General features: G+C 42.2%; 10 protein-coding genes across 16 annotated transcripts in view; 5 read left to right on the forward strand and 5 right to left on the reverse strand.

Moving 5' to 3' along the window:
- fgfrl1a (fibroblast growth factor receptor like 1a) overlaps positions 1 to 10870 on the forward strand; it is a 71267-nt gene extending 60397 nt beyond the window's left edge. Inside the window, exons 5-8 of the mRNA XM_061080291.1 lie at positions 2908 to 3195; positions 6479 to 6651; positions 6745 to 6925; positions 7274 to 10870. Of these exons, the coding sequence (XP_060936274.1) occupies positions 2908 to 3195; positions 6479 to 6651; positions 6745 to 6925; positions 7274 to 7704 (1073 nt within the window). The 3' untranslated portion in view covers positions 7705 to 10870. The remainder of the gene's footprint in view (positions 1 to 2907; positions 3196 to 6478; positions 6652 to 6744; positions 6926 to 7273) is intronic.
- Positions 10871 to 18975: 8105 nt separating this feature from the next.
- On the reverse strand, positions 18976 to 24656 carry LOC133011284 (probable E3 SUMO-protein ligase RNF212). Its single transcript, XM_061078977.1, is given in 12 exon segments — positions 18976 to 19105; positions 19469 to 19538; positions 20426 to 20480; positions 20653 to 20719; positions 21444 to 21504; positions 21720 to 21784; positions 22636 to 22695; positions 22794 to 22852; positions 22953 to 23009; positions 23121 to 23195; positions 23339 to 23400; positions 24548 to 24656. Coding segments are annotated over 12 exon segments (870 nt in total).
- Positions 24657 to 25865: 1209 nt separating this feature from the next.
- On the reverse strand, positions 25866 to 27681 carry si:ch211-255i20.3 (transmembrane emp24 domain-containing protein 11). Its single transcript, XM_061080304.1, has 5 exons — positions 27552 to 27681; positions 27088 to 27179; positions 26802 to 26927; positions 26109 to 26255; positions 25866 to 26015 (listed from the first exon to the last, which is right to left on the reverse strand). The coding sequence occupies exons 1-5, from the start codon at positions 27679 to 27681 to the stop codon at positions 25866 to 25868; spliced, it is 645 nt and encodes a 214-aa protein (XP_060936287.1).
- A 3398-nt stretch (positions 27682 to 31079) lies between these two features.
- Positions 31080 to 36153, reverse strand: spon2b (spondin 2b, extracellular matrix protein). The gene is made up of 5 exons (XM_061080058.1): positions 35919 to 36153; positions 35325 to 35548; positions 34670 to 34861; positions 34379 to 34565; positions 31080 to 31658 (listed from the first exon to the last, which is right to left on the reverse strand). The coding sequence occupies exons 1-5, from the start codon at positions 36151 to 36153 to the stop codon at positions 31480 to 31482; spliced, it is 1017 nt and encodes a 338-aa protein (XP_060936041.1). The 3' UTR covers positions 31080 to 31479.
- A 21162-nt stretch (positions 36154 to 57315) lies between these two features.
- Positions 57316 to 78210, reverse strand: LOC133011907 (C-terminal-binding protein 1). Its single transcript, XM_061079837.1, has 11 exons — positions 78016 to 78210; positions 67283 to 67437; positions 65739 to 65883; positions 64911 to 65014; positions 64412 to 64514; positions 63880 to 64004; positions 63237 to 63326; positions 62674 to 62804; positions 62119 to 62246; positions 61470 to 61584; positions 57316 to 60141 (listed from the first exon to the last, which is right to left on the reverse strand). The coding sequence occupies exons 1-11, from the start codon at positions 78053 to 78055 to the stop codon at positions 59946 to 59948; spliced, it is 1332 nt and encodes a 443-aa protein (XP_060935820.1). The 5' UTR covers positions 78056 to 78210; the 3' UTR covers positions 57316 to 59945.
- A 5954-nt stretch (positions 78211 to 84164) lies between these two features.
- On the forward strand, positions 84165 to 94192 carry maea (macrophage erythroblast attacher, E3 ubiquitin ligase). Its single transcript, XM_061080128.1, has 9 exons — positions 84165 to 84257; positions 88234 to 88416; positions 88850 to 89053; positions 89220 to 89342; positions 91234 to 91310; positions 91477 to 91585; positions 92309 to 92442; positions 93380 to 93575; positions 93668 to 94192. The coding sequence occupies exons 1-9, from the start codon at positions 84189 to 84191 to the stop codon at positions 93761 to 93763; spliced, it is 1191 nt and encodes a 396-aa protein (XP_060936111.1). The 5' UTR covers positions 84165 to 84188; the 3' UTR covers positions 93764 to 94192.
- A 2186-nt stretch (positions 94193 to 96378) lies between these two features.
- On the forward strand, positions 96379 to 100759 carry LOC133012147 (heterogeneous nuclear ribonucleoprotein A0-like). 3 transcript variants are annotated; one of them, XR_009680797.1, is made up of 4 exons: positions 96379 to 96535; positions 96759 to 98012; positions 99346 to 99454; positions 100662 to 100759. XR_009680797.1 is itself a non-coding variant. In XM_061080126.1 (2 exons), exon 2 carries the CDS (start codon positions 96928 to 96930, stop codon positions 97846 to 97848), a length of 921 nt encoding a protein of 306 aa, XP_060936109.1. In that variant the 5' UTR covers positions 96379 to 96535; positions 96759 to 96927; the 3' UTR covers positions 97849 to 98606. The 3 variants fall into 3 exon arrangements, 1 of the variants encoding a protein (XP_060936109.1); XR_009680796.1 differs by lacking the exon at positions 100662 to 100759 and having other exon boundaries at positions 99346 to 100054; XM_061080126.1 differs by lacking the exons at positions 99346 to 99454; positions 100662 to 100759 and having other exon boundaries at positions 96759 to 98606.
- Positions 100760 to 102460: 1701 nt separating this feature from the next.
- Positions 102461 to 104443, forward strand: LOC133011373 (heterogeneous nuclear ribonucleoprotein A0-like). The gene has a single exon (XM_061079101.1). It carries the CDS (start codon positions 102667 to 102669, stop codon positions 103573 to 103575), a length of 909 nt encoding a protein of 302 aa, XP_060935084.1. The 5' UTR covers positions 102461 to 102666; the 3' UTR covers positions 103576 to 104443.
- Positions 104444 to 106685: 2242 nt separating this feature from the next.
- klhl3 (kelch-like family member 3) lies at positions 106686 to 119941 on the forward strand. Of its 2 annotated transcripts, none has more exons than XM_061079687.1 (15): positions 106686 to 106709; positions 108129 to 108263; positions 108904 to 109010; positions 109102 to 109223; positions 111712 to 111874; positions 112899 to 113008; positions 115470 to 115586; positions 115996 to 116145; positions 116259 to 116376; positions 117379 to 117576; positions 118027 to 118128; positions 118221 to 118349; positions 119111 to 119251; positions 119347 to 119490; positions 119625 to 119941. In XM_061079687.1, the coding sequence occupies exons 1-15, from the start codon at positions 106690 to 106692 to the stop codon at positions 119651 to 119653; spliced, it is 1785 nt and encodes a 594-aa protein (XP_060935670.1). In that variant the 5' UTR covers positions 106686 to 106689; the 3' UTR covers positions 119654 to 119941. The 2 variants fall into 2 exon arrangements, with proteins under 2 accessions (XP_060935670.1, XP_060935671.1); XM_061079688.1 differs by having other exon boundaries at positions 106691 to 106709; positions 108105 to 108263.
- Positions 119942 to 126237: 6296 nt separating this feature from the next.
- fam13b (family with sequence similarity 13 member B) overlaps positions 126238 to 142846 on the reverse strand; it is a 60053-nt gene continuing 43444 nt past the window's right edge. The window contains exons 8-24 of one of the 4 annotated variants that reach the window (XM_061079360.1): positions 140767 to 140811; positions 138020 to 138115; positions 137120 to 137267; positions 135696 to 135793; positions 135157 to 135208; positions 134800 to 134932; positions 134108 to 134179; positions 133300 to 133576; positions 133037 to 133181; positions 132375 to 132456; positions 131458 to 131643; positions 130345 to 130559; positions 129551 to 129634; positions 129373 to 129468; positions 128867 to 129249; positions 127980 to 128081; positions 126238 to 127293 (exon numbers count right to left, since the gene is read on the reverse strand). In XM_061079360.1, the coding sequence (XP_060935343.1) occupies positions 127170 to 127293; positions 127980 to 128081; positions 128867 to 129249; positions 129373 to 129468; positions 129551 to 129634; positions 130345 to 130559; positions 131458 to 131643; positions 132375 to 132456; positions 133037 to 133181; positions 133300 to 133576; positions 134108 to 134179; positions 134800 to 134932; positions 135157 to 135208; positions 135696 to 135793; positions 137120 to 137267; positions 138020 to 138115; positions 140767 to 140811 (2338 nt within the window). In that variant the 3' untranslated portion in view covers positions 126238 to 127169. The remainder of the gene's footprint in view (positions 127294 to 127979; positions 128082 to 128866; positions 129250 to 129372; positions 129469 to 129550; positions 129635 to 130344; positions 130560 to 131457; positions 131644 to 132374; positions 132457 to 133036; positions 133182 to 133299; positions 133577 to 134107; positions 134180 to 134799; positions 134933 to 135156; positions 135209 to 135695; positions 135794 to 137119; positions 137268 to 138019; positions 138116 to 140766; positions 140812 to 142846) is intronic. The other 3 variants (XM_061079363.1, XM_061079362.1, XM_061079364.1) reach the window with 3 other exon arrangements.

A 142846-nucleotide genomic window follows, 5' to 3' on the forward strand; every position in this document is an offset into this window, starting at 1 on the left:
GAAACCATATTTGGAGGAGCATGGGTGCGTGGAGGGAAGGGGGGGGGGAGGTAGAGCTGGGCGACATGGAAACAAATATTTTCAAGATATTTTTTTGGAATATCAGTCGATATACGAACTGATACTCACATGGAATATTCACCATCTAATCCTATATTCTAAAATCAAATCAAATTTCAAATATTTTTTTATTTGTATAGCCCATATTCACAAATCACAATTAGTCTCATAGGGCTTTAACAAGGTGTGACATCCTCTGTACTTAACCCTCAACAAGATTAAGGAAAAACAAAACACTTTTAACTAGAGAAAAAGAAGGTAGAAACCTCAGAGAGAGCCACATGTGACGGATCCCTCTCCCAGGACGGAGAGAAGTGCAATAGATGCCACGTGTAATGGAGAGCAAGGAAGGAATGTTTGTCAGTAATGGTCGAGTATCTGAGTAGACATATTGTATATCGGGGTTATCGGTGTAGAGAGAGGTGAGCGGCTGAAAAATCCTGTGTCTTTCTGTTCTTCTTCTCCTCCTTCTTAGTGTGTTTTTTCTCTGTCTTCTCCTGCTTCTTCTTCTCTTTCAGATCCTTCTCTTCTTGCTTTTTGTCTCTCTTCTCCTGCTTCTTCTTCTCTTTCAGCTCCTTCTCCACTCTCTTGTCTTCCTCCTTCTGAGCTTTTCTTTCATCCTTTCTTCTTCTGGCCTTGTCGCTGTCTGACATGAGGGCCAGCTCCTGAAAAGACAGAGATGACACGTGTTTCATTATTTTCTCTCTAAATCTGAAACAAACTCACAATCCAAGTTATTGTTGAAATAAAATTGAGCTGATCAGGTCACTTACCTGAAGCATAATAGACTTCCCTGTGAGGAACTTAATATCCTCCTCCATCTTCTGAACTTTGATTTGTGAGTCTTCCTGCAAATTGAGCAACTTCTTATCTGTGGCTTTAACCTGATTCTTCAGCTCCTTGATTTTTTGAAGGAAGCTCTCTTTCTCCACCTGCTCACTACTCTGGGGATTCTTCAGATTGTTGACCTTTACGTCCCAGTCAGTCTGACTCTGATGGATCTGAGTCTGCATGGCCATGAGTTTCTCCAAGAGCTCAACATTCATATGCAAGTCTTTCTGCACATTGAGCCACTTCTCCTCTGTGGCTCCAACCAGATTCTCCAGCTCCTGGATTTTTTGAAGGCAGATATTTTCCTCCGACTGTTCACTCCTGAGCTCATCCCCCAGAGCGTTGACTTTCGGCTCCAAGTCAGTCTCACTCTGATGGATCTGAGTCTGCATGGTCTTCAGTTTCTCCAACAGCTCAACATTCTTTTGCACGTCCTTCTGCACATTGAGCAACTTGTCCTGTGGAGCTTTAACCAGACTCTCCAGCTCCTTGATTCTTTGAACGCAGACATCTTTTTCCAACCACTCACTCCATAGCTGATTCTCCAGAGAGTTGATTTGAAGGAGGTAGTCAACCTTGTTCTGCAGGATTTCAATTTGCATGGTCTTCAGTTTGGCCATGAGCTCATCATTCTTAACGACCAGCGTGGTCTTTTCACTTTCGAAATTGACCACTAGCTCATCTTTTTCCCAGGTGAAATCCTCAACCTTTATCTTGTACTCCATCAACTCCTCTTGTATCTTCTGCATGTCAACCTGCTGCTCCTTGGGGAGATTGTTAAGGAACTCTATAGACTCAGACTCGTCTCCTTGCATCGCCTTGGCATTCTTCAATTCCCTCTCCAATGACACAATCCCAGCCTGCATCCGTGTCTTGTTTTCATTCAGTCTCCTCTCCCTGCTGTTCTTCTGGATCTTCCTGCGTCCCGGTCCCATATTCTGAAACTCTGTTGATTAATCAAGTCTTTGTTGCAGTTGTTCTGTCGCAGGCTCTTATCTCAGTACTTTCTCTTCCTCAGTCAGTTAAGTATGATTGTTGGCTTCAGAGCCTTTGATCTCTTTGATCTTTGCTACAATGTGGCTGATACATGGAAACATGAATGACTCCCAAATCATTTGATGTAAACACTTCATGTCTTTTTAGATGTATATTTAACTATATAACAAAGAGCAGGGGTGCGTTTGGATCAACATGGCCCTGTCCACTCTCTAGAATCTAGATAGGAGACTCTTGTCTTGCGACACACTCAGAGATTTGAGTGTGCACATGCTTTGCTTCTCATTCAAATAAACTGGTGTAGTGCCCGTTCTAACCATGTCTGTCTGAATTGGGGTTGTCTGCTTGGCCTGTGTTAATTAGCTGGTTGCAGTTTTCTTTGTGAACCGAATACAAATCAGTGGTTATTGCCCTTGTCGCGAACTTGCTGTTGCGATTGACGTAAACAACTGTTTATTGCTGCAAATTGTGGACAATTGTTTAGCTATTGAATAGAGTAAAATCTGTAATAATCAAATAAAAGCATTGTCTCTACAAAATGCTAATAAAATGTTAATTTATCTTGTATCGAAAACAATGTCTAGGAAATGTAAAAGTTAAATAATCTGAAACACAGGAGGCTTGAAACATGCGTGAACCGTCCCATCGTGTCACTGCCTCTTCACATGATGGAGCTTTGATCGCTTGTTACGTCCAATAAAAGTGTCAAATAAGAATCTTGTGAATTCCTTTGCCAGTCGTTGTTCTTTCTCTGCTCTGAAGAACAGAACTGTGCTTGTAAATATAAAACTGCTCTTTAAACCATTTATATTTCTTCTCCTGCTCCCTCTGTTCTCTCCTTTTCTTCTCTTCTCTTTTACGCATCTGCATCAGCTCAGTGGCCGAAAGAGGGGATTTTTTTGTCGTTGATATTCTAACTTTATGCTCCAAGCAGCTAATAACTGTCAAACTTATTTTACAATAAAAGATCTGTGGTCAGTGTTTCAATTCTTCTCCCGTGTCCCTCTTTCCCTCATTCAGTGCGTCCACGTTTCACCCAGCCGGCAAAGATGAGGAAGCGTGTGATCGCTCGCCCGGTGGGCAGCTCGGTGCGTCTGAAGTGCACGGCCAGCGGGAACCCTCGGCCCGACATCGTCTGGCTGAAGGACAGTCGGCCGCTGGCGGAAGAAGACGGCGGGAAAGACGGGAAGAAGAAGAGGTGGACTCTGAGTTTGAAGAACCTGACCCCGGAGAACAGCGGCAAATACACCTGCCACGTCTCCAACCGAGCAGGAGAGATCAACGCCACCTACAAAGTGGAAGTCATACGTGAGTCCACCATGATTTATAAGCATCATTTATAGGGTCAGTCCATTAAATAACCATTTCTCTGTATTTCAGAGAGAAGAACTCACAAATATAGAAGTTAATAGAAATGGTCCATTCATATTCACATTTATATTCCCGTCCACTGTGTTATATGTCCAATGCTCCAGCAAGCTTTTGGAAAAGATCTAAATTAAGATGTTTGCGTCTATCCAAAAACTTCATTATATCAATTTCCCTTAAAACATGAAGCAAAAATGTTCTTCCTCACCCCTAAAGTGTGACTTACTCATAGCTCCATTTTGATTACATGCAGTTAAATCTCCAATAAGACGTCATAATGAGATTAAACATATGTACATACATACACATCATTTGACTAAAGTTAAAAGCAGATAACAGGCAAAATGGTTATTGTCTGTAGTCGATCATTTCAGCTCTACCATTGAAACATCCTGAAAATGTGCGTGTAAGATTGTGAATGATGTGGAGCATGTGGTCACTTCATGTCGTGACATATCGGAAAGTACATTCTTGGAATTGTGGTGCGTGAGTTGCGAAGTGTCCCGGCTGGCACATGATACACTGTGTCTCTCACCCAAACAATAACATACTGTACACTACTGTGAACACAGGATGTAGATTGTTGTTTGACAGAGAGGCCTGCCGGACCTAATTGCAGGGTTCTGTTTCCATTCTCACTCACAATACAGTGATTATGTAAAAACGTCTAAGATCATATGGTGGAGGGCCCCATCATTAACTTTTCAGCCGTTGAAATGATTTGTTGGCAAAGTGATGCGTCTTTGTGCTCAGAAAAGAGCTGAGTTTAGATTTCCTTCTGGTTTGAAGAGAAAAAGACTTGAAGACAATGGTCAGTCATCAGTTTTCTTACTCCATCAAATACTACACATGGAAAGTCTTGACTCAGACTCACAAATCTGTTGTGGAAATTACACCACCGTTGTTTTTCCTGGTTGTTTATTCCGTAAAAATTCCAGTTTTCATATCAGCGCATATTAACAAACACTGATGCCTATAAAAGGCTCAAACCTGCCATTATTATCAGCAACCAATGATTCTGCCGGGCTCTTGTGTCAACAACGATTTTAAACTACGATCCTAAACGCTCAAGTGCTCAAGGTTTTGTCGTAGAACCACCGTCCCGACCTCAACCTGTGACCTGTGCCCCAAGCGCATAAGGTTAAAAATATAGAGGTTTTAAATAGTTTTTATAAGTCTTCTTTTGCATCAGTGGCATTTATCGATCTCCACCAGTCTCTGTCAATTAACATCATTGGAGTGAGTGTGGAATTTGGAGCTGGATCAACCAGCTGCAGTTTCTCTCTAAAGAAAGACCTGCTTCTACTGTTCAGAGCAGAATGTGAGTGTTTTTCGATGTGTTCGCGTTGGAAAACTGCAAAACCTGTTTCTTTTACGCTGGTTGATTTAATGTTGAGGTGTTTGGTGGAGTGTTGGCGTTGAAGTTTCTGTGTGTGTGTGTGTGTGTGTGCGTGTGTCTGTGTGTGTGTGTGTGTTCTGAACTGTAGGTTATTGTGTGTTACAGCTCTGTGGAGAGAATCAAACTTCCCTGACTCTCACTTTACTCACCACATCTGCTGTACATTAAACTACAGCTGTAGTCTTTCCTCAAAGACATTCATGCACACACACACACACACACACACACACACACACACACACACACACACACACACACACACACACACAGGGATTAAATCAATCTGCTGCTCGCTTATGTCAAATGTGATATTTTCTCTATCAGTCGAGATCTACTCAGCTGTCAATCATTCACTGCTGTTAGAGAGAAAACTATAAATAATGGAGTTCAGGAGAAAACCTGAGAGGCTCTTACGAAACATAATAAATCCAAAAATACAGTTGAACGACATGCACGGAATTCTTAAATAGAATAAGTTATCAGATGGTGGTGAATGGGTTTGCACCTGGTTAAGCGGCACACACATATGAGATTTAGATCATGTTTGGATTAAATAAATGAAATGCAAGTTATTCAGCTGCACCATTCTGAATTACAGGAAACACTGAGAGAAACTAGCTCATGTAATTGTGTTTTCTATGTTTGAACCAACTCTGAGGATAATGGGAGTCCCATGTCTCTGGCAGCTTCAACTGGAAGGTTAGAGGCTGAAAAAGTTTGGGAATCCGTGTTCTAAAGAATTTATTTACTACTAAAAATAAAAATCATTGCCCAAAGTCGTCACATAAACTTTTGCTTTTCACTTTCCCCTCTGCCTTAGTGACTTTCCGTGTTGTTTTCATGTGGGGTATGGTAACCATGTCAACCAGAACAACAAAGAAAACCAAGCAAGCGCTGCAAAATGTTAAACCTGCAACTTTTCTCCGTCACCTTTTTCCTCCTCCTTCAGTCACTGACACTTTAGAAACTGTTCTCTCCAGCTTCATGAATTCATCCTCTAACAAAACCCAAACTGAAGATTAACCTTTTAACTTCTGCTCAAGACCAGGTTGAAAACAGCTGCTGAAAAAGAGAAAAATCGTGTGAATTCTCTCGTGTTATGTCCCCGTGAGATTGCATGAACAGATTCTGAGGAGGAGACCATTGAAAGTCTCGGGCAGGTGTGTTTATTCTGAGAGAGAAAAGGCGGCGCTGAAGATAAGGGATCTGTTTGTGTGTCTTCAGCTGAGACGGAGGATGTGGTGCTTGAATGCAGCAGATACTGTTCAAATAATGCTTTCAAAACATATCACATTCTCTCAGCACCACAGTGTGTTTCACTCGGTTCAAATACGTTGAGTAAACAGAGTAAAGTCTTTCCTCTCTGTGATTTTAATTATGATCACAGCTGAAATCGACAAGTTTAAGTATACAACAATAAACCCGCCTCTTTAAGTTAACACTCTGGAGACTGAGACCCACAGTTTTCCAGTTTTTTATAGAAATCTTATTGAAGAAACTGAAAAATCTAGTGAATTTTTGGTTTTTCAAGGATTAGGAAATTGCTCAATTTACTGCTTTCCTGTTGCAACAGAGATAAACGAAGCCTTTAATCTTAATGCAAACAAATCACAATAGCTTCTGATGGTTTACTTACCAACCCGATGGATAAAGGTAGTGTTGGAACCACTTGTATTACTCCACCCTCTGATGCATTATAAGGACAATATTGCAGGAAGTGTCTGTGAATACTGGACAGATGCTCCACATGCAGCACAGTCTCCAGTCTAGAAAAATTTAATTAATATTCTTCTTTCTTTCCCTCTGTGTGTGTGTGTCTTGCAGAGCGTACCAACTCTAAACCCATCCTGACCGGCACTCACCCTGTCAACACCACCGTGGACTACGGAGGAACCACGTCGTTCCAGTGCAAAGTCCGCAGTGACGTCAAGCCGGTCATCCAGTGGCTGAAAAGAGTCGAGGCCGGGGACGAGAACAAATTCAACTCCACCATAGAGGTACGAGCACCGGCTGCCCAAAAAAAACACTGCAACAGGTTACCTGTAATCTGAGTGAATGAATCAATGCATTTGTTTGCTTTTCTTTCAAAGGTTGGAGACCATCGCTTTGTGGTGCTGCCGACAGGAGAGGTGTGGTCGCGCCCGGATGGCTCTTACCTCAACAAGCTGCTGATAACCAGAGCCAAGGAGGAGGACGCTGGCATGTACATCTGCCTGGGAGCCAACACCATGGGCTACAGCTTCAGGAGCGCTTACCTCACCGTGCTACCAGGTCAGAGGAAGAACCAGACAAGATAACATCAAAGTGTATTTATTCCTCTGGTTTAAAACACCAGAGCGGAAGATGGTTGACCAGCGGGTTTGAATAGGGGCAGAGAACTTAGTTTTCTTTAAACCATCGTTACTAATGTGAAGGCAGGATACATTATATTTTCTTATTCTTGGCAAAATAACAAATAATTGCCGTGTTGCCAGCAGCTGTAGAATCAGCTGCTGGCAACGAAAATAATCTTGAATTGGAGACGGTGACAACAGCAAACAAATGAGCTAAAATATGGTAAATATAAGTTAAGCAGCAAGTTCACACAAAAATATTAATTCCTATTTTCCTCTTTCACAGATCTGAAGCCCCAACTCAACTCTGTCATCACGGCGACCTCCCCAGGCCTCCCCTGGCCCGTCATTATTGGAATACCCGCAGGCGTCGCCTTCATCCTAGGCACCGCCCTCCTCTGGTTCTGCCAATCAAAACGCACCTGCTCCTCCTCCTCCTCCCCGTCTTCCTCCTCCGCTCTGCCCGCCCCCCAGCGTCTACCGGCGGCCAATCGCGAGCGAGCCTGCCCGACGCTGCCCGCCCAGCCGTCCAACGGGGATAAAGATTCCGTTTCGTACGAGGACTACGTCGCCCATCAGCAGCTGCTCCAGGCTCAGGGGGGGGCGCCGGCGGCTCCGAAGGTCTACCCCAAGATCTACACGGATATTCACACGCACACGCATTCGCACGTGGACGGGAAAGTGCACCAGCACCAGCACATTCACTACCAGTGTTAGCAGCGAGGCTACGGCAGCGAGCGTTGGGTGTTTTTCACCTTCAACTCTCGGGTGAGCATGTTCCTGTGCATGCAGACTCCCACAGTCCACACTAACTGCTGACGTGCACGGAAAAACCACATGCAAAGAGACACGGGATCCCGCATTTCTTCCTCACTTTGCTGCAGCCGTGGACTCGAGACACAAACGATGAAGAATGTAAAGAGAGAACACAAAGATCTTTATTTTTGAACCACATCATCGCAGAGAAAAAACCCAAAGAACCTGTTTGAATCGAACCTCCTGTGGATTAGAGCCTCCTGTGTAAATGTATAAATCTCTCACCGTGTTGCTCAAAGGCCTCATGAGGCAACAGGGAACTCACAGTTTTTTTACAGCAAACCAGCAATTTATCTGCCTCTGTTCTTTCAGTACAACCACAACCTCCTCAGTATGATCACAGCTCACTGTTCACTACCAGCCTCCAAATATAGCTACTCGTGTATATAGTGGAATATGATTATACGGCTTTTAGCATGCTACGTCGTTCCTGGATAATCTATAAAGAACATATAGCATGTGTGTAATGTAATAGCGTAGCTTCAGAGTATATCGGCCCGACTGAGCCATAAGAACCAGGACTGGAGACTGACTCCTCAGAGCCCGCACCCCCAGCAGAGATCAGGCCACCGGGTTTTCCTTCAGGCCGACAGCTGCTCTCATAAGTGTTCCAGCTTCTATCTGCTGGAAAAGAGCTGATTTCAATCTCTCTGCAGCTACGATGGGATTTCTGCTAAAACCAGGGACCCCCTCTCCCGACAGCGGTTGCGGAAGTAATCATTAGATCTCTCCAGACTCTCGATAAGTCCTTTCCGCCCCCTTTTCTACTTCCTGCAGAATGGTGGCATTTCCTGTTTGCATTGTCTCCCTTAGCGGATTGTGTTTGATGCTTGCAGACTTGCGAGAGGGGTTTGAAGGATATCGGCTCTCGTCGTGTGTCATAGGCACAAAGGGATCATCCACGAGGCCTCGGTGTAAAAACGCTGCCTCCGGAGAATTGCTTCCAGATTTCCCGGCTCACACTCGGCTCTGTGGATAAATCACAGGTCCTTGTTAATCTGCTATATGGTTTAGAGGGCTCGAAAAAAAGAAAAGCGACTTAAACTATGTAACTCGAGGATGAGACTTGCAAACGTCATCTCTTCAGGCACCTCACAGGTCGAGCTGTTCTTCAGACTATCTGTAGCTGAGTGTCTTCACATTTCATAAACCTGTCTGGTAGATCTTTTATTCAGTCGTCTGTAGAGTTGACGCTCACTTTACAAACTTCTACAAATATCTCAACATTTAGATTTTCTCTTTATCTGAGTACAATTGGATCACCATGGTTTCATATTCACTCAATTCCAAAGCTCCGACACTGCCAGAGGTTTCGAGTTCACTTATTGAAATACCTGAACCTCTTTCAAACTGAACTGACTCAGCTTGATTGATTTTTCCCTCCTTAAACGTTTATTGCAACTTTTTAAAAAGGTGCATTCTTCGACATATTGAATTTTCAACTGCAGTGCCTTCAATAACCCTGATGACCCAAATGTTATCATCAACACCTTACAAATACTTTAAAGGTAAAATAATGCTGTATAACTGGTAACTTAACTGACTTTCAGTTTAGTTTTCATTACATTTAGAGCCGCGGTAGCACATTTATAAACTCGTCTTTACCACTAATTTCACAAACTTTACACAAAAATATTTTTCATCAATATCCATTAATTATTTGCTTTTAAATTGGGGAAAATATCCCAAAACATGATGAAAAGTGAAAAACGTCCCCGGTGGAGGTTAACAAACCCCCTCAGTCCACAGCCATCCACACCAGACTTGCTCTTTCTCAGGTTTCCATCTCCTCGTTCCTGTGTGTTCGTGAATCTGACCACTAAATGAAAACTGTGTAAAACGATACGCTGTGATAAGATTTAGCTCTCAGCTGTTTTACGTTACAGGTTTCTCTCACTCAGAAGTGAGGCAGCTGCGCAGAGACGTTTTAATAAGATACAAAATGTGGGGAAATGTAGAAATGTACTGTATATATGTGAAATATGAAAGAAGCTGTAGGCTCGTTATGTAGTTTTATATATTTGTACTGTATTTAGTAAACAGCAGGCGTTCTCCAGGACGTCTGAAGTACAACAGTGAGAACTTTAAACAGCCATGTGACAGGAAGTGATCTATTGAAATCACCTGGTTGCACATGGGATCGTTTTCTTCAGCATATATTTTTGCACATAAATCTTTAAACTCAAATACAGAAATGTACAAGTGTATGAATATGGATAAATAAATATACGCCCATTTTGTTAAAATAATGCTCACAGAGGTACGTTTTGAAGTTGCCCTCAAGAAAATTAGTTTGATACCTGTGGAGTTCTCGATGTGATTGTACTGACAGACATGTTTTTTTTTAATAAAGTAAACTCAGCCCACAGATAATCTAGACATAAACTGTACGACAGGTAACATTAACAGCATCTCATGCATTTCAAATCTGAACCTAAGTCCTGCTCTCGTACTGAGAAGTCCACGCTCCTGAATGAAGATAAGAATAAACCCAGATGTTATTGGAAGGATGAAAACGTCACTCATTTCTTCCATTGTTCTCATGTTACATGTTCAAACCTGTGAGTTTGATGTGTCAAAGCTAAGGGACTGCCAACAGACAGACTGTATGTACGTGCACCTACCACTAGTATGTAAATGAACCGGCATTAGTGTGGAAATTAAAATATCAGATCATTAGAGTAAATGCTTCTGACCATAAAGTAGCTCGGCACATGAAACATTGTTAACGCTAAATTGTCTCAACGTTCAAAAAGGTTTGTGCTTCTTATAAGTGTGCGTCTAATTTATTCTCTTCAAATCATGTTTGTTATTTTTCATATAATTGGGCATTATACTGCATGAGTGGATTTTGTGTTATAGTCATAATGTAAGCTATGTAGCGAACGCCATGTTCATGTCATTGTAAGATACTGTATTTATATATGCCGACAGAATATACAAAATTTTATCGATAATCTTTGTATCGACAATCTTGTACAGTCCCGTCATCGTCATTTAGGATACATAAATGATTTTCTCCCTTTGTAATCACGTTACTGGTGCCATTAAAAAAAAATAACTAAAACCTCTGGGAGTCGTTCTTCTTTTACTTCTCGACGTCCCAGATCTGTCTGCCTCGCGGCTTGAATTCTCCGTCACGCAGACACAGACGTGGATTCCAGCCGCGTGCAGCTCACCCCACCACAGCACCATGGGAGCGTCTCTGAGCGAATGTCCCGCTCTAAATAGCTGTAGCCCTTCAATTGTGAGAGCTGCAGCCGGCGTTCGACCTGTCAACATGTCTGTCGAGAGAGATGACAGATGGACAAGCGTTGCGTGCAGACGGAGGGTGTGAAGGCCCAGTGTCTCTCTCTCTGTGTGTGTGTGTGTGTGTGTGTGTGTGACTCACTTTAGGAGAGGAGGATGATGAAAGAAAAAAGTCTGTTGGATGGAGGAAGGCAGCAAGGCCGGACTTGAGATCAGAATAAGAAGATAAACATCGGTAGTCGGTGGTGAGTGTGCGTGTTTTGATTGCCGGCCATAAAAGTTCATTTTTTAGGTCCTTAGTGAGCGAACGTTAGTTTCCTGTGGCGAGGTGAGACACAGAGTGGCTTCACGTGGAGTTCAACTCCGGTGAACTCTGACCTGCGGTATTCGCTTCATGCCTTTAAACCATGGGAGCACCCGGCCCGGGGGCTTCCAACCAAGGTCATCAAAAGGACTCCGCCTCCTGGATACCTGCTGCACGAATTTAAACAAAACATAACAAGAATCAGACTCAACTTTAAGTAAGTTTATTCTGCATGTTTCTGTATGTCCTGTTTTATTTTGAAACGTACATCTTGTCTCGTTTCAGGACACTTCCTGGTCTCACCATTCAGATCATGTGACCTCTGATTCACCTTTTGCCTCATGATCTGGATCAAACTTTAGTCTTGATTGATTCTTGATTTTGAGCCTGATCCTGGTTCAGAGGGGCCTGCTGGGGCCTTTATCTCTGACCAGTGGGAAACAAACTGCATGAGAACTTGTCACTCAGAACGTCACTGCTCTGGATTGAGCTGGATCTAAGTCACTCACTATTCCTTCTTTACTATAAAGCAACTTCTATGTAGAGAACTAAATAGGGAGGTCATCAGCAAACAAAAAAAAAGCTTTTAGACGCTTCTCTGTGTATTTTCTCTGTGCCAATAATTAAGTCATTGTCGCAGGATTATAACTTACAACATACTTAAATTCTTAAAGTTTAATTTACCCTTAGTATTAATACTGTGGCAGCCAATGCAATGCATGATGGTATGTAGTGACCACACACAACATTGACAGAATCAATGACTGCAGTTTATATCCGTTATAAAAACATTCAGGCAGCAGTGGAAAACAGTGAACTCAGTATTCAGTGTACGATGTCGTGATAAGAGGGATTTCAGACGTAGACTAAACATCCAGGAGAATATTAGCATTAGTTTACGATTGTGATTCTGATTCAGATCAACCTGATGACTGATAAAAGTCCAATGAACTGAAGTTTTTTTTCTCCTCAACTCCTGAGGAAAATATTTGATCTTCTGAATGCTTCACATAATCACTGACTTTCTTCTGTCTGCTGATTTAAAACTGATCAGGGAGTTTACAGTGTATTTATCAGAGGTTGTTCGCAAAGCTATATTTAATTTTTAATAATCAATAATTTCAGATTAATACTATTAACTTCACTTTTCAACCAAAAAAACAGGCAAAAATAAATAGAAAGAAGGATAATTCAAATAAAATCTGCTGACAGAGAATGAAGCTTTGCCAAAATCTTCTCACGTACTGTGTTGACTTTGCTTCCCCTTGTTTCTCCAAACGTCACGACACATTACATTAGACGTTACACATTAGAAGCACTGACACTGGCCGGTTCCCACTCGTGTATTAAATGTCCCAAACAGGATCATTTCTACAGATGCAGAGAACAGTCTCATAGCGTTCTGCATTGTGAGGTGATAAACGGGTCTGGGGGTTGGGGGGGTATATTGAATGTGCGAGAGAAAGGGAAAAGAAGTCTGAGAAGAACAAAAAAAGAAAATATACAAAGAAGGAAAATACCTCACAGGAATTTGTGGTTTTTAAAATTTCTGCAAAGTCAACAGTTACTCATGACTGTAAAACCCAACCGGGGGATTTACAAATCCTGGAACCTCTGGATTTCCTTGCATCTGGAAAGCTTCACCGGTGATAAATAAACAGCGGAGCAAGTGATATATAGAATTTAAAGCTGTGAACGATATCACACTCCACATTTTTGTAAGTGTGAGATTCTGAGGACAAAAAAAAACAACCTTCGCTGGGTCGTTTCCATCCTTGACATTCAACTCTCATTCTTTTCTTATCTCTGAGATTAGCCCTTTCCTGCTTTTTCTTTTTGAGTGTGTGTGTGTGTGTGTGTGCTGCTGTGATTTTGATTGACTTGAAGAGTGAAGGGGGAGAGTATGAAGGGGGAGGACGGAAAGAGGTGGAAAAGATGAAGAAAAGCAGGGAGGAGGAGGAGGAGATGATACAGAGCTGCTGACAGATGTGTTGATCTCACTGCTGCTCTGCACGGAGGAGAGGAGATGAGAAAATGGAGAGAGGGATCAGCAGAGAGCGAGGAAGTGTCGAATGAAAGGGAAAAGAAATGTGCAGAACAGGAAGGGAAGAGAAAAGGTCGTCTTACATCTTCCGTTTTCTCTTTTTCCACTTTGTCATCTTAATTCCTAAAAGCAAAACGAATAGTTTATTCCAACAAAACATTTCTTTCAGTAACACTCTTTAGTGTGATCTGCACTGCGGGTTCATGATCCACTCTGTATTTGTGTTTAACCAGGTGAGAGTCTCACTGGGATTATGAGCTTTCTCCAGAGAAGTCGGGTAAAGACGTCAGCAAACAATAAATGCGACTCAACAATAAACACAAAGTTTATCAGGGCGGAGATTCTGTTCCACTCGAGAGCTGAGATGATCCTGGTAAAACACACGAGCAGGTATCAGGTCTCAAGTGAGCATCTAAAGTGAATTAGAAACAAAATCAAAAATAATCCGTGGCAAAACCAAAGTGCTGTGACTAATGGGGAAATTGTGACATTATTTAAGAAGGTATTTCGCAGCGAGAAGTGAGTGGATGTTAAATAACCTTTGAATTAATTGGAATACTGTGTTAATGAATACAAATTACAACCTTGATAATTTAATTATACAACTTTTCTAATTCATTTTAGAAATCTGGAGTTTTGTAAACGGATGAAACTTGCACCTTTTTTATTTTGATAATAATAATAAACTGTTCATTACACTTTACATAGAAAAGCAAGTGAAAGTAACAAGACCCTTAACTGGTTTAATAAAATCATTGAATGTACAGAAATCCTTCAGACATTGTTTATTAATACAAAGAATCCCACACAAAGAGGAAATGTGTGCTGTCTTTTTGTAGACTGAAGAATTCAACATGAGGAGGATGCTTAAAAATGTTATTACAAAGAATTAGACAGCATAGAAGAGCATCTTTGTCAGAGTTGAAGCTTCATGTTTTCAGTACAGAATCTTCCTGTGAATGAATCGTGTGGTTGTGCAGGTTCCTCACCTCCAGTGTGTGACACTGTCAGACAGGCTGAGCAGAAGTGTGTGAATCTGCTGAAGACATTCCTGAGCTGCTGAGGAGGAATCCTTTGTTAACTGTAAGTCAGTGTTTGTTCTTTTCATTCCACATAAGGCATCAGAAAACAATAGTATTAATAATATAATATATAATTAAGTATTAATTAAATACCCGTATCACTTAATACCAGACCCAGGGAGCTGAAAGTTAAGAATGTTCCATATTCTCTGAACGCTGCAGCACTTGCACGAAGCAGCGATTCATTCATTTACCAGAAGTTCTTTTAGAGAAATGAAGCCGTCACAATTATCTGTGAAACTCTCGTGCGCTGCCAGGACAAATGTTTGGTCCCTCAGACGTCCAGGCCTTGCAGGACCTTTTGCTCGGTGCGGAGGGGTCCAGTGTGCGGTCGGCTGGTTTGAAGGGTGTGAACCCGTGGAGGAGATTCCTGTGAGCTTGAGTCAACAGCAGCTGTGGCTGGTGATGAGGAGAAGCTGTCCAAAGAGCTTTTTTTTTACCGGCAACCGCCTTATTTCACTGTGAAAAGAAGCGCTCAGGTGAATGGAGTCAGTGACCATGAAGGGCTGTGACACACACACACACACACACACACACACACACACACACGCACACACACACACACACACACACACACACACACACACACACACACACACACACACACACACACACACAGAAGAATGAGAAAACAGATTGACTGTTTAGTGACGTGCATATGCAGCATGTGCACACACAAAAGCACAGATGCGTCACACACATGGACACACATGCACACACACACACACACACACACACACACACACACACACACACACACACACACACACACACACACACACACACACACACACACACATGGGAACAACACAGACACCTGGCTGGCATTGAGGCTTCTCCTCTGTTTGCATACCTCTCCCTCTCTCCACTCATCCTCCACACGGCCACAAAGCCGCCATCAAAACAAGGAAAACAAAAACAGTAAAGGGAGGCTAAAAGGGGGCAGCGGGCGGCTTCCATCCTTCTTCCACCCATCCCTCTCTCCTTTTCTCCTGTCTCTCCTCTGTACCCAATGTTCACCCCCCACCACCACTATGAAAAGAGAGGGATGTGGACGTACAGGGTGAGAAAAGAAAGAAGTCTGGCAGATGGGACGGGAGCCAAGGCCTTTAAAGTCTGCCACGGAGCCGTGACAAAAGCCTCCTAATCTCGGTGTTGTCTTTCGGCCCCTTTTTCTTCCCGCACATCCTGCCAAGTGTGTGTCTGTGTGTGTGTATGTGTGTGTGTGTGTGTGTGTGTGTGTGTGTGTGTGTGTGTGTGTGTGTGTGTGTGTGTGTGTGTGTGTGTGTGTGTGTAAAAGCAAAAGAAAAGGAGAGGAAGAGAATCAGAGTCAGTGTGTGTTTTACAAGCAAGAGCGTGTGTATATTTGTTTGGGAGAGTAGTAAAAGGCAAGTTGGTGTGCGTTTGTGTGAAAAGAGATGTAGTGTGTGATAAAGAAGTAGTGTGTACACATGTGTGTGTATCCTAGTGTGTGTGTGTGTGTGTGTATATGACAGGAAAGGAATCTTTCCACAGTCGTGCTGACATCATTCAAGCATGCATGGGACAGTTGGAGGAGGCCAGGCCCCTTCAAAGGCAACAGCCTGCCTTCACATGTGGGATGCCTCTCTGTGTGTGTGTGTGTGTGTGTGTGTGTGTGCGTGTGTGTGTGTGTGACCTCCTGAGCGTCCCTTCCTCATCCTGTAGATCCCTATCAGAGGCAGCTGGGGTCCAAAGACCTTCACAAACACACACACACACACACTGGAGGAATGCATATCGCAGTTATCATGATAGAAGACTGACACAGACTACAGTGCCATCTACAGGCCAATCAATTGAATGAATGATATCAGTTATACATAGTAGATTCCAGCACTTACAGAGCATCACCCCTTTAACTTTAACTCTAATCCATTTAACAGGCAAAGTGTTTTACAAGGCCTGACAACTGGAAGTCATTTGGATTTTAGTGTCTTGCTCAAGGACACAGATGAACAAGAGAAGCCGGGGATTAGTCTGACGACACTGATCCTTAACCCTGAACTGATGACGACACCTTTTAAAACACGTTATTATTAAAATGATTACATATCATCATGAGGAGAACATAACGTACTGTTCTAAATGCAACAGCAATGGATTTAGTAGTTGCTCCACTCAGTGACACTGTGAAGACTAACCAAGTTTTTATATATACAGTCCATTTATCATTAAATCAGAAAATGCATTTAATTTAACTTTATAATTTGCAATTTCTTTTAACATGACTTTTTTGACGGGTTAATAGTTTACAGCAGCACACTAGCATAATATTATGTTTTATACAACTTTAACAAATTCACCAGAACAACCTTTTAGACTAATTTAAGCAAAGCAATCCTATTATCACCTGCTGCAGTACATGTGTACCTGAATTCACAACGTTAACACTCGTAAGGATGTCAAATAAGATTTGAGGAAATATAAAAAATATTTTTGCCTTATTTTCTTCCTACAAGGGGCTGAAAATCCTCAAAGCCATTAAAGCGCATTGATCTATGAAAGGTTGTGTCTCTCTAAACTGCACTGAAGTGAGTTCTAAAAGAACATGTAATAAAGGTTTGTTGTAAGCGTAGAGTTCATTAAATGATATTCAGAAATAAATCCTCCCTTGTGGCTTTTTTTTTAAAGAACATGTTAAATCTTCACTAATCTTCCTCTGTGTTTTTTCAGTTCTGAAGTCAAACAATGAAGGTGATGGGGATCATAGATTACACACATCGACACTGGAGAGCTACACAAGGACTCTCCGCACACCTCAGGAAGACAAATAGCTCTCGTGTGAAATCATTTAGTTCATGTCGTGTCTTGCCTGGAGGGGATTACACTCCGAGCACCAAAGGCACAAGACTGAAATACTGAGTGACAAAGTGTGAAATCTGGATCAGATTAAGTGAGAAGCTTCTCCTTTTCTCTCCCTCTCTCTCACACACACACACACAGAGAAAGATGGAGATGGAAATGCGAGGGAGAGAGGGAGGGAGAGGGAGTGGGGGGGGGACAAGCTGTGGGAATACGCTGCTGAATAATTACAACTGACATCAGAATAGTTTTCTTTAGCTCTCTGAAGTGGCAGGACTCATTTGTACAGCCTGGAGCCATGCAGAGGTGTGTGTGTGTGCGTGTTTGTGTGTGTCTGTGTTTGTCTGTGTGTGTGTACAAAGCAAAGTGAGAGCGATAAAGACACAAAGAGAAAGGGAGAAGTCTTAGTGTGCGAGAAAAGTATCCAGAACTGCGGCTGACTTAAAAAATTGTGTTAACACGCACATTCTTACTGTCCAGCACACAAGATCCTCCTGTGTGTGTGTGTGTGTGTGTGTGTGTGTGTGTGTGTGTTGGAGAGATTTTTCCTGATTTAGTCCTCTCCCTGTCAGTGTGTGACACCATGACAGCTTAGTCTGCCCGAGGGAGCCATTTCTCTCTAAGTGGACCTTAAAAAACAGGAAACGACTTGGGATCCCACTGGAGCAGAGAGGGGGATCAAGCCTACTGACTCTGTACAATACCCTTCAACTTCACACACACACAAGTAAGTGCCTGAGCATAGCGTGCACAGACCCAGAACCCACACACACCCACAGTCACACCTGAGCCCCCTTCAATAGACACCATTCACCACCCTGACAACCAGGGACAATAGAGGCAAAAACGCAGGTCGACAAAAGACCGAATCGACCTGTCTGAACACATCAGGCCGTCCTCGCCACCCGCTTCCACGCAGCCGCTTCTCCCCGCCGCGATGACTTCAGGTGATCTCATGTTTCTAGACGGCTACAGTTTTCTTTGCCTCCACTTGTTTTGTAACAAGATGTCAGGGTGAAATCATGTTACTGAGGTTACATGCAGCAGGCCAGAAGTGCAGTAACTATTGTTGAGGGTAGTTGGCTGTGAGGCTGCGTGAAGGCAACACCAGGCTGTCAGCCCTGAACGCAAAACCTTGTGGAATCCAGTAGAGGAAAGTTTTTTTGTGAACATAATCCCAGTTTAACTTTGTAAATTGAAGAGATGGAGCAGAGTGAGCATAACGTCAAATTGTGCCTCTGGCTAAAATCTTGTGAGGTTGTGACATGAGGCCTGGAGGTCTCTCTGCTGGATTACTGAAAGTAGTTCACTCTTACTACAACAACAGCTAAAGAACGGAAAATACAATGTTTAACTTGACCTTTGACTTCACACCAGCAACCATCACAGAAGTGACTGCATCAGGATATCTGCAGGATCATGGCAGCTACACTTAAACCCATAAAGAGAGACTTATAACTTCATTTTACAGGTTTGATTCATTTATTTAATCAATGAACAGTTACATCCGGGCACAGGTTCAAGCTAAATAAGTCAGATTTCACATGCTTCATAAAAAACAACCCACAAATCAGCTGGTGGCCTCTCTCATACCTCTATGTACCGTGCACGTCAGTGGCCATGTGTGTTTCCTCCAGGGGTTTCATGTCAGTTTATGTCTGTGTGTTAGTTTAGGGAGGAGGGCCGACCAGGGAGGACATGGAGTGTCTGAAGGAGGACAGAGGTGTGAAGATGGGAGACGTCCATCCTGAGCTCTGGCCGTATGAAAGGTCTGGTGTCACTGGTGCTCCCTGGAAACGACTGGAGGAGGAGAGATGAGCAACATGATCAACCAATCAGAGTTAAACCCCACTGGTGTATTGAAGAAGATTTAAAAATTAAAATGCTCTCAATTAGCTTGTATTAACATGTATTAGTTTATCTTTTAGTACTTTCTAACTTTCCCACCAGGTCCCATTCACAGGAAGGCAGAACTTTGTGATCTTAAGAATCCAGATATAGAATCATAATCATTCTTTAAATTATTTGTTAAATTAAATCAAATTATGAATAGCAAAGTATAAATATGTACTGTATAGTTATAGATGCATTTACGGAAATACCCAAATTGATGAAAGATATTAAATAGATAGACACAAAAATGTATTATATGAGATTGATCACCTGACTGTCGCTGAGCGAGCAGAGTGGTTGGCCAGTGTGTTCTGATTGGATGATCTGTGAGAGACGGAGCCTAAATATGACACACAAAGTAGATTCATGATAAATCCATAACATACAAAAGAATGTAATGGTTTTATAAATACAAAACATATTTTGGGGTCATTATCGGCTCATGTGTCACGTTTCATTTGGAAAAGCCTCCAAGAAGACAAGATAAATGAGTGAATCATTAGTAGCTCATATTTTCCCCTTCACACAGACTTACAGGTTGTTACATAACTGGGAAATGTATTCAACCTCTGCTGTGAAGAGTCGAATAAGAAATGTCACAATTCGTAATGGCTGCTGCTAAGCCTTTAAATAGCCTAATCATTCAGATCCAGGTTAAAAATGTCGGTATTCTTCAAAAGGATACTTACTCAACCAAACCCAACAGATATAGTGAGAATCTACACTTGGAGTATGGCTAATAGCATTTCAGGGCTGTCACCTAACTCATCCTCCATAACTGAGGTCAAATCCCTTAAGAGACTGACTCAGGAACTCAGCCTGTGTAATCCTAAACAAAACATCTGACAACATCTGCATTAGTTTAATCACTGTGGGTGGTCAGTGTTCGTGTCTGTAACCTCCAAACGAAGGTCGGGACTGCCAGATGATTTTGTGAGATGTTTACAGTGTGATTATGTCCGTGTCTGTATGATTCTTCAAAAGTACATTTAGTACGAGCCGTTACTATCACGCCTGTGTACACATTAAGTTAGGAGGGAAGTGAAACCACGAATCCAGAAGATACTGGTACGATGCCCTTCGCATTGACGTAGAAGAAGCAGATTGTCTTTCCAGAGAGAGAGGAATAGCGAAAGCAGATACACAGTTACAGCCAACACACACAGACTGCATTTCTCCTTATAGTTAACAAGTTCACTTTTATGACAGGTGGAGCAAAGCGCTTACCCATGCGTTCAGCCTGTGGAGAACTGATTAATGACAGTCGTGGTACAGTCTTGGGCTGAAAGATAGAGAGACAGAGGGAAACGGCACAAATCAAGACTTTTAATTTGCTTCTTCCTGTCAGTTCTTTTTATTTTTCCACTACTACAGAAATAAATCCAATCCCAAGATGCAGTGTGAGAGCTTATATGTTACAGTGTATTATGCAAAAAGCAGATATGGACATCAACGTTTGGCGAAATAATTTAACTTACTTTCCTGAACAGGCTTCTTTCATCCACCTCCAGGTTTTCCGTGCTACCAGACAGGAAGGCACACTTCATTAGTCTTGGTTCTATTGGCTGAACACTGCAGCGGTATCTGAACTCTTATTATACAATCTAAAGATCTGCAGGATTTCAGTCCATGTGGCTTAACTTGGCTATGGTGAAACTCAAATTGACACCTAAGTAACGTTAGATTTATTAATACAGTATTTTTAAAGGGCACCCAATTAAAATGAATTATCATTTTTATACAAATCACATTGAGCTATGTTTAAATACAGTCTTGCCAGCCCAACATTATCTTTTTCAATGGGTTGAATTCACCCTGCAGGTAATTTTGCAACTAAGATTAATATCCGCTGTAGAAAAATCCTTAAGTCCCAGCGGATAAAACAACATTTATACCATTACATTCTGGCAGCCAATTAATCCTGTGTCAACGGTGTCTCGGAAACCTGACAGGGATTCCTGACTAAACCAAAGAAAACCTCAGCTTATTCAGGTGTGTGTGTCTGTGTGTGGATGGCCGAAGGGCAGGGCAAAGCTATACAGCAGCTTAAGCTAACACAAGCCACCAGGGGCTGAACCCAGGTTAGAGCTTGTTTACACTGTTAAATACCTCCTACATTCTCTCTCCATAAAGAGCTGAGAGACAAAAAAAAGGCAGAGTACAAAAACAGAGCTTCAGACAAGGTGTCGAGAGCCGAACAGAGGAGACGAGGGGTTGTGAAAAATGAGAGAGGTTCAATACTCACACGCTGGTGGACGAGGAGTGTCGTGAGAGGCAGATGGGGGAGTTATATTGGATCTGCATCACTAACAGCAAAAATGTAATTAACACAACAGCTACTACACTATAATCGATGAAGACACATTAGGTAAAACATTGACTCGGGCCGGTTGTTCAGTGGCCGAGTTGAAACAGGGTCATCAAAGCTTCACCTCTTTGTACCACTTACCAGTTCAGGGTGTTTCAGATTAATGCCACAATGACTGGTGCATGTGTGTCATTAACCTGTGGGATTATTTACCTGGATTGTGTCCATGTGGCGTATGAGAACTGTGGCTCATTTGAGACACTGATGAAGCTCTGACACTGGATGAGAAGAGAAACACACAAGAATCATCGGTTTCAACAAGACAGAAGTCACAGCTGCTTCAGACACAGTTGGAGTTGGTGTTCAACAACAGAGCAGATGAGGACCTGAGCAGGACTGACATATGATTTATTGAAATTCATCTTTCAATACTCATCAACAAGGGTCCCTTCCCCAGAAGTTGCACAAAAAACAATTGGTTCACTATGTCTTTTTCTGGCCATCTGCGAAAAAACTCCACTTTCCCTTTAAACTCATTCAGTTCTTGCTGAATCCGAACTGGAGTGAATGTGCCAAGAGTGACACCTGGTGAGAGGTGAAGCATAACAGTCAGCTCTTTGTAAACTTTATAAACTAAAGTGCAGCCAAATCCAACAAGTCCAAACTCCAAGATCTAATTCCAAATCATTAAATTGTTTTACTGCCTCCATAGATCCAGATTTTGTCTGTTTTTTCCATCAGTTTATTTCACAAGAATTACAAACACTGATGCAGGAACGTTTCGTACGACTCCTGATATTGTACGAGTATCATGCGTGTATTAAGGAAGATAAAAAATAATTTAAATATGGGAAATACAATGAAACAACAGTCAAATGCTTGTTGGTAAACTCCTTGGATAATTAAACATTTTTCTGGATGGTCTGGTTTGTGGAACTATAAAACAAGAGTTGATTACCCTGCACAGTGGCTGTTAAAGTAGTAAACCTCACCAGATACAAATTTACAAGCAACCATCTGTTTGCTCTCAAACTATTAAATACATTTATACATTTTTAAAACAGATTGCACGAGTTACTTATATTTTTCTAATAAAAGATCAGGATGTGTGTACATCGATTCTATGTACCTCTGATGCTTAAGACAGTTTTCTAGTTTTGCGATGTAGGCGCTCTGTTCATTCAGCTTCCTTTAAAGGGAAGAGAAATAAAAATAAATAAATAAATCAGCCACTTTTTCACCCACATTCAATTAAAAAATCTGTATAAAAATGTATATATAACTTACTTTGACATCTGCTGCATTTCCTGTTTCATCTTGACTAATGCGTCTTCTAATTTCTCGTTCTGTAATTGATTAAAATGGTTAAAGATGATCACAGCTGGACGGCACCTCAGGAAAATATAGTTATTACCGTTATCTGCCAAATGAAGAAATGTCTCTCACCCTTTGCTGGTAGTGAGTCAACAGTCTCTTCTGATGTCTCGCCTGGAACATTATAACCTGAGAGGAGAGGAAACACTTTCATGTCTGAAAATACACATACCTCATAAATGAAGATGTTTAATGCAGCTTTAATAACAGTTACTGAGACAAGAAGGAAAATGAACAAACTTTGCTTATTTCCGTCAAGTGTTTGGTTGCCAACACGCCGACGTCAGAAAACAAGGCCTTCACCTCTGAGCTGCTCTGAAACAGACATTTCACACATGACTGTAATGACATCATGGTTCTAAATTGATATCCATCTGTTCATTAAATGTGATTTTATTCAACGCAGACAGCTCCATAACCACACAATGACGTCATCAGATTTGAAGGAAGATACTTACTTTGTCAGAGAGAGGTGACACTTGGCAGCTGGTTTTGCATGTTAAACATTTTCCTTGCGTGCCTGCAATTAAAATTAAAAATGCAAATAAATAAAATGCACAATCTTTGCAGGTTGGTAGCTTATAGAAGGTGGACACTGAATCAAGTACATAACCAACAAAATGGGTTTTTAAAGTGTTAATCCCTGAATCTAACCCAGAGAAACAGGGTACAAAGGTCAGGAACGGATTTGTGGTTTATGAATATGAAAGTCACCACAACCAAGATTCTCTGTCATCATCATTAATCTTGTTCAAAAATGTGATATTTTATCATATTAAAACAAATTGCCTCTGATTTCAGTAATGATGCCACTGTGCCACGATTTCTTGTATTTCCTTGACTCCTTATTTAATTATAGATTTTGTCTTTTATTCTACCTGTCCTCTTTATGTCCTCTTGCTGTTAGTTTTGTACGTGTTGTGGTTCATACTGTCCCTTGTACTGCTCTGTTTCACAGACTTTACATGTTCTCTTTTATACTTATATATATTTTAGTTTTTTTGGTTGTTAATATATATTTTTGCTGTACTATCCACTCCAGCAGCACAAGAACACTTACATACTGGACAATGACACAATCACTGCATTCTGTACCATAGTGTCAGACCCATTCATGTATCTGTAACATGTTGTCCCTATGTTTATGTGATTTATGTATGTATGTCGGTGAGGTGTATAAGTGTATAAATGTATAAGCTACTGGATTACCTAAATTTCCCACGGGATTAATAAAGTATCCATCCATCTATCTATCTATCTATCTATCTATCTATCTATCTATCTATCTATCTATCTATCTATCTATCTATCTATCTATCTATCTATCTATCTATCTATCTATCTATCTATCTATCTATCTATCTATCTGAAAGTGTTCGAGACCCCCTTTGAAAACGACACAACACATCTCAAGGGGTTTATCCTAAGACAATACCTTTCTATAACAACCTAAGCAAATATCAAAAGTTTAAGAAATAGAAAGGCTCTTTTGGGACAAGTAGCCTACAGTTAAAACCTCGTGTCTGAAGTTCTACTTGTGTCAAACTGAGTGGATCCGATGTGTAGTATCACTCCCAACCCAACAGATGTCTCTGTCTCATCATGCTTCCTCCTGGAGCTGCAGACATGGCCGTGCACACTGGGTCTCAGGTCTCAGGTCAACTCACCTTTCTGGAAACACACACTGCAGATGATGTGACCACATGTCGTCAGAGCCAACTTCCTGTCGGCACCGGGGGGGAGGAAGCAGCAGTTGCAGCAGATCCAGAAAGACATTGAAACTCCTGCAATACACAAGAGCAGCATTCGAATAGTTGTACTTTTAAATGTGAATCTGATACCAAGCCTGATCTCTTACCTTCACCAGTGAATCAGATCTGATCCCAGTCTAAACTTAAAACCACTGGTCTGGGGCCTGAGCATAACCTGGGAGGAGAGACGCCATTTTAAATGGATGCAAACTGGAGGGGGGAACGAAAGTTGTCACAACACCTGCTGGGGAAGAACTCACTGTTTATGTGTTAGCTTGTTCAATTAGCTTCATCTAAACATGCTAGGCTGTTTGTCTAACGGTTCATTAAGACCTTAACTGGATCCTGTTGGGTTTATAGCAACTTAATCCACCAGCTCAGTCCTTATTACGGTCAATTACATGTGTATTAGCTTCACTGCTCAAGCTAGCTCTGAAGCTAGGGAAGCTAAATGCTAACGTACCCTTGTTAATTGTAAATAAGGCTCCACAGAGGCGATACTATCAGGTCCGCACCAGTAGTAAGTGGTTTTATTTCTGCCTGGTGACTTCATCATTAACTTACCAGTTCTCTATCAATGAATGATGGAAAAAGCAGGGTAGCATCCCATCAATAATAAGTCTCCTTTAGCTCCTAGCAGCTAGCACGTCAGTTTAGCTGCTAGCTAGTCGTAGCCTGTGTGCTAACGCCTCACCTGGCATGGCTGTGGCTGCAGGACACTTACAGATGGAGGTAAGTTATTATAAAGAATAAAGAGAAAATAGGCTGGAATGCAAAACAATTGTTCAAACTTTATTGAAATTGCATTATTGCTAAAGTCTGGTTATTAAGTATTTAAAGATTGTGCATGTTTGCTCATTAAGGGGTTAAATAACTGATTATTCTAACATGTCCAAACTAAAACTCGAATTAAATGGAGTATTATACAATGCTATACATGTACATGGTGAAAGAGATTAATATATAATATGATACATATTAATATGATGTCTATGATACATTCCTATAGTAGTATAAATGGATTTTCTCCAGATGTTGCATCCATTTATTGTTTACATGCACAGTTTTCACCCTAATATCCTGTAATCATCAGACCATATGTTTGGCAGATGGAGAGTTTTTAATTGTTACAGTATTTCTGGCCAAGAATCGTTCTTGCTGCAGGTTCTAAGAAGCACTGGAGCAGGTGTGGGTGAGATCTGCACAGCAGGAACAGCCGTGACGGGGTCAGAGGTCACACCAGCTTCTTGGCAATGAAGAATTCCTTGAGTCGTTTCATCTGCCAGAAACCGACCGTGAGCAGAATGGACGTCTGCACCACGGCCCACCACAGCACTTTGGAGTTGGTGGTCTCGCTGATGTGTCGAAACTTCTCCTCTTTCTCCTGAATCGCAGCAGAGGAGACAAAGGATGGAGGGTAAACACAGATTGAGTCGGGATGTTTTGATAATTCTGCAGAAAGCTACTTCTCATTTACCCGCTGGTACTCCTGCTGTCTGCTGATGTACATCATCTGATCCACGAGGTGTCTGAGGCTGTTCTCCAGTGTCTTCATGTTGTCTTTGGTCTTGTCGGTATCGGGTTCAATCGCGTGCTCTCCCATCTGAACGTCCACGTGCAGCTTCTGTTCAGCACAGTGGGGAAGAGATTGAGACATTATTCTCTTATTCTCTCTTGTGAAAATGTCCTGTTTTCCCAACATTTTGACATTAAATTCTGAACACTACAGGACCTTAAGATTTTTACTGTACTGTCACATGACATAAGATGATGTTTCCTGAAGAAGTTTTAGGCTTATTGCCTTTTAAATTTAAGCTGTGTCTGCTTGTGACCCCTTATCACAGGTGACCGGTACAATTTGGACCTGTACATTTTCTATTGTCCCATTTTATTACATTTCAGATTATTTGTTTACAGTAAGAGTTGAAATAAAAATGTAATGATGTTGTTAGTTAACAATATTATAATTGTTCTATTGATTGACTAATTGACTGGTGGCTAAGTGTTTAAGGTCCAGATTCTTATGGCAAAAATAAGGGAATAAAGTGATGGTGTAATCAGGCAAGGCAGAGTACAATTTCTGTTATTAATGCACACAATTCACAGAAATTACTTTTATTTACTGTTATTTTATCATTTTTTAAATTGTGTGTGTGTCCACAGGTCTCACCAGTCGTTCTCCAGCAAAGACAGAGAACCTGGTGGAGTTGGTTTGGAAGCAAAGATAGTGCTGACCAGAGGCGTGAGCTGTGAAGGTGAATTTACCAAATTTACCAAAGCGCTTGGTCATCACAACCTGGAGAGAAGGAAAGAAGCTGTAAGGCCGACATCTCTTCAGGTATGAGTCAACAAAATGGAGAAGTGGTTATTAATATATATGAATTATTCGTAGAAACCAGCTAGCACATGTTTTAGTGTACCATCACATGTTTGGTGATAAACTGTGAGTGCAGTACCTCATGGTTTGGGTCTCTGATTGTCACAGTGGCACCAAAGTGGGGGGAGTTGTGGATTGACTTCACATCCCAAGGCTCCAACAAGAAATAACCTAAAGATAAGAGACATTCACACATGTGTGCGTAAACATACTAAATGTGCACAAACACACGTAGTTGTAGTCAAGGACAAGATTTTAACTTTTATGAGGGAATGGACTGTATAGATATGTACATTCATCACCATGTTACTCAAGTACACAAACACTTCAGTTATTCACTTATTGTAGGTCTGATTCCACTTTTTACATTTCTATGTCTAATTGTTATTGCTGAGGAAGAAATCAGTTTTCATGATGTGCATGTAACAGTTGTGTGTGATTCAACAATCACATGGAACTCCACAATACACCTATTAAAACATAATTCCACATTCATTGTTCCTGTTTGACGTTCAGGAGGAGTATTCCCTCTCCAGGACTCACCGGTCACCAGCGTGTCCTCTGGAATCTCCTCGATGATGCACTTTTCCTCCTGTTCTCCCAGATCAAAATACATCGCTGTGGCCAGCATCAGGTAACACTGGAGCAGAAAGCCAATGCCTCGAAAACCCATTTTCAGCAAACAATGAGCTATTAGATTACAATACACTTGACACTGACCAAATGTTTGGCCTGTACCTCCGACCTTTTTTCTCTTATGTGTATTGCAGATTCTAGTTTTGGGGTTTGTTACATGGACTTAAGCCAAACAGCCATTTGCTAAGGCAGATATTTACAGTGGACGGCTGCAGTATAGTGTGAGAGTGTGTGAGAAATTCACAGGTGCTGTTTTGTGTGACGAGACATTCCCCTCGTGTTGTGACTGGTTAACCTGGGAGCCAATAGCAACGTATCTGTGACAAGTTATTGATTGGGAGCAGCAACTTGCAGCAGATACAGAATTATCAGCAGTGACTTCTGTGTGCTCACAATCAACATGGCATGAGAATTCATAAACCTTTCTGGGAGATGCAATGTTATTATTGGCCTTAAACAGCAAATATCTACCATTTATAATATTCTTGTAAGAATCTGCACTTCTCATGCATCTACAGTTTGTGAAAATGTGCACATTTAACTGACCATGTCAATATCGACATCACAAATAAGTTTCTTACTCCTTGTGGATTTTCTTGTCCTTTTTAAAAATGCGATGTTCACCTTTTAACCTCTTATAAAGCAGTGAAGATTGCCAGTACAACCGTGACTGTTGCTACAGTTCAGAGGAGAAATTGAGTGGAAAATGTAATCCAGACCATTACATACAATAGTTGCCATATGCTCGCCCTACATCAGGTCACGTATAACGTAAACCCCAACACGCCCACACACAGAATGAAACCTTCTCGTATTTAGCAGCTGCAAAAGTTATCATCTCCTAAGTAAGCAAGGAGTCCGATTTCCCTCTCCTCCCACACCTCAGTGGTTTCACAGAAAGTGTGAATGCAACTGTACCTGCCAATAAAGTAAAAGAAAGACACTCCAGCTTTTTAAAAACCAACCGCTGTGTCTGCCCTGATCCTGAAGCAGTGGCACTAATCATTGTACAGCAGCAGGCACAAGTTAAAACCTGATATTTTCACATTTTGTTGTCTCTGTTCCTCAACTAATTGCACATTAACAGTAACGGGCTCAGCTCCTTCACTGTCTGTGTCACTCTGTAGGTGTGGGCGGGGCCAGGGCTCGGTCTCACTCCGTCTTCAGACACAGATTTGAGATGAGAGACGCGACTCCCTAACTCGCTTAAATGCTGCTGCTGTTCTTATGTATAATGGGGGCAGTCATGGGAAAAGGTACATATTAAAAGGCCGATTCCTCCCGTTTATGAATTGATATCGGATCATTTAAATGAAGATCGATTTTTAAACCCAGCCCTAATTGCATCCAACTATTTCTTTAGATTTATCAGCTGCACAGGAAACCAGTTTGAGCGTTTGCTTTGTGACATTGCGCATTCTCCAGCTTGGAGAGCCCTTATAAAATGGTTTATTGAGGCCATAAAGGGATGCACATGGTCAGCAGCTATACTCAGATTGATAATGGCCCTCAAACGATGAGTGATTGGTTTCGAGGGACCCAAGGTGAGGCTGCTCCACACCATTGCACCACTACCAGCCGGGACTGTTGACCCCAGGCAGGTCGTGCTCGTGCATTTTTGCTGTTCCCGGCAAATTCTGATCCTAACATCTTTGTGTGTCTCTAATTTAGATTCATCGGACCAGGTTGCATTTTTCCACTTTTCAGCTCTCCACTTTTGGTGAGCCTACAGTGGATTCAGATTTCTGTATGGGCTCCTCTGCTCACCACAGTTGTGAAGCGTGGTTGTCTGAGTGGTTGTCTGTATTCTTCTGGCAGCTCATCTGGCTATTCTCTGACCTCTCATCAACAAGGTGTTTGCATTGGTAGAACTGCTGTTTCAGCAGTTTCAGAAACCTGCCTCTCTGGCACCAACAAACCTGCCACGGTCAAAGTCACTGAGATCGAATAACTGCTGCCAAATAACTGGTTGATTACATTATTGTATGGATAAGTAGGTGTGAAGTCGTTTCCTTCTGAGGACACTTCATCAGTTTATGTTTCTCTTGAACATATCAAGACTAATTCTGAGGAACCTGGATGATAAAATGGTAAATCCCTTTTCTGAGGATGTGGACGCCCAGAGATTCTTCATCTCATAAGATTCAAGTCACACTCTGAACTCTTAGCTGATGAAAATATTGTTAAGTAAAAGCCAGAAACTGGATCTGCTCCTCTCCCGTCTCCTGATTCTTTATCTCAGTAATTTTCCTCTGCCCTTGTTATTCCAAACGGAAGGAGCTCCCTCTCGCACCAGATGTTTGGTTCTTATTGCTATTCAATCTGTCATCTGCAGTGTGGTTTCTGCGTTGCTTGGTGGGAAAGGGGCTGGGGTCCTAAGTGATTTTTATCTGTTTCACATATGAAAAAAGAGGTCACTTTACATGCAACTGGTGTCTGCTCTGTCTATTAGAAGAGACACCAGCGTCATCATGGGATGTGCTGCACTGGACGTTACAGCACACAGTGAGCTCTATAAGATTTAATGACTCGTGATCTAAATCAACATTTGTGGAACTTTTTTAAAATAGTTGGTGTGCACATTTGTCCATTTTTATGACCAACACTTCATCAAGACAAGCTGGAGCCAACACTGGGGCCTGAACCCAGATCATCCAGTTAAAATCATTTCTCTGAACACTGAATTTGATCCTCCAGCCCCAGTGTTTGTAACATTACCATGGGATCCCCGGATGCAATTAAGTCCAAATGTGTGGTTCAGATTTAAAAATCATACACTGCATTAAAGGAGCTGAGTTCATATTATGGAGGAATATATTTCTCATTGTACGAATCATGTGAGGTGTTGAAAATGAATGTGCAAACAGTCAACCTTTCATCACAAAGATAATCTCTTTATTCAAGAAAAAGTTCAGACATTATCTTGAGACGTATTTACACTTTATTGATACAGACAAAAACGTTTTTTTGTACATTTTCAATATTTTTATACCAAACTTATTTTTCTGTTTTGAACTAATCTCAGTAACAGTTACATAAAGGACTACACATTTTTACCATCGAATTTGATATACTGTACACCACAGGTTAAAATCCTGTCAATAAATATATCCTTTGTGTTCAGGAAAATAACCACAATGTCTCTCTGTAAACATTATGCTTTTCTTTCTCTCACTTTTCTGCTGGTACTACCTTAGCTAATGGGACTTGAAGCACCATGTTTTCTCTGTGTAGGAGCTGATGTTATTTGGATTTTCTTTTAAGTGTTTCTCAGATACGGGGATTTGAGATCTTACGTGTTGTTTGCTTGGATTTGTTTCCAAATCCGTCAGAGCAAAGCTGCTGGGAGGCAAACAACTGTCTGTGATCTTCAGAAATGTCAAACCAAAGCCAATTTGAGAGCGAAAATATGTTTTTTAGTTCATGGGTAATTTAAAAAAAAAAAGGGTTAGGGTTAAAAAAAGTTGTTCAATCCCCAGACAATTTTGATAAACTGCCAAAACTGAATCGGTATCTAATGGCTATATAATAGTAGCCAAACTACACCTCTGTAGAGCTGACAGATCTGTCAATGTGACATGAGGATGAGATTTATTTGCAGTCTACTCTTCCAATTGAACAGTTGGACAGTCACTCTGTACAATAGCCTTTTCCACAGAAAGAGGCCATAGCCAGGGAGGAAAGAAGGGAATCTGTCTCTTCATGTTTATGCCCTACGTGAAGACCTTTTGTTGTTGTTTCTCCGTCTTCGTCCCTTCCTCCCTTTCCTGGATGTCTTATCTTTCTTTTCTCTCCTCTCCTTCCTCTCTTTCTTGTCCCGCCTTCCATGGCCTAGTCATAAGCAGTTGTCCTGGATGCACTTCCTCTCCGCCTCCAGAAGGGGGCAGGGGGCTCCGTTGTTGGCAGGGTGCATGCGGATGTATCTGGTGCTGTGCTGCACGCCTGCCTCTCCACATTTGCCTTTGCACAAGCCCCAGGGAGACCAGACGGACACCTCACAGTCCAGAGGGGTATCTGCACAGACAAGGGGGGGGGGACATCACAGTCTCATCAACACTTTGGGTTTAGATTTTTCCTTTTTCACTGTGCTGTGTTTGTGGCGTTGACATTTGTATGTGTATATTTGTGTTTCCTTTTTACAGATTTGAAAGGAAACTGGTGGAACAAGTCATAAACAGAAAAATCTCTGCTCTTAAACGTGTATTTGTCTATTAAAGTAGTGAATACAGTAATGAAAGGGAATTCCTGTAAATCGTGCAGCGTGTGCAGCTCTTTACAGACCCATTGCTTCTTGTTATAGTTTCTTGGCAGTGGCTGTGCTGTTGGAGTTACAGTAGGGGAAATAAGTATTCACCACTCAAACACAGACTCAATGGAGCAACTCACATTAAATTGTGACCAGACATTGGTATCAACTCCTGAATTTCACACATTACAATCCATAAAGTGTAAATTGAACACACTAAGGAAAAGCAGTAAACCAAGAATAACTGATTTCACAAGTTGGCTCGGTTGGTTCTTAGAAGAAACTTACTCAAGTCTATATATACATCTAGAAATAAATGTTCACCAAGCTTTAGCACAATGAACATCTCATGATGTGTTGAGGAAAATAACTTAACCAAGACCTTTGTAGTGTGAATGTTACTCTTGACACTGGGTTGAGTGACAGATTTCACAACTCCTAAATGTTACTGTAAGAACCACTGGGGCCATTATCTGCAAATGGTAGGAACATTAATCCACCATGAATTGGCCTTGCACAGGAGCTCCTCACAAAGTATGTGACCAGGGAGTCATGATGGGCAACAGAAGTACAGCCCGAGAGCCAAGGACCACACTCCAGAAAGACTTGGAGGGAGCATGTACACTTGTCACAGAGAAATCAATCGGCAACACACTCCATGCACACCCACTCCGTTAGAAGGTAATAATAATATCACATAACTTATTTGAGAAATGTCCACACCAACGGCAAAGTTTGGAGGTGGTGGTGTCATGAAATGATATGATAACCATGTTATTGAAAGGAAAGCTGAATGGAGCCATGTACCGGGTAATTGTTGAAATGAATCTGTTGGCATCCAGCAGGATGATGAAGATGAGACGTGTGTGGACAATGATCCAAAAGAGACTCAATTGGTTGCAGTGAAAGACAAGAAATGACGATCAAGAAAGGATGAACCATGTTTCTTCATAAAGACATGGCCAAGAAAGGCTTCTCCACCAAGTAGCTGCTGGTGTATTCGCTTATTTTTTTCCATTCAGTCCACTTTTTAAAAAGATAACACTACAGCTTAATTTCTGAATTGCAATATTGCAATTTATTTTAAAGTTTGAATAGACATACAGACGGGGAGGTGGAGCATGGAGGTCAAGTTGAGACTGATCTTGGCTTCTCGATTCATCTTGCAGGCCCATTAAAGACAGAGAAGGATAACTTGAGAAGCTGCTTTAAGTCTCAAAGCTGAGTAACTAAAGCAGGTGATTTGTGAGGTGCAATATTGTAATTGTTTTCCAAGCCCCGAGGAGAAGGTGTAACAGAGACTGGGGGTTTAGTGGAAGGATAAATAGTTGGAGGGTAAGGATGGAGAGTTGGGAGCAGGGCAGGAAACCCCAACACTTCCTTGGCACCTCTCTGTTGTTTGTTGACAGGTTGTCGGGGGAACAGACTTGCGATGCTGAGTCAAACCTTTGCAGTCGCTCTGAACTCTTAATCTGATTACCGCACTGTCAGCGCTAATGCCAGGCTGACACGCTATCTGATTCCCTTTTTTTCCGTTTTACCGGTTGAGTCATTTATTTAGACTTTCTGTGGTAACGTGTCCCATTGGAGAACATCAGCCACACACACAGATGACTTTCGCACTGTTGGCTTTACCCTTGTTTGACACACTCCTCATCTTTATTTTTCCAAGCTGTCTTTCTATTTGTTCTTGCATTCAGACTGTTTTACTGTTGCTACTCATCTGTACAGCAGGGAGTCTTAAAACTTAACAGTCTGGGAAGCAACATTAAGTAAATCCAGCTTCAAATCATGGAACCAGACCTTGTTAAAACACATGTGTGCATCCTATGTTTGGTCACGACCTCAATCCTGCTGTTCATAATTTTTACATATTATTCCTAAAATGCTCTTTCACTTTCTCTGTTTTTTCCCCCGGTGGAAGCCAGATGTGCCCGTGGCATTTCTTGATGCCCTCCACCCACAAGGCTTCTCTGGTTTCTGGTTGGAAGTAATTGAGTTTGTGTGTGGCCTTTAATGGTTTGCAAATGCTTCGATCTGAGTCAGCAAAACACACAAGTCCCTACTTTTCTAGTAAACCCTGAGTTTGAAACACCTACTTTTTTAATTTAACGTTTCCATAGTAATATTCAGTCAGTGGAAATAAAATGGGGAAAGGCTGCTTTAGATGGGATTTGTGTAGTATTGGATGTAAAGCTGTGACCCAATGGGTAAATGGAGACTTTAAATTGCCCTAAGTTGTGATGTGAATGTAGGTGTGAGTGGTTGTTTGACTCTTGTCCAGGTTGTACCCGTCCTTTTGCCCAATTTTTACTGAAATTGGCTCCGCCCGTGACACTTAAGGATAAACAGTATAGATAATCGATGATTGGTGTATGTAAAGTCATCTGTCGTTTTTTAAAAATGATTTCTATCATAATGTTTTTCAGAAACCAATTAATCACTTGTCCAGGTAGAAATCCTTTGTATTTGTGTTGCTCAAACTTACTTATGAGGGCCTCTTCAATCTCGTTCCCTGTCGGCAGCTGGTTGGTCTCGGTGGGCAGCTCGGGCAGGCTGATAATCTGATTGTTCTTCTTTATCTTTGTCAGCGTTACCTTGGCGATGGGTGGGAGGTGCTTCACACGGGGGTAGTAAAAGGAGTTGGCAGGGTGACTAGGGAAGGAGGAGGTGATCTAAGGAGGGGGAAATGTATATTGAAGAACAGTTGATGTTACATGGAGATGTTTTGGTAGAGATCTTAGGTGTCATCACGAAGCAGTTTCTGAGATTTACCCACCTGTATGATTTTGTCCTGTGGGATGGTTTCATAGTTTGGAGACGAGAAGGTGAATCCGCTGTCCGTACCTGCATCGTATGGGAAAAGCTGCAGCGACACATTGTCTTTCCACTGGTCGCCGTCACACAGGTCAACACTGTCCACACCCACGAACCAGTCAGGGCTCGGAACGATGCGCACGACAAACGACAGCTGCAGATGGAGGAAGAAAAAGCATGGGAAGGAAGATGGAGAAAGGAGGGAGAAAAAGGAGAAAGAAAAGGGAAATGGGGGCGAGGGAGAGTGAAATATGGAGATAAGGAGAGAGAGAGTGAAGAAAGACATGTGGGAAAGAGAAGAGAAAAGTTATTACTTGCGATTTTTAGCAGTTTTGGACAACATCACTCTTGGTACTAAAAATGTTTTATTCGCAGTTGTATTGTTGTGACATCCTCAATGGAAATAACCTCACAATATGGTTCACAAGGGCAAATACACAAGTACTCAGACATGTTTTAAACAGCTCAAGTTCAACCCCAGTAGTAATTGCTGTCAGGAATGGCAACAATTCCTCTGACCCAGGCCTTGTTATGTATATTGACCTATCATCAGAGGGCCTCTGATGGCCTGAAGCCCGGCCCCAGACCCGAAGGCATCCAGGTGTTGAGTAACTCACATAGGAGTGCCTGGCGAAGACCTCGAACTCAGTGCTGATCTGGCCCGTTCCTCCCACAACAGCAGGAGCCGACAGGATCCCATAAACACTTTGGATGCGCTCGCCGGCCGCCTCAACTTCCTTCATGAGCGTCCAGGCCTCGCCTTTCTCCGCAAACTCCCTCACTCCATTGCTGGCAAAGTCATTACGCTGCCACATGTGGTAGTCGGTGCTGTGGGTCAAGCCTAGGAGCAGAGAGGAGGGAAGGAAAGGATCAGAGGAGGGCTCAAGTCTGCAATAGTCCGTTTATTTACATCTTTGCTGAGGGACGGTGTTTTCTCTCAATGACTGAACAGTTTGTCCTAACGTCTTGGGCATAACTGAGAAGATTCCTTTTATTGCTTTTCATATCAAACATGACATTTACAGGTTTATATATACCGACCATTTGGGTAATTTTTTAATTTTTCTAAGTTTCAAGCACTGAGCAATTGGTCAGTAAGAAACATTTCTACGTTAGATTCCTGTTACTCAACCTTTCTATCATACTATCTATATACTATCTAACTATCATAATGATGATCTGTACATAGAACCATTCCACTCTGCACTTACCAATAAGGTTTGACCACTGTGCAGGGGGTCGGTAGACAGGATACTGCTTCGGGAAAGCTGCCCGGGACCATTTGCCGGTGAACGTTAGTCTGTACTGGGCCGGTTCAGAGGCCGTGCACATGGGGACATCGGTAGGAACCGGCATTGCCTGAACACCTTGGCCCAGTGTCAGCAGTATGACGACCAGATGGGAGAACGCCGCAGCGATGGAGAGGAGGTTCCTTGTGGTGTCCATGGTAATGAGCGCCGGGGAGGATGAAGGACCTGGAGGAGAAACATTAAAGGGAATACTAATGTTAGGAGAAGAGTCAGCAGTATTTTTTAAACTTGAGTCATTGAGCTGCAAATGAGGTGAAAGGACCGAATAGATTACAATATATGTTTTAATTCTCTTTGCTCTGCTGTTGCTCTGATCCAAGAGGTCTGATTTACTTCTGTGAGGTCTGTTATTTTCCTGGCAGATCAGATACATGGCAAACTTAAAAAAAGAATTCGAGAAAATGGCAAAGTGTGTGGCTGCACCATCTCTGTGGGGCATGTGAGTCAGAAGAGCCGTTTCTCAATCCTTCCACTGTTTATTTTCCAGTGTTTTCCTCTTGTGAACTCGAGTTAAACAATGCTGGGTTGATAAGCGGGGAGATCTGGACTTAATTAAAACACAGTGAAATGTTGTTGTTGTTGCAGCCTGATGAGCTCTGCAGTCCTGCCTCACAGAGAATGAAGCTCAGCCAGCTGAGTTCCCTAATGCTGGATTCCTCATACATCATCCTCACTATCCGGCTGTCCAGAGAGGGAGCAGTCACTTGGTGACTCATCCTGCGACCTCCCTGAACTGGTTCAGTAACTCTTCACTGGTGTGGTTCCTCTCTGTCTCTGTCTCTCTTTTTGCAGAATGATCTTGATGCTAATACATTTAAAACTTGGATGTGTACATGACAAACATGAGCACTGAGGTAAATGTTGTCTTAAAGAATTGCATATGAATTACATCAGTGTCATGCAGTTTGTAAACAAGCAGACTTTCTGTTTATTGAAGAATCTTTTCTTAATTATCGTTTAATGTCACGAGAACTGTTGCAATTGACGAATTGACTCAAACTTTGCAATATCCACAGTTCCTTGTCTCTTTTCTGTCACTTACATGGTGTATGATTACATAAAGTTCCTCTGTTACATGCAAGCTTGGCAGCCTCCTGTCATACAACAGTCACACAGAATCTCTGTGCTGTTTGTGTGGTGCAGAAACTACTCACTGATTTCAGGGATCCAGAGGAATGAAGGGATGCAGTGGAGGTGGAGCTGGTGGAGGTGAAGAGAAGGGGAGAGGAGAGTGGTGGATGTGGCTGTCTGGAAGAGTGACTGCAAAGTTCCAACCCTCTCTTTCGCCTATTTATGTCTTTCAGGAGGTTCACCCCCCCTCTTTGTCTCCCCCTTTCTTCATCTCGCTCCCTTCCCCTCCTCAACGTTCTAAACTCTTCCTCTCAGCCTCACTATCTGGCCCCTTCATGCCCTTTGACTTTGGCTCTTCGTCCACCACTCTCCTCCTCCTCCTCCTCCTCTCCCCTATACTTTTTAAATACCCCATTAACTGACTAATGTGTTCAGCAGTGCTGGATTCACAGCCAGGTGTCCTGTGCAGATCCATTGGTGTCATATCACAGTGTGTTACTGTCGGTCTCTGCACCTACAATTGTGACTAATGAAGCTCATTATGCATTTCTTGAATTTTCTAAATATCTCTCGGTGAAGTTTTTGGAATTGGAACTGAGCCACTAGACCTCGTCCCAGTGCAGATATTCTAACTCATGTAGGAAGTTTTATTGTGCAGGACACAGAAAATTTGCAAAACTCATTAAATGGGTTTTTCTGAGGCTAATTCAGACAAATTGAAGCTCTGTGCAACAAAATGTTGAGGAAGTAAAGATTTTAAGTTACAAAGAAATAGTTCTGTTTGGTTCCAGCGAGTCAAGGTTAAGGAGAAACCATGCACCTTCACAAAGTTATTTTTTTGTTAGGGTATTTAAGGTGTGTAGCATGGTTTTTTCAGTCTACTTAGTCGGTTATGGAAGGAGCAACTTGCAGAAGAAATCATAAAATTGTGCTAGAACTTCATGGTAACAATCATAGTTTCCATGACATAGCCCCCTACTTCTGTCTCTTATGAGTTCAGACTGGTTTTCATGCTTCGGGTACCAACAGACAGGATTTAAACCAGACACTGCACCACTCGCATGTTATCATCACCAACACACCCTGCCAACATATTCCCTTTTCATAGCTTTTCACCTTGGGTTTTAGAATTTAAAATTCACTGGCTTTGTAAGGATCAAACTCACATCCTTCAAATATTCCAAGCAGTCCTCTATGTTTATCTTCTTTTGAGCGCCATAGCACTTATTTAAAAAAAAGAGTCCAAACCATTTCAAGCAGATGTATTTTCAGAAATCTTGAAAAAAACAAAAACCTAGTTAAATGAGCGTTTATTCGTACTCGCCTGTATGCATGTCCCCTTCTGGTGTAGTGTTTGACTTGCTGAACCTGGAGGTGGTAGACATCACTCCACACACTCACGTGCACACACACACAAATTTGCCAGTGCGCTGAATCAGCCCACATCTAATGATTTCCACATGGTCACGTTTCTTACAAACACAAACTTAACACTGGAGTCCAGTCTGCGTTCAGTTCGTGACATTTACAAGGAAAGTTAACTCATTGCCACCTTCATAATTCCTGCACACAGAACAGAGCTGTACAGTTTGGTGGAGGGTAGTAGAGCAGAATGAGAGAAGGAAGAAGAGGAACCAATGTGGCTTGAATGAGTTTTAGCTTAATGAAAAAACTCTTCATTTTAAATTGACTTACTTTCTTGCACTGGAGCTGTTGATGGTATCACACAGTCATCAACTGTTTGGGAATTGTTGATGTAGAGACAGATAGACATGGCCTCCAATTATGTTGTTGTATTTTTTCCCTCTTGTGTTGCTCTCGGCACCCTGGCCTAATTTTGCCTCATCTTTTCAGCATATGACAAATAAACTGACCGAGGTCCTGATTTAAAAACATTCTGGCGCTGGTCTGAGCTGATTGGTGCTTGAAAGGAAAATAGTCAGTCTTGTGTTGCTTGAAAGGAAGCCGTAAATACCAAGGGAGAAGAGGGTCAAAGATAATACAGGTCAGGAACTAGCACTGACGGCCTGAACACATTGCCTGCGTTGCGTGTCGGGTACCTCTCTGACCTGTCGTGGCTTGCATGGCCTTGTGTGTCCAAACCAGCAGCGTGTCTGCTGCAAGCACTCACACTGCCAGCCAGTCTTTGACGATGCATTAATCATAATCACTGTCCATTGTCGGTGAGTTGTCCAAAGAGTGAACAGTCCTGAAAGCAGTCACGTGATGTGTGTTTACCGTGGTGAGGGTGAGAAAGAAAGAGAGCACTGGAAAACTAACCCTCAGCCTAGAGACTGAAACTCCAGTGAAATGCGTCAGTTTCATACAAGAATGGGAACCAATGGTGCGCATTCGTCTGTCAAGGCCCAAAAGTTCCCTCAAATTCAATAAAGCCGCCTCCAAATTGCACAAAATCATAGATAAATGCTCCCATAATATGTCATCAAGATACACAAAATAAATCCCTCGGAAATCTGTGAAAATGTCAAAAAGAACACCCTATTTTGCAGTGTTTACAGAAATCTGATCTGCACCAAAATTCAAAGGGTTCTTTCTTGGCCCCTGTCCCGTCCTTCCACAAAGTTTGGAAATCCATTCGGTGCTTTGCATGTTATCCTGACGACAAACAAACAAACCAAACCATCCAATGTGCAGCGGTGAAACATAACCTCCTTTGTTGAGTTAATAATGTTGCTGGTAAGATGTAATCGTGACCATCAACAGATCTGTTCTCTGTCTATTTATTTTTCGGCAACTCATTGACGTCACCCCAATCAACGTGAACACGCAGGGTTTCTGTTGAAGCCCCCAACGCAGTTGTGTGATTGCTCGGGAGGTAAAACAAAAGACAGAAGTCAAGTCATTTATCATAAATCAGTCACTTTCTTTCTCCACTTATACACAAACACACACTTCCTGTCGACACCTGGTCTTAGCATTCAATCTTTTTCACTCTGTTCTCTCCCCCAAGTTCCACTCAACAAACCCCCGGGGCCTTGTTACAGCAGAAATTACCCCCAGATTACTGGAAATAATTTACTCCTCTGTATGGGAGCAATCTGTGCGCATTCATTTGCACATTTCTTGATAAATTGTAGGTGAATTTGTGTGCACGTGTCTCCGCCAGTGGAAGCTGCAGGCCAGTGGTGACATTGTACAGCAACACATGGATCTCTCCGGTTTGGCTGAACCTTCACTCTTGCCTCTGCGGTTGTGGTTTTGCTTCTTAGTTCTGTGATAATGAAATATTTTCCCGGTCAACTGTGAAGATACAGCTGGTTTCAACCGTATAAAACTTAATATTTGCTCCTGTTAATGTTGGTTACACAGATTTTCACTCATAAATCTATGTGACCTTCCTCAACTCTGTGATGCTACTTTATTTGAGTTCTACTGTTGGACTCCACAGTTACAGACGGCTGGTATTCTAACTCACTTTGTTTGTGTCATCAATCATCAAAACCCACCGCAGCCAGACAAGCCAATATTAGATGTCGAGACAAAAGCGAATTTATATCTGAGAAATGTGGATGAACAGCGCTGGTCCAGGGTATTAGGTGACCGCAGAGTATTAAAACACCATGCATATAAATCCAACATTAGGAAATCTCAGCTGCTGAGTCGGCTGTTCTCGCTCCCGCTCACTCGTCCTCACGTCCTAGTGATTGGCCGAGCGGTTGACACCTGGATTACATTGTTCGGTTGTAGGAGAACGATTTTTTAAAATACGTGGTTAACTCCAAGTGACAGTGAGGGGTCATGTGGAAGTGAGAGGCAAGAGTTGTAACAATGCTGAGTAAGACATCAGGGTCGTTTAGTTTTGAGTGGCCAAAAGCTTTGCCAGATTTCGCTTTGGGAAAATGAACTACTGTGGCAGGAAGGCTAATAATTTCTCCCATGAATCTTTCCTGATGTTCTTATATTTTTTTTTCAGTTTCAAATTCTGACCTTGGAAACCCCTGCTCGAACCAAATTGAGACAACTTGGCGAATTAGCAACATTCAAATATGACTAAATATGAAATCAGCAAACCTGTATTTGTGCAGGAAGCTATCATTGGATTACTTTAAAAACTAAAAACTTTTCAACATTTTAAAAAAATGTCTGGTTGGTTAACTCAATCCTCGCCCCTAACACGCCCATCTCAATCTCTCCCTGTTTCCAGATGCATCAAGTCGCCAAAATACCAAATGCACAGTCATGGCGAATGAAAATAGGTCCATATGTTTTTATTGACTAGGATTGCAAACGTTTCCACAACAGCGTGTCAGTGTCAGTCTGTGCAGAGGGTTTGTCAAACTAAAGCCCAATAAAGAGGCAACATCATGTGGTTAAGTGAAAAGTTTCATCTCTCATCCAATAGGCTTCTTCAGCTCAGTTCCACAGGTCTCGTTACTAAAGAACAGAATCATATCTCATATGCCACGATTATTTATCTCTTTCCCACATGTTATTATGTCGTGGTCACGTAATATATTTTTCTCCAAATGTCACCAGGGGCTCCCTAACTTACACAATGACACAATTAGAGTTTTTTTAACAGCTGTCCTTCCTGCATTTAGCAGCTGTCACTGTTTCTTTTAGCCTGGATGACGTACTTGTACAGTCAAACTTGCCCGTGTCAGTGTTTGGTCAAATGCAGTAAACGCCCCTTTTATGTGCGAGCGCGAGTAGGAAAGCTTAACTCCAGCTTGGTGTGACCGTTTGGCCTGACTGCATTCGTTAGGTTAATTCGAACTGGATTAGGGAAAAGTATCCAGGGTAAATTGAGCTCGCTTCGTAATACAGGCCGATAATCTTGTCATACAGAGAGTTTATTTGCATGAAGGGCGGGAAAGTGAGATCGGATCACAAGTGGTCACAGGAGGATGCATTTTAGTGCCTGGTGTGAACAGACCGAGTTATTACTGTCCGTCTGTGAGTGGATCCATCAGGACGGATGTTAACACCAGGTCTGAACAGGGCCTGTTGGTTCAGAATTGACTGAGTTATAACTCAGAGAGGGACTTTACAGAGTCTATGTGTCACAGCTCCTGCTGCTCCATCTGCTGATTGAGTTGTTAGAAGACCAAATCACCAGCTCAGCTCAGGCCTGCACCTGTGCCTTTCACCTCGGGCCTCACCTCTCTCCCTCTGCAAAGACTTGTTTTCTCTTGGTGTGGTTGGATTATACGCTGACAAAATACTCAGCGTTTTCAGCAACACCCACTTAATCAAGCTTTCAACTTCTCCTCGGTGACGAATTGAGAAAACATTAGGTTTGTGGCACGTAGACTATTGTTTCAAAATGAGGAAAATCCCTGTGTGTGTTTCAATAGAAAACAGTTTTTTAAAAGCTGCCACTATAACATTTATTCTCTTAATCTACAACTATCAATTGATTATTGTCTAGATGGATTAGTCTATAAATTGTAATGATAGCAGTGATTAACACAACTTGCGTGATATCTTAAAATTACTTGATTTGTCCCGCAATAGTCCGAAATTCTTTACTTTTCTACAATAAATTATCTTCCATGGACTGGAATCAGTAGATGTGAGATCAGTTAAAGTTGCAGGAGAAGTCCAGATTTTATTTTATCTATAAAAATGCTTCTAAAGAAAGTAAATTGGAATTTTATCAAACACTTTATGCGACTGAATCCTTTTCTCGTTTCCTTCTTGCAGCGTCTAAGCCACGACCAGTGTGTGTTTATTTATTTACTCTTAATTTATTACTGCTTACTCTATGTTTCTGTCCTTTGGCAGGATAAAGTTACCTTGCTGGTTGCTGAAACAGGTTTTGAAATAGGAAGTCTGTTTTTTATTGCATTTACAGCAGCTTTATATCTTCATATTGGTCTTTCTTTATTTCTCTTTCTCTGTCTGACCATATTTAAGTATTTTACCCCCTACCCTCTCCTAATCTGTCTTGTTTAGTATTGACAGCTCCTCCTACCTGCTTCACAGCCCCTCATTCTGGTTTGACCTTTTCTCCCGCTCTCTCTCTCTCTCTGACCCGCTAAAGTGAGATCCCATCATGTTTTTCCCATCATGCTGTCCTCCCACCCTGCGGTGAGGCGGTGAACCCCCGGCCGGAGGTATAAAGGACATGATTTACTGGGCCCCTTCGCTACAGAAAAATGGGGAAATGAAAGAAAAAAGACATGAAATGGAAGCTCGGTTTTCCAACACAGTAGCTCTCTGCTTCGCTGCAGGTTTCACTCCTCGAAGTTTTCACTTGAAATATGAGATGATCTAGACACAACACGCTGTGGTCCAATTTTGTCAGATTGCTAAAGTGCCATAATGTATTTCCACAGGAGAAGGGAGATGACTTGGAAAAGGACGTTTTCTGTTTTCTCCGTGTGAGATTTGTTGACATGTCTGAGGGATGAAGTGGGAGAGCAACAGTTAAGACCTGAAGCTGCGGCTTTGACACATTTTAATGAAGTGTTTTAGCATTTCAGCGTTGGACGTTAAATCCCAATTAAAGTCTGGCTTGTTTTCATCTTGTTGGCCACTTGTAGTCCTACAGTTTAAAGCCCTTTGCACATTGCTGCAATTCGAGATTCAGAAACTTGATTGTTGTGTCTCTCTCGACATGAACAATCGTGATTAACATATCAGATTTTCTTAAAAGACAGATTCTCTGCAATACAGTTTGATATTTTAAGAGGAAAGGTTTTTTTTAACTGACCTTGGATGCATTTAGAAATAGAATCACAGCAACAGATACATGTACATTAACGCTACCAGTTAGCATAGAAACCGAGCGAGCACTCAAATCTTCATCTCCTATCATTGCATGCGTGTTTGTCTGTTTTGTAAATGAAGGCTCATGTTTGTTGGATTTCCCCAACAAACATTTGTCATGTTTCTATCTGACGAGCAGGTTAGGTGTTAGGTTGGAGCAGGATCTGAAGCCCTGTGAGTCCCGCTGAGTAGATCTCACATCTCCGGTGAGTTGAGCAGTGCCCAGACAGACGGTGCTCTTGAACCAAGACATCGTGACAGGCTGTGCCAATAAATCTCACTGCTGGATACACACCAGTGCATCTGTGCGTCAGTGTCCAGACAATTCCACAACATCCATAAATATGCTTGAATATAGTTTAATAACCACAACCAGGGTACTGTATGTATGAAATGTGGAAATTCAAAGTTAAAATAGAATCTCTTTCAGTAAAAAACTGACATTGGTTCTTTCAAGCCTCCAGTTTAGCACGTTTCGAGGTTGTTGTTTGTTTTTCTACTCTCAGTGTGTCCTCACAAACAATGCACACTGGCTTGTCTTTCACTTTTTAAAGACAATAATATTATTAATCCTTTTCTCTGGGAATGCGCAACCTTCCACATCCATTTTTCTTTTTCTTGACAGTCACCATGATGCTTGCCATGACACGTAACCACTGTGTGCATGTTGTGTTCTGACCGTGACACGAACTGGCAAACAGCCAGAAGAGACCACCCGGAGAAAAGATCCCTCAGTCTCTCTATGTGATTGTCTCTCATGGGGATTGTTTGTATCTATGCTGAATGAAGATATACAAGGATATTGTGCCATTGCAGATTTATGGTTAGATATAGAAACATTATTTTTCAGTTTAGTTTAAAAAAATTAGAGCTTTGCTTTGACAAATGCTACATTCAACATGTAAATGAATGAGTAGATTCCACATCAGTGGTAAAGAGTCAATATAAATGGGAATGAAGACAGCTTTAAAAGTGTAACATCTGTGGGTATCATGCATAGATAATGGAAGAGTGTACAGCTCACAAAGAGGAAGTTCATATTTCGAACACAGCAGTGGAGCTGCTCAGTAACGTCAGCATCTAATAAAACTGAACAGCATGTGTTCAGAGAGATCCTCTTTTTTTTTTCTTAGATGGAGATTTAAAGAAAAAAAATAATAATCACAAAATTGGACATTTCATAGCCAGAAAGGTACAGTGCACATTGGTCCCTCGATCTTTCCCCTAATTGGGATATTAAATAAAATATTTGACACTGAGGATCCCCACAACTGAAAAACCAGCTAATGTGATGTGTCCTCTGTTCCTTGACTTGTGATTGTTGGAACGTCTTTGAGCGACTGAGGGCAAGAAAAATCTGCAGGACAGAAGTCTGTCCAGCTGTCAGGCCTGGATACAGATGATTTACTAATAGTTTGGAAATGAATAGACAAGGGAGGGTATTAAATTATCACTGCAGTCACATTTTTTTTAATAATCTTAGATCTCTGGGGAAGTACCCTTTTAACCCCCCTCCCCAAATCTATTTTTTGTTTCACTTAAAAAAAGTTTTGGATGTAAACCTAGAATGTGTCACCGGTTTCTCAAAGGGTCTTTTAATCAAAACAATAAAGACCTCACTGGATTATGTTGGGAAGCAGTGTGGGATCATGGGAGTTTTTCTCCTCACCATCATTGCCAATGAAGATCTACCTGATGTTTAGCGTCTCTCGGTGTAAATCTTGTTTCATAGATGAGGTGATGCAATCAAGTTTGATTCAAGTTATGGAGCACAGGACAATCAGAAAGCGGTATCCATTCAAGCTAACTGGATAGTTAGTGTGTTTGCCCTTTGCCATTTATCTTTTACCACAAAATTAAACGTCCTTTTTCTGTAAATAAAATATGCACATTCTCTGGGTTTGAATATTGTTAGAAACATTTTGGATAATGTAAATACACAAGTCAACAATACATATAACATAGGTCCAGTCGTTTTAAAAACATTTTAATGAAGAATTGTCACATACGATATCTTGAAACAAGCCAGTTTGCTTTCTGGTAGGTTTTTTGCCTCCCTTGCTTTTACAACATTGGATTTTAAGACTCAACAATACACTGAATGGCTTCTCAAGATGGATTGCTTTTACAGGGCATGAGACAGAGAAAAACTGTTCCCGTTTCCAGGTGACGCCAACGGATTATAAAAAATATCCACTGCAGGCCTTGAATGGCTTTCTCAGACATAAAGGTCATATCACTCCCTCGGCATGTTGGGGGATGATATCACAGTCAAAGTCAAGGTGAAAATTAAACAAAAGCCAAACTGACTATACAAGCTTTCCACACGACTGGGGGGGGGTTGCATAATGATAGTTAAACAGTGACGCTTTGTTTTGAATCCCCACTGTGGCGTATGAGATTGTGGCCAGTTACCTCTGTAATTTAAAGCATGATTTATGGCCTGTTGAAGTCGCTGGGATCAACCCACTCTTGAGATGACATTCAGCAGAGAACCGTGCATGCAAAGCAGTGGATATCGTGCACTGTTCATACAGTCAGGGTGACACGACTGCACTAATGAATAAAGAACAGGATGAATGAAAATGCAAGGACACATACAAAAGCGTTTAGCGTAGATGTGGTTAGATAATAGACCAGATGTCTGCACAAAGAATAATTTATAGACTTTCTGTTTTTCTTATTATGTGGCGGGAGAATTGTACTAAAGAAAGATTCATACACACTCGTGAAGTCTCGCCAAAATAAATGTCTTCAATGCGTTATTGCGGGACAAGATACTATGCACTTAATTAAACAAGACATATAGATTGACATTTGGTACTTGGGGTCAGGGTTAGCAAATGCATCAAATCCATTTATTCAGTTATGATAATAAACTAAACGTGTATATCAATCAATTATAAAGAAATCACACATTTTTAGAACCACCTTTGATTTGCATTAGTCCAACCAGTCCCCTATCGATCAGAGCAGCTTGACAGGGCATTTTTTTTTAAATATGAGGATTGCATTTCCTCTCTTATCCAGACCCTCTGCAGTGCTTTCATTATTATGATCATTCTCTAATGTTCTCATACAGCGGAAATCAAGAGGTGCAAGTTCACTCTGAGCGATGTTCTCGCAGGAATGTCGCGACATAAAGGCATAATTTTATTTTTTGATGAGCTAAGGTGACCTTTGAGTTTTCGATTCAAAAATCCTTTATTTGAGAAATGCTCCGCTAAGTAATGTTGTGATGAACTTGTAAAAGAAAACAGCTGGAGTTACATAATAGCTGTTCATTCATCCAAAACCGCCCTTGTGACAATTGAGAATTATAACCCTCGGTTTTAACATTCTTTACTAGTGTTTTGTCCTTGTTATATATTAAATAGCAATTCATGTAATATTAATTTCCTGTCCTGATCCACACAGTTGTTTTTTACTGTTCTTGGTGTGTTCTTGGTTTCCATTGCACACTGAATCCAACTATCTAGTTTAGTGACTAGACTTCCTCCAAAAGGTTATTATTTTCTGGGAGAGGAACCACCCATTCCAACTTTGCTTCCCCATTTTAAAACTCAACTAGCCAACCATACATGCACACACCAAATGTATAAAGTCCTCTGTTTTCCTATCATAACCGTAACCTCTGACCCAAAAATCTGCTTTCTCCCAACTGGGGGCACAGCTTTCTTCCCCCGATTGAACGAATTGATTCGTTTTAAGTCTGATTTCCCAGAGGCCACCTCTGACCCACACACACACACGCACCCCTCATCGGCTTTCACCGCCTCTTCATGATCCAGCCAGGAACATCATCTTGTGTTTCTGGTGTCTCTCCGTTCAGGGACTAACTATCCGTCTCTGAGGATCTGTTAGGTAACCCTGCGCTCCTGTCCAGAAACACTGAGTTCTTTAAGGACAGACCATTACACTAAATGCAGAGAAACACCCTCTTAGGAGCTTCCTGCTGTCTTGATGAACCTGGCTGAGCAGGTAAATCCACAAACCTGTGATCCCTCACGCAGCTCAGCCCAGTATATCTCCTTCTGTCATGAAGGATTTCTACAGGTGGGAGGGAGGACGATTTCTGAGCCTTGAGACAATTTATTCATTGATTCAAAAGCAGGTGCAATTCAATGGCACCAAAACTGTCAGGTGCAATAAATACCAGGGGATGTGAGTTGGTGACAATATAAAATGTCACATGTGCTGCAGAGGGGTAGGGAAAAAGCTTTTATTTGACCCTGTGGCTCAAGCATAGATTTCATTTTAGGGTCTGTGCCCTGCAAACAGCTGAAAGCAAGTTCTTGTAGCCTTTAAATTGGTGAAACTAGACACAAAATATGGACTTGGAGTGTGTGTGTGTGTGTGTGTGTATGTGTGTGTCCAGGGTGTGCCCCGCCTCTCGCCCATTGCCAGTTGGGATTGGCTCCAGCCCCCGTGTGACCCTTTAAGAATCAGTTGTAAAGACAATAAATATCGTTAACATTCTACTCGGGTCCAAATTTGAATTTGTCGTGTCGGTGTCTGCTGCCAAATACCAGTTATACCTAATTTCACTTAAATAGTCTTTTGAATGCTGAGTGAGAGTAATACTTTTGCATACCTCATGGAATGTACTTACATACAAATACGCCCCCAAAATACCCCAAAAGCCTCAAATGAAAGATTGTAAGGTTTTATACATATTAACATAGATTAACGGGAGCAGACCAGGTTGTGTTTTGTTTCCTCTTCGTTTTAAATGCCCCCAAAAACTGAGCCAACATTACATTCTCATTTTAGTGGCTGCTGCAGTGCAAGAGTTGGTTCTGGCAAATCTCCTGTGTAACTTTTTTATTGACCACTGAGACATTTTTGTGCCAAAGAAGCATTAGCCTGCAAAAGTTGACATTTGGGAAAAACTTTAGTTAAAAGCTGTGAGTTCAATAACTTGCAGTTTATTAGCCCTGATACACTTCTAAGCTTTGCACTGCCAAACACATTTTTTGTCTTTTTAACTGAAATATAAGAAATAAAGTTTTCTCCATTCTGCCTTAATATACTTACCACCAGACTAAAACAAATTTGTCTGTGTTATCTTTGGAGAACCATCACCCACACTGGTCAATTGGGATATTAATGTCGTTTCCTGAACCACCCTGGTCTTCCTGTATGAAAAGTGTAAATCTCTGCAGATGGTTATTATTCCACAGGATTTCTACAGGCTTTATATATTATGCAATGTTGAAGCAATTCTTTATCTCAAAGGATCGAAAGCTATGTGACGTTCACAGTGTAAAATGATATCATGTATGCGTCATTGTTCCCAAAGTCAAACTAAAGTTCAAGTTAAAATCTGATAGACTGACTCTTATTATGTAACTCAAATTTGTGAAAGGTTGCAATAGAATAAGTTATTATTTTTTAATGAGATTACTGTAACACCATAATCCGTTTCTTCCTACCACTGGTTTCCTGTGACAGGGTAATAAGCCCAGCACTTTGTTTTCATAGGTGTGTTCAGTTACTGCACAATATTCTGTGTAAATGACCTTGCCAGCCGCTGTCTCGGGTTTCCCGTTTAATGAAATAATGATGATGGATGTGCGGACTGCGACCAGAACTCTGACAGCCAAGGTTTGGGGGTGTGATTGAGAGGAAGACTCATCACCTCGGTCTCTGTACCTGTCTGTCTCTCTCTCTGCGTCGGCCTCAGCCACGCTGGGAGGTTAATGAAGACAGAAGTCGGTGCAGTGCCGCACATGGCGAATATCTTTGAGTAGCAGCTGTTCGCTCATATTAGGTGTACAGATGCTATCTACAGTATATGTCTTACTATGCAAATCATGTTGTGTGATGTAGTTGCATCCCACTGTCTCCCATCAATTGAAATGTTGTGTGTAGCCATTTTCGGGACGTTTCCAGCATTTACACCAGTCTTGTCAGGACCAGTTGACCTCATGGGGAACAAGCCTGGTTGGAAGAGGCAAAAATTCATCTTTGAGTTTCTGGTTTAAATAAGGGTTCAGCATGAATCGGGAATGGGTAGGTTATGGATATGGTTTCATTAAGATTCCATGTTCTGCAGGTCAATGGAGGAGTTGAGCAGCGCAAATTGTGCAAACATCTCCTCAGCTGATGTTTTAAATTTGACAGTTTCGGTTAAATCTCAGTGTCACATGCAAACATCCTATTCGTTCTTGCAATGCAGTGACGTGCTTTCATTCTTTATTTATAAACTTTGTCCTTGCCAACAACAGAGCGTTGTCCACTGCAAAACACAACATCTAAGTTTGTTGAACTCTGCATACAGCAGCTCTGCCAAGTCGATGACGTGTCACCAACACGGCTTATTATTGAGCTTATTCTCATGAGAAAGTCCAGGGATACTAGATTAAAACTCATTCACATAGACATGTGCAGGTATTTGCTGCATCATTGCAACTTTGTTAAGAATCACAATCTCTCTACTCTACAGTCATAAACAAACAGAAGTCTAACCGATATAAAAAGATAGAAAAACATGCTTTCAGATAACACTGTCCTCACTTTTAAACAAGACGATATGTACATCTGGCCTGCAGAGCCGCCGGGCTGCTGGAAACTTCTGGTTATTAGCTGCACTTGTTCTGGCAGATTGTCTGTGTCATTGGAGGATCCCTCAGTCAGAGCTTCAGTTAAATGGGAATTGAAGTTGTGGTTGTGACTTTATGATAAAAATCTACTGCTGCTTTAGCTTTCACACAATTTACAGTCAATATGGTTTGGGTTATCATAGATAGATCTACTTTTCCTTTCGGATTGAAATGCATGGACAAACGTATAACACCAATAAACGGAGCCACTCACGTCCGACGAGCTGTTCACTATTTGCGGCAACACGATAAACAAAAACTCTGCTCATAAAGCAAAATTTCAGATTTGAAGCCGTCTAGTTCGATGGCTCTCCGACTCATCATGTTCTATTCAGACTCATCATCTGAGTCAAGTCGGACTCAGGTCCAGTTTGGTGTTTGGCTCAACTGGTTTTGACATTTTTTACACTGGCCCAACATTAGTTGCAGGATAAATGCATAATCTTGGGTCTCTACAATTACTGGCAGGCCACCAATTCCCCTGGCTGTACGCCTGTCTGTCTGGTTTGTATATCCCTGTGTGTATAATATCTAAACTCATCTCTGTTGGCCTCCACGCTCTGAGTCATTTGAAGGAGTCGCCTTGGAAAACAGTCTGTTATTAATCCTTGACAGAATGAAGCACTGCCATGTCATCTGAATTTATTCTCGGTTCCTAGAAGAAATCTACTCTTGATTTGTTAAAACAAAACCGGGCGATTCTGCAGATGGTTAAATGTTTCTTGGAAATAAACTTGTTTGGGATTAAATTGAACAGGGATTCTGTGGTTTGGGGAGAGAGTCTTTAAAAACAGGCTCTTGTTTTGAGGCTAATATGTGAAATGAGAATCTGAAAGGTCTTTAAACCTCATGTAAAATTGTGATACCCCCCAGCCACCCCCAACTTTCATGAGCAGATAAGCTGAATATCTGACTCCGGAGTTTTCTGACAAAATTGTGTTGATTTTAAGACAAAACTCAAGAAATACTACTCATAATTCAGTAGTAGGTGTAAGAGGAGAGTTGTATGTGCTTGTATAGCTACTGAGTGACATGCTATACTGACAGTGCCAATTGTAAAGCAATAATAAGTGTAACAAAGTAAAATAGACCCTAACAATATTTAATATTGTAATATGTGTAGTTTGAGCCTGAGTTTCTGGACCTTCCTTCACTTTTGGTGGACCCCTCTTTATAAAGACTCGTCCTCTACCTGCTTCACCTCACCACTATCACTGTGGTACTCCATGGGAGAGGTGCACAACATTGTGTTAGAAGAAATTTCAACGAAGCTTTGTCAGGCTGAGACTACGCAGTGGATTCAGTGTAGATGTATGAATTGGCCTTGACTCTGCTTCATGGCTCCTGTTTGCTTGTAAAACTCAACTTGCAGACTTTGTGTTGTAGCTGCTGGCGCCAAATAAAATGTATTCTCTAAATGTAGGTATAGGTACAGGCTCCTGCATCCCTGCCAAACACAGGGAAAGGAGCAGTCCACACAGAGGTCAGAGGTCAGGTAGCAGCAGCTCTTACAGTGTGGAATGTTTTAGGTCAACACTCTTTTCAGATCATCAGAATCAGAATCAGAATTCTTTTATTTGCCAGGTATGTTTGCACATACGAAAATTGCCTTGGTGTCATTGGTGCACTGAACATAAAACAACAATATAAAAAAACAACAATATATAAGAAATAGAATAAAATAAAACAAAATAGAATAAAGTATATACATATATACAGTTAAATCTCTTTTCAACAGCAGCAGGTCATAGTCGGTATGCAGTCAAACAAATACTTTTTATGAATATTTGCAACAAAAAATATTTTGTTCAACCCCTTAATTGATATTTGTATGCATGTGTATGTATGCGTGCGTGCAATGCTCCAACAATGTGTGTTTTTCTCATTGTGTTTGTGTGCGTGTGTGTGTGTGTTTATACGAACCACACGGCATCTGTTAATTGTCAGCTCTTCCCACCGCAGACACATTTGGGCACGAAAACAAAACAGAAAACCCTAGAAACCTGGCTGCGGAAACTGGGTCAGCATCTTTCACAGACTTATGTGGGAAACACAAAACACACCAATACGCTTCAGGGGGGGAAACGTGACCTGGACTCACTCTGAAAAAATGTAAACAGAATAATTGAAAAAAGCTGATTTTCAGGTTAATGTGCTGCGCTTCAATAACAGTGTTTTAGTAGAGGGGCATTTGTCACCTCATCAATCGCGCTTCACCATTCTCTCTCTCTCATACTCAGCGTCCTGTTTCCTTCTCCATTTTTTCTTCCTCCTTTTCTGTTTGTGTCTTTAGCTGTCTTTCTCATAATCCTCTCATTTGACTCCTTGCGGTTTCTCCAGCAGCGAAGGCCCCATCCAACTGTCTCTTTATTTTTCATATAAACTACTGCAAAGCAAGTCTTCCAACAGTATTATGGGTCTAATAAAACCCATTAGGCCAGTGATAACAGTATAATCTTCTGTAACAGATCCAGTGAAGGAGGTAGAGCCCAGTCTTTGTGCCTTGTTAAAACCCAAGAAACTGGAATTCAGAGGCATAGCATCAACAAACCTCTGTGTGTTTGGCATCGTGCTTGACAGCTGCAGTCAAAGGGTTTAGGTATCTTGTGGACAAAATGGACAAAATCTTGCAGGAGCCTTGAACTGCATCTTCATACTTTTGACTTCGGAACTGCTAGAAGTAGTCTGATGTCAAAGGAATAGGGATTTACAAGCTCCCTCTCATCATTTGTTGACATTTTACACTTTGTTACAGTGATGCAGTTTGGTTTTAGTCCCACAAACCATTTTCTTCACCTGTGACAAAGTCATGGCCAGTAGATTTTGTAAAAATGTAATTATTTGAGACTCAATTTCTGCTTGCCACATGCAGAATGATGGTGTCCTGCCAAGCAGCTGATGGAGTTAGCGCCTTTCAAGCAGCAGCTGACATTTACAAGCACGTGTCTGGTGTTGTTAATATTTTTCCTGGCAAGGTGGAAGAGCCCTATAGGAAACACTATAGCTGCTTTCAGACATGCTCAAACTCCTCAGGTCATCCCTAATTTCACCAGAGGACGTTTATGTGTGAACGCAAATGTCCGAGTGAGACGCTCCACAGTTTCTGCGTCTTGCCTCCTCGTAGAATGTCCGTAGAAATCCAGGAGAAGTCGATCTCCCGGTGAAAAAGCAGTGACACACGTAGAAGACACCAACAAAGATGTCTAGAGAGTTTTTGGTGATAAGAGTTGACACCAGTGTGGGTGTGCTGTCAAGAAAACCGCGTGATCTCCCCAGCGGAGAATATTAGGGCGTCCTATGTCTTCCACCACATTTTTGTGGATAATCATCTTCTGTGAGGGTTTATTTGGACTGTGCCGTAGTCGAGGGGAGAGGAGAGCGGAAGAGAGGAAATGTATGAAGAAGAAACCACAGAGAGGTGAGAGGAGATGTGAGGGGAAAGGCGTGAAGGGCGGAGGGACGGTAAAGAGAGATGCAAAGAGGAACTGCGAAAATCCACCGGTTTCCGACATGTCCATCATCGACCAATTCATCTGGACATTCCTCCTGCTCTCACGTCTCTGTCTCATGCAGAACTTTCAACAAGTGTTCAGATTTTACACAAAAAGGAATTAACATGTCATGAGGTGTGCAGCCTAAAACTTGAATGACATGGTGAATTATTAATTTTTTTATTTAAAAAAACAAATCAATACGTCTATAATTATTGGTCTTTAATTAAAAAGTCATTTGCCTGTTTACGACAGAAAGAGTGGGCAGGCTGTGGCCCCCGCTGGAAGCATTTACTGGAACTGGGGAAAATCCTCCGTAGACCTTCGGGCACTGATTCAGATGCAACAGACTGAGATACTAAAGCGGAAAGCAACACCTAGACAGTGCAAGGACCCATGTGGCTGATTTGAGCGACTGAGGTTAGAGTTATGTATTCATGTGAAGTCATTTATTAAATATTAAACTAAACACAAAATGTTTTGAAAACTCTGGGCTGTGGCTCTGGAGGGTTTGTAGTTTGAATCCAGACTCCTACTGTTTGCACACTGTAGAATCCTTTGGCAAGACGCTGAATCCCAAATTGCTCCTGAAGTATGTGCTGGTAGTTTGTGAGTGAGAGTGGGTGTGTACGGGTGAAGGTAAACTTTGAGAGGTCATTAAGACTTTAAGAAAAGTGCATCCATAATCACCCTTAAAGCAGCCATAATGTATAATGACAACTTTTTTTGTGTGTGTTGTGGTTAACTTTTACTTGACTGAACTTCTTCCATCCCTGGTTATTAGCTCACACAGTAAGACAAACAAGTTTTGAATAGTTGTGTCTATATTCATGTTTGCAAGCATCGTGTAAGTTGCCAGGCAAAGACAGGTGGATCAGACCTGAACATCCATCAAATCTTTTGTTGGTACTTGTCGACTTGCACGTACTGTTTCATATTGGAGTCGTCTCTTGTTCTTTTCATGCTTCACTCTGTCTTGTCCGGCTGCCAGAGGTTTAACAAGGACAGAAGGCGTCACTCTTCCACTTGAACCCTGTAAAAGCGTATGATGCTATAACACGGATTAATGCTAAGTGTGAAGCCCAGGGGCAGCTTGAAGGCATTTCCTGATGGAGCGGAAAGCGTTAGTCACTCAGCTATTCCCCAAATTTTCCTCTTCTCCTAACAAGCCAGCATCTCTTAAATCTTCGAGCTCAGTCGAGATCCACAATGGAAGATGTGACCTCCGAACATCCAGGGTTCACCAAACGTCTCCAATCTTTAAATTTGAGTCCGTTGACGGTCAAACTGAAAAAGTATCTTCCGCTTTACAAGTTGCCCTTTGGAGGCCTCAGTGCTAAGCTGAATAAAACTCGCCCTCTACCTGTTTCTACCGAGATTGTTTTGACTCCATCTGGGTCCCATCCTGCTTCCTGAGATTTAGATTAAACTATCTTGAGTTTCCAGCTGCTGGCGAGCGTGTTCCAGTGGCTGTAACCCTGAATGGATGAACCAGAGGAGGAAGGAGGAAAGAGGAAGGGACAACGAGTGCAACTGAGAGATTTGAGTGTGTGCTGGGAGCAAAACAGAGATAGAGAAAAATAAAGACGACAAGGAGGAGAGGTAGTAGAAGTCTCTCCTTGTCCAAAGTCAGAAGTCGGCTGTGGTCGGTTCAAGATGAGGTTTACAGCCAATTCAACAGAAGAATTAGACTGGGTAGATTTAGCTCCTGCCTCTCAAAATGTCATCTTATAACCTATGAATAGATTTTAAATATTTATGCTCTGTCATATTTTTATGTATTGTATAATATAATTTATATTTACTGAGGTTCAAGCGAGTGAGCGTGTTGAGGATGTTTCTAACACTCAATTGAAGGTTTTTTATTCTGTAAACAAATTATAACAAATAATTTAAACAGCCTGCATGCTGTTCCACCATTCGCATGAATTTTTCATATGTGGAAAGGCAAACTCCGGAAAAAACATCTTGATACAGCGGGCTGGACAACACCGGAGCAAACATATCAACATAACAAGAGTCAACGTATGGTCAGCAGTTGTTTTCGCGGAGCAAAGCTCTCCAGGTGTTAAATACGCTCTGTGCATAAAACTGTTATGAATTTGTCAGGGTTTCTGAACTCATCTGGTAACACTTTGTCCCGATGGAACCCTCGGCTCAGATCTGGGACATCTGTCCTCCACAGAGCATCTGATGTCAGAAGTCTGCAGGAGTGCTGTGACAAGAACCACGAGAGTTGGAGACCAGGCCTCTGGAAACTCCGGTGTACAAGCTGCATAAATCATTTTTCTCCCACAGTTTATACTCGACATTTACTGTTCTAACTAGAATCAGACCACATCGATTTCCACGCATGGAAATCAATACGAAGCACAGTTATGTAACGGCAAGTAAACCTGGGTTCTCGTTTGTTCAGTCCGATTCAGGCTCGATTTTAGTGTTTTCGATTCTAGCAGATTCACCTGGGGGTCTTAAAACCATTGTGTTTTGTATCCAGCTCCACACCCCTCACAAGTATTATATTCTATACAATGTATTTTGTATTTATTGGATGAGGGTCTGATTTGATGACACTAGATTTACGATTTGACCAGTCAGTGACCCCCTGTGTGCAGGACAGTGTCTGCATCACTGCAACAAGAGGTGTTGACAGCCGCTGTTCCACTGTGACACATCTGCACTGTTTACGTCTGGAGGAGCACCGAAAGATGAATTTAAGATTATTGGATGAATACGTTAAAGTGGAAAACAGATGCGAGCAGCAGAGCCAATGCAGATTCAGACCTTAAAGCTTGGCTGTCCACAGCAGGAGCGCTGCAGTTGTCCTGGGGACATCTGGTGGACGCAACTGGTAACTGCTTAGCAAGGTCCACAAACATTTTTAGCAGTAAACAATTATTCACCTTTAATGAGAATCCCACCACTTGTTAGCACATGGCAGCATCATGAGCCCAAAGTGTGAATCAAGACTATAACTCATTTCTTCTGCTCTATGTCTGATCATGTTTTCACTCTGAAGAAAAAAGAAAGCTGATAATATTCAGTCACTTGTCATTGATCGACACTGGAGCAAAATCACATAACCATTTCATCTTAGCTGAAGCATTATGTTTTGTTTCATTTATTTCTACATTAATAAATTGTTTTTACCTATAAAAGTTGCTGGGTTTGGCTCCAGTCCCCCAGTATAAGCTGTACAGGTAATAGATAGATGGATGGTGTCACTTCCTGTCAGTGTAATAACTGTATAACAACAGAGAAAAAGTTTCTTAGTTAATTTATAAATAATGAGTTTAGAGAGTAAAACATCTCTCACACTTTACAAGCTGTAAATTATTCTTTATAGAAACCTTTAATCAATCTTTTTCTACATCATTCAAAACAGACCAAGACACATTTCACCTTTCCACAGTTTATTTGCTTTTAAAATAATTCATACAAATGCATACAGTCACAAACATATCTTTGTCAGGTTGTCAGTTTTGACCAAAAATAATGATATTTACTGAAGAATATAGAATATGTATACTGTATATTGCTACGCCTACTACTTTACCATGAAAGGGACCAAGGTAACATCGGACTGTACGTTACTATCAGGGATGGAATTTCAACGAGCACCTCGATGCATTAGAAGCTAGTCTGCATGTTTTTTTAATTGTGGCACCCATCGGTTTGAATAAGGAATGATTAGAGTTTATATTCGGAAGTAACCACAAGGTTTCTCCACCATGTACTGACCAAACATCTGGTAAGATTAAGAGTCAAGTTCATAATATTTCAGCTTCCCCCCTAAGGATTTGGGAGTTTTAAATCCTGGGTCAGATCAGTACCCTATGAACTAGACACCCCAGATGGCGAGTGAAGTTTCCATCCCTGATCGCGACGCTTACCTCACCATGAAGACGAGCAGGTAGGCAACAGTGAACTGTTCTACCACTCAGCCGCTGGTCGAAGGGGTTCGAGAAAGCACCATCGCTCAGCTGGCATGCTAACTTCAACAAACTGGAGTCGGTAATAAATATTCCTCATAGCGAAGGGGTTTCCAGGTATTTTCTTTACATTGTTGGAATCGAACCAGTAAGAACTTGCGTTTACTGGCTCCGTTTGCTACCGTGCATATTTCTTTTTGTGTGTTTAGATGGCAGTGTTTGTCGTGATGCCACCACCCCTTCTCCCAGTGCTGCTGTTTTTTTAAGACACAGATACAACCAAGTCACATTGACACAGGCAGGCAGAACACCATATGTACACATAGACACAGAGGCCACAGAGGGTGGCTGAACGGTTTACTCAGGAAGGAGCCATCGGGAAATGTTAAAGGGATTCTATACTGGAGCAATCCATACATTCTGACATGCTACCATTAAACATCTGAACTTCACTGTGCATATATGATGTCTCTCACATTTCTATAAAAAACATACTTTTTTTTGTTTTGTTTGCACAAGCAGGTTCATCTTTTAGAAAGCTGTTTAAAATGACAAGCAATGAAGCAGTTTTTATTTTTTATCTGTAAAAGCTCAATGTGGCAACAGAAACAGGAAAAATTTGGTTTGACCTTACTTCACCCACACGACTGTTCCTCAACTGTCTTGAACGGAGTGTGACCTCTGCACAAGTGGATTTAACTTTGAATGGGAAGGGAAAAAAAACAATGTTCTCAGAGAAAGCTAAAAGGGCAACCTCTCTAAAATATTTATCTAGCAGCAAGAAGCAACACTTAATCATCGATGTTGTGCATCTTTTGTAAACCTTGGTGTGCTTGACTGTTCACGCTCCGGGAGCTGGACAATTACTGGGATTGGTGGTGGAAGTACTGGATCATTGCACATGAAGAAGACGAAGATAAGGACATGTTATGAAAATCACCTCTTGGACAACCTGCCTTTATCAAACAGTAATTCACACAAACCACTCGATGATGCTGCAGATGAAGTCGCCCTAGCCAAGCAAACCATTTTGCCACCGTCCTGCAGCCTTTCCTCCCACAAACCCTCAATGTGGGTCAAACATTTACACAAGTCCGAGAGCAAAATCACGTGCCTCCCTTAAACAAAACAAATAAAACCAAACATCAGATCGACTTTAGCTCTTATTTAAGGTCTTTTTCTAATGTGGCGGGACATGAAAAGGCAAGCAGGTAGAAAAACAAAAGCACTAAGTGGCATAAAAATGGATTTTTAAAACAAAAAATATATCAACATACCAACTGCGGAAACTTAATTTCCTGAGATGGTGTGCAAAAAGCTGCCTCTTTTTTTAGGGGGGGGGGCTTGTAAATTTGGGGACACATTGAAAATAAAACAAACAGACAGATATTGTATTCTCAAACCAGTTTGGCTACATAGAGGTCACACACCTCTTGTTTCTGTGTGAGACTGGAATACAAATATCAGTATCTTCTCGTCGCGAGTCTCACGCTGTACACAGACACATTCATTTCATAACCTACTACTTTTGCTTGTACATCGAACTAAGGAAAAGACAGAAAAAGACATGAAAGATGCTCCTCTAACTTTGGACACACTACAGTCTAAGACAGCAGAATTTGATTTCGTATTTTTTTCTTTTCCAAACCAAGAGATCGTTGTTGTTTTTTTTGTTTTTTGATTTACTTCTGGCAGAGGAAACTATTCAAAAGATCAATGTGCGGACCTCGAGTTTCACAGTCTTTTTTTAGGACGTGTGTGGGGCAGAGGTAAACTGTCTCGTTCTTAAATTAGAGCGTTTGAAAGTGATCCACTCCTGATCCTCTTTCTCTCATCCTCCTCTTCTTCCTCTCTGGAGTGTGAACAGGCTTGCTGGGAACCATTGGCCAGAGAGTTGGGAATCGATTGTTTTTGGGGACCTCATCCTGTCGATATGAACCCGTCTGATAACAACACGTCGCTAGGGAACTTACCGCTTTGACACCGGTTGCCATGCCGACCTCCTCCAGCTGCCAGACAACGCGGGCAAGCGTGTGTGTATGTGAGTGTGTGTATGTGTGTGTGATTGCGCGAGTGTTGTTTGTGTACGTGTGGCTACAGGTGGTCATTCGGATGCTGCTCTCTGTCGCCTTCTGGTGGCTTTACTGTGTTTAGTCCAGGAGATGGAGCATGGGGAGGATGTATGACAGCGGGCGGGAGGGTGTGTGTGATGGGCACGGCGCTGGGCACAATGCCTTCAACTGGAGGCGGGAGCCCCCCTGCCGGCAAACTGACAACCCCGGGGGGATACCTGGAGGTGTGTGTGTGTGAGAGAGAGATACACAACTGAGTCATGAAAGTTCAACTGGAACTGGAAGAGTTACAAATCTGTGACCTTTCCTGAAACGCCACCAGTCACTGACAGTTTGCTGGATCACATTAGGTTCACGTTAATGTAAGCAAAGCCAATCCCACTGAAATAATTCATAGTGGTTATAGCCGTGAATATTTAATCTGTGGTGCTAACATGTAAAATATTCAACACTATCCTTTTCCCCCCAGAAACGTGTCCTCATTACCCTAGTAACTGTTTTCATAGGGACCTTCTCCACACTGGATAGAAAATCTCTAAGAAATGTTGATTCTTTAATTTTTAAATGTCATGTTTCAGTGCTGGTGAAAACCAAAAAACAAATTCTATTCGGCTCTATTGTATTGAGGTGACAGCCAAATCTGAGGGAAGAGAAAAATCTATAAATACTATAAAGGGGAAGATATCTCGAGGGGAAAGTGAGAAGATATATTCTTTTGTAATTTGGGTTAGTTGACCTTTAGAGAAATTATAGCCTGTATCACAGATTCTTTTTATCGCTCTCCCCTGACATTAACACAGGATCCTGGAGGTTTTTGCATAATTCGTGGAGAAGAAAGGATTTGAAGTGTCTCCTCCTGAACTGTTAAAACAGCTCTGGGGTTTTAACAGAGTTTATATTGACGTCTGACAGCAACAGTATACGATCAGTGATGGATCAGGTGTCATAGCAGCAATATTGAACTGTAAAAAAAGCCTTGAGCTTTCTCAAGTGACTGGCTGTCAGATGAAAGAACAGCTAAAGGTGGGGAAAGATCCAAGCTGAGCCTTGATGTTAGTATTTATTTGCTACTGAGGTCAATCAGGTATTGGGAGAATGAGTAGTGTAAAATTCCTGTGAGTCATCCAGGATCCAGAGAAAATGACAATTCCTTATCCTGGTTTCATACAACCCACATCATTCCAATCTTCAAACAATTGTTTTATTAGCAAAATTAGAATCAAAGTGCTCCCAGTAAAGTCGTGACGTTTTAATTGTAAACCCCCATCGACATTCCAGCCACACAATACACAAACATTTACACTTTTTGAGTCTTTGACCAAACCTCGGACCTTACAAAGCTTTTGTCAAAGAGCTGGTGTCATGGGGCCTTGTTGGGGGGGTTTTCTGAACATGGCGTCATTTCAGTCTCCTGTACGTAGCCGATTATAGAATTTGAGGGAGTTCTCACAGAGTTTGTCGTTGCTGTCGACTAATCAGCTGTTCACAGGGGGCCCCAGGCTACTGCCCACCTTGCCCACCCCGGTGCACCTCCCCCTGTAGTTACCTATAAGCCCCGTTCAGCTCGGGGTGGACGGTAGCTGGGTCCACTCCTGTCCAGTGGTTGTTCTGGGTGAGGAACTCCTTGTTCACGCAGTTCTTCAGACTGTCTGGAATACGACCTAAAAAAACGAAAAGTGACACAAAAAAAAGATCAGGAAAAGTGCAGAGTTATCTACACACAGGGGAACTAGTTAATGTCAATGCACTACATTTCAGAACAGGTGTTATGTGATTTTTTTCTTTTACCTCACTAACCCACTTTCTACAGAGGCAGAGAATGTGGGCATGATTAAACAGGCCATTGGTAGACAGACCGAGCCACAAGGGAAACCATCAAGCAGAGGATGGAAAAAGAGAAAGAACAAAGAAGGAAGGCAAAGCGGATAGAGAGAGGGATGTTCAGAGGAGGAGGAGGAAGGAGGAGGCAGACTGTGGAAGGCCTTTAATCTCGCTCTCTGCTAAGAGAACAAGATGGATGGTTTCACGCTCGACTGCTGCAGGACACCTACAACATATCTCTTTTGAGACTTGTGTTTACATTTTTCAGCGGGGATGTTTTAGATCACTGTGTGTGTGTGTGTGTGTGTGTGTGTGTGTGTGTGTGTGTGTGTGTGTGTGTGTGTGTGTGTGTGTTGTGTGTGTGTGTGTGTTACCTGTGATAGCCCTTCGGATCTCCCTGGCTGCCTCCTCTCTCATTTCCAACGATGCCTGTTCACTGTACCAGGCAGCGTGTGGAGTGCAGATCAGATTGGGGGCGTCCTTCAGTGGACCCTGACTGAAACTGACAAAAAACAAAACAGTGCAACGAGTTACAGCTGCAACAAGTAATCTCATTTATCATTTAAATTGCGTATTTTGTCTAATGAATAGAGATTCCATCAAAACGGAAAATCACGATCACGTCTGAGATGTTGGTATTTTTGCTTGATTTGATTTTGTGTAATTGAGGTTTTTATTCATTAATCAGTACATTTTACAGTTGGTGAATGTTTTTGTGTCAAAATTATAATACCTATGTAACAACCAACAACAGATGAGCTTGATATATAATTTGAACATTCTTTATATTCACTTATCTAGTAGTTTTTGATATCCTCTAAATCGAATAACTACCATATATTTTCTAACACAGGTATTTAACCGTCCTTTATCCATCTCTGGTCAACACCGGCTGCTTTTATCACATCATAAATCTGGGAGTTTATTACCTGAAAGGCTCTGTCTCATGAACATCCAGAGCCGCTCCACGTATCCTCCCCTCCTTCAGAGCCTGAGCCAGCGCCTTCTCATCCACCAGACCCCCCCTGGCTGTGTTTACCAGGAACGCCCCCTGACGCATCTGTAACACACAGACACTGTGATTTACTTCTATCTAACAAGAACACAACACAGATGATTATACACACACAGAGAAACAAAACTTAACGCTTAGTCTCTGCAAAAAATGTGCTCTGCTCTCTGTGGTGATATTGATCTACTTCCATTCTATCTCATTTCCTCCAGCAAGGTCAGAGAATTGCTTAAGAGCTTTAATCCTTTGGGTTGAAGGTTTCCAAAGAGTTTTAATTGTTGTATGCAGCGCACGTAGTAAAGAAGCTCATTCATCTGTATGTGGGCAGTGAGCTTCCCTGGGTATCCACTCCTTTAATATGTGTGGCCTTGGGTTGTAGCAGTTGATGTTAGAATGAATAAATAATTTGAGTGTGTTGGTGTGTTTGCTCGGACATGAATGTGTGTGTTTGTGTGTGTCTGTGTGTAGCTGGCCCTCCACCTGCTTGATGGTGAAGTCGTTGATCAGGTGGTGGTTGTGTTCGTTCAGGCTGCAGTGCAGAGACACACAGTCCGAGTGGAAGAGCAGGTCCTGAGGAGGGAGACAGACAGAAAGCTTCCCTGTGGTTACAGCGTCACAAGTTGTTCACTCACATTTCAATGACACAGAAACCTGAATTATTTTTAAAGGACACTTAAATGCTTATTCAGTTATTTTTCCTAAAGGTTGTTATACAGTTTTAACAGGAGCTAAATCAAAGTGTTTCAGACAGTTGCTGATAAGAGAAATGCAGAAATGGACAGTTTGAGGAAAGGGATGTGTTTTCTGAAAATGAAAGCATGTGAACCTGTTCAAATCACAACACAAATTTAAATTAGGAACCTGAATATGAGCAGAATATGTCTCCTTTAAAGGAAATACAGTATATAGTGGAGATTGATTAGCTTCTATTGCTTCCATGGCATCACCAGACTCCTTTTAGTCTCTTTTAACTGTGATGAAATCAATCTTATTCAAACTGGACGTAAAGCTGTGCAGGTGTGGAACCATTGTGTGTGTGTGAGCATGAACATTTTTTTCATTTTATATAATTCACATTTCAGAGGAGCAAACTGGCCCCTGTGTGTGTGTGTGTGTGTGCTACCTGTAGCGTGGTGACCCTTTGTAGTCCCAGGGATCTTTCTACTCCGTCAGCCAGATAAGGGTCATAGAAAATCACATTGAAGCCAAAAGCCTTTGCTCGCAGCGCTACAGCCTGGCCCACTCGACCTAGAAACACACACATACACGCTATTATACACACAGGTTCATTCAGACAGATTTAAACACACATTAATACTCATGCAAACGCAATAACTTTTTGCCCTGTAAAAATAACACAATGCTCTGGCTACACACGTCTGCTCATTATGTTGGAAACTACTCTGACTGCACAGGGAAGAGATTTAAAGTCTACTTCTGGTTTAATCCTCTTATATCTTATTGGCTGTAACTCCTCGGGAAGCCAATTTAGCTGAGCTGAGGATGAAAACTTCCCAAAATTAAAGTATAAAAAGAGAGGAAAACGGTTTGATGAGCCGGAACCTGATCGACAGTCTGATTATTCAACCGATCTGAGGGAAGCATATCGGGCAAAATAAGCATTTTTAGAGTTTCACTGATGAGGCGTTACTCACCGAGTCCTATGAGTCCCAGCGTCTCTCCTCTGATCCTCGCTGCACCTGAGGCCACCTCTCGGATCTGCTCCACACTCTGAACCCGCGTGCCCTCCCGCAGCGCCTGGCGTACATATCACTCCATTAGAACATGCAAAACTGACAGGGGCAACTAAAACAACCACATTTCAACATAATCCAAGTCAATTTCCTAAGGATGTCAAGACTCCGCACTTTATAACAATCCTTTTAGATGTTATGATTTAAATATGCCTAATAAAGGATTTAAAACTTAATCATTTTACTGTACCTTCTACATCTTACATCAACGTCTTTCAAATACAGCCACATTCTAAAGGAAACGAAATGTTTCAATTTTGCTTATTTGTTGGTAGAGACTTCTTTAGAGACTGTCGAGACCAAACGTGAACCTCTAACACTTCAGTACATTTAAAATTAGTTAATTCAAATCCAGTTCATGTCATTTCCCCTCTTTATCGGCCACACTAGGCGCACACACCTGATGTAGCCAGGTGGTGCGTCGGTACAATGTGAGGATGTGACACAGCGTGGAGTCGGCCGTCTCCTCCACCGAGGCTGCCGGCATATTACAAACAGCGATGCCTGTTCAACCAGAGAGCAGATAAGGATCAGTAATAGCTTTTTGGGGTCGTTTAAGGAAAGAGATGAAGGCTGGAGAAAAGCTATTTTGGTGGAGCAGTGCAGGAGGAAGACAGGATGTCAGCAGTTTTCTCGACGAACACCACTGGGAACTTTCAAATGTCCCAGCCTCTTGTTGGGGGAAGATAGGAGATGTCAGTAAAGCTCTGGCTGTTGCAGAGGAGAGATGAGTTTAAAAAAAAAATGTTTGACTGCATTCACCTTTTATCTACAATTACTTTGAACTTGTAAACATGCTCAGCACTCACTGGAAGCCAGAAATGGAAATGCTTTGAACTAGACCAGATATGGAATTTTTTTTGGGAGAATTAAAGTTCTAACTGTACTGATAGAACACTTTTTTTCAACAGTAAAACAAATGGCAGTATAGAAGTGTGAAATAAGACATAATTCCAATCAAATAAAGTTATTTGATAAAGGTGAGCTCAAGCTTTTGTTAAATACATTTAAAACAGGGAGAATCATTTATTTCAGCTTAAAAAGTGAAATATGACATATTAGCAATATCATTCACATTCTCTAGAGTGCCTTACAACAAAAGACCATATGATTAATTTAGCTTAAACAGTGTAAGACGTTAGCAGAGCACAGTATTACAGTACGAGTACACCCCCTCTCTGATTCCGTGTGTGTGTGTGTGTGTGTATGTGTGTTGTCGTGTTCTCACCCAGCTCCCCGGCAGATTTGATGTCGATGTTGTCGTAGCCGCTGCCAATGCGGACGATAATACGCAGACCTTTGAACTTCTCCAGGTCTTCTCTCATCAGCGTGATGGTGTGGTACATCAGAGCTCCTACAGCTTCATTCAGCACCTGAACACAACACACACACACACACACACACACATGGTCAGGCACGTGATGGAGAGGTGGAAATATGTCTCCGTGTATTTTTGTGAAATATCTAAACCTGTCAACTTGTCATGGACCCCCTGTTATAATACGAGTCAATTGGGCTCTGCAGAAACCAGCCCCAGTTCTCTAAGTTCACTGTCACTGGGTTTCCATGAAGGCTTTTTCTAAAGGTGCTGTTTATATCATCCTCATATCCTGTGGTTTAATACTCCTGCCTGCACGGAATAACAGCATTTCCTGAATATAACCATGGAAACTGAGCATCTATAACCACAGGAAACGAGCTATGGTGTCCCAACATAAAGCGAAACTGACTAACATAAGCAGCAGTCCGAGGGCGGTTCTATATGGCTTCTCACCAGGATGACGCTGGTACTTTTTATTGATAATGACATGATATAACTCAAAGAGAAGATACATTGATTATCGTATAAAATAGGAATATATGACTCTGTGAAAACCGGTTCAGCCTTTAAATTGATTCTCACTTAATCTTTCAATCTTGTTTTTAACGGTGCCAGCCTTCCTCTTCATGTGTGAGAGAGTGGGTGGAAATGACATGCGGTTCAATTACAATAAAGAAGCCCTCTTTAATTACACAATGAGCTGGCTGCTTACTAGAGAGCCAGGGAGAGAGAGGGGGAGCGAGGGAGCGAGGGAGAGCCATCTGTTTCTCCCACGCTGTGGCCACAGAGCGAGTGTGCCTGGCAGGCGCCCAGGACCAGACGTAACCCTGCCAGACATACAAACCCATTTACCATCCATAGTGGCTGTGGCACGATCCCAGCCTGACCCACATTTCAAGTCTGCTCTCTGTACTCGTCTTTACTCTTCCTTACTTATTTTATCGTCTTCCTTTGACAGATCTTTTTCTCTTCGATTCTCTTGATCCTTTTCACTTCAGGTCGTACTTTTGTAAAGTGCTAATGCTGCAGTCATGTCATGTCGTTAGAGTGGGAAGACCAGGAAAAAACCTTGTGGTATTTCTGACTTCTTAAATTGTCTAAAATAGGTTGTTTAAAATTAAAATTAGGTAAAATAAAAACTGTGTATTGGCGACTTCTTTTAATTTAGCTAGCTAATTTGCAGAATGTATAGTCTTTTCTGACATCTTGGTCATAATGACTGTCTGAACAATGTGTAACTAGAATTGCCAACAGTCCTCTTAAATGAAAATAACCCTTACAGCTAACGCCACATTACGTTCCTCAGCTTGGTGTTAGCTGCAGGTTTGTATTCGTTTCACAGCGGCTGAAAAAAGCTCATACCTCTACGAAAAACCTAATTTAAATCCATAAGATCCAGATTTCCAGGTAACAACTTTGTGTGCATTATTCAGTTGAGTTGAGTGTGTTACCTTCTCGTGAATCTCCTGTGTGGACTGAGCGTCGCAGAAGGCCACAGTTGCTACGTCTTTCAGGATGGGCATCTCCACAGTGCAGTCACGCCCGTCCAGCAGGGCCACCAGGGGGCGCGGGTGCATGGGCCCGTTCATGATGGGAGGCCTGATACCTACACACACAGAAGAAAATAGGTAAAATGTCAGATGGGATAATAATAGAGAATTATAATGATAAACGTTGAACAAAGTAATATTAGACTGTCTGGCCTTCGGTTGATTCTCTCTTTGTCTTAAACATATCTGTTTTGTGCGTAACGAGATCTAAACCTGAAGGTATGTGGCCGCCGCTGGGCACAGATGAGGTCCAGCCTCACCTGCATCCCATAATGCCTCTGTGCCGGACTGATGCAGTTGCTATGACAACTGTAACAGAAAATATGGAGGAGGGAAAAAGGAACAGTTCCCAGGGCAGCTGTCATTCCACAGCCGAGCCCAGGTCTCGTTCAAAGAGGTCGTTTCTCAGCTGCTTTTATGTTTTCAGTTAAATCATCTCTGACTTTTAGGTGAAGTTTGCTGACTCTGTGAAACAGGCAGTAATTGGGAAGGTGCTGCAGTTACTGTAGGTTTGTAGAAAAAAGCAGGACTTGCCATTCAAAAAGAAAATCAAAACTCCAAACATTCAGAAAATCCCTTTAGAATCAAAACCTCAGGAGTTTAGCATTTCACCCTATTTGCATTATTTTAATGAAGTTGTCATATATTGATGGTGAATGTGAAGGCTCGTCCCTGTGGACCACTAACAGGGAACAACTTGTAAATGGGACAGATGTTTACTTGCCGACTTGGCCAGAAAACAACTGAGTCAGCAGACTTGAAGCTCTTAAGTTTATGTCTCAGTTACTCGATTATCCAGCGCACAGTGGTTGGTGTTAATTAAAAAAATATGCAACAAAAATGGGATCATAACTCAAACCTTAAAAATGTCACTGAAAATAATAAGTGCAGTAGTTTAGAGTTTGAATAAGGATTGATGACATGTCTGCATCCCAGAAGTGAAGCCAAAATGAATGGATCGCCCCCTGGTGGCTGGCTTCAGTATAAATCATAAACCCCACCTTTCCACAGGATGTTTTATTCAATCATCTCTTCTAGTTTGAAGCCTGACAGTGATGCCAAACTGTACAGGAGAAAAAGCAGCATCAAATAAGGCAAATACACCAGAAAATACCACTAGTAGTCAACCTTAATGAAGCTTTAACCACAGCATTGATTGAAGCTGACAGTGCAGGAGCAGTTTCTAGTTTTCCTTCACCCTCCCACTCCAATCTTCCTGGATCGATTTGTTGTCTCTTCTTTCATGTAACTGAGGAGTCTGTCATTGTAGAACACTGACTGACAACTGGGACGTCTGACAGACGGACAGATGTCAATTCAGAGGGAAAAGACAATGTTTTTGTAATTGTGTCTCTTTGACATGTGAAGTGTTGACAGCGCTCTGAAACACTGCTGCAGAAGAAGAAGAGCAGAGTTATGCCTGTTTCTGCTGACTCTGCTCATCACTCACTCTTGACTTTTCCCCATCTGAGATGTGCCGGCTGTCGTCTCAAATCAGCAGCTGCCTCTGTCATTTTTCTCAAAATATTCCCCCAGAAAACTTTTTTCTCTTGGAACTCAGACGTCCAAACTGAGCCTGTTTTCTACCTTAGTGGATAAACTCATGAGAAAGTTGCCAGATCGTTAAACCAGTCATTTCAAATTCAGCATCCGACAGTGAGTCTCTCTTTGTATTTTGAATTCCAAGGATCCCTGAGATCTTGACAGATGTTTGGCAGCTTCCATCCTGGGAAATGTGGGCAGGGATACTCTTCCCTTAGAGCTGTGATTAAATAGCCCATAAACAAATCATATTTAATCTGGAATCACACTCATATACCGTCAGTGTCATTACTGTGATTTTCATTGCTTTGCAGCTGTGTTTTTGTAATGAAGCTTCATATTTTCTTGTACTTCACTGTCTGTCTTGATTAAAGAGGCGTTGTCACATTGTTTTTAGGTTTTAAAATGATGTGAATACAAAAGAGTTTTTTTTTAAAGCCAGGATCTTGTGATTGCATTACTAATGCAAGCTGCTTTGGCTTCTCCTGCAATCACTTGATTGTTATATTTGTATTACACGTTGAGCTTCTATTCTTTATTCAGAGTGACATCTTTAACATTCATGTTTGAATAACTTGTCAGCTTTCAATAAATCAATGTTTCTGTGCTGGGAATATGTGTGTTACCACATCATCTGCCTTTAACCAGACACCAGTAACTGCTGCAGTGGAACAGCTCAGTGACCAGAGAGTGATGACAACAATATGATTCAGAAGCAGTGAGGTGCTGAAGGAAAAACATGTAATAAACCTCTGTGGTTCAAATGCAGATGGATGATCTTCCTTATCTGCGTATTGAGAAAGTCTAAAAACATATACTGCTCAGTCCCCCCCCCCTACAGGGTTTTCTGTGGTTGTTGACTGGGCCGATGTGCATGCATGGGGAAATAATGCATACAGTGATTACATGGATTTCTGCTTCATGCTCCACTGTGCTGCATTGTGCAGGGTTTGGATGTGACAGAAAACAAGTAGAGGGCGCAGACAGGAAGTGTCTGTAGTCGGTCTGTGAAACCATAGTGCACAGAGCTCGGGTCAGGAATGTAATCCATGTTTACGCCTTTACAGTGACAGAGTAGTGATCCAAACTTCCCTTAGGGCGTGTTACCGGCGACTGATTTGAACCTCACTGTGTGGCAATAAAAGTACAACCCATGTGTGTACCTGTTCAAACAAAATCCATAAAAATAATAAATTACAATTCTGCAGCACTCAGAAACTGCCCTGAAGCAAAGACGGCCCTGAACTGATCAAAATCCATCACTGGATTTCTGCCTTGTCTCCTTATCTCCGTCTTCAGACCCCAGAGTGAAACCGGATCTGATGAAGCCGCCCCCACCGTCCACTGTAAGACCAATAAAGGTGAAACTCAAATCCTGCTCACTGGGCCTTATGTGGCCTGGTAAAACATTAGCTTTCTGTAATAGGATTTGCCCCGAGGCCATTGCACTTAGACATCAATACAAAATCAATGGTGCATAGTTGAGAAATTTGAATTCAACAAAAGACAAAAAGCGCTGTGAGGCTTCAACGCGGCGCTCATTGTAACTCAGACGTAATCATACGTCGCTCGCCCGCCTGCAGATGCTGCTCTGTACCGTTAAACTCATCTCCTTTAGGATTTTGAATCGAGCTCATGAACAATGTGAGCTTGATTCAACAACACTTGAACAAAAACACTGAAATCTGCTCCGTCTAGTCAGTCCCGCAGGCGGAGCGGCGTATTTTTTTGGGAAAGTAACAGAGATTCCCGACATTTCTGCTGCTCACACTTGGTCGGAGCGAGGGAGGAAATAGCTCTCATTCCAGCTCCATGCGTGACCTTGGAGGGAACACTGACTGCTGAGTTGTAGTATTCCGTCTCTCGGTCTCTTAACACAAACACACACACTAACACACACAAGCCTAATCTGATCGTTGTTAATATTTAACCGCTCTCTCTCTGTCTCTCTCTTTGAAATCTAGAATCGAACCAACTCAACTGGTCCTCATCTCCTGGTCTCTCTCTCTGTTTTTTTTTTAAATGTATTTCCTCGTTTTTTTCCCGTCACATTAAACACTCATTAAATTCCTCATTATATTAAATAATTGCCACGACTTTTTGCTCACTTGGTTTCCCAAGTCTAAAACCTCAACCACTCTCTTCCATTTCTCCTCTCCATTTCTCTTTATACTCAATACTCCACTACTTTCTCTCTCTCTCTCTATCTCTCTCCCTCTTTCTCTCTCTCTCTCTCTCTCTCTCTCCCTCTCTCTACCCCCCATAGCCCGGGGGTTGGGGGACTGCTGGGAGCTTTCACAGTGCAAACAGGCGTCTCTCCAGCCAATAGGGCCCGAGCTCCAGCTCTGCTCTTTCCATCTACTCAGGGATTTTCTGCAACTATGCTTTGAATCAGATTCACTGCTGTATTTAGTCAACATTTTGAGGCCGTGCAGCAGTGCAGTGATAGGGATCTGCCAAACCGAGGCAAACATCATAAACTGAAGGAATTAAAATTTTGTAGGAAGTGATTTTTCTGTAAAAATGAAATCCATCTGGGTTTCAACCCCTCTGCATGTGTAGTTTGTGCTTGAGGGCCCAAGAAGAAAACTGACAACTCCTGATATGAAAACTGCATTCCGGAAAAATGTGTAATCAGACCCAAAAGCCTCCGTGCTACTGACTGCTGGGCCTGTGCAGCCTGAGAGCCGGTGGGAAAGCCCCTGGCCTGCCCCTCCGGCTGTCACTGACCGGCTCAGAGGAACAGCTGGAGTTCTCTCCCTGAGGAACAAGACCAAGTTTTCAGATTGTCAGTCCACAGAGAGGAAGAACCATATCAGCAAGTTCACCAGAAACACACCACCATGAGCTGCAAGTCGTTTTTATAAACTGTTTGCTTAAACTTTAAAAAAGTACTTCATAAATAAATTGCAGCTGCAATTATTATTCATTTAAGTAATAAGTTAATGGACAGAGAAGTTATCTGCAACTATTTTCATAAACGATTCATCTTGATGTTATTTTGGCTTTTTTCCTTACATTTTCAGACATTTTATACATTTAAATGTTTATTGATTATTCAGAAAACATTTAGCTGATTAATGAATCATGAACTTTGTGCTGAAACAACAAATCGATTAGTCAAAAATCTATTTTAAATGAATGTAGCTGTTTAAATCAAGTAACCAGCAAAAAATATGTCAAGCATTTGTTATTTTCAGACTCTATACTATGAGAAATTGTTACCTTCTCTGTTTTTCATACTTTAACTCTGAATATCTTTCAGTTTTGAACTGAAGACGTCATATTTGACTTTGTAGTTTATTTTTAATAGACCAAATAATTGATCACTGAAATAAAACCAAAACAAACAGTAAGCCCATTAATCAGCCATGAAAATAATAATTGCAGCTCTACATAAATCTTATTTGTGTAAGTTGTGTTATATATAAAAACCTCTCACTTCCACAGCCACATGGACGGATCACGTATATAAGACCAAAGCGAGTTTCAACTCTTTGAATTCCAATTGCAGCTCACATCTTTACATCGTTCTGTTACTGCCAAACATTTCCAACCAACAAGCAGCTGTTGCATGTGGGTTTTCATCGGTCTTTCAGTTCTTCAAATAAGTTCAAACTTCCTGAGTTGAACGTTGTTTTCCACTGAACTGGAAGTGAACCCTGACGAGGTGACATTTCTGCTACAGTGTTTGTGTTTTCTCTCTGTGAAGGAGAGAGGGGAGCGCTGCTGTCGGCACCTGTGATCAGTCGGCCGCCTGCAACTGTAGCAACCAACCATCGAGCCACAGCCCGGCTGATTTATAACGTAGGCTCTTGTGGCAGGCAGCAACATGACGTGGTTTAAAAAGCCCCTATATCGCTCTTTCACTCCCTCACTGTTGATCTTCCCATCCTTTCATGTCTTGTTGCCTCATTTTCAGATTTCCATCTCTCATTTCGGTCTCATTTCCCCAGGCTTTCTTTATCTCCCTTGCCATTTCCTTTTCTCTCTCCTGTCCCGTCCCATCCCGCAAAGAATAAAAAATAAATCAAGGTTTTACTCTATATCATCACTGTATTTACCTTCTTAAAAAACAGCTGCATGTGCAAAGCGTTCAGGCAGCGTGACGTTTCTGCAGTGTTTCATTTTTTTTGTTTTTGTCTTCTATCTCTCCCTACCCTCACGTCAGTTCCCATGAGGGAAGACACACACACACACACAAACACACACGCACACACACACACACAACCCATATATACAGAAATACAGGTGCATACACAGCAAACCAATCCATGCAGGTTGACATGTTAATATACAGTGATATATGTTACATACAAGTGCTTACACATAGAAATGATCGCCCTGCAGGTCTTCTCTTTCTCTCTCTCTCTCTCTCTCACACACACACACACACACACACACACACACACACACACACAAATACAAGGTCTTAATTTGCAGGTACTGTTTCCTAACGCCAGTTCAGGTTTGTCAGCTTTTTTGTTGTTGCTACTGAGACACCAGCACCATGGAGATGGAAAACAACCATTTTCTATTAAAAAATATGTTTACGTCATGATATTTTACGCCAGAATTTATGATGAATAATTCAGCTATTTCTAACCTGAGAATAAAGTACAATTATCTTGTTAATATGAAGGCAATGGCTCTGCTCCGCTGTGCATATCCAGTGTAGGCGGGTGTCAACACAATCTGGATTTGCATGGTGCTAAAAAGCCGACCTGCTGGCACATTGCATATTTACCCTTCAGGAAATACTACATGTAACTACAGGCTGTTAACTGGATTACTGTATGGCCGTGAGTCCACTATATCGGATTAACTTAATATGCAGAAGAAACAACAATCACTTTGAAGTTACAATTGGATTTGGGTCAGTGTGGAAACTAAATGTGTCCCATGAATGGATTATTAAGGCCACGGGACCTTTATAGTATTCAGATTAAGGGTTCACAAACTTGTATCCAAGCACCAGCAGGGGGTCTCTGAGAGGGTTCAGGGGATTCCCCAACTAAATACATGCTTAATTACCTCTGAAAAGAAGTGTGTTGTTTTGGCCCCTGTCCTGAGCTTGTCTATTTCTAACCCATCGAGCTGTTGATCCAGGATATTCTTTTATCAATTTCTTTAAGATTGCAAGATACAATATTTGCTGATTTGTCAGATAATAATTTGTGGATCTTGATGAAAAACATGTGGCATATATAGGAGACTCATATCCAGCCTTTGAGTGTGTGAACAAAATATAAATGTGGTTTCATAAGGGGACTGCTGGTCCTTGACGGAGGTATTTGCTCTACTGAGCTCTTCTAGTTTCACATGCTCCTTGTCGATTAGAGCTGCTCTATCAGTCATTATCTGACTGGATCTAATTGTTACCGGCTCATCTCACTTAGCATTGATGATCCTTTATTTATATTTATTATCAAGTCATTATCCATAGATCACCACACTTCATCGGTAGCCGATCGTTCTGCTCATTTAGCCACTTGTATAACCTTTTTCAGTTCTTTGATAAAAAGACAAGGTGCTGAATTAAAACAGAGTAGAATTCAAAGTTACTGGGTATTTCTCCCCCACCCCCCACACCATGAATACTGCAAGCTTTCTAGTGCTGGCAAACAATGTACATGTCTGCGTGATGACACTCACTGACTATCAGTTCCTGCCTCATGGCTGCCAGTGGCTGAGAGACGTGCTTCAGCTGCACGTCCTCCCCTGACTCACATGGCTGCACGTTGCAGAGTAATGGCTGCTTTTCATTAAGACCTCATAAGGTGAATTACAGCCTGTCTGCTAATTGTTGTTTTGGGATGTTGCACTCCAGGCCTGTTATTTTATTTTTGTCTGCCCGTTGGTATTTAGCCACCTGTCTATACTGCCATGCTCCTCCGTTGCATTTATTTTGAAATGAACAGCATGTAATTGAATGTAACTGGCGAGTTGTATAGTGGCTAACCTTCACTTGAAATGCACCGGTGTTCAGGCAGCGGCTGGCAGAGCCTTCACTCCCGCTTCCCTTTTTAGCTCATGCATTTCCTTGTGTGCATTAGACATAATAGACTTTCAATGGCTGGTACTACATACTGTCTCTTCACTCAGCACTTAAGGCTTTATAGAGATCCTAGTGCTGTCAATTATACCTGTATGAGTATCTATGTTTTATTATTCCGAGTCATGAGTCCCTGCTTGAATCAAAAGCTCCACTCAAAATGCTCATCTATGAGAAGGATGATTCAAATTTAAATGTGAAAGTCATTATGAACTGGAATAGATTTGTACTGATCTGTAATTCTTTGTATATTAAAATTTAATAAAAGAAAAAACTATTTCAAAGCTAATCCAATAAAACCAGTCATCTTTTCAATGCTGTCATTGCCCATCATACTATATTCAGTCTGCATGTGTGTCATGACTTTTGGCAACATCAGCAGTTTCCTTGATTTTACCCTTTGACATAATTATATGACAAAAACCTCCTGATGAAAAACTGCCTGGAGCTGCTGAGCACAACCACATTATGCTTTGCCTTATAAAGGATCATTTTGTAAAATCAAATACATTAATGGAATCTGCCAAATATGGAATACAATTACACTTGAGTCTTTTATCCAGAAAATACGATTGTGTGTCATTGATCTGTTGAATAAGATCAGACATGACTCAGTTGGATCTAAACAACAATCAAGATTATGTTCTGAATCATATTTGACTCATTACTAAAAATGGTGGAGGATAATATCAGATGTGTTGCGCTTCACTCACGTAATATGTAATATACCTGTATTAATTGTAAAAACAAAAAATACAGCTAATTCAAACTCATTTCAGATTATCCATGGATTGTTTTTTTTATGTACAGTATGTTATTTAGTTTGGTGCAACTATAAGGTTTAAAGCTGAGTATCAATTAAAACAACTTAAAAAGTAATCTTATAAAGAAAAAAAACCCACCAGAAATTAAGTTTGATCTTGGAGACTCTATTGGAGGCTTTGTCATTATTTATTTTATGAACTTTCAAATAGTTTTCCAGATATTAGAACGTGTTTTCCCTCTGTCTCTACAGCCCGTCACAGCACTACTCTTCTGTCTGTTCTGTGTTTCCCTCCCTTTTGAAACAATAGATGAATTTCGGTTGATGTTATCTCCTCCACATTCCTGCTCTTTATCTCTCTCTCTCTCTCTCTCTCTCTCTCTCTCTCTCTCTCTCTCTCTCTCTCTCTCTTTCTCTCTCTCTCACACACACTCTCTTGCCCTCCTGCTCCTATGACTACAGCAGTACTTTCATTTCAATTATTAATGCTGTCAATCATACCTGCATTTAGACTGGTCAGGTTTATGAGTCCCTTTTTAAATCAAATGCTCAATTAAAAATTCTCATCTGTGATAATGACATATCAAAAGAAAATGTGAAAGCTTCTCAATATCAAATGTCAGTATTTATTGAAGGTTTTATTTAGTAAAAAACGGGAACGTCTAACATTACCAAAATTAATCTGTAGTGTTTAACTTTTATTTTGTAATAGCTGATCCACTTAACCCTATATTGCCTATATTCCATCTGCAGGAGTGTTTTAAACTGGTAGTTCTCCCCGGGGATGTTGGCTCGTGGTTTTCTATAGTGGGCGACATGTCACAACAGGAGCAGTTTCCTTGATTCTATCCTTTGACATCATAATGTGACTAAACCTCCTGGTGGGAAACTGCCTGGAGCGATCTAGCACAACGGCATTATTCTTTTAAAGGATCGTTCTGTAAAATCAAATAGACTCCTCAAATAAAAGCAACGTGGTTTAACGAGGGATGAAGGAGGGACTGATGTGCGTCTCACTGATCTAGCTCTTTACAACGAGATCAGACATGACTCAGCCGTCACAGTTCACAGGACCCCTGCCTTCCACATCATGAATCAACACATCCATCAATCACCTGGAGCGACGAACCCGTTTTAAAGCAGATCTGAGATGTTCAACCGTCTTCACCGGATCAGACGATCAGATCAGTGGAGCAGTTATTGAGTGGAGGTGGAGATAAAGGGCAGACCTCCCAGAATCATAATTCACGGTCGTCATCCCACATGACCTTGGAGGTGGTCATGATCGTGGTGGGGGGGGGGGGGGGGGGGGTGGGAGGAGGTTGTCAGAGCAGCAACTTTAATCTTCGGATGTCATCGAGAGGCACAGCCCGCAGCTTGATGATGACATCACGTTTGCAATCTGTGGTTTCCTCTCTCAGCGTCGCAAATTCAGACCGAGCTGACCACAGATACTGGATGGAGCAACATCTCTGCTTTTGGGTGGATGATCATTCATTCTCACACCCTCTGTCTCCTGCTCACCCAGCCCCCCCCATCCCCATCACCCCCTTCTTACCTTCTTATCCCTCAGCAGCCGTACTTTGATCCCATTTTCTAGAACGGTCTTTTTCCAGACCTGAGCCTAAGGTGCATCTAGCACCTGTGTGTGAATCCGCCGGTTGTTGCGTGCGTGCGTATACTTATTTTTGCCAATTGAGTTCCTCATACATGTGTGAGTATGTGTGCATATGCATGTTTGTGTGTGTTTGTGTGTGTGTGTGTTGATGTGAAGGCATAAAGGAAGCACAATGACAGAATGAAATGGAAATATGTGTCATGTCCTTGCTAGCCCTCGAAGGAGAGAGAGATCTATTTCTGTCGCCACAAATGGAGGTGTTCAAGCAGCCTTCAATAGCAGAGATTTGCCTCTTCACACACACACACACACACACACACACACACTTACGCACACACACACACTTACGCACAAGCACGTAGGCACACACACAGAGCTACAGAGAAAAGGCTAACCGTTCTAGTGTGGCGATAGAGAGGCTGACATATAAAAAAAGATAATGGAGTGAGAGAATTAGAAGGAGGAGGAGGAGGAGGAGGAAAAGACAGAAAAAGGGAGAGGAAGAGAGAGAGAAGGGGGAGGGGAGGAAGAAGGCAGAATAATGTACACTCAGTTCACAAATATTGGCCCACACATGCACACACACACACACACACACACACACACACACACACACACACAGTTCCCCACATTAAAGCAGACTGCTGGTTGTTTACCTAGAGGCATGCCTTTGTTGAGGAGATGTGAGCTTCCCATGGCGTGTTCCCCGGCCGGCCAGCACACAGCAGAAAGCCTCAGTCTTCACTCAGCAGACATGAACAGGAATCCAGTCAGCATATGGCGGCTGTGGCCAGCTCCCTCGCTTCCCTTAGTCCTTCTCCCAGCCCCTTAGTGACAAGCATACACATGTGCTCCCCCTCTTTTCTCTCTCTCGCTCCCTCGCTCTCGCTCTCTCCCCTCCCTTCCGTCCCCTTTGCTCGCCGCTCTCTCTCTCTATCTGTTTTACCCCTCCCTCCCTTCCCTTTCTCACTTTCTATTACAGCAACCTCTCTGTCTTTCCGTCTCTCCCTCTCTGTCACTGTCACACACACACCGAAAAAAATAACACACACACACACACTGAATGCAGTTACTGCTGCATATATGGAAGTAGAAGCAGAAGAGAGTGTTGAAGAGAGAAAGAGTGACTGTGTTTTGCATATATATAGATATATATATCTATATATATGTGTGTGTGTGTGAGAGTGTGTGTTTGAAAGTGTGTGTGTGTGAGAGAGCAGGAATGGGGAGGAGCTATTACCGGCCAAAATTCATCTTTTGTTTCCTGAAAGACGACAAGGAGGGAAAAAAAAAGAAGAAAGAAGAGTTATGCAATGACTGTAGCGCGAGAGGAAAAACTTGTGCTAATATCTGTAAAACAATTTCCAAGTTCAAAAAACTTGTTTTGACTTTGTTTTGACAGTGTAATAAACGTGACCCTTCAAAAGTAATGAAGACCAAACTTATTTTATGGCTTGAATTTTGTTTATTACTATAATTTTACTTTTTCAACGATACAAATACAATTCTAACATCCAAGTGTGTTGTAAAAGAAGTTATTTCAGTTGATAATTACCTTTTAAAACCCACAGTTTTACAGAAATTCTGTATTGAAATGTCATCACGCTGGAATCTGTTGTATTTGTTGCTGTTTTCACACAAACACAAAAGGCCGGTATGCAGGTGTGTTGCATCACATCTAAAAAAATATCCTCTGCCATTTAAACTGACATTCTAAACATACTCTACATTGTTGTTGAGATGCAACTCATTCAAGTGTTTGATAAATTGATGAATGTGGAGTTTTTGATTTGCCTTGTCTTGAAAAAGTTGTCAGCGTTTTTAGCCACAGACTTCCCTCTAACTGCCGGGGCCTAACCCGGTTAACAGCATTGATGGTTACGTCACATCCTCACTATTGGTAAATGTCACAGAAAGCCAGTGGGCGAGATGCTTAAATCCAGAAAGAGGCCGAGGTTTCCACGGAAACTATTGTTGTTGTCAGGAGGATGATTCATAACTTGTGTCGGATGTTATCTCCTCACGGCCCCATCACTCACCCATCATCTCTGTCAACCGCTGCTAAACAGAGAGGAAATATACTTCAAAATAACTTTTCCAAGGAAGATGAGTAATAAGCGTCTAGGAGTGTTCCTTTACTGATGCCCACGCCAGGAGGAGACACGGTGGGAGAAGACGTGACTCAATCATCCGTCAAAACAAGGCATAAAAACTGTATGTAGACGTTAAATAAAGATGGATGACGCGTCCCCCCCCCCCAACCATCCAGAAATGAGACCAAAATTATCCCAGATTTTCAAAGTGTCGCCTGCTTTTGTCAGGTTTTCAAGGATAACCAACCCCAGCTTTAAGGAAATAAACCTCGGCCTTTTCTCCATTGTTTATTCTATCCGATAAATATTTGAATATACCGATATGTCTGTGATAAGCTCATATTCGGTAGATATTTATCGGCCAACCATGATATACGTCGGGTTCTTATGAAGAGTCCAAAAAATCTATTTCTGAGGATATGTGAGGCAAGAAAAGCTGATGTCCCGCAGCTTAAATTATGCTCAAATTACAAGGACTACTGGGGATTTAGAGGCTGTGTGAGCGGGTGATGCATCAAATGTTGCTCCCCATTGCAGACAGTATCAGTCGCTTGCTGTTTTATGCCAGCCCATAATAATCACGATATGTTCAACTCAACAAATGATCCCAATTCAATCCCAAAACTGGTTAATTAGCTTTAATTAGCTGTGTGAGTAATCACACCCCACATGGGAAGTTACTGCTATGAGACCAGGGTCTAAAAGCGTTACATGTAAAAGCTGCCAGGGGATATAGGTGCACAAGTCTGGTGTTTGGTTCTCACACCAAATTCAAACTGACAACGTGAAGTCGACAACGTGAGAAGGTAACAACACATTTATCTTGTCAACAAGGCAGATGGTAACTTCACTTTACACGCAGGAGACGTAAATGTTCCCTGGGAAAACAAGAGGAAACACACTCTGTGCTTAGGACGGAGAGAGGAGAAGACAAGGCGAGACGATTGTTCTGGTTGCAGAGGGAAGGAAGGAAAAAGAAGAGGTAGAGGGGACAGGGACATGTAATGATCGCTAGAATATTTAATGAGAGAGAGAAAGAAGTGAGGTGATGGATGAAAGGAATCCCGGCCTCTCAGTGTTTGTTTAACTGCACTGATCACTCCCTCATGTGTGTGTGTGAATGTGTGTGTGTGTGTGTGTGTGTGTGTGTGTGTGTGTGTGTGTGTGTGTGTGTGTGTGTGTGTGTGTGTGTGTGTGTGTGTGTGTGTGTGTGTGTGTGTGTGTGTGTGTGTGTGTGTGTGTGTGTGTGTGTGAACCCTGATGCTCACATGTGTGTGAGGCTGGACATTAACAGTCACACCCTCTCCTCCCCTGGATCACTCCACACACTCATTGTCCCCCTCCTCCTCGGTTTCTCTCCTCCTTCATCTCCCCCCTCGTCCACCTTCCTCCCACACCTCCCCTCCTCTGTCTGCTTGTCGCCTCCCTCTCCCTCCCTTCTCCATCTCTTTACCTCCTGCTCTTCCATCTGCTCATCTTGCGCTCTGTCTTCTCTCCCTCCCAATCTATCTCTCGATCTCATACGCACTCCATCACGCTCCCTCACCCCTCCACTCCCTCCTCGTTCCTATATCTCTCTTTTCACTCTCTCTTTCCATCTCGGGCTTTCACACCACCCATCTCCATCCTCCCCACCCCTTCTCTTCTCTCTCTGTAGTCACTGCAGCGTGTCTAATGGTTCAGCTCCTTCTCAGCAGATCCTCCACGTGGAGGCCGGGCGAGCAGCAGCCTCGACCCAACGCCTCCCAACTGCTGGCCTTATCAAGACTAACAGCAGCTAGACCTAGAGCTATCGCATACTAACACACACACAAACACACACAAACACACACACACACACACACATAATTACAACGATACATGCCTGCACATGCATAAAGATACAAGCGTGTGCATCGAGAAATCCACATACAAGCATCACAAGTTGTAAAAATAATGCAGCTGCAACAAAGTGTGCACACACACAACCTATACTGAAGCTACACACACCGCAGCATCACACAAGCTGAAAGAAAATGTGCAAACGCAGGCACATGAGCAGAAATTGATTTGGATATATGGATCCTGATAGAGAGCTGCAGAACAATGTGGACGAGAGAGGAGATACTAGAGTGTCTAGCATCTAATCTACCATAGCATCAGACGAGTACCGCAGGCATGAGGTATCTAACCCACGTGCAGGAGAGGAGGGAGGAGGAGCAGGTGGGGGGGTGGGAAAGATGAGTGGAAGGGTAGATGAGATATGAGGGGGAAATGGGGTTTAATGGAGAAGCAGAGCAGGAGGACGAGTGTGAGGATGAGGAGAAAGATGCAGAATAAATGAAGAAGAATCAATGATATCACAAAACGTTAGATGATGAAAATGTACTGACCATTGTCACCTGTCAATAAAAAGTAATGGTTTGAGGTGTTTATATTGAAGATGGTGGTTTATAGATTGAAAAGATTGCAGCTAGAATCTAAAGATGAGAAAACCACGGTCAGCAGATCGTTTCCTTCCTCAACAGGAATAGAGAGATTTACTTTTAATAGAATTAAACATCCAAATGTTCTTATAACTGTATTTACATACTCTTCTGTCTCAGTGTGTATTTTACTGATGCAACCAACTTTAATATTTGTATTATTAAATGTTGTGTTGACTTTGTTTGTGAAATGAAAGAAAATCATTAAAAAAAAAATCAAATCAAAAGTTTCCAAATCTCAAATAGACGTCTTGAGAAGTTATGATCTGTCTGAATTGATTAATCGCTGTTTTTCTAGATTCAGGAAATAACTCCAACATTTAACAACCACTATGATTAGATTAATATTGAAAGAGTCAGAGATACTAATGTCACCTGCCAAGTTCTTCCTTAATAAGTAACACTCCTGCCGTCACACAAACACACACTGTACACTCATACACAGAAGTAAACACAGTCACACACACAAACACACCTTCTCACTGTAAGTACACACACTTTCAGTTCTTATCTGACTTGGCGCCCAGGTTAACTCTGCTAACAGCAGCAGTGCTCATGTACACACACACACACACACACACCAGCCACACACAGGAAGCACTCGATACAGGGCAAGAAACACATCACAAACCTTGCATCACCTTCCTCTCTCTCTCTCTCTCAGTGTGTGTCCACTGTTCCACTTTGTTGTGAAGCTGTATGGGGGGGGTGTGGGACATGCAGCAAGTCATGGGCCAATTGTAAGCGATTACATGTTGTGCCAGCCAATCAGAGCGGCTCGGTACTGGACAGTGGCCAATGGGAACATGTTCACCACAGCATGGGGGAGGGAGATCCCACTTGCACAGGAAAATAAATCTGGACATGATATGGAGCCAGTGAGGGGAATCATATGGAGGGGGATCTATATTTCAAGGGAAAAAATGTCTCTATTTTTCAAAAGAGTTCATTTCATCATCATTGGAAAAAATAATGTTATATTATTTCTATCATAGTTGTCAGAGATTTTATTTCAAGTAAATGCTTTGAGCTTTTTACAGACTCGTTTGGACATGGCTCTGCAGAATTCAGGATTCCTTTAAACTAATGACTGTGTTGTATCCTCAATCACATCAGGATTTTAACACAAGGTTGATTTCTGGCATTTTGTTGCTTCTAATTTGTAAACTTTAGTATTGACTGTCATCATGTGAAAAATAATCCCTCTTCTTCACTCATATAATTCCCTATTTATTTAAATCCTGCTTGTCATTCAACTCCCTATAAACAGAAGCAACATGAAGTATAGTTTAGTATGTATATATTACATATATAGTAAATTATACATCGTAGTCTCCAGTGATTCATATTATGAGAATGTTTGGATGTGGTTTATTAGCCCTGGGTTCCACAGCAGGGCTACAACTAATATTCATTTTCATCAACAGTTAATCTAATTAATATTTTTGATCACAATTCTCAGAACTGAATTTGTTTTCCCCGATTGTTAATTTTGTTTGACTAACAGTCCCAAAAAAAGATTCAATCTGGAGTGACTGTTTTTCATTGATGACATCAGTTGATTGGTTTCTGGTTCTATTTGATGTGATTACATGCAGATCTCATCTCTTTTTTCCTGGTATTTGAAGCTGAAATGTCAGAATTATTTAGTTTCAGTCAAATTCAGAGTTAGCTCATATATGTATTATGCATATTTTACATTATCCATTCCTGTTGATCTCATCTCAACGTGAATACAAACAGTGACTGATGAGACTCAAACTCACTTATTCTTGAAGCGGATGCTCAAACAGTAGCATCAGTTAATCTTTGATTTAATTATGGAAATGTGGATTGCTTTAACACTGGGCCACATTGTTTATGAACTGCATAAACTGTTAATAAGTAAAACTGCTAAATGTTATGTTTATATGTTGTGTATATGTTGTGAGGGAAGCCTGGATCAAAATTCCTGATAGTAGTTGTTATTTAGTTTTGTTAGTTCTCCTTTGACTTGAATATTTTGTTCATATTTTACAGATGAATTATGCATCGATTAATCAAGAAAATGATAGATACATTAATTAATCAATAAAAATCACTGTTATGTTAGATTTTACATTGTTTCTCATCTTGTGAATCAAACCCATCTGAATCTCCTCTCCACACCAGCAGTGCTGACACCGTCCCACCAGGTGGCGGTAGTGAGCTTCGAGGCCATTCCGAGTTGATGGAGAAAGAGAGAAAAAAAAAAAAAAACACAAACAACCATAAGAGAAGCACAAAACCAAGATGGCGGTTCAGGAGACAGCATCCCAACTGTCCATGGCTCTCAAAGTCCAAGAGTACCCCACCCTGAAGGTAACTACCCCCCGACACGGTTACACACACACAGCCCGACGACCCCCGCGCTGCTGGGACACACAACTCGGGTCGGTGTTACTGGTTTAACTGGGATTTGCTGGTTCATTAGATACCGAGGGCCAGCGAACTGGACTGGGAGGCTAATGCTACCTGGGCTAGCTTAGCCAGGTAGCAGCGTCCTTTAAATACCTGGGTTTGAAAAGCGACAGTAAATAACACGTAGTTCTATAGATGCAAACATATAAAAGCTACTTAGCTTACGTGTGTTTGGCTTTAATGGTTTACTATTAATATCTGTGGAGGTGAGTGTGTCGAAGGCCTCAGATTAGATGTTAGCACAAGTTTAAACCGTGTTGTTTTTTGACAAGATGGTTTCTACAGCAGCTCTGTGTCACGTCAGATAACAGCCTAACGTTAATGGTAGGGGAAGGGGGGCGGCTGCACGTTGGAACGGCTCTGATGCTGAAGCTAAGTTAAGCTAGGTACCCCGGGGGGCTATAGGAGGCTGTTCCATGCACATAGTGGCAGTCCACGGGGACAGATCGTCCAACAACGTGGTTTTCGTGTGTCCTTCAACGAGAAGACACGTCAGTGAAGAAGCCCCCCGTGTAGGAGGCATGTCCCACCCCCCGCTAGCTAGCTGCTGTGGCTGTTACACCCTCCCCCCTATCCTCTTTTTAAATCATACATACATATATATACAAATGAAGGTGAATCTACTCTTTCCCCTGGAGATTTGGTATATGGCTGTGAAGGGGGGTGGGTCTACGGGGGGGTGACAGCCCGTGAAGCCACCAGCCCTGAGACGAAGCGACGTGTCATCAGATCGCTGCCTCCCTCCTCTGTGTGTGTGTGTGAGCTTCTTTTCAAAATGGCCAGCGAGAGAAATCACGATCCGCTGCCGCCGCACACACGCACCGCTCCTCCATTCCACACACCGGTGCTGCGACACTTCCTGTAGCCGACGAGCAGGATCGAATCCCGGGCAGCCCTCCGTCTCCCAGCCGCCTCCAGGGGACACACACACACGGCGTGAGTACCGGTGGATTGGCAGCTTTAATGTTGGTGGTGTGGTGCTGCCATGATTCATTACATAAAAAAAAACCGTGGCGTGTTTGGTGTTGCCGGTGCCTGGATGCTGCAGTGAGGATGATGGGCTCCATTTTAAGACAGGAGTGATGGTTTTAAAAGGCAGCAACCGGGACTGGGAGGACTGGGAGGACTGGGAGGGGAGCAGTGGTTAGTTAACACGTGTTGAGCAGAATGTTGCCTCACACACACATGAAGCTGCAGCATGTGTTGCTTATTACGTCCTTTTGTGTGTTTGTTTTCCTGTCAGATCATAGTGGGGTTATACTGGTAACCCTAATGTTCATGTGTTGTCATTCAACACACCATCGAAGCCAGTGGTTTGTTGGTAGTTTAACTGAAAGCTGAGCAAACAGGCCTTCAACAGTCTATTGAGAGTGTAACACTAGGATATTGTGTCTGTATTTTCAAGGTGAGTCCAAATTGTCATCATTATCCTCCAGACCTCTTAAATTTACCAGAGGAGTGTTATAGTGTGATAATCATTAATGATTAATCAGTGCTGGGAGGAGTGGGGCTTGTCAGTGTCTCTTGCACTGAGTCGACTCACAACAGATCATGAAAGACAACAAGTCACACAATGTCAGTCTGGCCCCACATGTAATGTCTGAAACATGACTGAGTTACATTGTTAACTGTCAAGCTAATCAGGGTTGAATGGAGAAGAGTGAATCTCAAAAGCTATAGAAACCGATCATATTCAAAATCTATTATTTACTCTTAAAAACCTACTGGACAGAGTCTCATGAAGGATGTGGTACGGGTCAGGGAAGAACCCATGAAATCCTGGTGCCGATTGGGATCAAGGGACAGATTCAGTATTTTATAAAATGATTATTATTATTTAACAGTGAGAGAGAGCATCTTTTTGTTGTTTGTTTTTCTAGGCTTTGTAAAATATCTGATGAGAACTGATATCCATAAGTGTGACTTGATTGAAACTATTCAAAGTGCTGAACAGGTCATTGGCCATAAAATGTATGATACAATATGGAAATCTCTCTTTGTAAATATCATAAATTTGATTCAGTCACATTCATTTAGTAATTGCTAGTGCTGCAGAAATCCCTGGTCTCACACTACTTAACATAAACATGATCCACATCCCCACAGCTTTTAAAGTAGAGGCACAATGATTCCTCTGTATCAGCAGATACCCTGGGCCCCTGAGATGAGGTATTAGAGTCATAGTTCATATAAACCAGTTGATATATATCTCTTGGTGGTTTAGTCACTTTACTGCCCAGCCCTACATGTTACATGTAGAGCTGCCCTACAAATGCCCTACATTTTCCAGAAATAACAGATGGAATGAGGTAATGTGGCTTGATCTACACCGTGCTGTAATGATCAGTATCTCTCCTGGCTCCTTCATTCTGTGACCCTGAATTAATCTGCTGATCTTTGGCCAAGTGTGTCACTAAAATCAATGTTTGCTGTTCAAACACAGACCACTTTAATGCGTCTGTGGCAAACCTGGGTCTTAATGTAGCCACCAGGAATAAGAAATGCTGGAGAGACCGATGTAAAGGCATCGTCTCATCCTTCCTTCCTGTCTCATACAGCGGCTGTGCACATTCCTGAGCAGAATTAGCCTGCTGTTTTCTGCAAGCAGAGCAGCAATGAATATTAACTAGTGCGTATCAAACTGTTCCATGGTACAATTACATATCTGAATCATGGCAAACCTATATTGGGCTTTAATTCAGCAAAATTAGAGCTGAATTCCCAAAATTCCAGCGAAGCAACAACATTCTGTGATGCTCCACTCCTCTGATGTTTCTCTCCAGTCTTAGTGATCTGTGAAATGAACTTGGCACCAACTTAAAAGAGAGAAAATATTCCCGATGGATCAAAGCTCTCCTCATTGTTTTATGCAGAGAACACGAATGAACCACAACAGTCAGATGAAGCTGGTTCACAGAGAGCAAGGAAAACACTGTCGTTTGATTTGATAACATCACAGAGATCTCATATTTTAAAAGTTCTCTGTGATAAAGCTAATTGGGTTTTTTATTGTGCTTACTGCTTGTTAATAGAAGATGCACTTGTATATTCTTATTGTAGGGTAATTATTATTCAGAGACTCTGGAGTATGTGGTTTTAATGAGGTTTATGAACCAGCTGTGACAAATTATTGTTCTGAAAATATAGCCAGCGGAATTCTTAGTCAAATAATAAAACAATTATCTCATTAAACTATCAAATTTCACCAGATTGTATACTTCACTAGAGCCAAACATCAGTGTCCAAAATAACATGGCGTTCCCCTGCTGCCTAACAGACAGTAGATCCGGGTTTTACTGGCCCTTTGTGTAGTTTTACTGGTCCAGCAGCTAAAAATGAAAACAATGAGGTTGCAGATTACAACCAACTGAATACCCTGTGCCTCCCCCTCTCTTTTCAAGCTGATAGGTGAGTCTACGGTGGCGTGTAGGTAACATAAAACAAAAAAGGCCCCTCTTTAGATATAAAGGGCTCATTGTGAGGTAACTAAACTTCACGATTTCCTAATATCAGGTGGTTATACTTTAACAAGGACATAATATCTTTAGACTGCCAAATGAGATAATACCTCAATAACATTCAGATTATATAGTGAGCAGTTTTACAGTATTTCTGAATTTAAATTAGCATTTAAAATCCACTTATTTCAGAACAGTGACAATCATTTTTTTATATGTGACTAGCAGGGTGTAGTAGAATATTATCCAAATAAATTACTACATTTCAAAATCGGAACCTGTATTAGACAGATTTAATTTTGATTTGAGTGTGTTAAGTAAACGCTTTTAAACACTCACTAATCGCAGGTTTGCTCCGTGCCGCTGTCAAACCTGAATGCTTCACACACTGATCCCATCCAACGGTGTTGTCTTCACAGGTCCCGTACGAGACTCTGAACAAACGCTTCAGAGCAGCTCAGAAGAACATCGATCGGGAGACCAGTCACGTGACCATGGTGGTGGCGGAGCTGGAGAAAACCCTGAGCAGCTTCCCAGTGGTTGACTCTGTGGTGTCACTGCTGGATGGGGTGGTGGAGAAACTCAGCGCCCTCAAAAGGAAGGTGAGGGATACAGATACATACAAACAGGCAAGCCACTAAATGTGCTCTTATAGATACAAACATCTCACAATATCTGGTAGATTTGCTCCTTCTAGATTAAGGTCTTGCTGCTATGGTTAGATTTGGAATTTTAAAACGTCAGTTATCCCATCTCTACACTAACTGGGATTGATTTAATCTACTTTTCTCAAAGCTTTTCACACTAAAATGCAAAGAGTATAAGAAATATTTGTGTATTAGAAATCATGATAACTGCCCTTAAGCTATCATGGCTGTTTGTTTTTACCTCTGTGGTATAATGTTCAGCAGATGTTTGTCACATACCAACATCTATTTGGTGAAGAGACAAATAGTCTCAAGCTGCTTTCAGACATGCACTGAACTCACTACATGTGATAAGTACAGTAAGAATGAGTGTGTGTGTGTCGCATAGGCTGCAGAGTCCATCCAGGCAGAAGACGAGAGTGCCAAGCTGTGTAAGCGTCGCATCGAGCACTTGAAGGAGCACAGCAGCGACCAGCCGGCCTCAGTGAACCTGTGGAAGAAGAAACGCATGGATCGCATGATGGTGGAGCATCTGCTGCGCTGCGGCTACTACAACACAGCTGTGAAACTGGCCAGACAGAGCGGTATAGAGGTGATTGTCAACTCAATACTAACAGACCCTGACTATTGGTTTTTGTTTATACACATTTTATTACGTGTCTTGTGCTTTTTTGAATTTAATTATCAGGTCACAATTGTACTTTTTTTTTTTTTAGTTTCTCTCTTTGTTGACATGTTGACTTATCTATGTTTTTTAGGATCTGGTGAACATTGAAATGTTCCTCACAGCTAAGGAGGTGGAGGAGTCTCTGGAGAGGCAGGAGACTGCCACCTGTTTAGCCTGGTGCCACGACAACAAGTCTCGCCTCCGTAAAATGAAGGTAGTTAATTCACAACAGTTCAGGTTTAGCCTCTGGAATGCAAATGGTTTCAGTTGATTTCTGCCAATGCTTAGAAAGCAAACAAAAAAAGGTCAAGCATAACAGGCGAGCAGAAATGGATAGAATATGCAAATGTCATTATTTTTGTGTGATGATTATTTCGGCTCTTAATGATCAGTGGAACAAAGTGACTTAGGACTTTAATTAGATTTATTTTATTTGGGGTGTTTTGCTCTTCTGTCAGTGGCAGCAAGTTAAAGCAATACTGGAACATTTGAACTCAACTGCAACATTATAATGGATTAGAATCCCCTACTCTCTGAGGTGTTAAGGCTCCAGTATGCTTCTACGTTCTCCTTTTCTCGGAGAGGGCTCCACGGAGGGCGAAGAGTCTTTTTGATTTTTACTTCTCCGACCACTGTACGTCGAAAAAAATTCACCGCCAAACCCATAGGTGGTGCAACGGAAGACAAGCTCAGAGAAGCCTACCCCAGTTTTGGGAAGAAGAAGTCCACGTGTGTCTGTTTAGCTCTGTTAGCTTGCCTCCCACACACTGAACCATGGCAACTAACAGAACTAAATAAAGTGACACCCAGCGGGTCAAGATGCTGATGTTATCGCTTCTTAGCGCAGCGGTTCCCCGGTCTAGTTTCCGAACTGTGTTGCTGATTCCACAGCTTTAATCTGCTTGAGGCTACACGGAGCTAGCTAGCTCCCATCCCAGCTAGCTCCCCCCCAGCTTCCACACACAGTCAGCAGGGACTCCCGACACTAACTACTATCCAGTGTTTGCTTCTAACCTGACGGTATTATAGAAACAGTGTCATGATAGAAGTGGAATTAAAGTCGTGACGGCGGGTTTTTGCACTGTTACCACCGCAGTTAGCATGGTTGCTAGCCCGCTAGCCTAGCCTGCTAGCGCCGTTTTGAAAGCTCGTTATAACCGTATGTGACCGTGCACACATGCCGTCAGTGCTCTAACGAGCCACCGTCAGCCGGACAACTCCGCTGGCTTAACACACACGTCACGTTAATCGTAGAATCATAGTTGTGATTGGGTTTGATGTGACAGGGAAGGAAACAGGAAGTTTGAGGTCCGGAAATGACGTTGTAGGGAAATTACGTTGTAGGGAAATGATGTCGTTCGCGGACCAATCACAGCCAAGAGCTGTCCGTGGGCTCTCCGACATGAAGACGGAGAGTTAGAAAAATCAGAGGTGTACAAAAAGCTCTCCGAGGCACTCGGAGATGGCGTTCCACGACAGATAGGGCGGTCTTATCTATCCGTTTTACAAAATACGTACAAGCATAAATTGGCCTTTAATCCTGGGATTATCCCATTAAACCAGAAGTACGATGTAGTGGGATGTCTATGAGAGTTGTCAGGTTTTAATGGATTTGATTTCAGCTACCAAAAGTCAGGTATGTCTGACATCCCTACTAAGTGAGATCAGAACTGCAGGAATGCATGATAATCATCTCAGTTAACTGTTACCAGCAGAGTCAACATTGTTGTAGGGAGATGCTCAAAAAACCACAGGGTTTCAAGACTATTCTGATGCTTTTTATTCCCTACCGCAAGCATTCGGGAAATTTCCAAGTGAATTATTATGTCACAAGAGGATTAGGAAGCTAACGCCAACCAACTGCTGGACTCTTTTTCAAGCTCCACTGCAGCAGGACATTTTTTCCTCTTTTTAAAAAAACATTTGGTTGATAAAGAATTGAAAGGCAGCTATGGAATCTTCCAGAACCACAGCAGTTACATAAAAGGATCAGTTACATCCATGCTGCGGTACGTCCTGAGTTCAGAAAGGAGAAAAGAGAAAGTCTGAGGGCTCTGCAGCATTTCACTGTTTTTAATATAGTTTTGTTTTTATTCTTTTGGCAGAGTTGTCTTGAGTTTAGTCTGAGAATCCAGGAGTTCATCGAGCTCATCAGACAAAACAAACGCATGGATGCAGTCAGGTACTAGACACAGCACCACAACACACATACATACAAACACAAACTGTTTCATTACAAACACAGTAACTGTTTCACCCTAAATACAGCAACATTATCTATTCTATGTAAAACATTGAAGACCTTAAAAAATTGATTGTGGTAATGTGTGTGTTTGTGTTTGTGTCAGACATGCCAGGAAACACTTCAGCCAAGCAGAGGGTGGACAGTTGGATGAGGTTCGGCAGGTGATGGGGATGTTGGCCTTCCCATCAGATACACACATCTCTCCATACAAGGTAACGCAGATGGTTTAACCATTGTAATCTACATATATATGTAAGATTTTATTTGACACACATATAACCAAGGAACCTTGTGGTGTACTTGTGGAATTCTTAGATTCACACATGAAAATGTCTGTCTTTATCAGAACTGGCACAGAAACAACTGAACTGAAAAACTCTAATATGTAATTTAAAGCAGCTGTTATTACACAATGAGCGAACACGACTTTGCAAGCTGTGGATTAACAGATGTTAATTTAACGGCATCAATTTTTGATGACTGATAATACACCACTTTGTAGAGCTCAAGCAGAGGAAGTGCTATAGCAACAGAGGAGCCACTAGATGGCCTTGTGTTTGTGAAAAAAACAAAATCACTTCCCTCTTCTCCATTACTTCAGACTTGTCCAGGGCATCTGTTTTTAACTGTTTCAATTTTTAATCTTTAGTGGGGCGACAAAAGTCTTCTGATAAATGGGGTTTTACCATGGCATCATGACAGCAATTATTCATCTCAAATTGATTGTATATATTTCATTTTTATTATTATTTATCTCTGTAAAATGTTTATAGTGGAAACTCTGTAGTGGTTGTGTGTGTCTTTCCTCTTTTTCAGTTTAATTTGTAGGGTTTTCCGTTGCTTATGTAACACTCTGGTCTGCACCTCACAAATAGTAATTACTGGGTTTCTGTTGTTGTTAAAATCTCTGTCTCTTGTTTTTTCTGTTGCTTCAGGATCTTTTGGATCCAGCCCGCTGGAAGATGCTGATTCAGCAGTTTCGATATGACAACTACAGACTGCACCAGCTTGGAAACAACTCTGTGTTCACTATAACCCTACAGGCTGGGCTGTCTGCCATCAAGACACCGTATCCTACCATACTCTGTTTCCAATATGAAGTAATACTCGAGTCGGGGGTCTTATGAGTTTGGGTCAACAATGTCAGCTGACTATCTCAAACCTCTTCCTCACCAGGGTTCGACAAGTGTTTAACGCTGCCTGGCTTAGCTGAATATAGTGTTGTTACCAAAAAAGGAAGTTAAACGAATGATAGTGATTTTTAAATGTTGAGGGATGTAGAGAAATTGTGAATCAAGACAGAGACATGGACAGGCAGAGGTGAAATGTATCTCGAATCTAATAAACTGTTCAGTGTAACTCAGTAAAACCACTTAGTGTTATTTAGCTACACTGCAGACTGGAATCGATGCTGGCAAGATGCAAGCTACTGTATGTCATGAATGGATCCAATAGGTTTAACACACATGGAGCAGACTTTCATATGAAGAAGATTCACTGTCTGAAAGTTTTTCCTCTTTTACAATAAAATAGGTGAGGATATGCAGCCTTTTTACACACTTGTAAATCAGCTTAAAGGGGCAGTTGACTCCGATCCCATTACCAGTAAGGGAGGTTGCCTTTCTGTATTTCTTCTTTCTTCTCTGCTGATCGAAGCCGGGTCCGATGAAAACCTGTGTCTCCTGCAGAGTCATTTGCCGATTGAATTGATTCCCACTGCAGACAAAGCCACATGTCAGTGGGGTATTTAGCCAGTGGAACAGGGCCTAACATATTTAACCTGATGTTATAACTCCTCAATTAAACCTATTTAAATTGCAAAATGGGAATTTCCTTTATAATGAATCATAAGGAAAGCAGACATGGGATTTAAAATGAGGGTAGAGTTCTTATGGTTTGCCAAATAGGGTCGATTTCACGTTATAACTGTCTTTGCTCTTTCTCTTACTGTGAGACATGCTATAACATCATCAAGTTTTGGTCCCTAACCTTATTGCCTATTCCAGTCAGTGCTACAAGGAGGACGGTACCTCAAAGAACCCAGACTGCCCGGTTTGCAGTAAATCTCTAAACAAGTTGGCCCAGCCGCTGCCCATGGCCCATTGTGCCAACTCCAGACTAGTTTGCAAGATCTCTGGAGAGGTCATGAATGAAAACAACCCTCCGATGATGCTTCCTAATGGATACGTGTACGGCTACAATGTGAGTACCCCACAAGATGAACCCTTAAAATAAGGGAAACCGAAAACTGTTTTCTCCTTAATTCATCATCTTCTCGGTATTCTCTCTTCCAGTCCCTTCTGTCCATCCGCCAAGATGACAAAGTGGTGTGTCCCAGAACCAAAGAAGTCTTCAACTTCTCTCAGGCTGAGAAGGTCTACATCATGTGATCACTCAGATGAGCCGCGTCTGAACGTCGACCTGATGGAAAACGATCAACCATCACCTGTGACCTGCCACCCGTGGAGCTGTGATCTAGTGCCCTACCACCCTCCCCCCACACAGACCCACGCTCAATACCCTACAAACCCCCTCCCCACCCAATATTCCATGATTGATTCCTTTCCACCCACTCCCTCCCCCCCCACCCACACACTCTATCACACAGAAACTGGGCTCGACTCCTTTCAGACTGTTTTAGCAGTGGCTACAAGTTGTTCGATCTGATTCATTCAAGCACATGGACTATTAACATCCTCATTATCTTACAAGCCTTCGCTCTCAAGATTAAACACGAGAGGGAAAGGACTGAGGGGTCGGAAAAAACGACTAGATAGATGTTTGATTTTACTACAACAAATAAAATCTTGTTGAGGTTACTTGGCCTTTTTTCCTTTTACTAGTCGTGTTCTTTTGTTACTTAAATAACGTGGCAGGACTGTGATGACTCACAACATTAAGCAGACTAACACATGAGAGTTGGGCTTTTCTTTTAAAGACAAACATGGCTGCCTGGTCTCATAGTAGCATCTTAATATGTGATGCATGCTGTTGTCTTTTAGCCATGTGCTGTTTGATGGATTGTTGAGGGCATATATTAACTGCCTCCTTTAAAACTGCCTACTAACATTTTTGCATTTCACCCTCTTTGGCTGTGAAACCGGAGTCTAGATTGGGCTGCTCCTTTTCAAATGTAAATATTAGATAGAAATTGGTCGTCCTCATGTGTAAATTCTGGGGTGTTTTTTGGGGACAAGTAACGACGACGAAGATTAACCTCCTGCAAAGATGTTGTGTGAGCTGAACGAGTCTTTTCTTGGTTGTTGACCCGACATGACCTGCAGTATCCTCCATTTAACTGGTTGTCCTGTGTAACTCATCGATGCTGAGGAAGCTGATAGTTTCACAAACTTGGTAGTGTCAATTATAGAGTTTTTACTACCATAATGAAAATTACACAATATTCAAACAAGACAACCAACTTTGTTTGGATAAACAAAATTGTCTTCCTTTTTTGTGAGTTTTCTTTTTCATTTTCATCTGGACTAGACTTTATTTTCTTCAGCTATAAGACTGGAAACCATTCAGTGATATAAACATACAACTGTTCCATAATTTCAACCTTACTGAAATAGTTTTAATTTCATTATTAAACTTGTTTTAAATTTTAATCTCATATATATTGCTTATTCCATTACTATTTTTCCAACAATATATCAAAGGACTGCAGATTGTTTTCTCTTCTGCATGTGTTAAAGCTGCTTGTGGTACCAACACTACAGAGTATACCCGGCAGCAAACTACACCAAATTCCTCAGTCATGCACAATCTTTTCTTTATGTCGGTTGAACAATCTTGCTTTTCTTGCAGTTCGAGAAGTGAAAACTCTTGCTTTTAGTCTTCTAAAAACATGACCTGACCTTTTAGGACTTTTTCTAGACGATGGACTGAAAATGGGAGCAGCACATGACGTACTCAAACCTGAGATGTGGATTAGTGGGACTTGAAAGTTGACTTTAGGGTCAGCTAACGCACAACTAACTCTTACATGGTAGAAATGTAACGACACCCATTCAAAACCATCCAAAAATGAAGTTTTATGTTGAACATGATCGGTCTTGTGGTAAGTCATTTCTTCCATTTGTTGTTTATGGACAAACCAAAAGATGCCTCATTTGTGTCCCATTAATGGTTTGGAACTGTATCTGTAAAGAGACACAGACTGTCCTGTGTGTTTGTGTTGGTAGAATAGATAAAGGGGTTGTTTCATAGCAATATGCCTCATAAAGATTTGAGTGAACTTTGAATTCGGTGTTTCTTTTTTTGCAATGTCCGCTCCGTGGGCTCTGAACTCAGCGTTAACATAAGCATGGAAGGTGTGAAGAGGTAAACTGTTCACTGCTCTGTTCACATTGAAATGCAAAATGTTGTGTCTTTCACCTGAAACCACCTGAATCTCTATGGCCGAAGGAAGCCTGGAGTGATGGTTCTTGGGGGGAGGTTGTAGCAATGAAAAACTAAAGCATTCATGTGGATTTAAACTTATTATATAGTTCATGATGATTCAGGAGTAAACTTCTAGTAGGAAGAATTATAAGATATTGTAGTACAAATATATAAATCCTGGGATTTTTCCAAAGCCAAAAAATTCACGGTGGTCCCTTCCACTGGGAGGGATTTAGATTTTGGTGAACTAATCATTTCCAAATCTGATTAATCAGAGTCAGTTTGTGATTTGTAAACTGATTTTTGTGGTGAAAACAATATTACAGGTTTCCACAACACCATGTAAAATCTTTAAATTGATTGCTTTAGGTGACCCATTCCTCTGAAACCAAAGATACTCAAATTAGAGTGACATAATATGTGTAAAATAAGATAACTTTATTAAGTAGTTAATTGTGTTATCAACTCACAACTGTATTATTCATTTAGTGTTTTATTATATTTTATGAATGAAAGATGTAATTTCAAAATGACATTTCGTCACACGGTGTGACCCTGGTGTGGCGTCACAAGTTTGATTACACGCCATCAAAGCACGAGGTTCTGTATCGCGGAAATACGTGGACTATGAATCCTTTGATGCGGAGCCTTCATCAAACAACTCCACTCCTTCAGTGCCAGTGATCATAGATCAAAGGAACCTTTGATGTCTTGCAAAGGTGACCTTCTCTCTCTCTCAGAATTGTGACATTTCCTCACACCGTTTCAACATCGAGGTAAGTGCAGGTTCCTCCTCTGGCGAAGGAGACAATGTTGTCTTAACTTCAGTGTGCAGTGTCCTCTCTCCACCAAACTTCTGTCTCATGATCAGAGTCCAAGCCTGAACAGCTATATTCAGTTTTATTTTTAATTTCTTAATTGTGTTGGAGGTTTTTTAATATTTATATATCTCAGTAAACAACTTTCTCTCTCTCTTTCTCTCTCGCTCTACGTGTATAGACTTGTTTACGCGCTGAAGAGCTCACCACGAACCGGAAAAGGAGGAGCCTTGTTCAATAGCCGCTCTCCAGTATAAAAGCAGCTGCGTTCTTCCCCCACCGCCACCATTTTGAGATTACCTAACGCTTGCGTGACTTCCTCCAGCGTGTCGGTTCCTTTGTCTTTGAAAATGAGCGACCAGCTTTGTAAACTCTTCGTCGGCGGACTGAACGTGGACACGGACAGCGATGGCCTGCGCAAGCACTTCGAGCAGTACGGCACCCTGACGGACTGCGTGGTGGTCGTCAACAAGCAGCTGCAGAGGTCGCGTTGCTTCGGCTTCGTCACCTACTCCACGCCGGAGGAGGCCGACTGCGCCATGGGGGCTAGGCCGCACACCGTCGACGGCAACACGGTCGAGGTGAAGCGCGCCGTGGCCCGCGAAGACGCCAACAAACCCGAGGCCCTCGCCAAGGTGAAGAAGATCTTCGTCGGCGGCCTGAAGGACGACATCGAGGAGGAGCACCTCATGGACCACTTCAGCCAGTACGGCGAGATCGAGAAGGCCGAAGTCATCTCCGACAAGGAGACCGGCAAGAAGAGGGGCTTCGGCTTCGTCTACTTCAACGAGCACGACGCGGCCGACAAGGCGGTGGTGGTGAAGTTCCACTCCATCAATGGACACAAAGTCGAGGTGAAGAAAGCCCTGACCAAGCAGGAGATGCAGGCGTCCGGCAGAGGCGGCATGGGGATGGGGGGAGGCCGGGGAAGGGGCATGCGCGGCGGCCAAAATGGCTACGGCAACAGGGAGTACGGTAACTACAACTACGGAAATGGCGGCGGGGGCTACAATGGCGGCGGCGGTGGCGGATACGGAGGAGGCTACGGCGGGTATGGCGGCGGCTATGGAGACCAGGGAAGTGGTGGCTATGGAGGTGGAAACGGCTACAACGATTTTGGAAGCGGCTACGGGCAGCACACCTCCGGCTACGGGCCCATGAAGGGAGGACCCTTCGGCAGCCAGCGGAGCGCGGCGCCCTACACCCGGGGAGGCGGCGGTGGAGGCGGCGGCGGATACCCGAGGGGAGGCTATGGCGGCGGTGGCTACTAGACGAGAAACTGCACAATGGAAACCCGAGCACCCATCCCCCTCCGCCTCAACCCACCTCCGGCCTAAACTCAAATTCAGTTACGGGGGCGTCTGTCGTGAAACCCACCCATGGCAGCGAAATGGACACAGAGACCCCCTCTAATCATAACGAAGACCCCAAACAGGTAGGAAGGTCACTTCCCACAAAGCCTGATAATAACGAGCAGCTGTTTGCCGTTCTACTAGGACATGTAATCAAGAATAAAACACACAATGATCCCTTTTATGGACCCACACAGACGCCAGTGTGGTCGTCGATTAGGTTATTAATTTTTTTATTTGCGTTCACTTCGTTGTTTTTTGAAGGCTTTTTTCAATGTAGGATTGTTTTTTGCTGACATTTTTAAAAGCAATTTAGATTATACTTTGTTTCCTGAAGTAAACCTAGTGTCATTTCAATGTATGAGGATGAGAAAGCATGTTATGTGAATTTTGGATTTCATAGATCTGACTGAAACCACCGATTTGTATGATTTTACTTTGGGTCATTCAGCGAAGGCGGGAACGTGACTGCAGGATCTTGTTTCCTTCCCCTTATATTGTATTCAAACTCCTCACGCATAGTACTAGTTTCAACCTAAGTATTGTTCATTTTTCCGTTTACCTGTAGCAATATCTAATGTATATTGTATACTTTCATGTCTGGAGATCCAATCTACTGTTAAAACACTTTGGTATGCTTATGTATGTTCATTTTAAATAAAACGTTATACCACTTAGCTTAGTTTATTTTACTTATTATTTAACGAGGCTTCCTCAAGTTTATCCACAGGTTTTATCTTCTCCTTGTTGATCTTTAGTTCAACCCCGCAGTTTATCCCCTTACTCTCAGGTGGGTGAAATGAATGGTTGTAGTCTACCCGCAGCCAATGCATGTAGGCTTTGTAGGGTTTGACCTTTGCTAATATCCTTTTTTTTTTTATATTCTCATTTTTAACATATTTTAATACATATCTTTATGTGGACATGAGGGCTCTGATAATTATCTTTGATTATTCCTACATTTAGGTGTTCTTACTTCCTTATTCCAGTAGGCTATCCCAGCCAAAATAGCCGTAGCAGTTTGTTTGTAGGATACTTCAAGACCCTGTTGATTACCTGGGGTCGATTGTCATAGGAGTCTGAAATATCTCTTTAGGAATTCCACATCCAGCAAACTAGGTATGTAAATCAACCTGTCTTCACTCTGTGTTGGTCAACCATGTATATCTTTGACCTGGTGCACAAGCGCGCCATTTATTTAAAACGACTTAACTCATCATAGCTCAATGCGCCTTTTTATATCTAGCTAATCTTAAATTAAGGGGTGTTACTTAATTTGGTCTTTTATGAACTTAAATTGGACGGTAGGAGACCCAAATTTAGTTCCACCGTTAAATGGAGCAAGTAAATTGGTGTCTCCTCCAGAAAACATACTGTGTGCAGTTTCTCACTTTGTCTCTCTCTCATCTCCTCCAGGTTGCTATGGTAACCTGGGTACGAGGACATCACCCCTGACAAACGATGGGGGTGCGTGTCTCCACGCTGGCGGGGGGGACCAAGAGAGGCTGTGTCTTCTCCCCCTCAGGTGAAGTCAATTTCACAACGGATTCCAGTGTGTGGTCTAAATGACCTGAGAGGTTTTGATTTGGGGTGGAGTGAGCGCTCTCCACTGATTTTTATTGCTGTGAATATTACTTGACTTAACCTCTCATTGCAGGTTGTGGACATTAGTGGATTCCCTTTCAAAATGTTATTTTTACTTTAACTGACCTGACTAGGTATTACTCCGAGTCATATGACAAAAGAATCTTATTGGTTTCAACCAAAACTACAGGTATAACCAGGAAAACCCAAAGTGTAATGGGTTATTTGAAGATACATTGCACATTATGTAAGTATTCAAATGATTGTCCTCAGATGATGCAGATAAACTCAACATAAGTTTTCAAAGTACAATAAATTATGTCAACACTTATAAATAAATGTATATACTAAATATCTATCGTTTCTTCAAGGATGAGCAGAAATAAAGTTGAATGACTTTATCCATCATATCAGTTAAGAAGGATCATCTGTCTGCAGACTCTTCAAAATAGGAAACCATGATGGAAACTTGCCTCTTGATTAAATGCACACCTTGATACGCATATGTCTGTTAACTTTGAATAAAACCTATACAAAATTATTTGACCTCAAGTTTATTCAGGTATTACAGTTAAATGTTTATATAAGCCTTATTCCAACAGTTTCTGCACACAAAATATTCTTCAAACTGGCTCTGGACCTTGACCTGAGAACGCTTCTTAATTCTGGTTAGGTTTGTGATTAACAGGAAACAGAATTATGCAGGTATGTCGCCGTGTGTCCGTGATGGTGCATTTTTCTCAGTCCAAAACCAACATGAAGGCTTGAGACTGGCCATTTTGAGCCAATATCAAAGTCAGTTGTCATTGTGAAAAAAAATCAGTACAGCTGCTATTGAAAAATTGCTGCAAGTTGGACATCAGTGATTTTTGCAAACATGAGGTCAGAAATGATCCTAGTGATAAGTGAGCTGGAGTAATCCCACGAGGGCTCACCAATGAATTGGCATTGTTATTTGTACATGCTGAAATGGTGCCTATGGAACAAATCTAAAGTTTCATAAAGCACATCATGAGGAAAGGTTGGTTCCTTAAATGAACATGAAGAACCAGTGGGACAAGTTGTTCTAATCAAAACTACTGTACTGGAGTGATATATGACTTGGTGAACGGAGTGTAAATTTTCCCATTCTGTTTTATCTTTTATAGGTCAATGATGCCTCTGATCATTCCTTAGGACAAGAAACCTCTGTTAAGATGGTTTGGCTCTTGATATCAAAATAAATCTCTATATATTTTTATACCAACAGACTTGCTGTATTACTTCTTTATATTGAGCATGGTTTGGTTGAATGCCTCTCCTGGGGACACCTCTTACACAGGGTCATGGATATCTTGAATATATGTTCAGGCTTGTGAGGCCAAAGACCCAGTGGTGAATAAATTGCAGTACTGCAATATGTTAAATGTGTGTGCTGGTATTGGTGAGCAGCTTGGCTGGACTGGCAATGCTATATGTGCCTCTTGAGTGGAAAGCAAGGAAAGCTTTGTGAGAAACTTATTTGGAGCCAGGTTTCTGTATCTCAGCATGTGGCAGTTAAAAGGTGCGTTGTATTAGTTTTCCTATACAAATGAGTTATGCTTTACACAGTTACTTCCTTATCAAACAAAATACAAAGTATTTTAGAAAGCGTAAAGAAACCAACTTGACAATTCCGGTAAGCTGATACTGCATCATTCCTCTTTACAAGTAGAACGTAGAGCGACTGTTCACAGCAAGCAAATCCTTAAAACATCGGCGTGTTGCAACATGCTTTAATAGATGCAGAATCTTTTGAAAATGGATTCAAGAAGGAACCTGAAGATTTATTTGCCTGCGTCAGCCTGGAGGAGGAGAGGAAGACGAGTTTATCTATTGTGAAAAACAGAAGCTGTAAGTTCAGGGCCACACTGCATTTCATAACTCCACTGTACTAGTGTGAGATTTTGAGCACAGCCCACACGTCTTACATATGATACTATAAAGAATTAGTGTTTGAAAGAATCAGGAACCTCTTTAAAGTGAGTGAGGCAGTGTTGGTCAGCTAAGATTGCAAAACTATAATGCGAGACATTTGTGGTTTGCTGAGTGAATTGGTGCTCCATTTTGGATTTCATCAGACCAGTGCGATCAGTTGTCAACTGTAATTAACAAATGCCACATTGATAGGGGAAAATGTGTTGCTTTTGTGTTGGTATGATAATTGTTATTTAAAAAGGAGTTTCCATCTTAAGCCTCAGGTGATGACAGATTGCTGCAGTTGACTGTTTGATTTACAGTGTGGACACTGGATTAGTTTACGTTTTATTTTAATGTTAATTTGTATTTACAAACTGTGGCTGGAGATCTGTTGTTATCCTGTTAAGCTATAACTCAGAATTCTGGTATATTTGAAGAAGAGTGGCCTTTACATCGTAAAGTATAAGTAAAGCAAATGGGACATAGTTAGGGCCCTATTTAAATTGTAAGGATTATTATTCAGGCAACTGAATTGGCTTTTTGAGGGCTTTAACATGCTCAAATTCTGTTCACATTGATTGATCTTCACAAAAATTGATACTCAGGTGTATCGTGACCAGACAAACATAAAAGTCATTAAGTGCAATTGGAAAAACGCAACAGGAAGCCTGCTATTTTGCATTTAGTGGCCATTTTGGCCATATTCCACATTTTGACTTTGAGGTACTTGTTCCGCGGACATACATGGCATGAATCCTTTGATGCCTCGCCGTCACCAAACAACTGCGCTCCTGTGGTGTCAGTAGTCAAATATCAAAGGAATCTTTATTTTCACCTTGTCTTTTACATGATCATGTGATATTACTGCAGCAAAGCTTGTGCTCCAAACATGAAGTATCTGTACCTCAATTGATGTCTTTTATCCTTTTTATGAAATACCACAGCAACGTAGTGGTGCTTTTTGTTTTTATATGAAGGACACTGGTTGAAAAATACCGCTTCCAGAGAAGGAAGTCAAGATCTCCGACGGGACGTGAACGCGCCAGCAACGGACACCGCGCCTCAGCCAATCAGAGTGGAGATTGTTTTCAAGACGACCAATCAGGGGCTGCAACGTCTTACGGTGGCGAGCGACGGCAGCGGAACGCCCCAAACGCGTCTCATTGAAGAAGAAGAGCCACGCTCCGAGGCTTCCATCCCCTAAGACAGTGAGACATGTCCACCACGATTTGCAAGCTGTTCGTCGGAGGACTGAATGTGGAGACCACGGTCGATGGCCTCCGCAGTCACTTCGAGCAGTTCGGGGTGCTCAGCGACTGCGTGGTGGTGATGAACCAGCAGGTCGGCCGCTCCCGCTGCTTCGGCTTCATCACCTACTCGACGCCGGAGGAGGCCGACGCAGCAATGGCGGCTAAGCCACATGTTGTCGATGGCAACAACGTGGAGCTGAAGAAGGCCATCGCCCGGGAGGACGCCGGCAAGCCCGACCTGCTCGCCAACGTCAAGAAGATCTTCGTGGGCGGCGTGAAGGACCACCTGGAGTCCGAGCACCTGGTGGACTACTTCTCCACGTTCGGCGTGGTGGAGAAGGCCGAGATCATCTCCGACAAGCAGACCGGCCGGAAGCGGGGCTTCGCCTTTGTCTACTTCGAGGACAGCGACTCCGCCACGAAGGCGGTGAACACCAAGTACCACGACATCGACGGCAACCAGGTGGAGGTGAAGAAGGCCATGACCAAGCAGGAGATGTCCACCGGCGGCGGCCGAGGCGGCAGGGGCCGCGGCCGGGGGATGCCTAGCTTCGGCGGCGGAAGAGGCGGCGGCGGGTACGGAGGCTACGGCGGCAATTACGGAGGCGGTGGCGGCGGTTACGGCTACGGAGAAGGCTACAACGGCGGCGGCGGAGCCTACGGAGGAGGAGGCGGCTACGGAGGCTACGAAGACTACGGCCAGGGTGGCGACTACAACAACGGGGACTACGGGGAGGGCTACGGACAGCAGCAGTCCAACTACGGGGCCATGAAGGCGGACAGCTATTCCTACCGGAGCGCGGCTCCGTACAACCGGGGAGGGGGAGGCGGCGGTTACGGCCGTGGCGGCGGGTTCGGTGGAGGTTATCAGTGACACCCTCCATTTTGGGAGATGTCTATGGTGGGGGGGAATTCTGAACTTGAATCTACACACACACGGACACAGTACACAAGCCCAGGTGGCGGGGGGGGGGGTGATGGGTCCTCGTGGTCCAGTGTCCATCACCCACCATGCATTAACGAATGAGACTGTCCTCCAGGATCCGACGTCCTCTGATTCCACACATGGACTTTACTACTCAGAATTGTGAATTATTGAATTGTACTTAATGTCTTTTTTTGGGTGTGGTGGGGTGGAATGTTTTGAACTATTTGTAACGTCAGTCACTGCTTCTCCATTCAGATGTGAGTTTGTTTGTCTTGCAGACATGTGTAACTGTTGATCCATCAGCTCAGGGTTTTAGGTGAAGTGTCTGGCCACGTGGGACTCGACTGCTTGAATTTCTTGATCTTAAACAAAATCAAAAAAACACAACGTATTTTTTTCGCACTGTTCTGACTGTAGATTGACTTTATTCCACCTATCCCGTCCAATTAGGCCTCCGGGCTTTTGTTTAAATTAAAAACTGTTTTTTTGAAATCCATGTGTTCAGTTCGCCCCATATGTTGTATTCTGCTTTTATTAAAGTTTTTAATGTTTTGAAAATCCAATCTAATCTCGACAGTTTTTAATTTATATTACCACGAGTGTCCTTTTCCAGGAAGTAGTCTTTTGGGATCTTGCGGTATGAGCCACCACCGCCAGGGGGGGATGTTGTCTGAGAAGTAATGCGTCTCGTGTTCATCGGCCATTTTACACTGGAGATATAGGAAGCTGATTGTGAGCTTCACCAAAATTAGCACTGTAATGCTGATAAGTTCAGATGCTGCCTTTTTTTAATACAATAAACATACAAACAATCTTTGATCTATTGACATTTTTCCTACATGGGTGCATGCTGACATATGGCTAAACTTAACACTGATTAAAATGTTTAAGTGGAATATTTTCAGTTTAGCCTTGACAGCAGGGTTTTCCAGAATAACTGGTTTTGTTAATCGTTTAAGTCGTCTTTTCTCTAGTAGCTTATGTCTTACTGGGAACTCATGGTAACAGAGCAGCTGCAAAATTGTGGCCTCGTTTTATTTCAATACCCTCTCTTAGAGAGAATCATTTCAGGGGTAAATCTACATGATTTGATTTATTTTGAGACAAGCAGGGACTACAAGAGAGGAAGTAAGTCTGCTATTATCAAATTAGGACACTCAGAGCACATAACTTCCACACTTCCCAACAATCTATTTTATGAATCTACATTTTAAATTTACTAGATGTAGGTTTTTATGAAGATCTGCATCAAAATGCAAATGTGTAAAATACAAGTCCCAGAAACCGGTCTGAGTTTTTAATTCCTCAAGATCCAACAATCCTCTTGGAAAAATTGAAATATTAATTTTAAAGGTGAAATAATGCATTCCTGGATTTGCCCCCTACCAAGAACCAAGAATCACAGCAAAATGCAATGACCCATGACGTATGGGTTTGCTCCACTAAGCTTCCTGGCAACCTGGCCAGTAGTTTGTGTTACCCTGCAAACAAACAAAAAAACATAAAGGACCTGGAGGTAGGTTTATATTCCTACATACTTCGTATCGGTAAGTTATGGGTTTGATTTCCTCATTTTGAATCACACTGCTTTAAGTCACATTGCAATATAGGATTTACCTTAAACCTTCATGGCGAGGAAAGCAAGTTTAAAGAGCAAAACAATTAAATGTGCTGCACATTAGACATAAAAATGGACAACATACTGTATAAAAGACAAGTCAAGATGAAATAACAATCCGGATCTGTAGCAGTAAAATATAATATAGCTTTAATTTAAAAAAAAAAAGGGAGAGCAGAGTTTATATGGGATAAATGCTTGAAACTGAATGCAGCTTCTCCATGTTTATTTTTTACTCTGAACCTGTCCCACATCTGAGAGGTGTAGACAGTTCCATCAACAAAAGAACCAAGGTAACCAGTGCATTTAACTGGAATGAAACTTGAGACTTGATTCTGGATCTCAAGGGCCACTTTAGGATTTGAGGTCTACTTATTGTTATTCAGCCAAGTTGCCATGATTTTATTTTTATAACTTGCTGATTGGATGGGTTTGTGTATTTTTAATTTGTTATAATGTATTTATTTAACTGAGAACAATTCACTCTACACACAAATGACAGTGTGATGGTACATCCCTCAAAAAAGAACTTCACACAAAGTGGAAGAGACCAAGTTAAATGTTATAGGGTCTGCTCCATAAATAAAAAATGATCAGATGGACAAAGCAAGCAGAATGTCTTTTCAGAAGAGACACCAGAGAGACCACTTTGTCTTCTGAAGGAGCCTGAACAAAGCTCCCACTGAACAAGAAGCTGCCTCTCAAGTTGAGCCTCTTCACTTACGTCACGCGTCCTTGGTTTTGCTGGACTCTTGTTCTTAAATGTTTTAAAAACATCAACTGAATTGTACTACAGCTCATATGTTCATGCTTGATAGCAGATAGTGATATATTGATATTGAAAAACTGTAATTATTCTGTGGATTTACATTCTCCTGTTTGGGTTAGGGGCTGATAGTAGATGTTGTAATTAAAATAAACAACACAGGACACAAAATGAACAAAATTGAGAAATTTTACAGGGTGTGCTCCAAAATAAAGAATGATTTAATGGAAGAAACAACTGAACAAGACATAGGACAGGTATAGTACAAACTTCTACTACTACTCCTACTTCTACAACTACTACTACTAATGATAATAATATCTTAATTGGTTTAACACATGTCAAAAGAATTAAAAACATCAGAGACAAAAAGCAAAATGATATAATTGCATTTAAGAGAGTAAAGGATATAATCCCTTTGTTTGTTTTTAATAAACTGTGCATCACCTCTTTTCCTTCAGTGTTTATATGTGTGTGTGTGTGTGTGTGAACAATAACTTCAGAATGACACACGCTTCGCCCCACGTCAGTCACACCGGTCACATTTCTCTTTCTCTGGCGGAGTGAGTCCTCTCGGCAGAGCAGGATCTCCGTGCGGCTCCGGGGGGACCAGGGGAGGACACGGAGGACCAGGGAGGACCAGGGGAGGACCAGGGGAGGACCAGAGACACGGAGGATGGACGGTGTGTCGCTGGGGTGAGTTGACCCAGCTCTGCCGGTTGTCCGGTGTATTCCTGGTTCCCGCTGCCTGTCTGTCCTCGGTCCAGGCCACACCGAGCACAGACCCGCAGCCGGAGACACTTTGCTCCAGCTCCTCAACTCAAGCTAGCTTTGTTGACTAGTTAGCCTCGGGGAGCTAGCATTAGCCCCGCTGCTCAGAACCAGTGTTCCCAGTAGGTGACTGGGACCAGCTCGCTTCTCACAGACCCGCCATGTGGGACGTTCACCTGCAGCCACACATCCGTGAACACCCCGGTACGAGCAGCCGCTGGTGGCAGCTAGCGGAAGCTACCCTACGCTTTATGCTGTGTTGTGATTAGCAATGCTAGCAGCTAGCTCACCTGACAACTTGGAGATGCAAACTCCCAAACACACGTTCTGCCAAACTCTGACTCATCCTGGTGCTTATAGGCAAAGCAGCTGTTTTGTGTAATATCTTAATTCACAGACACATGCTTGAAGTGTTTAACTCAACCAAACCCCCCCCTGCTTTGGAAGTGCTGCATCACTATCTGTCCAAAGTGTTCATGTGGACAATAGATGATTTGTAATAAGTGTAGAGAATAAAGTGTGTTGTTCCTGCAGACAGACAGACATTTCTATACAAACCCTGTAAAGTCAAAGTAAGCACCTGTCCTGGTACTTTGGTCCTGATGATTTCTGGCTCACAGTGATTGAGTGAATGTAACTGAGAGAAGAAATACTCAACTTTATCACGAAATTGACAGATACATTATTCATAGTGTGATAAAGTTATGGCTGTTACCAGGAGGTTGTTGCCGAGGCCAGTTTTTGCTTAAATCAGTCAAACTGTTACCAGAGACATGTAAATCAAAATTTTCCATAAATCCACTCTGTTCATTTATTGATAACTTTCCCCAAAATTGACTAACACAACCAGATGGGATCCACTTTTTATGTTCTACTATATAATTCATATTTTCAAACCCGGTATTCATTTTTATAAAAAGCAAAATTTTGTGCAGAATGACAATTTTGTGATGCAGATCAGACACCTCGGATATAATTTGCTATTCAGAGAAATCCTCACTGGATTTAAACGTTTTTCAAGAGAACGCATAAGATCGTAAAGTCCATGATGCAGTTTCTATAGCAACGTCTGACTTCCATGACAACCAAAGGAGATTACCAAGAAGAACTGGGGATTATTTAAGGAGAATGGGTCAGTGATGTCATTCAAGCATTGACAAATTAATAACATGTGTCACGTCCAGTTAACATTTACTAAATCGACTATTGTCACCACCTCCAGTGTATCATCCCTGTCCCGTCCTCTTTTCATAACCCTGTAGATTAACCAAGAAGTTGTCTGTATAACTGTTTGGTCGTCATCTATCTCCAATGACCCAGGCGCTGCCTCTCATGTCTCCCCAGTCTGGTGGCCACACCGGCCTCACCGCGTCCAAACTGCAACACGGACTCGGAGGAGGACACGATGAACGGAGGGATGCACACCTTCAACCAGACGCATATGAGGAAAGCTTTTCAGCTGATGAACGACCTGAGGAGGTGTGTTGCTGACAGTCGTGTTTGTCCCGACATAATTGGAACAAGAATGCATATGGACATTTCACTGTGGCCAGCCAAAGTGTATGCAATGAGGAGGCTGTAATCTGCTTTGTAGGTCACACAGGGGTCATCTATGGTTCACATGGATTGTCTGAAAATGTTCTGATGAGGAGCTGATACATTTACATCTTGATAGAAACATGTGAGAAAGGTGCTTCTTTTAAACCAGATTGTACCGATACTCAACTCTGTCTCAAGCAGAAAAAAGCTCCAACTTAACTAGAAGATGCATTTCAACTTGAGCGTCTTGCCTTAAAAAAATCCACGCTTCCTTGGTTTTACTCAACTATTGTTCTTAAATGTTTTAAAAACAAAAAAAATGCAGTAGTTGATCTATTGATATTGAAACATTGTGATTATTCACCTCTTCCTGCCTGGAACAAATCCATATATTCAATAGGAATCTTTAAGTGCAACCCTAGTAATTCACGCTGACAGCCATCCAACCCATACTTCATTGATGAATCCTTTTCCTGACTCCTATTTCCATGTTTATTTTTTACAACTTATCACAAGCAATTAGAAATTGTAGATAACTCATATGAATGTTTCTCTCTCTCTCTGTCACTTCATCCCTCAGTAAGAAGATGCTGTGTGATGTCCAGCTGATCGCTGGCAGCGTTGAAGTGCCAGCTCACAGGGTGGTCCTGGCCGCCTGTAGCCCCTACTTTTGTGCCATGTTTACAGGTGAACACGCACTGATGTTTATTCTGCATCATATCTGACATGTGTGTGCTTTGTTTTGTGCTCAGCTGTGTGTGTGATTCTCTATATGCAGGTGATATGAGTGAGAGCAAGGCCCAACAGGTGGAGATCAGAGAGGTGGACGGTCAAACCCTGAAAAAACTTGTTGATTACATCTACACGGCTGAGATCGAGGTCACAGAAGACAACGTCCAGGTGAGTGTGTGACTGTGTGTGTGTGTGTCTGGTCATAAAGAGGGAGAGCAAGGGGGAAGGTAGTGGGTTTAAAAACTGTTTTCCTGTTTTTACTTTTACTCGTTTCTTTCATGTTATGATGACTTTTACCTTGTATTTAACCCCAGTTTTGCTGAACTGAGCATTAGTCACACAGTTAAAAACGTTGTTGTTGTTGAAGGAAACGTCTTACTGCTGTTTTCTTGACCTTTTTCTGTGGGTGGACCTTTGTTTTTGTTCACTGGTATCTGCACAAGACAGAAAAATATCATAACAAGTTGGAACTAAACAAATAGCAACAACAATCAACTCCAGAAATAGTAAGGGAGGAAGAAAAAGTCTGTATTTTGTTGCTGTGAAGTGAAAGTTAATTTGTCTGAGACAAAATGTGAAACAGTATCAACCCTAGTTGGTAAAATGTTGTTTTTATTCTTTTGAATGATTTAACAGATGTCAGTGTTTTACCGTGTCGTGGGCCTGATCTCTTTTACCTCTTTGGTTTCCAGTAAAAGTTCCGCCAGGAACCTGCCTGAGGAGCAGATGTTTATTGCCGAGCTGGTAATGTGCATTAGATGTGCTCTGCTGTGAAAGCACAGGACTGGGGCCTTGTCTATCACTGTGGCACTAACTCTTGGTAACTGCATGACTCTGCTGCAGGGTTGAATACGTGCACCGGGATCAAGCGGCAGGCTGGATACTTCCTCTGATTATTAGCACAGGAAGTGTGCATGGAGAGAGACAGGAAATCCTCCCACTGTTCGCAGCGTGCCTGCCTGATTGGCTCACTGGCAGATGTGTGACGTGTGTGTTTTGACTAGAGGCTAATATTCAATAAGGGAGTGCTTTTACTTTTCATTTCTACTCTGTACCAACACTGATCACGTAATTATTATACTTTTTCCATCAATCACCCAGTCAGCTAATCATATGGGAGCAGCACAGCTCTTCAAACCATGAATGTACAGGCCAGGAGCTTTATCAAACAGTAGAATGGGAAAATGTCTCAGTGAGTGACTGTGGTGCCAAAGAGTCTGGTTAAAATGGTTCTGATATCCTGAGGTTCTTTCTCAGAACGGTGTGAGGCAATGAGAGAAATCAGAGAATGTCCTGATGGGTGGGAGCTGAGTTAAAGGTTTCAGTAACTCAGACAACCAGACACTCAACTGGTAGTGGTTAAACAAGCACGTAAGATGGCACAGAAATGTGTAACCCTTTGTGTGAACGAGTTACAACTGTAGAAGATCACGTATTGGTCCCATGAGTCTTGATTTCCTATAAAAGCCACAGATGGTTTGATCAGAATTTGGTGTCAGCAGCTGAATGCATGGACCCAACCTGTGTTAATCCAGGGTGCGTTGGTGGAGGTGTGACGAGTGTTTTCTTGGCAGATTGTGTGCTCATTAATACAAATCAATGTTTGTGTTGAATGCCATCTAATTGTATGCATGTGCATCTGTCTTCAGTCACAATTTACCATCTTCTAATGGCTACATGTTAAATGATAATGTTCCATATCAGAAAGCAAAGATGTTCTCATGACAATGAGGACGGTGTCAGTGGCCTCCCCAGTCACCAGATCTGAATCTAATAGAACACTATTGGGATTAGGACTTGAGATACACTGCATGAGTGTACAGCTGGAAAATCCACAGAATTTGATGTGATATAGTTTGAGGCTGATCGGAGAGCACGTAGTATTATCATAGTGTTCCTAACAGAATGCTCAGTTAGTGAATGTGTTGTTTGTGTTTATAGCTCCAGTGGGCCTGATGCTCCCCTTTAGAAAACATAACTCTTCAGTACAGCTGAAAAACAGAGGAGACGCTAACAGCCCACTCTCTAGGAATAGACAGAGGGTTTAGACAGAGGCAGTGTGACCTAGTTCAGCTAACATGCAGGGATGTGTGTCTGCTAGCATCGCTCTCTAAACCACACACTGCCAACCTGCCTGTGCCGCTAGGTGATCGGCTAACAGAGCCTAGGGGAAAGCAGAGTTGAGCCATAAGGTTATAAAATGTAAAAATCCCTCTGACAAATACCTTCATAGATCTGGACTATTGCAACATATGAGACTCAGAAGATGCATTGATCTAGTGTCTTATAATAATGTCAGTATTGTATTTCTTGATGACGCATCAGTAGCACGTATTTGCCCATGTGAACATTTACCATATACTTTGCAAGTTGTGTTTAAAAGTCCTGGAACAAACCCAGTCAGTGTTGCATAATTGCATTATTGCTTCTTCTAATTTAATTAATTGATTTGGGGAGTGCAGCCCTGCCTCCCACCAAAATTACATTTGATCTTTGCAGACAGAGATGATGTTCAGGCTCACTTGTTTACAGAGCAGGGAAAGTTAGAGATCTGATAACAAGCGCTCAAGTGAGATGCATGTGCTGTTCTGATGCCAGGTGTGAGCTGACCTAACACCAGATATGAACAGAGCTGCCTCGTGTGTCCTCTGTGCAGGTTCTGCTCCCAGCAGCCAGCCTCCTGCAACTGATGGACGTTCGTCAGGTTTGCTGCGAGTTCCTTCAATCTCAGCTTCACTCCACCAACTGTCTGGGCATCCGAGCCTTCGCTGACCTGCACACATGCATCCAGCTTCTCAACCAGTCCCACGCATACGCTGGTAAGCTTCTCGCTGTTCACACCACAGATCCTGAGTCATCTGTGCCACTGCGTGTATAAGAGGTGTGGTAGGTGGTGGGACTTTTATGTAACAGCCCGGAAACAAGCTGAAACCTTTGGAAACCTGTGGCGTGTGCAGAGGATGAAAATGTGATGTTGGATGTGTTAAATCAGGTTTTCAACAGGGGGTCCCCCTGGTGGTCCGCGACGGCATTGCAGGGGGTACGCGAAATTCGCTTTGATATTTCAACACATTTCCAGATTACTCTTGAATATCGTGAAAACTATCTAAAATAAGAAAAATATGTCTAAAATAATTTAAAGGTGCTGGTGATCATGAGGTTAAACTTAAGTAGCCTCAATTGTTTGTGTGATATTGTATGATTATCATTTGTGACATATTCTACATTACTTTGTCATCTTCTCTCTTCAGTTGTAGCCCAAGTTTATGTTGATTGTTATTGATCAACGTTACTTTAACGTTCTCTCAATATGTCAGCTACATGTCTGTACATTTAAGTCATGAACGTTCTATATTGATGTACATATGGTTCTGAGATGCAGTTCAACTACAAACTGCATTTTAATTTTGTTTTCAATTCTTGAGCACTGAAAATCAACCGTTTTTGTTGTTTTTTGCACAGATTTGACTAAATTAGTTTGAGGTTTTTAAGTAGATATTTCTAGATTTGTTTGAGGTTTTTAAGTAGATATATCTAGATTTGTTTGAGGTTTTTAAATAAAACCAACATGGAAAACCAAATGTTAAAACTTCCTTCTATCCACATGCACGCACGCACACACACACACACGTAGGCACGCGCGTGTAGGCACATCAGTGGGCCGCGGATTACTTTCTAGTCAGAATCTTGGTCCCTGGGACAAAACCAGTTGAGAACCCCTGTGTTAAATGGTGAAGAAGATATCAACCACATGTTGTGCTTTGATCAGTGTTGAGTGTTGTGTTTGAATGTCCCTGGGCTTTGTGGTTGAACTTTGTTGTGCTGCTTGTTTGTGTCTCTCAGAGCAGCATTTCACAGACGTGGTGCAGGGTGAAGAGTTTCTGGGCCTGACTCTGCAGCAAGTGTGCAGCCTCATCGCCAGTGACAAACTCACAGTCTCCACAGAGGAAAAGGTCAGATGACACGACACAGACACACACTTCAAACGTTGTCGGTTTCCTTCAGGGTGAAAACTGATTTGCCTACTTTTCCAGGAATTAGATACAAAAGAAACAAATCCCAAGAATCTTGCTGCACTTTTTAAAGCTGCCTTTCATTACACAGCAGAAGCAACAGTTTCTAAGGGGGGGTTCACTTCATGAATCAGGGGAGTGAATGATGCATTTTTCTCTTATTTCTAGATAAGCTGTTGAGAAATCACGTAGAATTAACTCTGTATCAATTCTGAAAATCCTGTTGACGAAATACAGGTGTATTAACTACATCTTAGTCCCACGTTTCTGATGAGATGGCTTTTGCCAGGAGACATAATCCAGAGGACGGCTTCTCCTCCTGCTGGTTGTCAACAGGAGCATCTGTGTGTCATCCTGCTGTCGGGACCGGAGCCGTCAGGTCGAGCGCTCACTGAGTCAGACAGAGACACAGAGGGAGGCGGACACTTCCATCACACTGTCCATGAAGCGTCAAACCAGCTTCAACTGAATTATCTGTTACAATTTATTCCTGCAGGATTAGATAGATAGATAGATAGATAGATAGATAGATAGATAGATAGATAGATAGATAGATAGATAGATAGATAGATAGATAGATAGATAGATAGATAGATAGATAGATAGATAGATAGATAGATAGATAGATAGATAGATAGATAGATAGATAGATAGATAGATAGATAGATAGATAGATAGATAGATAGATAGATTACTTTATTTTATTCATCCCCGAAGGGAAATTAAGTCGTCATACCAGCCGGTATATTTGAATACATTAAAATACAATACAATAGAATAAAATAAAAAATATTGAGGTAGAAAGAATAAAAACAGGAACACAAGATAAATAGGTAGATAAGGTGCAGTAGCAAGATAATGGTAATAGTACTGATGATATGATGGTAATTTTATTGTTAGACAGTATATAAAAATAGTACAGTATATATAGTATATAATATAACATGATATATATTTATATATGATAGTAATTATACCAATATAATAGCAGTATATAGTAATAATGGCAGCAACAGTATATATAATAATAGTAAATATAATAATAATAATAACATGTACACATGTATAAATAATATATAATATATAGTAGAGGTATAAATATAATTATTTGACTATACAATAGATAATATAATATACTTTGAGTGTAAGAATATGGAGACAGAGTGTGCAAAAGACAATATTATTGTATAAAATGATATATAATATCAATGTGGTTTATATTAACCCATATCACATATGATGTGAAGTAATTGTATATGGAGCGGAGTGTTGTACAGGGTACACAGTGCAAGGACCTATAGATACACAACCTATAGATACTGAGGTGTCCGCATCTTGTTTAGTATTTGTTGCTAAAGAGGTGAGAGTGACTTCTCCTACTCAGAATTACATCTATCAGGCTGAAATGACTCTTGCATTTCCCCCTGACATGCTCTTAATTATAGTGTGTATGATTATAAGTGAAGTCAGCTACACAGGCTGTGGTATGGTCTGTTAATATTAAATTTATTACAATGCAGTTGTGTTTTATTGTTATACATTATACGTTTCTCTTTATAAGATTAGAAGGCAGAGGCTAGTGTTGGAGCAGAAAGTCTGATGAGTCTCCGAGTATCGATCCTCTTTCCTTCAACAGTCATCGTTACTGCTCCTTTGTCCACAACAGGAGTCGTGCTCAGTCGCTCATTTGCCTCAGTGTAGCTGCTCCACATGCCGACAGGAGATGACCCAGTATGTAAATCAATGAATTTCCAACAAAAGATCCCAGACAGGGTGTGGTGTCTTCATCTGAGCCTGGTTTAGATAGAAACAGGTGGAGAACAAAACAGTCAAAGTCACACACACCTCGAGTTAGCTGACGTCCAGCTGTGAGTGAAGCACCAGCAGCTCTGTTGGTGTTTCACTCTGAAAGAACAGTATCTGCTTCCTTGATTTATGCATTTCACACAAACACTGAGTTTGATTGTTGAGCTGGTGTCATGTGCACTGTTCCCACTCAGAGCGTCTGCAAGCTTCAGACATGTTAATTGTTGAGCAGCGTCTGAAACCCCCTCCTCACACCTTATCAGAGTTCGGAAACCTCATTTCCAAAACCCTCGATCACACCCGCTTCATCTAGTGAATGACCAGTTGTGTTGAGGTGAGAAAAATGAGCTCATGTCTTAAACTCAATTATTTCCCCCTCCTTTGATCTTCAATCCTGCAGAAGCTTTTCTCAGTAAGATTCAAAGAACCGAGCACCAGCATCGATAAATCACTGCTTTTCTATGTTTGAAAGTAGAAATGTGAATAATATTCAAACATTCACTCTTTATTAATCCCTTTGTGTATTTGTACATGTTCCATATTTACACGCTCCCTCCCTCACTTCTCTCTGCCTCTCTCTCCATCTCTCTCCCAGGTATTTGAGGCGATGATATCTTGGATCAAGCACGATAAGCCGGCTCGTCTGGAGTACATGCCCAAGCTGATGGAGCATGTCCGACTTCCACTGCTGTCCAGGGATTACCTGGTGCAGGTAGAAGAGGTTTCTCCGCTCTTCCTCTGCTTTCTCCAAATAATATTTCCCCTCTTTGCCCTTATTGTGCATGTTGCTCAAATAAAATTATCCCAGAAATATTTAAGAATACGCCTTAAGGTCATGAAGGCTTCAACAAATGTTAAATCATATGTCTAGAAATACTGCACATCACAGTGGGAAGGTCAGAAGATTTGTTTGTAATTCAGACAAATCCAACAGTTAACAACAAGTTTATTGACCTCACACCTTCAGATGTGGCTGTTCTGCCTCAGTCGATTTAAAATGTGAACATAAAATGAAGTGTATTGATTTGTCAGAGCTTAGAAGGAAACATCAGACTAAGTCAATATTTCCTCGTGGTTCACCGCCTCACATTATCACTCACACTTATGTTTCCCTGTTTCAGATCGTGGAGGAAGAAGCTTTGATAAAGAACAACAACACTTGTAAAGATTTTCTTATAGAAGCAATGAAGTATCACCTGCTGCCGGCTGACCAGCGGCACCTCATCAAGACGGACCGGACCCGGCCCAGGACGCCGGTCAGCATCCCCAAGGTAAACACACACATCACACCTCAACACAAACCCACAGCATCAGTTCATTCTCTTCTGTAAACACAGTTAATAGATTCAACTGTCTGGTGGGATTCTGTGTTTGTGGGACACAGGTGATGATTGTAGTCGGCGGTCAGGCTCCCAAGGCGATTCGCAGTGTGGAGCGATACGACTTCCAGGACGACCGCTGGTACCAAGTCGCCGATCTTCCATCCAGACGGTGCCGGGCAGGTCCGTGTTTGTTGCTTGTGCAAAGGGTTGCAAAGGGATGGAAAGTTTCCGGTAAATTTCCGGAAACTTTCCATGGGAAGTTAAGCTCGAAAAAAACAAAAAACTACGCAAATTAAACGCTGAGCAATAAAAACATCATTCAAAATTATATTTTAAAGATGTATGGAATGCATTCTTCCATCACATGCACAGATAATTCCCAGCATCCTTCACTCTACAGCAGGGCTATTGAGGCCTGCTGTAGTGTGCAGGACTAGTCAGGTAAGTTTCGACGATATTACTGGGGAAAATATATTAGCATGCTGATTGAGGATTGTTCATCTGTTCATCTAGCCTATTTCCATTCATTTATCCATCAATTGTAAAATATCTTTACAGACGATTCCAATTGTTTGGCTAACTATTTATATCTCTGGCATTGCATTAGTGTTTTTTTACAAACTTTTTTCTCATCTTATTCTACAGAACAATGCCATGTGAACTATCTCATGTGTGGAGACATTTCACCCCATCCAATGTAGAAGGAAAGGCTGTGTACATTTGCAAATACTGTGCAAAGACCTATGTTAAGAATGACACAACGATGCAGAAGCATATAGTCAAGTGCCCAAAGTTCCCTCAGGGCTCAAATCAGCCTATGACAAAACACAATTTTTAAATTTATGTCTGTATATGACAAGTTAAATACAGTTAGTATAAATTACCCAAAACATTTCCGTATATTCCCGTTTATCCCCGTATATTCCCGTTAATTCCCATGGAAAGTTTCCAACTTTGAATATTCCCGGAATTTTGCAACCCTACTTGTGCATGACGGGGTTACAGGATTTTGCAGCTCAGCTTGTGATGTGAAGTGTCGGCTTGTGAACAGAAACAATCTCAGTAAAGACAAAGCTTCTGAGTTTCACATTTGGCATCTTCTATAAGAAAAATATTGTTGCACCATCTTTGACTTAATCCTGCAGTTTTGTAATAAATCATCTCCTCTCTGCACCCCCCCAGGTGTTGTGTCGATGTCGGGACGTGTGTTTGCAGTCGGGGGTTTCAACAGTTCCCTGCGTGAGCGCACGGTGGACGTGTACGACGGAGGGAGGGACCAGTGGAGTGCGGCCGCCAGTATGCAGGAGAGACGCAGCACACTGGGAGCTGCTGTGCTGGCAGATCTACTTTATGCTGTGGGGGGGTTCAACGGATCTATAGGTACACACACACACACACACACACACAAACGCACAAACGCGCTATAGGGTTGCACAAGTGTGGCTAAAATATTTGTCAGCAGTTTGCTTTGTTATCTCTGCCAAGGAGGTTATGTTTTCACCCTGTTTGCTCGTTTATGTGCAAGATTACACAAAATCTACTGAACAGATTTCCACAGAATTCAGTTAAGAACAAAGTGGAGACAAAGGATGTGAAAGTGAAGTCTGGACAGGGGGAAGTGAAAGACTGTATCATCAGCTGTTCCCTCATGAGCACGTGAGAGGGAGCAGATGAACAGTAAACACAAGAGACAGGAGACATTTTCTTCTCGTAACAGATCCAACAGCTGAATTTAAAATGTCTTCAACACACACACGTTCTCTCTCCATCCGAGTTTTGATTAATTTGAGTTTCTGTTCATTTCTCTTTCCTTGTTTCTCTCTGGTCCAGGATTGTCCACAGTCGAGGTTTACAACTATAAAACCAACGAGTGGCTGTACGTCGCCTCCATGAACACCAGACGCAGCAGTGTGGGGGTGGGGGTGGTGGATGGTAAGAATGAATCCTGTGTGACCTCGGCTGCAACGTGTGTTATGTCCATGAAATGTGTCTAATTGTGTGTGTGTGTGTGTGTGTGTGTGTAGGTAAGCTGTACGCAGTGGGAGGCTACGATGGAGCGTCCCGTCAGTGTCTCAGCACCGTGGAGGAATACGACCCCGTCACTGACCAGTGGTGCTACGTCGCTGACATGAGCACACGACGCAGTGGAGCAGGTACACACACACACACGCACGCACGCACGCACGCACGCACGCACGCACGCACGCACGCACGCACGCACACACACACACACACACACAATCTATATCTGACCCTACCCCCACACACTGTGGCCCGCTGTTCTGAATTGATTCATGACTGTAGAGTTGTGGTGAGATGTTGATCGATGGCCAGTGTGTAACATGTTGGTTGATAACAGTGTGTGTGTGTGTGTATAAACGACACCCATTGTATGTGTATTTCTTATTTACAATAAAATGTATATAATATTATATCAGTACAGTTCATAATACACACAGGCAGTAAAAAAAAAAGTTTGATACTTTACATATATACTGAACTAAGTTAACTTGTAGTAAATGGTGCAGTATTGTGTCTTTGCCAACAGATTTTTGGGTCTCCAGGGCCCCCTAGTGGACTTTGTCTGTAATTATACAAACGAGAATCCGAGAAACAGATTAACTATTATAATTGAGTCCAGTGTTTTCACAATTAACAGCGTGAAAATGTAAATTTAATATAAATTTAGAATAAATTCAGTTTGATTTCTGAATGTTTTCTTCATGCTTGAAATACAGTTTGAAGGCTTTATATCACTTTCTACAGAAACACCAACAATCTGACTCATGAAAATGTTACACATAAGAATACAAGATTGATCATTGCCTCATCTCTCTGAAGTGTTATTTCAGAAAGTATCACTCTTCCACTTTACCTGTGTTCACTCTGGAGCCTCCTCCTGTGTCTGGTGCAGGTGTGGGGGTGCTGGGCGGTCAGCTGTTTGCAGCGGGGGGACACGACGGACCCCTGGTGAGGAAGAGTGTGGAGGTCTACGACCCACAGACCAACACCTGGAGGCTGGTGTGTGACATGAACATGTGTCGGAGAAACGCAGGTCAGAGAACACACACACACACAGACACACACACAATGAAATATAGAATTAGGGTTGTAAAGCTTCAGTCTTGTTGTGTCTCTGATGTCCTCAAGGCGTCTGTGCCATCAACGGGCTGCTCTATGTGATCGGGGGGGACGACGGCTCCTGCAACCTCTCGTCTGTAGAGTTCTACAACCCGGTCACAGACAAGTGGAGCCTCATTCCCACCAACATGAGCAACGGACGGAGCTACGCAGGTACGCCTCAGCTAATTGGACCACAGGAGACACATGGAGAGACGAGCTGGAGCTGGATGCTACTCCCCCTGGTGGCTGTGTGTCCCTGCTGTTCTTCCTCCGTCTCACTCTGTCGTGTTCTCTCTCTCCTCCAGGCGTCGCAGTGATTGACAAGCCCTTATGACGACAGTTGTCCCGGAGCATCAGCATCAGCAGCCGAGTGACTCCCAGCGACATGTGAAACTATCTGAAGTGACGCTGAGATAAACTCTGTCGTTAATGAGTCGCTCTCAGTCCTCTTCTGACACGACCGTGGCGGGTGTCCGGGAGTTTGGCGTTTTACCCGAAACAGGATTTTGTTGCTCAATGCCATTTTCTGAAATGCCAAACACACGAGAAGCAGCTGCATCAGCCGACAGAAGAACTCACTCAGACGCTAGAGACGCTTGTTGTCAGGAAGGAAGCCTCGACTGGTGAGAGAAGCTTAAGAAGCTCAAAGGTGTAAATCACTTGAAGGATGGAATCAAACCTGAAAACTCAAACCACCAGCGGACGGAGACACCACCACCCACCCCCCCCACTGTCTGATCCACTCTGCTTCAGGCGATCAAGGTGCTGCAATAACCAGGACGTGTGACGTGATTGGCTGCTGAAGGACAACCTGGAAACCTGAGCTCATCATGGGAGACATTTTTTAAAATACAATGCAACTGGATCCTCAGCTTGATTTTGAGTTTTTCTTTGTGTTTCTGTTTGGATTCCTGTGCCGTTAGCTGCTCCAGCTGTGGAACCAGAGGAAATCCAGCTGTTTCCCCGACAGATGTTCTCGACCTAAAGCTGCAAGATAATGTAAAGAATGTTGAAAGCGTCTTATATGCAAAATGATCATGTTTAATTTTTTTTTTGAGATGGTGTGAGAACCACTTCTGTGGCCTCGGACGCAGGCAGCGGGACACAAACTACTGATGCACTTAACACTTGCACTGACGTCCGCCTGTCTCTGACTGTCTGTCTCTGACCGCCTGTCTCTGACCGCCTGTCTCTGACCGCCTGTCTCTGACTGTCTGTCTGTCTCTCTGACTGTCTGTCTCTGACTGTCTGTCTCTGACCGCCTGTCTCTGACTGTCTGTCTCTGACCGTCTGTCTCTGACTGTCTGTCTCTCTGACTGTCTGTCTCTGACTGTCTGTCTCTGACCGCCTGTCTCTGACCGTCTGTCTCTGACTGTCTGTCTCTGACCGTCTGTCTCTCTGACTGTCTGTCTCTGACCGTCTGTCTCTCTGACCACCTGTCTCTGACCGCCTGTCTCTGACCGCCTGTCTCTGACCGCCTGTCTCTGCCTGTCTCTGACCGCCTGTCTCTGACTGTCTGTCTCCAACAGTCTGTCTCTGACCACCTGTCTCTGACCACCTGTCTCTGACCGCCTGTCTCTGATCTTCTGTCTCTGACCGACTGTCTCTGACTGTCTGTCTCTGACCGACTGTCTCTGACTGTCTGTCTCTGACCGCCTGTCTCTGACTGTCTGTCTCTGACCGCCTGTTTCTGATCGTCTCTGATTGTCTGTCTCTCTGACCGCCTGTCTCTGACCGCCTGTCTCTGACCGTCTGTCTCTGACCGCCTGTCTCTGACCGCCTGTCTCTGACCGCCTGTCTCTGACTGTCTGTCTCTGACTGTCTGTCTCTGACTGTCTGTCTCTGACTGTCTGTCTCTGACCGCCTGTCTCTCTGACCGTCTGTCTCTGACCGCCTGTCTCTGACCGCCTGTCTCTGACTGCCTGTCTCTGACTGTCTCTGACTGTCTCTGACTGTCTCTGACTGTCTCTGACTGTCTGTCTCTGACTGTCTGTCTCTCTGACCGTCTGTCTCTGACTGTCTCTGACCGCCTGTCTCTGACCGCCTGTCTCTGACCGCCTGTCTCTGACTGCCTGTCTCTCTGACCTGCTGCCGTCAGATCGTTGACTCGACGCTCAGAGAACAACAACTTCACGAGAAATGTGCCAGCGATAACGTTTTTATCGCTAAGTAACAAACTGAAAAGGTGAATTGTTCCTGTTCACTGTTTGAGAGATTGTGTCAAAGTGCACTGGAGAAATTCAGCTGTAAAATTCGAATGGAGAATATGCAGGATTTCAGATTTTTCTATTTATTGTTTTGGTCTAATTGTTTCTAGAGCATTTATTGAGATTTTGCATTTCATACCTCATCCTGATGTTGTCTGATAAAGTTCATTCAGAGGACGGGGGGTTTATTTTAGATGAAGTTTATCCGGCAGACGGAGCGACTGGTGCCATAGCTGAAGAAAAGAGACAGAAGCTATTTGATGAAACAGTTTTTTCTCATTTCTGTCTAAAAAATCTTCTGCAAATCACAGAGAAACTCGACCTGCTGCCATTTCAAAATCTTCCTGACAAAGAAGAATATAAAATCTTTAAAAACTAAACTGATGTTTCTGTTTGTTTCATTTAAACATATGTTCTACGTTTGTCAAACATTTAGATTAACATGTTTTTCTATCGCTTGGTTTCATGTCATATGATTTCAGTTCAGTTCAGATCATGTGAACGTTCCAGTTTGTTTTGAGGAACTCTCCACACGAGGATCTGGACGTCACGCTGCTGCCTCACCGGAGATCTGCGTTCTAACATTTGACACAAACATTAACTCCGAGTCAAGCATGACGTCATTAGATCTTCGTGGTTAAAGGCTAAAGGTCAGAGGTCAAGGGAACTGGCCTTACAGAAAATGTGTTTGGCTCAAACATTAGATCTCAAATCTGCCTTGAGGGAATTCTTAATGGATTTGATATCATAGATGTCAGGGGTCAAAGGTCCTGGTGACGTCATGAGTTTGAAAAGAAAAACTATGTTAAATGAAATTTTAATGGTTGATGGAGTCATACAACTGCTGGGCGGTCATTCTTTTAATGTCCACTAGAGGGCGACATTCGCTATTAACTGTTTCCTACACAACTGGAGAAAAACGTTAAAACAAAAATAGTAAAACATTTTTATCAGTTTGAAAATTGCTATAGAATCTCAATAAGATGAAAGCCTAAATATTTCTTTTTATACAACAAAAAATTATTTAATGGTTTCTTGTGAAGTGAAGTGGTTCCATGTTAATAATTTAAGTGAAAACAGCATTTGTGAATGAAAACAAAGTAAATGAGCAGTTTTCTTGATAAGTTCATATTTATCACGCTACACCAAGTGTATAGTTGTTTTTATTTCGTAATTTATTTTGCAATATCGTGAAAATATATTTCTAGCAACTTGAGGTTTAAATGTGGTGCTTATTGGTTTTCTTTCTCTGAATATTTGAATTTATTTTCAATCTGACCAAACGCAGCGGATGTTCATTGAAAGTTAAGAAATTAATCCAATCATCACATTTATGGATAAAAAAGACTAAATAATTGAGTCTTTTCATTAAAACAGTAGTTTAATGTCCGGCTGATTGTCGAGGAGACTTTGGTTGTTTGACAGAAGACGGAGAACGGAAGTGGCAAGCTTTGTCATTTTTTATTTTCATGTGTAAATGTTTGTTACTGATTGTATTTTCTCAAATCCTTTTTTGTTAATGAAGAAATAACAGGGAAAATAAGCATTCACAAAGTATGAAAACATTTACACACGGGACGTAAAGTTTATTCATGTGATAAAACATGTGGAGGAGCAGCAGCAGAGTTCAGAGTCAACGAGGTTGAGATTTTAATAAAATCACTGGAGCTTTTACGAACAGAAGAGGAATCGAAACACTGGCAGAACAAAATCTGTTTCCTCTTCAGCTTTGAGTCGTAGAGAAACAAAAGTACTGATCCTTTCAAAATAAAGGCCTCTATGAACTGAACACAGATTTGTAAGATGGATAATCAACGTCTTCTGTTCCTGTTTCGACTAAAACAAGTGATTTGTTTTCTTTCAGGAGCTGCTGTCACCTGGTCTTTGACTCTGACCCCTGCTGTGAACCCCCCAGTGTGTGTGTGTCTGTGTGTGTCTGTGTGAGAGAAACAACCGTGCACTGACGTCAGACAGGTGAGAGGAAACAAACTGTACACGGGACAGAGACACATTTACAGTTTACGACGCGTGAACCACATGTGACGTGTTACCACTCTGCTGCAGGCACAATGTAAAACACAGGAGTTTGAATCGTGAGGAACTGAGGCGCCGGAAATAATCTGAATTAAAAAATCTGAAAAGAGAAACTGTTCAGAGACGACGGATCGTTTCCACTTTTTAACATCAGGATAAAAACGACGTGTCCAATTTGTATATTAAATTTCTTTCAGCGGCGCGGACACGAACATGACGCTGACCACAGAGGAAAAACTGTGTTAAACTCAACTTAGGTAAAAACATTTTTTAAAAAGTACCTCAGAAACTCACACAGTCGATGCAACTCGTCACAAGTCGATACTGTAAAACCTCCACACAGTTTTATTATTGCTGCGTCTTCATGGCACAAAAAACAGAAACAATATATGATATTTAGATTTTTTTCTTTTGCACTATCATGTTCTCGGTTGCCATGCAAGCTGACTACAGTACTGTTTCTATTTCAACGTATTTTACACACACGGACGAAAGGAAGAAGGAACAGGTTCATGTTGGATTAGCCACACACACAGTGCCAGACTAACTTCTACAGCTGGTTTACAGTTAGTGAGTAGATACAAAAGGATTATTATCATCGGAATCATCACACAAAAGAACTGTTATGATAGTAATAGTAGTATTCATAGTGATATTAATACAAAAAAAACACATTCTCTGGGCATCACAAATATAATTATAACCAAAAGGGGGAGCCAAACGCAATGTTTGAAATAATTTAAACATTTCTGACATTCATTCCTTCGGGTGTATTTCTTTTTATGTACAGGATATATTTATATTTATATAGAAGTAGTGCTTCATTTTTAGAAATACAAATGAAAAAGAAAAAAAACACACAATAGGGCTGCATTCTGTGAATGCTGTGCAAATAACGTCTTTTTACAAATGACCTCCGTTACCGTGCCGACACACACACGCACATACCACACCTCCCTCGTTTTGATCAAACACAAACTTTTACTCTCGCTCAAAACTCTCGCCCCCCCCCTGTGGCCGGCTGCAGCCGCTCGGCTCCGGCAGGTAAATCTACAACGATACAGTAAGAAAAGCACATGAAGTCTCGCCTGCCGTCCACAGCGGAAACGTTCCAGTTAACCAGCGACTCGGGTTCTGACAATAGAACGATCGCTTCACAATCTCACCAGCTGAAGCCAAAACAGAGCAACTGTTGGAAATGTCTTCTTCCCACTTCTTAAAAAATCACATTGTGACATCTTGACTCGGATCTTAGACACGACGACGACGCGGCACCAAAGAAGAAGAAAAATGACAAACTCTCCCCCCCTCGCCCGCCCTCATTTGACCTGCCAGCAGGAAATGAAACTTCACTGGAGCTGCAGGTTGGACCGAGGACACGAACACGGCGGCTTTGACTTCTTCTCTGTGTCGTGACATTAATGAATCTATTCAGACCTTCGGCGTTTTGGGGGGAAAAATATCAGTTAAACCACAGATGTTTTAAATCAGTGCTCATCCATACGTTAAAGCCTTTAAAGCTAAAAATCCCAACTGGGGAAAATCTCAACCAGGGAACAAACAAAGTTCTTATTTGTTTCTTAACGACGCTCAGTAACTGCTCCTCCCTCAGGAAGCTGGAGATCACACCTGGAACCAACACGCTTTGGGTTTTTCAGAGAAGCAGCAGCGACATAAAACAAACTCTGGCTCCTCATCTTCATCATCATCATCATCATCAATTCTCCAGATGATTTTTCTACAACCATTTCCTCCTAAATCTCCTAATCTCCTAATCTCCGTACGACTGTTTCCTGTGAACGTCTTGAGTTTAATTCTGCTTTTAAAGACCAAACATGTGACTGAAAAGTTCAGGCTTCAGATTAAAAGCAGCATTTTCACAAGAGGCTCATGGGAAAGTTGACCTTTTGCCGACCTGCTGAACAACTTCTGACCAAACTGAAAACAAAAAGGTAAAAAAAACCCGAAATGCTGAAGAACAAAGAAATGAAAAGGAAGATGGAGAATCACTCGGGGAGTTAAAACATTTTCCCTTGAAACGCAACAGATTCTTTTTTCATTCAACGTGAACATCGGTGTCTCAAACAAACATGTGTACAATTGGATTTTATAACAAGAACAAACTACACAAACTTGTTTTTTAAACTTAGTGGATAAATGTTAAAACCAGTCAGAACGTTAAAGATGTTAAAGTTTCAGAATAAAAGAATGGATGGCTCAGCAGCAGGGAGGCGGGGTTTAAGATTAGGTTTGAAACCGCGCCCCCCCCCGACGCTAGGCTAGAGAGGAACTGTTCCTGAACGACGTCCCAAACAAAAACAGACAAGAGTTGAGTGAAGAGCGTCTGAAAGTCCTGGAGCTGTCTCATGACTTTCCTCCGCCTGAAGGAACAAACGTCACGGAGAACAAAGAGCGACGACAGTAAAGTTCCTGAAATTAAAAAAAGTCAGAACGTTTTTGTGAACTTTTCCTCCGAAGACGAGGAAATCAGAGACGAGTCGAGAGCAAAGTCTCACGTCCAGTTGGTGGGATGACGATGAGGAGACAAACGATGAAGAACATTTTTTGTGAAGTGTTTTCAAACTGCGCCCGTGTTTTGGATATGACGTCCGAGATCTGCTGTGGCTCAATGGAGTGATTCCAGGTTGGACTGATGGGGGGGGGGGGGGGGGGCTGCTGCAGTCGTGTCACAGGAAAACAACTTCTACGAGTTTTGAGGTCGTAAATGAAAACTGAGTCGTTTGGACTTTTCTAATCAAAATGCCCAAAAATCACTTCTCAGCCGACAGTCTCAGTAACTTTGAGGAGCACAAACTACTCTGCTGTTAAAAGTGATTGTTATTAATTCAAGTTGGGATTTTACCCCACGAGACTCACAGAGATTTGGCAAATAAGAATAAATAGAAGAATATGTGTCGGTTGGTTTGTTTGAAGCAAAAGCTACTGAACAGATTTCCATGAAACTTGGTGGACGGATGGAAAACTGGTTTGGTTCCGATGTGAACAAAGAGTTTAACTTTCTTTGACAGCGTTTAAAGGACTGAAATGAATGAGTCTGAGCAGATATAAATGTGGATTATTAAGGGTAATGTTGGGCCTGAGGGCCATAGTTCTAATTTTCTAATTTTAAATATTTTACTCATTAATCACTTATATAATATTGAGCATTCAGGAAGAAATTATCTTCCCTCGTTCTAATACTGATACCAACATCCAGTGTTGGGTTTCAGGAGGACGAAAGCGTCATCAGAAAGTACGACAAACTAAAAACCAAAACTTTACTTTGGTTCCTGAACAGATTCGGTCTAAAGTCCCTAAAATGTGACTGTAAAATATCCTGTTTCCAGAAAATCGTCCGACTGTCAAAGTAAAATCAGAGCGTTTCAGAACTTCCTGTCTGATCTGAACCTGGTTTGGTTTCTCTGTGACGTGACTGCAGCACCGAGCGGTGACCACGACCTCGTCCCGTGGTCACAGGAGCGTCTGATGAAACCCTCGTGGGTGTGATGGCGTCCAGCCGGCGGCCGGACTTCCTGGGCGGGGCCTCGCAGCAGTGGTGACGGCTGATGTGTGCGTGGATTGATTTGGCAGCTGCTGAGGAGGGCGGGTCTAGATGGATTTGGAGGAATCCTGTTTGCTGATTAGGACTTCCAGGAGGCGGAGTTTGGCCTTGATCCTCTTGTAGGCTCGGTACTCGTCGAGCATCGGCACGCGGTCTTCCTTCATAACGTTTCTACAGCAGCACAGAGAGAGAGAGAGAGAGAGAGAAAGAGAAAGAGAGAGAGAGAGAGAGAGAGAGAGAGAGAGAGAGAGAGAGAGAGAGAGAGAGAGAGGAGAGTTAGTACTGATCTGTGTGGAGCAGAAGTTAGAGTCCACAGAGGAGCAGGATTCAATCTAACAGACATGAGGCATATAGAAGAGAAATGAGCATCAGACATGAATCTTCAGTCTGACGTCTGTCTCTTGAAGCCATGTTGGTTAACATTCATGATCCTCCTGCCTCCTGAACGACCTCCACCATGACAGAACAGAAGCTGAGACTGGAATCAACAAATCAGAGCCGTACACATTTGATTTGTGAACTCGGATCCAAGAGCGATGAAATGTTTAATCTGGAGCTGATTCATTACTTGGCCGAGCTGATACGAGCTTTTCACAGGATGTCACCATCTGTGATGACATGTCTGTTGCCAAAGTGCATTTATGTGAAAACTTCTACAAGAGAATAAACAATGCAGAAAAGATTTAAGATTAAAAGATTAAACGTAGTGAATATTTGTGATCTTTTAAATTACAGGAAGACTTCATCTGTCTTGCCAGGATAAATCAGGGGTAAGACGTGTGTGTGCGTGGGTGTGTGTGTCAACAGGAGGTGAAGAGTGTGTGTGTGTGTGTGTGTGTGTGTCCCCTACCACCCACCTTCCATTATGCTGATAGAAATCTTCCTCAAACTCTCTGATGGTCTTCCTCATTTTCTTCTTCTCTGCTCGGGTCTTCCACAGCTGTTCCAGCAGCTCTGGCCTGTGAGAGGATGAGATGATTCATGAGCCTGAAACCAACACTTCACTGAACTGCAGCTCAAATCACAGAGTGGGACGCTTCTGGAGCTCAAATGCTTTTAGATCTTTATGAATTAGCAGGAACCAGTTGGTTCTTGACCCATAGATAAAGAGTTGGGGACAGGAAGTGAGGTGTGGCGAGGTGACGGATCAGCTGACAGCATCGTGTCAGAAGACAAAACCTGCTTCTTTCTTCTGCCTCATATTTTGGGTTGTATTTTTCACAGCAGACATTTTGACACGTCACACTGGGAAAGACCCGAATGTTGCTGATAACAGAAACCATGGATCTGTTATTTACACCTGTTCTGCTGTGATATGTCAAGATGTCTGCTGTGAGGAAGACGTCTTCCTGCTGCCGTCTGCACAGCAAAGAGAATCACCACATCTGTTACTCCCACGAGAGGAAGGATGAAGATAATTAACTAAATATAAAAAATAAAAAACAGATTGTCCACACTGTAGCTGAGCAGGAAACTGTGTTGCCTCCGCTGGCTGTCAATCACCTGACACCCACAGGAATTAACACAATCACTTAAATTGTTGTTGCCATGGAAACTTCACCACATAAAGGTGATGGTTGAAATATTACATCTGGTTGTTTCTGCCTTTAATGGACATTTTAATCAAAGTGACAGTTATAGAGAACGAGTCTCCCACACTTTTCCCACACGTGCTTTTTTGATCATGTAAAAGTTGTGTAGTGTGAACTTGTGTGTTAGTGTGTTAGTGAGTTTTTGTTCTTACATGGACGAAGCGTTGGAGCTGGAGAGTCGCAGGTCCAGCGCCAGCCGGCCCGACCCCTCCTCCAGCTTGGCTCTCATTGGACAGTCGCTCTGCGGGTCTGATTGGTCCTGGCTCCTCCCTTGCCGGTCGATCGGGGTCACGAGGTCGACGGCCATGATGACCTCGGAGCCTTGCATCTCGCCACCGCTGCTCTCTCCCTCCTCTTCCTCCTCCTCGTCGTCCTCCTCCTCCCGCTCCTCCTCCTTCTCTTCTTCTTCTGCTGCTCCACCTCCTCCTTTCTGCTCCTCCTCCTCCTCCTCTTTGATCTCCTCCCAGAAGTGAGCAGTTTCTCCCTCTATGATTGGCTGGAGGGTCTGACTCCGCCTCTTACTGGAGGGGGACACCTGGGGAATAACAGACAGACATTAATGTGTTTAATGTAAAGTTATGTCGGAGTGCTGTATATACACACACACACACACACACACAGTGTTAATAGAAATAAATGTAAGGGTGTGTGTACTTACTGTGATGGGTGTGATGCTGACTCTGGTGAGCATCTGTTTGACGAGGCGGTAGCGATCGTAGAGAGGCTTCACCACCAGACGCTCCTCCCTGGTCACCTGAGACACAAAGAGCCGATTAGAAAAAGGTCGGAACGTGTGTTTTGATTTAAATCTGATGTTTGTTGTGTCGGTCAGTTACCGGTCGACCATGCAGGCCTTCGTAGTGCAGCAGGTTCTTCTGCAGGACCGTCTTCTCACAGGACAACTGCTCCTTGGTCATCTTCTACAGAAACACACACACACAGTTCATTGTCTAATACTGTTGTAACTTATATTTTAGTTCATTGACTTTGTGTTCCCACACCAGGTGTCTGCTCTGCCCCAGTCCCTGTGTGTGCATCAATAAGCTGAGATAAAACTGATCAACACTTGTAATACTAAAGGGTCATCTAACTCTAAATGTATCTTTATGTTACAATAGTGTAAGAAAGATTTGTTTCTCAATAAGTTTAGGGAAGGATTTAGTCAAACTTAGAAATGCAGTAGAAATAATGTTAAAGATGAAATCTACTGATATAAGTACTAGGGGTGGGAATTGGCAAAAATGTGACGATTCAATAGTATTGCGATATTTGGGCCACGATTCAATAGTATTGCGATTCTACGATATATTGCGATACTGCAGGTATTGCGATTCGATTCTGCAATATATTGCAATTCATGTCCCCCATATTATTCAAAGGCATTACAAAAAACGAGGAAAATAAGACTGCTCGACTCCCTTCAAATGTCACATTTAATTCTGTGAACAACATTGTCTTCTACACATTAACTGAAGTGCAAAAACTAAGAAAATATTGCAATACTTTGTGCTACAGTATCGATATAATCGCGGGCGCAAAATATCGCGATACTGAACAGAATCGATTTTTTCCCCCACCACTAATAAGTACTACTGAAGTATCAGATTGATGTAAAATATGGACTCCTCACCTTGATGTCATCGGGCCATCCGTCCTCCTGCTTCTTCCCTTTGACCCGGCACTGAATCATCTCCAGTGTTTCCTCCCTGGTGGGATGAGAACCTTTAGCGTCCCCCGCTGCATCGTGGGCGCTTTGATCCAGTGTCGAGCCAAAGCTCTTTGGCAAAGTGTTGCTCCGAGGACGAGTCAGAGGGCCGAGCTCGCTCTCTGCACGGTGTTTGGCATCTGAGGACGGAGGGACAAAGTCGTGAGGAAGGGAGGAAAAAAGAGAGGAGGAGATGGAGAGAGTGATGTGAGAGAGAAGGAACCGAGACAAGGAAAGTGGTCACAAAAGACAGAATGAATCCTGGAGTCAACATCTCTGATAGGACGATCAGAAAGGACATGCAGGAGTTTAACAGAGAGCTGTGGTGGAGAAGGAGGCTCATATGAGGAGAAACACAGCATGCTTGAACAGCACACAAACACACACACACTTACACACCCTGAACACGCACCACCACAACAAGTAGAAGACCATATAAAGCAAGAATAAATCACTTCCTGAACATTTCAGCATTGAACAGATTCTGAATTCAAATTGTCATGGTTACAAACTGAGACAAAGAGTTTCTGCAGGTTTCAACAGGTTCAATTTATGACTTTTTAAGACCAAAGTAAATAAAACTTAAGATCTATGTCAAGTATGACGGATAAGAAGGACTATAAGAGTTCCAGAATTACTTACACTTCCCTATAATTGAAGATAAGGTGAAGTAGCGTAATAGAGGAAAACCCTAGAAATGCTGCGTTATCTCTACAACTACAGACACAGACCTGGAATCCAGAGTCTTTCCCACAGAACAGCTTATGTCTACATCATTTAGAATGAACAACGACACACAGAGAGACGTCTTTTCCTCAACAAACACCTAATATATTTACTTTTTACAATCAAAACTCCCTTCGGCAAATGACTTGACATTTTCGAGACACACCTCTGTTCAAACATCCCCGTGCCAACATGCTGTTTCAACAGGACACACACACCAAAAACAAAGAAGCAAGATGCCGGCACAAAGCCGCCTCACTGTCACTGTCAGTAGTGTATGTAAGGTCTACTTACTGAGGGGTTGGTACTTACTGAGGTGAAACGGTCTAGAGTTCAGGCCTGAGTGGGGGTGGCGTGGGGGGGTGAGTGTGTGATGGGGAGGAGGGCAGATAGAGGAGGAGGAGGAAGGGAAGGAGGAGGGAGCATGGTGGCGTCTGTGTGAATGGAGCAAAGCCTGGTGCCTCAGCGTGCTTCTGGGTAAAAGGTGGTGCTGGCGTCCTGGTGGGCCGATCAGTCAGTCAATCAATCAATCAATCGGTGGTTGGGCGATTGGAGGAGGAGGGAGGAAAGTGGAGAGCGGGTGCTCGCGTTATTGTCGTTTTTTTCAATTTTGATTTGAGACAGAGAGAGAAATGTTTCGGCCACTTCGTTCTCCGGAGAGAAGAGACGTCCCCTCGCAGAGAGGAGGTGGACGAGTGTCATTGGGTTTGTTCAGTTCGGTGAAACCGTGGGACTGTGACAGAGAAACTGTAGATTCACATTTATCAGATTCAGTTTATTTTGGTTCTAAAGGTTTAGTTTATTCCCTTTTACTACCCTTGTTTAGCCTCATTTAAGAAGAATAAACACCAGGTAACCACAGAGCAGAAACCTGCATGACCACGTTTCAAGCTACGTTACTGATCTTTTTCCCTTTTTTGAATCTATAACACAGTGTTTCCCACATTTTCACCGGACTGAACTCGCCTCAGATCATGAATGTGGGTATACAAGGACGCACCAGCACATTGGAGGGTAGGAGCCACGCATATGAAAGCCACGTCAATGTATGGCACATGCGTGTCTGCTTGTGTGAGTTAATCCAGCATACATGCAATGTTGTTACAAAGGTCAAAGGTTAGGAGTGGGGAGGGTCAAGGTGTCCAGCACGGAACAGGATGGCACAAAGACATTCAAACCCGGACTCACACACACGCACGTTTTCACAGGAGCAAGAGCTGAGGTTCTACCTTTAATCTGCCTGCGGATCTTGGTGAGGTCGGTCATCCATTTGAGGACTTTGGGGTTAGCTGCCTTGTCTCCATGAGAGGGCTGTGGAGAGAGGAAGAGCAGAGAGAGTTGGTTTTTAGCTGGAATGGACAAGTTTGCTTTTGTTTTTACACCAAATCTTGAAAAGCTAAATGTTAAATTATCAAGATTTCTATCTGTGTAGATTATCTGAAGCAGCCAGAAAAGACCTGAATAAAGTGGTTTCAAATGTGTAAGATGTTGTAGTTGTTTCATTCAGGCTTTTTGGTTATTTAAAAAATCATTTTACATATATTAACCTCCAATCAATGATTCACATTTAACCATTTTGTGTCTGATTAGCACTTAAACATGCAATACATAATTTCGGCTATTCTCGGGGTCTCTCAATCAAAACAATAACAAAAGACCTAGTTTGATGATGTAGTGAAGCAGCGGGGCATCATGGGAGTTGTTGTCTTAACCACTTATGCCAATGAAAAACTACCGGATGCAACTCAGTTGCAGATTGTGTTCATAACAAAGACGGGTGAAATCCCAGGTAGAGCGGATATGATGCAATTAGGTGGAGACCACAATGAAATGTTACCTTGAATAAAGTTTGAGATTTCTCTGAGTCTGATTTCCAAACTTATAGTTTTACCTTGTAGTTCCTCTCCTTCTCAAACTGCTCATCAAACTGCTTAATTTTCTTCTTCAGGTGTTGTAGCTTCTTGGTGAGTTGGTGGGTCACTGAATCTCCTCCTCCTCTCATCGCCTCTTTGGAGCCAAATGATGCTCGGCGGGGTCTGAGAGACGACACACAGGTTAAACCACAAACCTTACATCAATGCTCTGACTTGAAACAAAGAAGATGACAGAAACAGAATCTCAAAGCGCTGCTGGAGGTTCAGTGCCTCATCCTACCTCTGTGCTTTGGTGGGCGAGGTGGCGTCTGAGTCTTGCTGGAGGAAGCGCTGGGCACTGTGCGCTCCGAAGTCCAGAAAGCGTCGAGCGAGGAGGTGAGGGTGCGAGCGGGAAGAGGAAGGGGAGGTGTCCTGCCCTACCTCCCCCTCCTCCTCATCCTCGCCATCCTCCTCCAGGGGCAGCAGGGGGAGAGGAAGCATGCGACCAGCCAGCGGGGAGAGCTGGGCTTCTCCGCACTCGCTCTCATCCTGCCAGGATTTGTAAGCCGGGATGGGGTCTGGAGAGAAGAGGACAGAAATAGCGGGAGGTCAGAGAAAGTGTACGAAGCTCCGCGTAGAAGGGAGAGAAAAGTGTAATGAAATCCCTGACTGTAAAGAGTGTTGCATGTAAAGTAGGCGGCGTACACATCAGCAAGAGCAGCCTGGGAGGGAGCATCGGACATGACACATTCAACAACATTAATTCTCTTCTTTAGCAACTGGGCTGAGTCACTCACTTATTTCAGAGCTATGCTAACGAGCTGAGTGGAGGAGACAGAGAGAGGAAGGAGGGTCAGAGAGACAACGAGACAGGGGTGAGGCACAGAGAGGAGGAAGCTAACATGTTTTCAGAGTGATCAATCTGCACAGTGGCCCTGCAGCAGGAGAGGAAATCAACGAGTATGTTATCTCACAAGTTAGTTTAAAAGTGTGAGAATATATTGACACACCGTCCAAACCAGTTAGCAACCATCGTTAGAACAAATAGAAAGAATGGTGGGAGGGATGGGGAGACTGCTGGGTGGTTGGGTAGACGTGCAACTACTCACCATGGCCTTCTGTTTGTAGATGCATACATGAGAAATCTATGGGAGGGAGATGGAGATGGGAGGGGGGTGATGCTGTTGGAAGGAAGACAAAAAGGTTGAAGAGGGGAGGAAGAAGAAGATGAAGAAACAGGAGGAGGAGGAGGAGAGCAAGATAGAGATATATATACAGAGAGAGAGAGGCAGCAGAGAAGAAGAGGGGTGGTGAGGTCAATCAGTCCTGACAACTTTACTACGTGTGTGTGTGTGTGTGTGTGTGTGTGTGTGTGTGTGTGTGTGTGTGTGTGTGTGTGTGTGTGTGTGTGTGTGTGTGTGTGCGTGTGTGGTGTAAATGCAAACAAATTAGGTAAATTTCTTCAGTCACACGAGAGATTCAACCGAGTGACAGAGAAGTGAAAGAGAATAACAGCTCACGTTTTCTTTCTATTCAGCAAAACTAACCTGATAAATTAATTTTGGGCAAAATAGTCAAATATTTTAAACTATTAGACACATGAACAATTTGAAGGTGTTCTATTTTTTACCATGTTCAGAACAATAACTCTAGATTGTTAGATAAACAAACAAAGCTACATGCAGCTTTAACACATTGACTTGTGTAGATAGATCGAAAGATATCTTAGTTTGTTTTTTACATTTGTTTTTTGGTGTGAATACAGAGTGTGCTGGTCTTGCAGAGAGGATGATATTCCTACCTTCCCATTGGTTGTCAGGAAAGAGTTGAAGGTGGGGCTTGAGGCCAGAGTTTGGTTGGCATGGCGACAGGTGGTTCCTGTTGGTCTCGCTGGTGTTGGCGTTCTGATCACAGCGGCAGGAGCTCGGGTCCTGCTGGGAAAGAGAGAGACCATTAGGGGATTACAGAAACAAATCAAAGATGGAAGGAAGAAAATAGATGCAATTAATTGAAGATAATAAGGGTGTGGATGGAGGAAAGAGAGAAGAAGGAATTTAACAGAAGAGAAGAAGGAAAAATGGAAGAAGGTTCAGACGGTAGAGAGATGAGTCACCAAAATGTGTCCAGAGATTAAAGACTGATGAAAATGGAAACTTACACAGGTTCCAGTGTCAGTCTGGTCCATGGAGTCACAGGGTTGATTGTCCTGCCTGACATCACAGACAAAAAGGATATTGGTATAATGTGGGACAGGCACACACTTTACTTTACTACAACTACAAACAGTCATAATGAGATTTGTATTAACCCCCCCCCTGTGAGAAAGGCTGGAACAACGTGTGACGTGTCAGCATGACCATGCAGGACGAGTTAATGTGCCACATGTGAGAGAGATGGAGTAAATAAAGATCTGTATCCGAAGCAGCGTAAAATGTGCTCCGGCTGAGGAAGCATGTCCAAGTGATTCATAAACGTGACGTGTCAAGTGATCAGTGCATGACCAGTGCAAGGAAGTCATGTCTCCACTTCACTACATATAAACACACATCTACAGTAAATAACACACCATGTGCTCCTTGAGGTTTTAAACTAATAGCTACTTATATATAGTCATAGTATAAAGAGTCTAATCAGAGTCTCACTGTGATTAACCTGCTTGTTCTCTGTAGAGTTAGACTATAAGTTACTGTAGCTCACCTGGCAGTGTTGAGGTTGTTCTCAGCATCTCTGACAGCGTCTGCCTCCATGTCCATTCCCGAGCTCTTCACCGGGGAAGTGCCAGAGTCCAATGAATCCTGAGAGAAATCAACAGCTAGAATGTAATCTTCTAATCTTTTTCGTTTTCAAGGACAACAAAACTGACAGAGCAGGACAAGAATAGAAACTGTTAAATTAGGGCTCTAACAAACAGGCACTTCATCATTGTGTGTGTATTGTTTCTCTTCCTCATCATTAGTGGACTGGTTTAATAGATGTTATGTCAATTGATATGGGAAGCAGCTTTTCATTATCAATTTCAAGTGTGTCTGGTAGTGCACATCAATTTAATTTTTATCATGTTTTTACATGTGTTTACATAATTGTTTTTATTGTGTTTTTATTTCGTTTTTTTCCTGAGTATGAAATACGCTACATAAATAAAGCTGCCTTAGATTCTCTAGTAAACCAACACATGAGTCTCTGACTATTATATCCTGCTACGGAGTTTCAACAATCTTAGATCACAAGGAGATGAGTGTGGAGTTGATAATTTTAAGTATATTTATAACACAAATTAACACGTTGAACCGAGCTTCTATTCAAAAATACACTGGCCGTCAGTCTTGGCCTTCTGACTGTACATTTGCTAGAACAAAACAGGGTGTATCCGTGTTTATACTGAAGATCTGCGTGTGTTTGAAACAGGCAGCGCGCTTCCCCGGGAGAGTCCGTGCTATTGCAGCAAATCAGTGCAGAACAAAGATGGACTGTGCTGATAATATCAAACATTCAGCCTTGGAATTAACCAACACACAGAGACAGGAAGGAGGTCAGTTATGGGAAATATGCTGCCAGCCCACACAGCGACGCTGGGTCTGAGCTCTGCTGTTTTCTTTTTAGAGATATCTCTGTGGAGCAAACTGTCCAATGTTTTCATTTTCAATCTCTGTTCACAGGGGAGACAGTTACGCTTTTACTATAGTTTAATTAACACGAATATAGAGTTTCTGGTGATTCTGTGCTGTTTCTGATTGTGTGTGTATATTCATGTCTCATAGGATGAAAACTAAAACCACGGGTTGCGCAAGGAAGAAGAAAAATGTCCTTAACAACAATTCTGAGAGAGCTTCGCATGGCCCTTGCATGGCCCTTGCATGGCTTTGCATAGGAGAGTACAACGAGACCATGGTCAGAAACCCCCCTAACGAGGCCTCATGCCACCAACCTTTTTTAGTTACTAGAATGTCTATCCAGTTTCCCATATCATGTGTTCCTTTAGCGGGGGTCTACCCCCCAGGTCCATTTTACCTAGTGTCCTTAAAGTCTCTTGAAACACTCCTGGCTTAAACCCCTGCAAATGCTAATATATGTGAGGTATATTTACTGTATATGTGTGTGTATGTTGCGTGCCCCCCACAAACCTGTGTGTCCGTCTGGCTTTGTTGCATGTGTTGCTCGCGATCTTTGAGTGGGGTTTCTCCTTCGGTGTCACAGGGAGTGTCCTCGGGGTCCGTTTGTTGCTCCTCATCTCCATGGCAACCCTCGTCTGAAGGCTCACTGGGACTCATCCTGAAAAATAAAATTCTGAAAGTTAATGAAAGGACCCTAATGTTAAAATACCAGCTAATAACGTAAAAACACAATATGTGAATTTTGGGAACTTGTATTAGTATTTCAACACCGAACAACAATAAAAGAAGTAGCACAGTTGTTAATTTCCCTGTTATTGTTTTCACTGCCGTCAGCTTCTCCCTGTTAGGATTCTTTTGGTGTTAGTCGTTAATTACATTTTTTTTACCAGGAGCCCGAGTTGCCACTAACGTTTACTCAACTTTACTCTAATATTTTTAGACATTTGCTCTGCAGGCTGGGAGGAAGTTGCCTATTTTAGCAAGCAGTGTAAAACCTTTATGGTGTCACGTCTCCTTGAAGCTGGAAACTCCTCAAGTTCTTGTTTTGTCTCGGAGGTGACGGTCACCAAACAGCTGCTCACCTCAACACATGAAGTTTGCTTATCAACATCGCTGCTGACAACATGTTTACTGGTAACTCGAGCTCTCTGGTTTGCTCTGAGCCTTTGTCCACAATGTTCACCATGTCAAATATTTATCTTTAAAGTCATGTGATTCCTCTTTCAGCCCCTCAGGAATGTGTGTAACATGTTTCTGTCACCAGGTGCAATCAGAAGTTTTGCTAATGGTGTGTAAGAAGTGTGCCAGTAACTGCTCGATTCAAGCGCTCATACTTGAGTTAAGTGCTTGTGTTTTTTATGTATGTGTTTGTCAATATTGTAATGTGTATTTCTTTGTGTGCACTCTCACCCCTGGCTGTCATAGTTGCTGAGGCCGTGGTCGATGGAGGTTTTCAGGTCAAAGAAATGCTGCTCCACTGCAGCTCTGATGGTTCGCTGAATTATCCTGGAAAAACACAAAAAATTATTCATTCATTGATTTTCTAAGAATAGTAGGGGTACTGAATATTTTCTGTATGTGGTATGTGAATCTGCATTATGTTTGTATCACATACATAATACATATTAAGGAACAAAGTAAACTAAACAAAAGCTGATAAAATATACCCACAGGTGATCAGATAAAAGGATCACACTTTTGTTTGAAAGAATAAAATTCAATGATGTACTAAGCTCTCCATTATGTCCAGTTGTTGAACTTTTCACACATTAAACGAGTTATATTGAATTCAATAAACTCTGGATTTCTCACTCATTGATTTCAGAGTGAGGTTTGACAGAAACCCCAAATTATGTGCAGGTTAAAGCCTTCATCCCATGTAATCCTCCTCACACAATCCCATCTGACATCCTCTGCTTCTAATGAATAAAATCCTCCACTAGTCAATTAATAGAGAAATGGCTGAAGCTTTGAATGACAAACCGATGTGGTTGGCTCCTCGCCAAATAAGGGGATACTGCTCATTAGGGTTTTATACATGAGCAGGGATTAAACTAGAGGTCAATAAGGTATTAAAGATTCCGACAGTTTAATAATAACTGAAATGGTTTCTTTTCCATTCTGGGATATTTAACAAGTCCTTATATTGAGTCGTTTTTTAAAAGGGTTAGTAACGATTAAAGTAGAGGTGGGCAGGAGGGAGGAGAGGAGGCTACGGTCTATAAAAGGTAGAATCCGCAGCCACACTCTGATCTCTGCTGTGAGGACTTGATACAGTTGATCCACAGGATCTAGTCAGATTTGATTTAGTTTGCTTGATTTACTGGATCACAACTGTGCGTCTTGTTGGACTGTACTTCATCAGGTTTCATTTATGTCCCGCCCAACTGCTTAATGTATATCTGAATGATGTAACACCTCTACTCTTTATTTTAATTGGCCTTGGTGCCAGTATATGGTATATAGTCACTCGCAGAGTTATATGATTTTAAATAGGAAGCCCTGGAGCTGAAACATAACTGTGTTTGTGTTTCACAACAATGTCCATTTAAGGCAAAAATTCATAAAAGTGCTGAAGGTGCAGGGCTCAGGTCAAATAAATGTGTGTGGGTTGTGGATATTTCAGACAAACATAAATTTCCCTGGACCACATGCCCACTTTCACCAGCAGCAGCTTCTCTGCCTCTCGCAGCAAGAGGCTCCACTAACAATAACCATCCATCACCCACTAACACAGCCACAAACTTATACACAAAACACACACAACACCCACAGAAGCATATCCTGTTATTGCCTCTATCGTCTGTGAGGATGAGCCAATTAGTCGGACCTATTGACCTATACAAAGTTATGATTAGCATATTTCTGCCATCAAAAAGTCAAAAAATAACGATCATATCATAAAATTAACAGATATCTCTGTATATGTTTTTGTTAAATTGGGCAATATGTAAGAAGTTAAGTTTGAAAAATTCTGAACAAAGATTATCTATGGAGTTTGAAGAATTTGTAGTTTTGATATTATGTCAAAGATGTGTAGCATAGAAATCTGGTGATGTTAGCATTGTGTAAATAATCGTGTAAACACTATTTCTATTATTATCTTATTTGTTCTGGATTCTGTTTCTTCTCTAGTTTTAGTCTTACCATTGGGCTGCTACTTTTTGTGCTGTTGTGCCAAGTTGAACTTCCCCCCACGAGGAATCAATAGTTACATCTTATCTTATCTTAGTTCAACGTGAGAGGAGTCACAGTGAGGAGGTTATAACATTTTCTTGACCTCTCCTATCTCACTCTCTACTCCTGCCATCACTACTTCATCCCTGTGTCTCTGACTGGGCAGACTGGGTGTAAAGTTGTAGTAAGTTTAATAAGTATATAAGAAAATGCCTGATACATTATCATATTGAGAAGTAAAACTGCATGGAAAACAATATTCCTCAATCCATGCAGGTTTGGCTATTTGTTGAAACTTGGTTGTGAGTGACCAGTCTGCCCAGTCCTGTAAAATGGGACCTTCAGTCCACCATCCACTGATTTGTCCTGGGGAACCTGATGCTCAGTCCAACTACAGCCCAGGGGAAGCCTTTCTTTATTTGTCACAATAAAGCCGGACACCCAAGCTTTAAGGTTATACGCTTCCCCTTGTTTGTTTGGAGTATTCATTTGCCTGGAACCCAATCCTTACACGTTGCCTCTTTAACAGACTGAAGGCTCAAAGTCATGTGATGGCTGAGTTTATATCCCCGGGGCTGTGAAAGCACCAAGCCATGTAACGCGCTTTAGTTTAGCTTCATTATGAAAACAAAAGTTCAGCTTTCCTCCTTATTACTTCCTCTTACTTTTCTCTCAATTCCTCCAGCACTGCCTGCACTTCCCTCTTCATTGCTGTTGTTTTATCTGCCTCTTGAGTCCTTGACTCCCTCTTCACACGTCTGTTAACCCTAGTCTCTCTTTTATCCCTCTATTATAGTTGTTTTTTTCTAGTCCAAATAAAAATCACAGGTTATTACACCTTGTTTTCCAATATATATTCCACTCAGTCACAGAAATATTATTTGTCAGATTTCTCAGCTAGTGTTTGAGAGGTGTCTATAAAGAAGTGCCTACGTATGTTATCCTGAGTATATAAAATGACTTTGTGCAGGTGTACTTACTCAGCAGAGTCAGTTGGCAGGATGGATATAGGGGAGAGGTGGGAGCTGTAGAGAAAGAAAGAAAGAGAGAAGGAGAGAGGGGGGATAAGGACAACATGGTTAGAACATCATGTTCTCCACAACTCTCCTCCCATATTCACATGAAATGACCTTGGAGGGCGTCGGGCAGCAAGAGCCAGAACGGAAGGAGAATGAAAAATAATGATGTTCACCAGGAAGGCTTTTGTGTACACTGTCTGTTGGAGACAACTTGTAGATCCAGTGTTGTAGAGATGAAACGGACAAGGAGACACAGACAAACACACACACGCGCACACACACACAAAGTTTGTCAGTGGCGCCACTCTGGGTGGGCAGATTGTTATTTAGGCTACAGGGCTCCGTAAACCCTGCTGATCAGATAGAAGCGTGTGTATCGGGACACAGCTGACATGACATAAGCAAGGAAGTGTGTTCCTGTACTTATATCTTTGTGAGGACCATTTTCTGCTTAGACCAAACAGAGTGAGGACGTTTTGACTGGTCCTAACTTTCTCACTGCGCTGTCTGAGGGTTTAAGACTTGATTTAGGTTATGGGTTAGAATTAGGTTAGGGTTACGCTTTTAGTTTGGATGGTTAAGGTTAGGTAAGGGGGCTAGGGATATGTATTATGTCAACGAGTGTCCTCACTAATATACAGCTACAAATGTGTGTGTGTGTGTGTTTGTGAAACAAGGAAGTCGAGATGTTCCCGTTGATTCAGCAGCACAACCGCTGGCCTGCACACTCAGTGACGTTGACAGCGGCACGCCAGGAATCTAGATTTATATAACACCCCTACACACACACACACACGCACAAGGTCATTGGAAACTCATGTATGCTGTGTGAGTGTGTATGTATGTATGTGCGTGTGTGAGACTCAGCGGTCAAACTCATCTAATCTGAAAAACAACTGAGGTTATGCAAGCTTTGTGTGTGTCTGTGTGTGTGCGTGTTTGCTCTTTAACACAACCACACACACATTTGCTCCTAATGCTGCAGAAAGTCTTCAGGTCGATCAATACAGATTGAATTATTAACGACAGAAAGGAATAGATAGCACCCTTCATCTGTATTCTTCTTTATCTATCCTTTATTCATATTCCCTCTCTTGTTTCTTTCTATTATTGCCATCATCCTTCAAATGCTCTTTAGCTCTTTTTTGGTTACTCTTCACACCTATCTGTTATTTTTTATCTCTCCATTAAGAACCCTTCCTTCCATTATGATTTGTTTGAATTTGAATTCCACCCCATCACAATTTGTATAGAAATAGATATATATTCATATCTTCTCTACTTCGTTATCTTTTTCTCAAGCTCTCCCTTCTCTATCTTATCTCTCATTTTTCTTTCCTCCTTCCTCCCTCGCTTGTTACTGACTTCGAATGTAAGAAGCATCTCACTCTGATGCTGTTATTGCTTGATCATCCGTGTGAGTGTGTGTGTGTGAGAGAAAAAAGAGTTTGTTGTATTGTAGTGTTTCTTCGGTTGTCTTTCCCGCTCCAGTCAAATAAATTGGAGAATGTTGAAATAGCATCTACATTATTTAATTTCTTTCTCTCCGGCATCTTACATCTTCGAACCAGTGATTATTCAGACTGCATTAACATTGGACTCTTTGTCATTTAAGCTCCTCGTCTGTTTTCTTTTCATGTTAGTCCACATTATCAGTAACACACCCCACAGGCTCCCTACGTCTGACGGTGGGATGACCTGCTGAGTTGTACAATGAAGGACCACTCTCTGTGGCTGTAATATTAACAATAGATCCTTGATAGGACCCTCAAGGAAGTTACATAATCTGCATGGGCCTTAAGTAGCGACGATAATATCTGATCTTACACCACTGAGCCCCCAAGGACTTGAACTTAAACCGCTCTTGGGCCCTTTGGGTTGTTCTTGCCCTCCTCCAACTCTCTAAGCAGCCTGATAGCATCTCTATCAGTGTCAGTAAAGACCTTAAGGACCACAGAGGACACGCTCTATCGAGGCCGTTAGGGTTCTGTATTTCTTCCCTGATAAGGAAACTACGAAGGACAAATGAGATCATGGAAAA

Source organism: Limanda limanda, chromosome 10, assembly GCF_963576545.1.
Source record: "Limanda limanda chromosome 10, fLimLim1.1, whole genome shotgun sequence".
In the NCBI taxonomy this organism is placed as follows: domain Eukaryota; kingdom Metazoa; phylum Chordata; class Actinopteri; order Pleuronectiformes; family Pleuronectidae; genus Limanda; species Limanda limanda.

Bases quoted from the DNA above. Each gene is read 5' to 3' on its own strand.
- LOC133012147 (XM_061080126.1), top strand. From the start codon at position 96,928: ATGAGCGACCAGCTTTGTAAACTCTTCGTCGGCGGACTGAACGTGGAC.
- spon2b (XM_061080058.1), bottom strand. From the start codon at position 36,153: ATGGACACCACAAGGAACCTCCTCTCCATCGCTGCGGCGTTCTCCCAT. The intron at 34,862-35,324 runs GTGAGTTACTCA...CTCCATCTGCAG, and splicing joins TCTTCGCCAGGCACTCCTAT to CTGTCGTTTGTCGTGCGCAT. The intron at 31,659-34,378 runs GTAAGTTTGAGC...TTGTCTGTGCAG, and splicing joins GATTGAAGAGGCCCTCATAA to ATACCCCTCTGGACTGTGAG.
- maea (XM_061080128.1), top strand. From the start codon at position 84,189: ATGGCGGTTCAGGAGACAGCATCCCAACTGTCCATGGCTCTCAAAGTC. The intron at 91,311-91,476 runs GTACTAGACACA...TGTTTGTGTCAG, and splicing joins AAACGCATGGATGCAGTCAG to ACATGCCAGGAAACACTTCA. The intron at 91,586-92,308 runs GTAACGCAGATG...CTGTTGCTTCAG, and splicing joins CACACATCTCTCCATACAAG to GATCTTTTGGATCCAGCCCG.
- klhl3 (XM_061079687.1), top strand. From the start codon at position 106,690: ATGGACGGTGTGTCGCTGGG. The intron at 111,875-112,898 runs GTAAGCTTCTCG...TGTGTCTCTCAG, and splicing joins CCAGTCCCACGCATACGCTG to AGCAGCATTTCACAGACGTG. The intron at 119,252-119,346 runs GTCAGAGAACAC...GATGTCCTCAAG, and splicing joins CATGTGTCGGAGAAACGCAG to GCGTCTGTGCCATCAACGGG.
- LOC133011373 (XM_061079101.1), top strand. From the start codon at position 102,667: ATGTCCACCACGATTTGCAAGCTGTTCGTCGGAGGACTGAATGTGGAG.
- si:ch211-255i20.3 (XM_061080304.1), bottom strand. From the start codon at position 27,681: ATGGGTTTTCGAGGCATTGGCTTTCTGCTCCAGTGTTACCTGATGCTG. The intron at 26,928-27,087 runs GTACTGCACTCA...CCTTCTCTCCAG, and splicing joins TCAGAGACCCAAACCATGAG to GTTGTGATGACCAAGCGCTT. The intron at 26,256-26,801 runs GTGAGACCTGTG...TGTGCTGAACAG, and splicing joins TCTTTGCTGGAGAACGACTG to AAGCTGCACGTGGACGTTCA.
- LOC133011907 (XM_061079837.1), bottom strand. From the start codon at position 78,055: ATGGGAAGCTCACATCTCCTCAACAAAGGCATGCCTCTAG. The intron at 63,327-63,879 runs GTAGCACACACA...CTCCCTCCTCAG, and splicing joins AAAGGGTCACCACGCTACAG to GACCTGCTCTTCCACTCGGA. The intron at 61,585-62,118 runs GTAACACACACA...TCGTTTTTTTAG, and splicing joins GATCCGAAGGGCTATCACAG to GTCGTATTCCAGACAGTCTG.